At 37.5% G+C, this 141,153-nt stretch overlaps 15 protein-coding genes and 1 long non-coding RNA gene across 16 annotated transcripts; 13 read left to right on the forward strand and 3 right to left on the reverse strand.

Moving 5' to 3' along the window:
• The first annotated feature begins 1,830 nt into the window (after positions 1-1,830).
• On the forward strand, positions 1,831-3,045 carry LOC146307562 (leukocyte cysteine proteinase inhibitor 1-like). Its single transcript, XM_084747430.1, has 3 exons — positions 1,831-1,985; positions 2,088-2,189; positions 2,674-3,045. The coding sequence occupies exons 1-3, from the start codon at positions 1,914-1,916 to the stop codon at positions 2,800-2,802; spliced, it is 303 nt and encodes a 100-aa protein (XP_084603556.1). The 5' UTR covers positions 1,831-1,913; the 3' UTR covers positions 2,803-3,045.
• A 46,790-nt stretch (positions 3,046-49,835) lies between these two features.
• LOC146307563 (uncharacterized) lies at positions 49,836-60,066 on the forward strand. The gene is made up of 6 exons (XM_084710398.1): positions 49,836-49,994; positions 50,087-50,188; positions 50,311-50,473; positions 59,071-59,210; positions 59,313-59,411; positions 59,738-60,066. Exons 1-6 carry the CDS (start codon positions 49,923-49,925, stop codon positions 59,870-59,872), a joined length of 711 nt encoding a protein of 236 aa, XP_084566524.1. The 5' UTR covers positions 49,836-49,922; the 3' UTR covers positions 59,873-60,066.
• On the forward strand, positions 53,134-53,947 carry LOC146307564 (cystatin-B-like). Its single transcript, XM_084747568.1, has 3 exons — positions 53,134-53,266; positions 53,369-53,482; positions 53,657-53,947. Exons 1-3 carry the CDS (start codon positions 53,195-53,197, stop codon positions 53,783-53,785), a joined length of 315 nt encoding a protein of 104 aa, XP_084603694.1. The 5' UTR covers positions 53,134-53,194; the 3' UTR covers positions 53,786-53,947.
• LOC146307565 (cystatin-B-like) lies at positions 56,320-57,432 on the forward strand. Its single transcript, XM_084747567.1, has 3 exons — positions 56,320-56,474; positions 56,577-56,687; positions 57,054-57,432. The coding sequence occupies exons 1-3, from the start codon at positions 56,403-56,405 to the stop codon at positions 57,192-57,194; spliced, it is 324 nt and encodes a 107-aa protein (XP_084603693.1). The 5' UTR covers positions 56,320-56,402; the 3' UTR covers positions 57,195-57,432.
• Positions 60,067-61,493: 1,427 nt separating the features above from the next.
• LOC146307566 (cystatin-A-like) lies at positions 61,494-62,454 on the forward strand. The gene is made up of 3 exons (XM_084747569.1): positions 61,494-61,650; positions 61,753-61,851; positions 62,179-62,454. Exons 1-3 carry the CDS (start codon positions 61,573-61,575, stop codon positions 62,311-62,313), a joined length of 312 nt encoding a protein of 103 aa, XP_084603695.1. The 5' UTR covers positions 61,494-61,572; the 3' UTR covers positions 62,314-62,454.
• Positions 62,455-65,198: 2,744 nt separating this feature from the next.
• On the forward strand, positions 65,199-66,505 carry LOC146307567 (cystatin-A1-like). The gene is made up of 3 exons (XM_084747570.1): positions 65,199-65,362; positions 65,466-65,570; positions 66,237-66,505. The coding sequence occupies exons 1-3, from the start codon at positions 65,291-65,293 to the stop codon at positions 66,369-66,371; spliced, it is 312 nt and encodes a 103-aa protein (XP_084603696.1). The 5' UTR covers positions 65,199-65,290; the 3' UTR covers positions 66,372-66,505.
• Positions 66,506-68,033: 1,528 nt separating this feature from the next.
• On the forward strand, positions 68,034-69,000 carry LOC146307568 (cystatin-A-like). The gene is made up of 3 exons (XM_084710399.1): positions 68,034-68,407; positions 68,490-68,630; positions 68,706-69,000. Exons 1-3 carry the CDS (start codon positions 68,336-68,338, stop codon positions 68,844-68,846), a joined length of 354 nt encoding a protein of 117 aa, XP_084566525.1. The 5' UTR covers positions 68,034-68,335; the 3' UTR covers positions 68,847-69,000.
• A 2,918-nt stretch (positions 69,001-71,918) lies between these two features.
• LOC146307569 (cystatin-B-like) lies at positions 71,919-72,788 on the forward strand. The gene is made up of 3 exons (XM_084747636.1): positions 71,919-72,072; positions 72,173-72,274; positions 72,452-72,788. The coding sequence occupies exons 1-3, from the start codon at positions 72,001-72,003 to the stop codon at positions 72,542-72,544; spliced, it is 267 nt and encodes an 88-aa protein (XP_084603762.1). The 5' UTR covers positions 71,919-72,000; the 3' UTR covers positions 72,545-72,788.
• A 1,809-nt stretch (positions 72,789-74,597) lies between these two features.
• mix23 (mitochondrial matrix import factor 23) lies at positions 74,598-77,955 on the reverse strand. The gene is made up of 5 exons (XM_084747635.1): positions 77,805-77,955; positions 76,131-76,256; positions 75,836-75,982; positions 75,010-75,069; positions 74,598-74,907 (listed from the first exon to the last, which is right to left on the reverse strand). The coding sequence occupies exons 1-5, from the start codon at positions 77,940-77,942 to the stop codon at positions 74,857-74,859; spliced, it is 522 nt and encodes a 173-aa protein (XP_084603761.1). The 5' UTR covers positions 77,943-77,955; the 3' UTR covers positions 74,598-74,856.
• A 1,427-nt stretch (positions 77,956-79,382) lies between these two features.
• fam162a (family with sequence similarity 162 member A) lies at positions 79,383-84,363 on the forward strand. The gene is made up of 5 exons (XM_084710372.1): positions 79,383-79,547; positions 80,768-80,878; positions 81,751-81,862; positions 82,415-82,523; positions 83,479-84,363. The coding sequence occupies exons 1-5, from the start codon at positions 79,505-79,507 to the stop codon at positions 83,593-83,595; spliced, it is 492 nt and encodes a 163-aa protein (XP_084566498.1). The 5' UTR covers positions 79,383-79,504; the 3' UTR covers positions 83,596-84,363.
• A 451-nt stretch (positions 84,364-84,814) lies between these two features.
• kpna1 (karyopherin alpha 1 (importin alpha 5)) lies at positions 84,815-96,499 on the reverse strand. Its single transcript, XM_084710371.1, has 14 exons — positions 96,344-96,499; positions 94,852-94,985; positions 93,939-94,052; positions 93,695-93,794; positions 93,201-93,295; positions 92,522-92,653; positions 92,204-92,292; positions 91,292-91,391; positions 90,943-91,106; positions 89,913-89,991; positions 89,691-89,816; positions 89,448-89,575; positions 88,756-88,931; positions 84,815-86,819 (listed from the first exon to the last, which is right to left on the reverse strand). The coding sequence occupies exons 2-14, from the start codon at positions 94,975-94,977 to the stop codon at positions 86,632-86,634; spliced, it is 1,617 nt and encodes a 538-aa protein (XP_084566497.1). The 5' UTR covers positions 94,978-94,985; positions 96,344-96,499; the 3' UTR covers positions 84,815-86,631.
• A 2,200-nt stretch (positions 96,500-98,699) lies between these two features.
• nanos2 (nanos homolog 2) lies at positions 98,700-99,702 on the forward strand. The gene has a single exon (XM_084747465.1). The coding sequence runs from the start codon at positions 98,851-98,853 to the stop codon at positions 99,358-99,360; it is 510 nt and encodes a 169-aa protein (XP_084603591.1). The 5' UTR covers positions 98,700-98,850; the 3' UTR covers positions 99,361-99,702.
• Positions 99,703-100,900: 1,198 nt separating this feature from the next.
• On the forward strand, positions 100,901-103,762 carry LOC146307574 (uncharacterized). The gene is made up of 7 exons (XM_084710324.1): positions 100,901-101,793; positions 102,003-102,147; positions 102,244-102,357; positions 102,698-102,842; positions 102,949-103,097; positions 103,183-103,322; positions 103,483-103,762. Exons 1-7 carry the CDS (start codon positions 101,694-101,696, stop codon positions 103,632-103,634), a joined length of 945 nt encoding a protein of 314 aa, XP_084566450.1. The 5' UTR covers positions 100,901-101,693; the 3' UTR covers positions 103,635-103,762.
• LOC146307575 (uncharacterized) lies at positions 103,482-108,559 on the reverse strand. The gene is made up of 2 exons (XR_014768932.1): positions 108,435-108,559; positions 103,482-103,605 (listed from the first exon to the last, which is right to left on the reverse strand). It is a non-coding gene; the product is annotated as an uncharacterized LOC146307575 (long non-coding RNA).
• On the forward strand, positions 105,225-108,740 carry LOC146307576 (uncharacterized). Its single transcript, XM_084710323.1, has 7 exons — positions 105,225-105,802; positions 106,566-106,710; positions 106,832-106,945; positions 107,102-107,246; positions 107,381-107,529; positions 107,613-107,752; positions 108,454-108,740. Exons 1-7 carry the CDS (start codon positions 105,700-105,702, stop codon positions 108,603-108,605), a joined length of 948 nt encoding a protein of 315 aa, XP_084566449.1. The 5' UTR covers positions 105,225-105,699; the 3' UTR covers positions 108,606-108,740.
• Positions 108,741-109,575: 835 nt separating this feature from the next.
• Positions 109,576-120,437, forward strand: LOC146307577 (uncharacterized). Its single transcript, XM_084747612.1, has 17 exons — positions 109,576-110,122; positions 110,354-110,397; positions 110,919-110,983; positions 111,415-111,560; positions 111,815-111,866; positions 111,955-112,168; positions 112,323-112,415; positions 112,606-112,686; positions 113,391-113,570; positions 113,721-114,433; positions 115,447-115,965; positions 116,459-117,077; positions 117,157-117,227; positions 118,720-118,860; positions 119,694-119,854; positions 119,961-120,051; positions 120,251-120,437. Exons 1-17 carry the CDS (start codon positions 110,099-110,101, stop codon positions 120,331-120,333), a joined length of 3,297 nt encoding a protein of 1,098 aa, XP_084603738.1. The 5' UTR covers positions 109,576-110,098; the 3' UTR covers positions 120,334-120,437.
• The last annotated feature ends 20,716 nt before the right edge of the window (positions 120,438-141,153 follow it).

The following is a 141,153-nucleotide window of genomic DNA, read 5'->3' on the forward strand; positions in this document are numbered from 1 at the left end:
TGTGAGTCAGGACAGGCATGGATGTGAACTGTAATTTGACTGGTTGGTGGAGAAATACAATTGTGAAGAAGCAATTTTATTTTTTGATTCCTGTGTTTTACACAACCACTGACAGCTGACTTCGCATTCTTCTTAAACAGCCACTAGAGGTCGCAACTGATTGACAAATGCTTCAGTTTGAAGTCTCGTTTCAGTTTAGGACAGTTTATATGAGGGTCATGCTGATGTAGGTGGAACTGGTTGCATCTGGAAAACCTAAGTCTTAACAAACAAGCAACAAGGATATGAAAAGTTTTCCTTGTTGTGAAAAAAACCACCATTATCGTCATACTCCTGTTTGATTTTTCATGGCCCACAACTTTACTGTTTTCGCTCTCACTGCTCTCAGAGTTGTTTCCAGCTGCAGCAGGCAGATGTTGTCACCAAAAAAGAGTCAGAATCGGTTTTCCTTAAGATGATTTTTTTTTGCAAGCTGAACATTTGCATACGTGGAGACAAATTAGATTTTTGCTATGACACCCAGCACAACTTTCAAAGTAACATATCATCCATGGTTAGGGTTAGGGCTTATTTCACGGTAAAGTTGTCAATATCACATATGCAATGTTGGGTTACAGTTTCAAAATAAAGGTCTTGGGTAGGTTTAAACACCACTTGGTTAGGTTTAGGAAAAGATGATGATTTAGGTTCAAATAACTATCTCTTTAAATCAATAACGCTGACTATTGGTACTGTACTTGTACTTGTAAAATAAAACAGGGTGTGATCTTATGGGCCTCTTTCAGGTCCTTGATATGAAAGACGTTTTTCACAGCAGAGGTTTTGGTGGTCATATCAGGAAATGTCCTGCGGTATTTGCGAACATGAGTAACAACTGCTTTCCATCTAAGTGAGTCAGTTCCAGTGTACTGATTGTGTACAACACCTACTCTATACAACGGCTGTAATCTTTGATTTTCAGTCTGGCTTACATGGAACAGAGCAATCATTAACAAAATGAATGTCACCTGTACGTTTCCTGCTATGATAAGTCAAAATCTGTGCAGTGAAAAAAGTCAATTGAAACTGTCACATGGAAAACCTGAGGCAGATTGAGCACGTGGGCAACCTTGTCGACCAGAACTGAGCCTTTGGCCTCCTGATTTTCTGTCAATAAATCGGTTTGACTCTTTTTTGCAGAGTTTTTTTGCAGACATTTTTTTTTTTACAACAATCCTGACTCTTGTGGGTCATGCCTTTCTGAACTTTGTCCAGTATGATTTCCTATTAATTCCTATCACTTCATGTTGCAACCTTACTGACCAAGAAACTCTCCCTAATTGTTGAGTAACTAACAACTTCTGTCTAGGATGATGTCTTGCATACCTCAGGCATACACATTTCTGCAGAAACAAAGGGTGTTTCTCAAAACCTTTCAATAATTACGTACTAAATGAGGAAGTTCAGGGACAGTGGAGTAACTGCTGAGCTCCTTGTACTTGTGAGATTAAAAAGTTCCCAATTGTATCTATTATTATAAAAAATGGATATACCAGGCACAGACTTCATCATCCAAGGCCAGCTTTGACTTGAAATATAAACTTTATTTTTAACCAGGGAATTAAAGAAGCCTGATGTGACATTTTTAGCATCAAAACAACCCTAATATTTTGATCAGAATCTTATTTATACAATTTGAAACATGCAAGTTTTGGGAAGTGTCACAATGCAAGCTGGAATTTGGGAGTAATTCATAAAGGATGAGCAACACTAACCACACGACAGGTGTACTGCAACCCCACCTAAAATGTCATGTATTACAGCCGTCTTCTACACAGTATAAATATTTTTGATAACCAGCTGAACACGAACACTTAGAGACTCATAAAAGCAGACAGTTGACTTCTCTGTTAACTTCAGCTGACCTTGTGACAATGGCTGGCATAGTTGGAGGATTCACTGAGACGGCAGACGCCACTGCAGAAACTCAGAAGATCTGTGATCAGGTGAGCTTCAGCCTGTCCTCATTCTTCACGACCTCCAAACACAACTCTGTGGTTTGTATTTCAGTCTGGATTTACATCACATTTTATTTCATTCATATGTAGGTGAGAAACCAAGTGGAGGAAAAGACAAAGAAGGTATATGAGGAATTCAAAGCTGTTAAATACAGGAGTCAGCCTGTGGCCGGAACAAACTTCCTCATCAAGGTAATTGATATTCTGATGTTATTTATTAGAAAGAAAAGAAAGAAAGACTCATGTTTATGGACTGAATTACGAGGGACATCCAGGTGTGCATAAAGCAGATTGTTTTTATTATTTAGCTGTATAGGCAGCATTTGTGCATACTTGAGTCTTTTTCTTTTTTAATTTGATTTTCTTAATTTAAATTATGTATATGTACTTATTGTGTTTCTTCTCTATTCTTATATTTATCAGTCACAATAAATATTGCTCATTTCACTTGCGCATTTCATTTAGCATATTAAAATCTATAACGTTTTCTTGGGATAGAATGCCCTCAGATCACCTTTCCTGATTTTAGTTTTGTATCATACTTTTTTTTCACAACACTGAAGTTTGAAAGTCTGAAAATGCAAAAATTATCATTATTGGCCGGGAGACACAAGTGATTAATGGTTATCATACTGGCTACCTCGATTTGAAATATATATATAACCTCTTCCTGAAGGTTCATGTGGGAGGACAGAATTACCTTCATCTCAGAGTCCACCAAAAGCTTCCATGTGATGGAGGAGAGATTTTGCTGCTTGATGTTCAGGAGGACCGTCAGTTGACCTCTCTGTTAACTTCCAACTGAGTCTAAGTCTTCCAAGCCACGTCCTGAAAAATGTAGAGGAGGGTCATGGCCAAGAAGATCCCATCATCTCTTTCTGATGTGATCACACAGCCTGTTTCACCTGCTTACTGCCTCCAGCCTGCAGCCACATAACAACATTCACTGCTTCTTTATCCTGTAATTATTTTACACAATAATATTTCTTTGCAATATTGTTAGAAGTATATGAAGATGTTCATTGTTGGGGGCAGCAATAAAGGAACAATAAAGAATGCATCACAAAATGAGATTCATTGTGATTCTTATTCTTGTCTTATCAGATTTCATGACAATCCATCCAAGAGTTGTTGAGATATTTTTGACTGAAATAATTACAAATGAATAAAGAGAGCAAACAATGTCTCACCACCCTTTAATATTTCTATGGACTATAAAGAAATCACTTTATTGACATAGAAATAAAACCGAACTTCTTCAGAAACACTTGGACATTGTTAAGATAAGATAAGCAGAGCCTTTATTGATCCTGGTGAAATTCTGGAGAAAGAAGAGGTTATCTAATTTCTGGAGGTTTACCAGTGATAAGCTGCACATTAATAAACTGTGCTATGTTTTCTTCTCTTGTGTGGTAATCAGGGGAAAAGTTACAGCGCTGCCAGGGAGAGCTTGCACACAGAGAACAAAAGAAAGAATTAGACAGGAGTTTTGACATTAAATATTTATGTTAAATACATTAAATATCTGTAACATATAGTAACATAGTGAAAAAAATGAAAGTGATCAATATCTAAATGTTATGATTTGAAACAAACTTTTTTTCCCCAATTTTTTCTACAATCTAAACTTGACACTTAGAAATGAATTCATAGGAACCATTAGAGGAGACAATCACCTTCATCTGAAAGTCCTCCAAAACTGTGATAAGAAGACTATACTGCTTGATCTACATGTATTCATGTACTGAGGAAGTTGAATGAAGTGTTTTGTTAAAGACTAAACTGACAAGAGGTTTTGAATGAGCACTTAAGTCACTTATTATCAGATGTTAGTACTGTATTGTTTTAAAATATGTGGTAGTGAAAATGTCTTAATGCTTATATACATATGACAGTTTTATGTGTATATTTGAGTGTTAGGAAGAAATACAAAAAATCAAATCCACAGAAAAAGAAAACCCCAAAGTAAATAAACAATAACAACAAAAAGTCACAGAGCTGAATAAATCCTTGTTAGTAATTAAGAAGCAGAACAAGTTTGATTTTTAATGCTTGACTTAAGCAGCCCTTTGTGACACCAAAATGTCACAGAGCCAATATTATAAGACCAATAATAAAGCTGAAAGCACAACAGTCCTATGCTCCCCAGTGTCTTGGGTCTTTGTAAGAAAAAAAATGTATTTTTCTTTTAGTTTTCTTGATCCACAATAAAATGAATTCACTGAAAAGGAATTGACATTTTGGTAAAATATTCAGCTTGACAATATTAATTTGTGAGACAGGAGGTTTTGCCTATCAGTCAGAATTCTGTACTGTTTGCTTATATTACTTTGAGGAAAATTTGTTTAAATAGATCAGAAAACTTTTGAGTAACATTCATTCTGAGGTGTTTAAATTGATCTGAAATAGCAAATGGTAAAAGGTATTTGTGTGTTGTCGTGCTTTGAGTTTGACTAGGAATTAGAGATGCACAATAAATATCGGCTCCGATAAATAATCGGCTAAAATTGGTCTATTCAGTTATATTGGTCCATAAAGATCAAAAAATGTAAAATTATTGTTGACTTCATCGGTATCAGCCACGAGGAGGAGGTGATTATTGGTTATTGGTATCAGCTGAAAAAAAGTCCATATTGTGCATCCCTACTAGCAATAATATACTTCTGGAAAGGTTACACTTTTATCCTGATGCCATCCCAAACCTTTTGTCAGATTAATTTTTATGTAGAAAATATTTAGATGTTGTAATGAATGACAGATTAAGATTCAAAAATATCAGGACTTTCTCACTTTTATTGAAGAACGAGACGAGCCTGAATTTCAGTTTTTATTAAATTGCTGATGAATTATTTTTAGTGTAAGTCCAGTTTGTGCCTGTTGTTGAACCAAATTATTATTAATTTTTCCTCAAATGTTAATGTTGCTTTGAGGTATAATTAAGAAAATGTTTGTGACATCAACTTAGAAGAAGATCAGGGTTGTGTTTGCAGGTTGCTTGGGAATCGGAAAATCCAAGGAGAGCATACGCCACCAGTTTGACTTTATTAGTAATTCCATCCTCACTGTTAACAATCTGATACAGTATAAATAAAATCTGCAGTAATTCCAACTGATCCCTCACACTAAGATCAACAAGACAGTTTATAGCCACAAATCCATCATATTCAACCATTTTCTCTGTAAGCAGCGAGTGTTTTTTAAAATGTGTACTCTTTAAAAAAAAAAGAATAAATTTAATTTATGGTAAAATAAAACAGGGTGTGATTTTAAGGATCTCTATCAGGTCCTTGATATGAAAGATGTGTTTCACAGCAGAGGTTTTGGTGGTCATAGCAGCAAATGCCCAGAGGTATTTGTGAACATGAATAAACTGCTTTCCATCTAAGTGAGTCATTTCCAGGGAACTGATTGTGTACAACACCTACTTGTAACGGCTGTAATGTTGAGGCTCACATGGAACAGAGCGATCATAAAAAAATCTCACTTCTCTTACTTTCAGGTCACCACAGCTTCAAGTTTAATCCTGTCTGAATATCAATCATAAAGACACATGCTTTAAAACATCTTTTGTAGCACATCTGTGGATTAATTTATTCCCAAAATACTATTTGGTCATCGGCTTCAAATACAAATATACAGTATGTGTATTCTTTAAATAAGTACAATGGTTCTTGACACCAGAAACTGTATTTTTCAAAGGTAAATGTAACTAGTGCATGTAGTAGTGTGTAGTGTGCTTTTTGCTTACAGTCCACTTACTGTCCCTCCAGGAAGTTGCAATTTTGCAATCGCAACAATTAATGTAATTTCCACCAATCCCAGTGAATTCTGCACAACATTGCAATGTTTTCTAATCAAGGGTCTGTACCTGAAACCATCTTGTTGTCTTTTATGGGAAACTTTCAGTGTTGAGGACTTCCAGAGTAAATTAACAGACTGTATCGTGTGAAACTTTAATAACACTGGCAGTAAATAACACAAAAACATGTTTGAAGGACATCAAGGTGTGTAGACTTGGAGGTTAAAAACCCTGAATCTGAATGGTATCACTTTACAATAAGACTACACTCATAAATGATTAAAACCTGGATAATAGTTATATTATTAATTAGGCGGTAAACATCATTAATAAATGGTTATAAACAAGTGATAACTCAGTTTTCATACATCAGTGTGGGCTCACAATTTGTCAATATCCAGTAACTGCTTACAACTAATGTAGAATACATGACTATTTATTAGTATCTTACGACCATTTATAACTCCAATTGGCTGAAATGTCAAAGTAAACAATATTGCTAAAGCATTGTAACAGTGCATCAATCAGGTATGTTTATTATATATGCCAATTAAACGTTTTGAATATTATGATATGCTGACTGTGATTAAATGCTTGTATCACAGGCTGCATTCACACTGCAGTCAAAAGTGGCCCAAATCAGATTTTTTTTTGGTCATATGTGACTTTTTTTCATGACAGTGTGAAAAGCACAAATCACATGGAATGTAATCTTTTCAATTCTACTTTGGGCCTCAACCTCATTATCATCTGCTCATGAATTTGCTGACTTCCTCTGCCCATCAACAGAGGCTCATCAGGGTTTGGCCACTGTTGGCAAGACGCTTGCAGCAGAGTCTGGCTTGCTTTGGCTCCTGAGTTGGCAGCTTGGTGCGATAAAAGTGGTAATAGAAAAGCAAATCAGCGCAACACTGTGTGACTCAGCAAAATGCCAGTGCCATAGCCCCATGTGTGTTTCTCACAGTATTGACAGTACTCACCAGAGAAGTGGATTGTTTCCTTTACATCCCTCCTCTCTTTACTCTCATGATGTGACTTCCAAAAACATTACTCCTCTGGTCAGCAGTCAACATAGACAGAGAGAATAATTGTCTTACTGTAACAATGTGATCGGCTCCTTTTTTTTTTTTTTTTTTTTACAATATTTTAAAAAAGCTAAATAAATCCTTCTAGTTTACACAAAGCTTTGATTTTTTTTTAAACTTCATTGTGATAAAGTCTTGCCATTCAGAAACTTCTGACAGGTGACTGGAGGAGGAAACATGTTCATAAATACCTGTGAGTTTAAAAACAGGGTTGAGGAACATACAGAGTGTAACCAAACAAGGAAATACACGAACATTAGGTTCTGTCTGCCAACTTTACTGAATTAAACAAAAATAAACAAGACTAACAAGCGTCTACAACCAGCGTACAGAATTTAACCAAACAAGGAAAAACACAGAAGTAAACTCTGGCTGCTCTCCTGACATTAACAAGTTCTTTTAACTGAAAAACTGCAGCCTCATATAAACTGATCTGCTACTTTATCACTAAATCATTACACACAATATGTATAATATTTTATATACAGTTGTGTGTGTGTGTGTTAACAGGTGAGGATATTCAGTGTTCAGAGAAAGGAAGTTCAATGCTTTATTTTTTAAAAGGAACATTTTAAATAAAGCAACAGAAAATGAAATGTCTCACAACTGTTGCTTTTGTCTTATTCTTGTTCAGATTGACAGATTTATAACACTTCTTACATGTGGAGTTTTGACTGCATTAACATATTTTTGTGTATTTTAAAGTTGTCAAAACAATCACCTGAGACTGGACATTGTTAATGTAACGTACAAGCTTGGTTAGAGCCCACCCCGATGAGCCAAGGGTGGAAACCTCAAGAGATGTGTTGACTGGGAATTAAACTGAGGACATTCAGCTGCTGTATCCATTCAGCTACACGGCCCATTAATGTACGGTCATGTAGCTGTATTCATGTGTTACATAAATCTGAACTATGTGTAAGAAACACACTAATGTGACACACTAATGTCAATTTCTAATTTCTGGAGGTTTACCAGTGATAAGCTGCACATTAATAAACTGTGCTATGTTTTCTTCTCTTGTGTGGTAATCAGGGGAAAAGTTACAGCGCTGCCAGGGAGAGCTTGCACACAGAGAACAAAAGAAAGAATTAGACTGGAGTTTTGATATTAAATATTTATATTAAATACATTAAATATCTGTATACATAGTGAAAAAAAATCAAAGTGATCAAAATCTAAATGTTGTGATTTGAAACAAACTTTTTTCCATTGTTTCTACAATCTAAACTTGACACTTAGAAATGAATTCATATTAGAGGAACCATTATCATCATTATCATTACCATCATGTATATTTTATTTTATCATGTGTGCTGAAAAGATCATTGAACTAGCTGTTTGCCGAGGCTGAGCTGTGCCTTAAATGTATGAAGAATGTAGGAATGTAGGCTCACATTGCAGTTTTTATAGGAATGACCATCAAAATAATTGTCTTTAGATTTTGTCATCATACATTTTACTATCTATCAGAGCTTTTCCGCCCTCTTTATCAGCAGGATTCACAGAACCATCATGGTTTTTAGAGACGGAAAATAAAGCTGCCAATTCACTGGCTGTGCAAAAGTTTCTCCACATCCCTTTCAACTAATGTTTCAATAGTTGAACATGAAATTCTTGGGAATTGTCACATTATAAACTAGATTAGATTTCATGATGGCTGTGGTTACACATTGACTGTAACTCCACCCAGAATGTCATGTAGGTACTTGTCCGTGGGTACTTGGACAGTATAAATATACCTGATAACCAGCTGAAAATGAACATTTGAGACTCATAAAAGCAGGCAGTTGACTTCTCTGTTAACTTCTACTGAGCTTGTGACAATGGCTGGAGGATTCAGTGAGACAGTGGTGGCCACTTCGGACATTAACAAGATTTGTAAGGAGGTGAGATTCAGTCCATCTTCATTCTTTACAACTTCCACACACGACTCTGTGGTTTGCATTAACGTCACATTTGCTTTCATTCATGCACAGCTGAAGGATGACGTAGAGAAAAGGACAGGACAAACATATGCAAAGTGCGAAGCACTTCAATACAGGAAGAAGGATGAAGGTACAAGTGGAACAATCTTCATCATCAAGGTAATTAATGTCATGATACAATTTTAGAAAGAAAAGAAAGAAAGCCTCTTATAGACTGAATTACTTGTGAGTCATTAAACAGATCTCTGATGCTGGAACATGTAGATGAACCTATTTATTTAGACGTTCAATTTTGTCCCTGCAGGTTCATGTGGGAGGAGACAATTACTTTCATCTGAAAGTCTTCCAAAACTCTGATGGGAAGAGTCTACTGCTCGATCTACAGGATGGCCATGGCAAAAACAGTCCCATCATTCCTTTCTGATGTGACAGCCTGTTTTACCTGGTCACTGCCTCCAGGCTGCAGCCTCAAAACAACATACTCTTCTTCTTTATTCTGAAATAACGATACTCCTTTACAATGATGTTATAGGCAGTGTTTCATTTCCAATGTATTCATGTACTGAGGAAGTTGAATGAAGTGTCTTGTAAAGGAACAATAAAGAATACATCAGAGGATGAGAGTTATTGTGATTTTTAATTACAAGTGTTGGTTTTCAGCTGTTACAAAGTTGAATCAGGTCCACCCGAGCTCCTGCAAGAGAAAACAGCAGAGGAAAACCGAAAACCAGATGAGTGGGCCATCAAATAAATGTGAAGTCTGATTTCTTGTAAATCACTTACTTTACTAATAAACAATGTGTTCAACTAATTGAAGAAGTACATGAACCGACATTGTTATATCCCACTTAAACTTTTGACCAAGCTGTTTGTTTGTAAATACAAGAAAAAAATGAAAAAGAGATTGACTGATTGCAGAAGAAGAGCAACTTTGATTTTTAATGCTTGACTTAAGCAGCCCTTTGTGACACCAAAATGTCACAGAGCCAATATTATAAGACCAATAATAAAGCTGAAAGCACAACAATCCTTTGCTCCCTAGTGTCTTGGGTCTTTGTAAGAAAAAAAATGTATTTTTCTTTTAGTTTTCTTGATCCACAATAAAATGAATTCACTGAAAAGGAATTGATTGATTGGTAAAATATTCAGCTTGACAATATTAATTTGTGAGACAGGAGGTTTTGCCTATCAGTCAGAATTCTGTACTGTTTGCTTATATTACTTTGAGGAAAATTTGTTTAAATAGATCAGAAAACTTTTGAGTAACATTCATTCTGAGGTGTTTAAATTGATCTGAAATAGCAAATGGTAAAAGGTATTTGTGTGTTGTCGTGCTTTGAGTTTGACTAGGAATTAGAGATGCACAATAAATATCGGCTCCGATAAATAATCGGCTAAAATTGGTCTATTCAGTTATATTGGTCCATAAAGATCAAAAAATGTAAAATTATTGTTGACTTCATCGGTATCAGCCACGAGGAGGAGGTGATTATTGGTTATTGGTATCAGCTGAAAAAAAGTCCATATTGTGCATCCCTACTAGCAATAATATACTTCTGGAAAGGTTACACTTTTATCCTGATGCCATCCCAAACCTTTTGTCAGATTAATTTTTATGTAGAAAATATTTAGATGTTGTAATGAATGACAGATTAAGATTCAAAAATATCAGGACTTTCTCACTTTTATTGAAGAACGAGACGAGCCTGAATTTCAGTTTTTATTAAATTGCTGATGAATTATTTTTAGTGTAAGTCCAGTTTGTGCCTGTTGTTGAACCAAATTATTATTAATTTTTCCTCAAATGTTAATGTTGCTTTGAGGTATAATTAAGAAAATGTTTGTGACATCAACTTAGAAGAAGATCAGGGTTGTGTTTGCAGGTTGCTTGGGAATCGGAAAATCCAAGGAGAGCATACGCCACCAGTTTGACTTTATTAGTAATTCCATCCTCACTGTTAACAATCTGATACAGTATAAATAAAATCTGCAGTAATTCCAACTGATCCCTCACACTAAGATCAACAAGACAGTTTATAGCCACAAATCCATCATATTCAACCATTTTCTCTGTAAGCAGCGAGTGTTTTTTAAAATGTGTACTCTTTAAAAAAAAAAGAATAAATTTAATTTATGGTAAAATAAAACAGGGTGTGATTTTAAGGATCTCTATCAGGTCCTTGATATGAAAGATGTGTTTCACAGCAGAGGTTTTGGTGGTCATAGCAGCAAATGCCCAGAGGTATTTGTGAACATGAATAAACTGCTTTCCATCTAAGTGAGTCATTTCCAGGGAACTGATTGTGTACAACACCTACTTGTAACGGCTGTAATGTTGAGGCTCACATGGAACAGAGCGATCATAAAAAAATCTCACTTCTCTTACTTTCAGGTCACCACAGCTTCAAGTTTAATCCTGTCTGAATATCAATCATAAAGACACATGCTTTAAAACATCTTTTGTAGCACATCTGTGGATTAATTTATTCCCAAAATACTATTTGGTCATCGGCTTCAAATACAAATATACAGTATGTGTATTCTTTAAATAAGTACAATGGTTCTTGACACCAGAAACTGTATTTTTCAAAGGTAAATGTAACTAGTGCATGTAGTAGTGTGTAGTGTGCTTTTTGCTTACAGTCCACTTACTGTCCCTCCAGGAAGTTGCAATTTTGCAATCGCAACAATTAATGTAATTTCCACCAATCCCAGTGAATTCTGCACAACATTGCAATGTTTTCTAATCAAGGGTCTGTACCTGAAACCATCTTGTTGTCTTTTATGGGAAACTTTCAGTGTTGAGGACTTCCAGAGTAAATTAACAGACTGTATCGTGTGAAACTTTAATAACACTGGCAGTAAATAACACAAAAACATGTTTGAAGGACATCAAGGTGTGTAGACTTGGAGGTTAAAAACCCTGAATCTGAATGGTATCACTTTACAATAAGACTACACTCATAAATGATTAAAACCTGGATAATAGTTATATTATTAATTAGGCGGTAAACATCATTAATAAATGGTTATAAACAAGTGATAACTCAGTTTTCATACATCAGTGTGGGCTCACAATTTGTCAATATCCAGTAACTGCTTACAACTAATGTAGAATACATGACTATTTATTAGTATCTTACGACCATTTATAACTCCAATTGGCTGAAATGTCAAAGTAAACAATATTGCTAAAGCATTGTAACAGTGCATCAATCAGGTATGTTTATTATATATGCCAATTAAACGTTTTGAATATTATGATATGCTGACTGTGATTAAATGCTTGTATCACAGGCTGCATTCACACTGCAGTCAAAAGTGGCCCAAATCAGATTTTTTTTGGTCATATGTGACTTTTTTTCATGACAGTGTGAAAAGCACAAATCACATGGAATGTAATCTTTTCAATTCTACTTTGGGCCTCAACCTCATTATCATCTGCTCATGAATTTGCTGACTTCCTCTGCCCATCAACAGAGGCTCATCAGGGTTTGGCCACTGTTGGCAAGACGCTTGCAGCAGAGTCTGGCTTGCTTTGGCTCCTGAGTTGGCAGCTTGGTGCGATAAAAGTGGTAATAGAAAAGCAAATCAGCGCAACACTGTGTGACTCAGCAAAATGCCAGTGCCATCGCCCCATGTGTGTTTCTCACAGTATTGACAGTACTCACCAGAGAAGTGGATTGTTTCCTTTACATCCCTCCTCTCTTTACTCTCATGATGTGACTTCCAAAAACATTACTCCTCTGGTCAGCAGTCAACATAGACAGAGAGAATAATTGTCTTACTGTAACAATGTGATCGGCTCCTTTTTTTTTTTTTTTTTTTTACAATATTTTAAAAAAGCTAAATAAATCCTTCTAGTTTACACAAAGCTTTGATTTTTTTTTAAAACTTCATTGTGATAAAGTCTTGCCATTCAGAAACTTCTGACAGGTGACTGGAGGAGGAAACATGTTCATAAATACCTGTGAGTTTAAAAACAGGGTTGAGGAACATACAGAGTGTAACCAAACAAGGAAATACACGAACATTAGGTTCTGTTTGCCAACTTTACTGAATTAAACAAAAATAAACAAGACTAACAAGCGTCTACAACCAGCGTACAGAATTTAACCAAACAAGGAAAAACACAGAAGTAAACTCTGGCTGCTCTCCTGACATTAACAAGTTCTTTTAACTGAAAAACTGCAGCCTCATATAAACTGCTCTGCTACTTTATCACTAAATCATTACACACAATATGTATAATATTTTATATACAGTTGTGTGTGTGTGTGTTAACAGGTGAGGATATTCAGTGTTCAGAGAAAGGAAGTTCAATGCTTTATTTTTTAAAAGGAACATTTTAAATAAAGCAACAGAAAATGAAATGTCTCACAACTGTTGCTTTTGTCTTATTCTTGTTCAGATTGACAGATTTATAACACTTCTTACATGTGGAGTTTTGACTGCATTAACATATTTTTGTGTATTTTAAAGTTGTCAAAACAATCACCTGAGACTGGACATTGTTAATGTAACGTACAAGCTTGGTTAGAGCCCACCCCGATGAGCCAAGGGTGGAAACCTCAAGAGATGTGTTGACTGGGAATTAAACTGAGGACATTCAGCTGCTGTATCTGTGGCACTGTGTGTTTTATAAACATCAAAAGGGGTTTCAGAGACATTAACAGTAAAAGACTGGATTAAAATATCTTGCCCCCCATTTAAAATTGAAACTCAATAGAAACAGCTAAGGACTTTAAAACACGTTAAAAATGATTGTATTGATATTTCTGTGTGATTTCATTCATTTTCTAGCACGTCTGGTTATGTCTTACCTGGTTGAAATATCGGGTCAGCAGAGGGCGCTGTGCGCCTGAGGTCTCTAGGGGCGACGGCAGCCACTAGTAGAGTGAGACGTCAGGCCGAATGAGTAATATAGAAACAGCACAGACGCTGAGTACTGATGTTGATTTATTTCTGCCGTTTCTACAGGTAAGATGCCCAGAAATCATAACCAGAATGAATTAGGGAAACAATACAATGTGTAAAAGCCTTAGACTGTGACAGCGACATGTAATGAGTGTGAACGTAACTTTGAATGGAAACGAGTGAGCCCATGGTAATGAATAGCAGTCCAATGTGGCGGGTAATGCGCAGGATGCTAAAAATGAACTGTGAAACTGTCTTCTAAAGTGCAAACTGCGCAACGGTAAACAAAATCACAAACAGAGGTGATAGTTGGAAGTTAGCGTGGGCTAATGGACAGTGTGGGAAGATTTAAAACCGTTCATTTGTGTGTGAATAAGTTAAGGCTAATGACACCGGTGCTAGCCGTAGCGAAGCCCGCGCACATGTCAGCTCTGGTCAGTGGCGTACATGTCGGCTCTGGTCAGTGGCGGACCGGAGAGGCAGTAGGCAGTTTCCGGTGGGTTTTCAAAGTAAGAGCCTAAATGGTGAAATTAACATAGGTTTTACTATTTTAGTGCAAAACAAGTTTATATAGGAAACATGATGTCAGTAGATAAATTCATGGATGTTTTGGTGAACATGGGGTAAACAAAACAATAATAAATACTGACAGTTTAAAAACAGTTCATTTGAAAGCAAATGGAGAGTTAAAAAGGGGAAGTTCATCGCAGATGGGTTCATGTTTATAACGACTGTGATTTCATTCTGTTTGTTTAAATTGTAATGTGTGTTTGGAGTAAGGCAGCCACTAGTAGAGTGAGACGTCAGGCCGAATGAGTAATATAGAAACAGCACAGACGCTGAGTACTGATGTTGATTTATTTCTGCCGTTTCTACAGAAATAAAGATTTAATGTGCTACACCAAGGATCGGCCACATCTCCGTTCTTGAAAGTGTAACATATTTTGGCGAGCCAGCCAGGAGGTGGCGTAGGTGGACTTCAAGACCATCAACTCCCCTCCCCTTACCCAAGAGACGAACCTTCATCAACCTTCAGTGTAATGGAGGAAATTCAGCTTCTGCGAGATCAAGTGAGTGCAGCCCTATGGCAGCTGAGGGAGGAACCTCTCATACATGTCTGCAGGTCCCTGAAATGTGGCGGCCTGGACGGCAGAGAGCCTGGCAGCGTGCCCCGGAGGTTGCTCATCAGGAAAGCAGAGGATGTACTGGATGAGATCGAGATAGATCATAGTGATGATGAAGTTAAAGAAATCCTGAGTAATATCTTGATAGAAATGGAAAAACAAGACAAAGGACATGAGATTGCTGCAGAGAGAGGACTGGAGGAGAAGCCCTCTCGGCCACATCACTTACAGCCATTCGTAAAGGCAGGGACAGAAGAGAGGTGCTCACCACTGCGCCACCCTCTCCTTAAGAGCCCAGAACCTCCACTGAAAAGCCCAGTTTGCACACTGCCTGAGGTCACACTGAGGAGAGAGTTTAAAATCTGTGGACAAATAGGAGAAAGTGGGCAGAAGGATAAGCTGTCGTACCTCAGCCTCATCAGACAGATTGAGATTGGAGCAGAAAAGGGTCACACCGAGACTGAGATAACCGAAGCGGTGATCAGGGCCGTGAGCCCAGGACTGCCATTGAGAGACATGTTGGAGATCAAGCGGGGGTTGACACTCTCAGCTCTCCTGACCATCCTGAGAGGTCACTATAAAGTCGATAGCTCCACAGACCTTTACCATAGACTCATTAACTTATCTCAAGAGCCGAAAGAGACGGCCCTGAACTTCGTGTTTCGTGCCATTGAGTTAAAGGAGAAGCTGTTATGGAAAGCTGAGAATGAAGATGCTGAGGAACATTACAGCCGAGCCACGATCCAGCGTAAGTTCCTCAGATCCATCGAGACTGGACTATTGAGTGACTCTGTAAAATTTAACATCCTGCCCCACCTCAATAATGTTAAAACTACAGACGAAGAACTCATAGAAAAAGTAAATGAAGCTTCAAGAGTAGAAAGTGAGCGACAAGAAAAGCGAAAGAAACTCGCCATTGCTAAAGGCCCCAAGGTGCAAGAACTTAGCTCCGACATACAAGCTGGCTCCGCCCCTTCTAATGGCCCTACTAAGTCCAAGGAACCCAACACAACCGCGACTGTCAAAGCTGTGAAAGGTAAAGAAAACAAAGCCGAGCAGACTATGAGCACACAACAGATGCTGGAAGAGCTGCGCACTGAAATGAAGCAGATGTTGCTCATGGTAAGAGAGGCTAACCATCACCCCCCTGTGATGAAACAAAGACTGAAAGGTTGTCAAAAGTGCAGAAGTGAGGGAGGAGGTGAAAACTGTCCACACTGTTTTAAGTGTGGGCAAGAAGGCCACTTCTCCCGTGGATGCAGAGTACAGAGGCAGCTGTCGGGAAACGGGCCAGGACTACAGGGGCGGGACCACCAGTAGTCCCGGACAGAGGGTCCCAAAGCCGGCAGAGACCTGTCGGCCCGACATCGCCAGTGACAATACACAAAGACACAACCGCAGCAGTGAACACAGTCCAATACCTACCCTCCAAGCACCAGTCACAGCTGGTAGGACTGGTTGGGAAGAGATGTATTGTCAGTTGTTACATGGACAATCATCCAGTGAAAGTATTGTGGGACACAGGTGCTCAGTCCTGCATCATTAATGAGCCCTGGCGTCAACAGCACTTGCCTCACACAGTCATAAGGCCCATTGCAGAGCTGCTAGAGGGTGACACGCTGACAGTTCTGGCTGCTAATGACACGCTGATACCCTATGTTGGCTGGATTGAAGTCAGCTTCCGGCTGGATGATGACAGGAATGAACTGCAAGTACCTATACTGGTATCCAGCGACCCAGCAGTTGCCAGTGACCCCATCATAGGCTACAACGTTGTCGAAGCTGTGATAAATGGAGAGGAGACAAAGACAAAAGGAGAAAGAAAGCAGCTCGCACACAAAGTAAGCAAAGCACTCTCCATTACTGTGAGAACTGCACAAAATGTGGTCAAGTTAATGCAGAACGGTTCAGATCCAGACACTGGTGTGGCCCGTACTGGGGGGAAAAGAGTGCCCTTGCCACCAAACCAAGTCTCTACCATCTACGTTAGAGCACATGTGAATGCACGTGCACGAGGCCAGGACATGCTGTTCACACCAGACATGCTCAATGCCCCACCTGAAGGTGTGTCTCTCAGTGAAGTACTGGTGCGTATTCCTGAAAGCAGAGTTACATACATACCAGTCCCCATTACCAACACCACTGACCACACCATTTATTTGGATCAACATAAAGTTATTGGACACTTAGAGACAGTAAAAACAGTATACTCAGCAGGCTTTCAGCCCGAAGAGGTTAAACAAAAAGAGGCACTGAGCAAAGTTCAACCTGAGAGGGCGGGAGCTGAGAGGCCAAAGGAATGGGATCCGCCAGTTGACCTCAGCCATCTTCCTGAGGCTCAACAGGAAGCAGCTAAGGTCCTGTTGAGAGAGGAATGCGAAGCCTTTGCATACGACAGTGATGATGTAGGCTGTATTCCATCTCTAAAGATGCACATTACACTTCATGACACCAGTCCGGTACAAAAGACTTATATGTCAGTCCCAAGACCACTCCATAAAGAAGTGAAGGAGTACTTGCAGGATTTGTTGAACAGGGGTTGGATAACACCTTCACGATCCCCGTACTCATCGCCGGTGGTATGTGTCCGCAAGAAAGATGGCAGCCTACGCCTCTGTTGCGATTACAGAGAACTAAACTCCAAATCAGTGCCCGACCGCCACCCGATACCAAGAATACAGGACATGCTGGACACACTTGGTGGGAGCTCGTGGTTTTCTGTACTGGACCAGGGCAAAGCGTACCACCAGGGCTTCCTGGATGAAGAGAGCCGCCCTTTAACAGCCTTCATCACGCCCTGGGGGCTCTACGAATGGGTACGCATCCCATTTGGGTTGAGTTCTGCGCCCGCTGAGTTCCAACGAAGCATGGAGCACTGTTTGGCTGGTCTGAGGGACACCATTTGCCTCCCATACCTGGATGATAACCTGGTTCACAGTGGCAGTTTCGATGAACATCTGGAACACGTCCGCCTTGTTCTCCAGCGCTACAAGGAACACGGTGTAAAGCTGACACCAAAGAAATGTGAACTGTTCAGACGAAAAGTGAGGTTCCTGGGAAAACTGGTAACAGGAGAGGGCTACACAATGGACCCTGCGGAGATTGCGCCTGTGATGGCTTTGAAGGAGAGAACGCCTGCAACGGTGGGGGACCTACGCCAGATGCTAGGTTTCCTGTCCTATTACCGCTCCTTCATCCCCAACTTCGCCTGCAAAGCCAAGCCATTGTACAACCTCCTTGCCCCACCCAAGTCTGAACAACATGACCCAGAATCATCGCTGGGGAAGCAAAAAGAACACAGAAAAACAAAGAAAGGTCACTTACCCTCTCGCACACCGATACAGTGGACCACGGAGCACCAGGAAGTGCTGAATCAGCTGATAGAGGCCCTCACCAAACCCCCCATCCTGGGGTACCCTGACTTCGACCAGCCTTTTGCACTTCACTGTGATGCCTCCCAGGATGGTCTGGGTGCGGTGCTGTACCAACGGCAACAGGGGAAGATGAGGGTGGTGGCATATGGCTCCCGCAGCCTCAGCCAGTCAGAGAAACGGTACCACTCGGGGAAGCTTGAGTTTTTGGCGTTGAAGTGGGCCATCTGTGAACGCTTCCGGGACTACTTGTATCATGCCCAGTCATTTGTGGTCTATACGGACAATAACCCATTGACATATGTGCGCACAACTGCCAAACTCAATGCTGCAGGACACAGATGGGTGGCAGAACTGGCTGATTTCCGCTTCACATTACGCTATCGCCCAGGAAAGAACAACAATGACGCCGATGGACTGTCCCGGATGCCGCTCAGCATCGAGGACTACATGAATAGCTGTACGAGAGAGGTCAATGGAGAGACTGTCAGTGCATTCATGGAGAGTGTAAAAGTTGAAAAGAGGGACCCATGTCAGGGTGTTGGAGTCATCCAGGCCTGTGCTTTGAGCCTTGTAAGGGACTGCAACAGCACGACTGGCCAGCCTCTAACCCCAGCCCAGATCTGTAAGGCTCAGGAAGAGGATGAAGTATTATCACGAGTCATCTGGTACAAGAGCCGCAAACACAGACCAAGTCGAACTGAGATCAAAGCAGAGCAGCCAGCAGTTGCTACATTGCTAAAACAGTGGCTAAAAATTGACTTGGACGAAAACGGTGTATTGCGCCGCAGGACCTTCCGACGAGAGCAGCTAGTGGCCCCCAAGTCCTACCACCCACTGATCTTCAAAGAGCTGCATCAGGACATGGGCCACTTGGGGGTCGAAAGGACACTTGACCTGGTCCGAGAGAGGTTCTACTGGCCACAAATGCAACAGGATGTAGAACATTTCGTGACCAAAGGCTGCGAGTGTGTGAAGAGGAAGAAACCAATTAGGCAGACCCGTGCACCCCTGACTCCGATCCAGACCACATATCCATTCGAGCTAGTTTCAGTCGACTTTCTCCATCTGGACAAGTGCAAGCATGGCTACGAGTACATATTAGTGGTCGTGGATCACTTCACAAGGTTCGCACAGGCCTACGCTACAAAAAACAAATCAGCGAAGACTGTGGCTGACAAGCTCTTTAACGATTTTGCTCTGAAGTTCGGTTTCCCCAGCAAGCTGCATCACGATATGGGAGGAGAATTTGAGAACAGACTGATGGCAAGACTGAAAGAACTCTCTGGTATCCAGGGCTCACATACGACACCATATCACCCGCAGGGTAATGGACAGGTTGAGAGGTTCAACCGAACCCTGCTCTCCATGCTGCGTACCCTGGAGGAAGAGGAAAAGAAGGACTGGAAGGAGTCGCTGGCTAAAGTCATCCACGCGTACAACTGCACAAAAAATGAGAGCACAGGCTACACCCCTTACTACCTCATCTTTGGACGCTCTCCACGCCTCCCGATTGACCTGCTGTTCAACATTGGAGGGGACAAGGCTCATGGAAGTTATGAGGACTATGTGAGTCATTGGAAAGGGAGAATGCAGGAGGCCTACCAGATCGCTGCCAGAAATGCAGATAAAGGAGCAGCTCGTGGGAAAGCCAACTACGACAAGAAAGTGCTAGGCAGGGACCTCCAACCAGGTGATCGGGTCCTTATCCGAAATCTCACTCCAAGAGGAGGCACAGGGAAGATCCTGTCCTACTGGGAGGACCAGGTTTTCAGAGTGAAAGACAGGAAGGGCGATGACAGCCCAGTCTATCAGATCAGCCCAGAGAATGGTGTTGGAAGGGACAGAGTGGTCCATAGAAACCTTCTACTGCCATGCGACCACTTACCCCTTGAGCTGCCACCAGCACAGACTCCACTGCAGCAGAGAAACACCCAGACACCCACGAAAAGGAAGAAGACACTGCGCTACAACCAACAGCAGCAGCCAGCATCAGACAGCAGTTCTGAGGATGATGATGGCGACAGCACCTACCAGTGGCATCTCAGGTTCGGCAGGGAGAGACAGCAACATCAAGCGTCACTGAATCCTGAGGCAGAACCCTTCCAGCCTCGCCAGGATTCCCCACCCTCAGAAGAGGATGTGCCACTACAGAGCGAAGAGGATGTGCCACTACAGAGCGAAGAGGATGTGCCACTACAGAGCGAAGAGGATGTGCCACTCCAGAGTGAAGAGGTTGCTGATGTGTCACAACTGGCTGAGCAGCATGAACTGGATCCACTTGTTTCTGTGGTTCCTGAAAGTGGTGAGTTGGGAGAAGAAAAGTCTCGGATGGTAAGAGCACACCCACACCGACTCAGACAGCCACCCATCGTATTGAGCTATGAGACACTAGGGCAGCCGTCATTGATTGCAAGGCACTGTGAAGTGTTAGAGACTCAGTATAACGAGCAGAGACGCTTCTGGCGACCTTGGTAGAACTTTGGTTGTAATGTCAGGAGACATTAAAAATTGTGGGGGAGAGTGTGGCACTGTGTGTTTTATAAACATCAAAAGGGGTTTCAGAGACATTAACAGTAAAAGACTGGATTAAAATATCTTGCCCCCCATTTAAAATTGAAACTCAATAGAAACAGCTAAGGACTTTAAAACACGTTAAAAATGATTGTATTGATATTTCTGTGTGATTTCATTCATTTTCTAGCACGTCTGGTTATGTCTTACCTGGTTGAAATATCGGGTCAGCAGAGGGCGCTGTGCGCCTGAGGTCTCTAGGGGCGACGGCAGCCACTAGTAGAGTGAGACGTCAGGCCGAATGAGTAATATAGAAACAGCACAGACGCTGAGTACTGATGTTGATTTATTTCTGCCGTTTCTACAGGTAAGATGCCCAGAAATCATAACCAGAATGAATTAGGGAAACAATACAATGTGTAAAAGCCTTAGACTGTGACAGCGACATGTAATGAGTGTGAACGTAACTTTGAATGGAAACGAGTGAGCCCATGGTAATGAATAGCAGTCCAATGTGGCGGGTAATGCGCAGGATGCTAAAAATGAACTGTGAAACTGTCTTCTAAAGTGCAAACTGCGCAACGGTAAACAAAATCACAAACAGAGGTGATAGTTGGAAGTTAGCGTGGGCTAATGGACAGTGTGGGAAGATTTAAAACCGTTCATTTGTGTGTGAATAAGTTAAGGCTAATGACACCGGTGCTAGCCGTAGCGAAGCCCGCGCACATGTCAGCTCTGGTCAGTGGCGTACATGTCGGCTCTGGTCAGTGGCGGACCGGAGAGGCAGTAGGCAGTTTCCGGTGGGTTTTCAAAGTAAGAGCCTAAATGGTGAAATTAACATAGGTTTTACTATTTTAGTGCAAAACAAGTTTATATAGGAAACATGATGTCAGTAGATAAATTCATGGATGTTTTGGTGAACATGGGGTAAACAAAACAATAATAAATACTGACAGTTTAAAAACAGTTCATTTGAAAGCAAATGGAGAGTTAAAAAGGGGAAGTTCATCGCAGATGGGTTCATGTTTATAACGACTGTGATTTCATTCTGTTTGTTTAAATTGTAATGTGTGTTTGGAGTAAGGCAGCCACTAGTAGAGTGAGACGTCAGGCCGAATGAGTAATATAGAAACAGCACAGACGCTGAGTACTGATGTTGATTTATTTCTGCCGTTTCTACAGAAATAAAGATTTAATGTGCTACACCAAGGATCGGCCACATCTCCGTTCTTGAAAGTGTAACATATCCATTCAGCTACACGGCCCATTAATGTATGGTCATGTAGCTGTATTCATGTGTTACATAAATCTGAACTATGTGTAAGAAACACACTAATGTGACACACTAATGTCAATTTCTAATTTCTGGAGGTTTACCAGTGATAAGCTGCACATTAATAAACTGTGCTATGTTTTCTTCTCTTGTGTGGTAATCAGGGGAAAAGTTACAGCGCTGCCAGGGAGAGCTTGCACACAGAGAACAAAAGAAAGAATTAGACTGGAGTTTTGATATTAAATATTTATATTAAATACATTAAATATCTGTATACATAGTGAAAAAAAATCAAAGTGATCAAAATCTAAATGTTGTGATTTGAAACAAACTTTTTTCCATTGTTTCTACAATCTAAACTTGACACTTAGAAATGAATTCATATTAGAGGAACCATTATCATCATTATCATTACCATCATGTATATTTTATTTTATCATGTGTGCTGAAAAGATCATTGAACTAGCTGTTTGCCGAGGCTGAGCTGTGCCTTAAATGTATGAAGAATGTAGGAATGTAGGCTCACATTGCAGTTTTTATAGGAATGACCATCAAAATAATTGTCTTTAGATTTTGTCATCATACATTTTACTATCTATCAGAGCTTTTCCGCCCTCTTTATCAGCAGGATTCACAGAACCATCATGGTTTTTAGAGACGGAAAATAAAGCTGCCAATTCACTGGCTGTGCAAAAGTTTCTCCACATCCCTTTCAACTAATGTTTCAATAGTTGAACATGAAATTCTTGGGAATTGTCACATTATAAACTAGATTAGATTTCATGATGGCTGTGGTTACACATTGACTGTAACTCCACCCAGAATGTCATGTAGGTACTTGTCCGTGGGTACTTGGACAGTATAAATATACCTGATAACCAGCTGAAAATGAACATTTGAGACTCATAAAAGCAGGCAGTTGACTTCTCTGTTAACTTCTACTGAGCTTGTGACAATGGCTGGAGGATTCAGTGAGACAATGGTGGCCACTTCGGACATTAACAAGATTTGTAAGGAGGTAAGATTCAGTCCATCTTCATTCTTTACAACTTCCACACACGACTCTGTGGTTTGCATTAACGTCACATTTGCTTTCATTCATGCACAGCTGAAGGATGACGTAGAGAAAAGGACAGGACAAACATATGCAAAGTGCGAAGCACTTCAATACAGGAAGAAGGATGAAGGTACAAGTGGAACAATCTTCATCATCAAGGTAATTAATGTCATGATACAATTTTAGAAAGAAAAGAAAGAAAGCCTCTTATAGACTGAATTACTTGTGAGTCATTAAACAGATCTCTGATGCTGGAACATGTAGATGAACCTATTTATTTAGACGTTCAATTTTGTCCCTGCAGGTTCATGTGGGAGGAGACAATTACTTTCATCTGAAAGTCTTCCAAAACTCTGATGGGAAGAGTCTACTGCTCGATCTACAGGATGGCCATGGCAAAGACAGTCCCATCATTCCTTTCTGATGTGACAGCCTGTTTTACCTGGTCACTGCCTCCAGGCTGCAGCCTCAAAACAACATACTCTTCTTCTTTATTCTGAAATAACGATACTCCTTTACAATGATGTTATAGGCAGTGTTTCATTTCCAATGTATTCATGTACTGAGGAAGTTGAATGAAGTGTCTTGTAAAGGAACAATAAAGAATACATCAGAGGATGAGAGTTATTGTGATTTTTAATTACAAGTGTTGGTTTTCAGCTGTTACAAAGTTGAATCAGGTCCACCCGAGCTCCTGCAAGAGAAAACAGCAGAGGAAAACCGAAAACCAGATGAGTGGGCCATCAAATAAATGTGAAGTCTGATTTCTTGTAAATCACTTACTTTACTAATAAACAATGTGTTCAACTAATTGAAGAAGTACATGAACCGACATTGTTATATCCCACTTAAACTTTTGACCAAGCTGTTTGTTTGTAAATACAAGAAAAAAATGAAAAAGAGATTGACTGATTGCAGAAGAAGAGCAACTTTGATTTTTAATGCTTGACTTAAGCAGCCCTTTGTGACACCAAAATGTCACAGAGCCAATATTATAAGACCAATAATAAAGCTGAAAGCACAACAGTCCTATGCTCCCCAGTGTCTTGGGTCTTTGTAAGAAAAAAAATGTATTTTTCTTTTAGTTTTCTTGATCCACAATAAAATGAATTCACTGAAAAGGAATTGATTGATTGGTAAAATATTCAGCTTGACAATATTAATTTGTGAGACAGGAGGTTTTGCCTATCAGTCAGAATTCTGTACTGTTTGCTTATATTACTTTGAGGAAAATTTGTTTAAATAGATCAGAAAACTTTTGAGTAACATTCATTCTGAGGTGTTTAAATTGATCTGAAATAGCAAATGGTAAAAGGTATTTGTGTGTTGTCGTGCTTTGAGTTTGACTAGGAATTAGAGATGCACAATAAATATCGGCTCCGATAAATAATCGGCTAAAATTGGTCTATTCAGTTATATTGGTCCATAAAGATCAAAAAATGTAAAATTATTGTTGACTTCATCGGTATCAGCCACGAGGAGGAGGTGATTATTGGTTATTGGTATCAGCTGAAAAAAAGTCCATATTGTGCATCCCTACTAGCAATAATATACTTCTGGAAAGGTTACACTTTTATCCTGATGCCATCCCAAACCTTTTGTCAGATTAATTTTTATGTAGAAAATATTTAGATGTTGTAATGAATGACAGATTAAGATTCAAAAATATCAGGACTTTCTCACTTTTATTGAAGAACGAGACGAGCCTGAATTTCAGTTTTTATTAAATTGCTGATGAATTATTTTTAGTGTAAGTCCAGTTTGTGCCTGTTGTTGAACCAAATTATTATTAATTTTTCCTCAAATGTTAATGTTGCTTTGAGGTATAATTAAGAAAATGTTTGTGACATCAACTTAGAAGAAGATCAGGGTTGTGTTTGCAGGTTGCTTGGGAATCGGAAAATCCAAGGAGAGCATACGCCACCAGTTTGACTTTATTAGTAATTCCATCCTCACTGTTAACAATCTGATACAGTATAAATAAAATCTGCAGTAATTCCAACTGATCCCTCACACTAAGATCAACAAGACAGTTTATAGCCACAAATCCATCATATTCAACCATTTTCTCTGTAAGCAGCGAGTGTTCTTTAAAATGTGTACTCTTTAAAAAAAAAAGAATAAATTTAATTTATGGTAAAATAAAACAGGGTGTGATTTTAAGGATCTCTATCAGGTCCTTGATATGACAGATGTGTTTCACAGCAGAGGTTTTGGTAGTCATAGCAGCAAATGCCCAGAGGTATTTGTGAACATGAATAAACTGCTTTCCATCTAAGTGAGTCATTTCCAGGGAACTGATTGTGTACAACACCTACTTGTAACGGCTGTAATGTTGAGGCTCACATGGAACAGAGCGATCATAAAAAAATCTCACTTCTCTTACTTTCAGGTCACCACAGCTTCAAGTTTAATCCTGTCTGAATATCAATCATAAAGACACATGCTTTAAAACATCTTTTGTAGCACATCTGTGGATTAATTTATTCCCAAAATACTATTTGGTCATCGGCTTCAAATACAAATATACAGTATGTGTATTCTTTAAATAAGTACAATGGTTCTTGACACCAGAAACTGTATTTTTCAAAGGTAAATGTAACTAGTGCATGTAGTAGTGTGTAGTGTGCTTTTTGCTTACAGTCCACTTACTGTCCCTCCAGGAAGTTGCAATTTTGCAATCGCAACAATTAATGTAATTTCCACCAATCCCAGTGAATTCTGCACAACATTGCAATGTTTTCTAATCAAGGGTCTGTACCTGAAACCATCTTGTTGTCTTTTATGGGAAACTTTCAGTGTTGAGGACTTCCAGAGTAAATTAACAGACTGTATCGTGTGAAACTTTAATAACACTGGCAGTAAATAACACAAAAACATGTTTGAAGGACATCAAGGTGTGTAGACTTGGAGGTTAAAAACCCTGAATCTGAATGGTATCACTTTACAATAAGACTACACTCATAAATGATTAAAACCTGGATAATAGTTATATTATTAATTAGGCGGTAAACATCATTAATAAATGGTTATAAACAAGTGATAACTCAGTTTTCATACATCAGTGTGGGCTCACAATTTGTCAATATCCAGTAACTGCTTACAACTAATGTAGAATACATGACTATTTATTAGTATCTTACGACCATTTATAACTCCAATTGGCTGAAATGTCAAAGTAAACAATATTGCTAAAGCATTGTAACAGTGCATCAATCAGGTATGTTTATTATATATGCCAATTAAACGTTTTGAATATTATGATATGCTGACTGTGATTAAATGCTTGTATCACAGGCTGCATTCACACTGCAGTCAAAAGTGGCCCAAATCAGATTTTTTTTTGGTCATATGTGACTTTTTTTCATGACAGTGTGAAAAGCACAAATCACATGGAATGTAATCTTTTCAATTCTACTTTGGGCCTCAACCTCATTATCATCTGCTCATGAATTTGCTGACTTCCTCTGCCCATCAACAGAGGCTCATCAGGGTTTGGCCACTGTTGGCAAGACGCTTGCAGCAGAGTCTGGCTTGCTTTGGCTCCTGAGTTGGCAGCTTGGTGCGATAAAAGTGGTAATAGAAAAGCAAATCAGCGCAACACTGTGTGACTCAGCAAAATGCCAGTGCCATAGCCCCATGTGTGTTTCTCACAGTATTGACAGTACTCACCAGAGAAGTGGATTGTTTCCTTTACATCCCTCCTCTCTTTACTCTCATGATGTGACTTCCAAAAACATTACTCCTCTGGTCAGCAGTCAACATAGACAGAGAGAATAATTGTCTTACTGTAACAATGTGATCGGCTCCTTTTTTTTTTTTTTTTTTTTACAATATTTTAAAAAAGCTAAATAAATCCTTCTAGTTTACACAAAGCTTTGATTTTTTTTTTAAACTTCATTGTGATAAAGTCTTGCCATTCAGAAACTTCTGACAGGTGACTGGAGGAGGAAACATGTTCATAAATACCTGTGAGTTTAAAAACAGGGTTGAGGAACATACAGAGTGTAACCAAACAAGGAAATACACGAACATTAGGTTCTGTCTGCCAACTTTACTGAATTAAACAAAAATAAACAAGACTAACAAGCGTCTACAACCAGCGTACAGAATTTAACCAAACAAGGAAAAACACAGAAGTAAACTCTGGCTGCTCTCCTGACATTAACAAGTTCTTTTAACTGAAAAACTGCAGCCTCATATAAACTGCTCTGCTACTTTATCACTAAATCATTACACACAATATGTATAATATTTTATATACAGTTGTGTGTGTGTGTGTTAACAGGTGAGGATATTCAGTGTTCAGAGAAAGGAAGTTCAATGCTTTATTTTTTAAAAGGAACATTTTAAATAAAGCAACAGAAAATGAAATGTCTCACAACTGTTGCTTTTGTCTTATTCTTGTTCAGATTGACAGATTTATAACACTTCTTACATGTGGAGTTTTGACTGCATTAACATATTTTTGTGTATTTTAAAGTTGTCAAAACAATCACCTGAGACTGGACATTGTTAATGTAACGTACAAGCTTGGTTAGAGCCCACCCCGATGAGCCAAGGGTGGAAACCTCAAGAGATGTGTTGACTGGGAATTAAACTGAGGACATTCAGCTGCTGTATCCATTCAGCTACACGGCCCATTAATGTACGGTCATGTAGCTGTATTCATGTGTTACATAAATCTGAACTATGTGTAAGAAACACACTAATGTGACACACTAATGTCAATTTCTAATTTCTGGAGGTTTACCAGTGATAAGCTGCACATTAATAAACTGTGCTATGTTTTCTTCTCTTGTGTGGTAATCAGGGGAAAAGTTACAGCGCTGCCAGGGAGAGCTTGCACACAGAGAACAAAAGAAAGAATTAGACTGGAGTTTTGATATTAAATATTTATATTAAATACATTAAATATCTGTATACATAGTGAAAAAAAATCAAAGTGATCAAAATCTAAATGTTGTGATTTGAAACAAACTTTTTTCCATTGTTTCTACAATCTAAACTTGACACTTAGAAATGAATTCATATTAGAGGAACCATTATCATCATTATCATTACCATCATGTATATTTTATTTTATCATGTGTGCTGAAAAGATCATTGAACTAGCTGTTTGCCGAGGCTGAGCTGTGCCTTAAATGTATGAAGAATGTAGGAATGTAGGCTCACATTGCAGTTTTTATAGGAATGACCATCAAAATAATTGTCTTTAGATTTTGTCATCATACATTTTACTATCTATCAGAGCTTTTCCGCCCTCTTTATCAGCAGGATTCACAGAACCATCATGGTTTTTAGAGACGGAAAATAAAGCTGCCAATTCACTGGCTGTGCAAAAGTTTCTCCACATCCCTTTCAACTAATGTTTCAATAGTTGAACATGAAATTCTTGGGAATTGTCACATTATAAACTAGATTAGATTTCATGATGGCTGTGGTTACACATTGACTGTAACTCCACCCAGAATGTCATGTAGGTACTTGTCCGTGGGTACTTGGACAGTATAAATATACCTGATAACCAGCTGAAAATGAACATTTGAGACTCATAAAAGCAGGCAGTTGACTTCTCTGTTAACTTCTACTGAGCTTGTGACAATGGCTGGAGGATTCAGTGAGACAGTGGTGGCCACTTCGGACATTAAGAAGATTTGTAAGGAGGTGAGATTCAGTCCATCTTCATTCTTTACAACTTCCACACACGACTCTGTGGTTTGCATTAACGTCACATTTGCTTTCATTCATGCACAGCTGAAGGATGACGTAGAGAAAAGGACAGGACAAACATATGCAAAGTGCGAAGCACTTCAATACAGGAAGAAGGATGAAGGTACAAGTGGAACAATCTTCATCATCAAGGTAATTAATGTCATGATACAATTTTAGAAAGAAAAGAAAGAAAGCCTCTTATAGACTGAATTACTTGTGAGTCATTAAACAGATCTCTGATGCTGGAACATGTAGATGAACCTATTTATTTAGACGTTCAATTTTGTCCCTGCAGGTTCATGTGGGAGGAGACAATTACTTTCATCTGAAAGTCCTCCAAAACTCTGATGGGAAGAGTCTACTGCTCGATCTACAGGATGACCATGGCAAAGACAGTCCCATCATTCCTTTCTGATGTGACAGCCTGTTTTACCTGGTCACTGCCTCCAGGCTGCAGCCTCAAAACAACATACTCTTCTTCTTTATTCTGAAATAACGATACTCCTTTACAATGATGTTATAGGCAGTGTTTCATTTCCAATGTATTCATGTACTGAGGAAGTTGAATGAAGTGTCTTGTAAAGGAACAATAAAGAATACATCAGAGGATGAGAGTTATTGTGATTTTTAATTACAAGTGTTGGTTTTCAGCTGTTACAAAGTTGAATCAGGTCCACCCGAGCTCCTGCAAGAGAAAACAGCAGAGGAAAACCGAAAACCAGATGAGTGGGCCATCAAATAAATGTGAAGTCTGATTTCTTGTAAATCACTTACTTTACTAATAAACAATGTGTTCAACTAATTGAAGAAGTACATGAACCGACATTGTTATATCCCACTTAAACTTTTGACCAAGCTGTTTGTTTGTAAATACAAGAAAAAAATGAAAAAGAGATTGACTGATTGCAGAAGAAGAGCAACTTTGATTTTTAATGCTTGACTTAAGCAGCCCTTTGTGACACCAAAATGTCACAGAGCCAATATTATAAGACCAATAATAAAGCTGAAAGCACAACAATCCTATGCTCCCTAGTGTCTTGGGTCTTTGTAAGAAAAAAAATGTATTTTTCTTTTAGTTTTCTTGATCCACAATAAAATGAATTCACTGAAAAGGAATTGATTGATTGGTAAAATATTCAGCTTGACAATATTAATTTGTGAGACAGGAGGTTTTGCCTATCAGTCAGAATTCTGTACTGTTTGCTTATATTACTTTGAGGAAAATTTGTTTAAATAGATCAGAAAACTTTTGAGTAACATTCATTCTGAGGTGTTTAAATTGATCTGAAATAGCAAATGGTAAAAGGTATTTGTGTGTTGTCGTGCTTTGAGTTTGACTAGGAATTAGAGATGCACAATAAATATCGGCTCTGATAAATAATCGGCTAAAATTGGTCTATTCAGTTATATTGGTCCATAAAGATCAAAAAATGTAAAATTATTGTTGACTTCATCGGTATCAGCCACGAGGAGGAGGTGATTATTGGTTATTGGTATCAGCTGAAAAAAAGTCCATATTGTGCATCCCTACTAGCAATAATATACTTCTGGAAAGGTTACACTTTTATCCTGATGCCATCCCAAACCTTTTGTCAGATTAATTTTTATGTAGAAAATATTTAGATGTTGTAATGAATGACAGATTAAGATTCAAAAATATCAGGACTTTCTCACTTTTATTGAAGAACGAGACGAGCCTGAATTTCAGTTTTTATTAAATTGCTGATGAATTATTTTTAGTGTAAGTCCAGTTTGTGCCTGTTGTTGAACCAAATTATTATTAATTTTTCCTCAAATGTTAATGTTGCTTTGAGGTATAATTAAGAAAATGTTTGTGACATCAACTTAGAAGAAGATCAGGGTTGTGTTTGCAGGTTGCTTGGGAATCGGAAAATCCAAGGAGAGCATACGCCACCAGTTTGACTTTATTAGTAATTCCATCCTCACTGTTAACAATCTGATACAGTATAAATAAAATCTGCAGTAATTCCAACTGATCCCTCACACTAAGATCAGCAAGACAGTTTATAGCCACAAATCCATCATATTCAACCATTTTCTCTGTAAGCAGCGAGTGTTTTTTAAAATGTGTACTCTTTAAAAAAAAAAGAATAAATTTAATTTATGGTAAAATAAAACAGGGTGTGATTTTAAGGATCTCTATCAGGTCCTTGATATGAAAGATGTGTTTCACAGCAGAGGTTTTGGTAGTCATAGCAGCAAATGCCCAGAGGTATTTGTGAACATGAATAAACTGCTTTCCATCTAAGTGAGTCATTTCCAGGGAACTGATTGTGTACAACACCTACTTGTAACGGCTGTAATGTTGAGGCTCACATGGAACAGAGCGATCATAAAAAAATCTCACTTCTCTTACTTTCAGGTCACCACAGCTTCAAGTTTAATCCTGTCTGAATATCAATCATAAAGACACGTGCTTTAAAACATCTTTTGTAGCACATCTGTGGATTAATTTATTCCCAAAATACTATTTGGTCATCGGCTTCAAATACAAATATACAGTATGTGTATTCTTTAAATAAGTACAATGGTTCTTGACACCAGAAACTGTATTTTTCAAAGGTAAATGTAACTAGTGCATGTAGTAGTGTGTAGTGTGCTTTTTGCTTACAGTCCACTTACTGTCCCTCCAGGAAGTTGCAATTTTGCAATCGCAACAATTAATGTAATTTCCACCAATCCCAGTGAATTCTGCACAACATTGCAATGTTTTCTAATCACCACAACATTTCCACAAATTTGACCAATCATCATAGCTTCTTGTGAGTTCCATCAATTATAGCATTCCTCACACAAACATCATAAATGTACATCTCAATGAACCAACTCCATGTTTTATTATTTACTAATTTTTGTATTTTTATTATTTTATTTTAGAATGTGTGCGGAAAAGAACACAAGATTTGTCATTTTTAATGACCTTTATCAATGCTCTGTGCAGTTTTACAATTTAGTGCTGTTTTGTACAGTGACTGACAAGGGCAAACGCGCTGCATATAAGAAAAGAAATGCAAAAGGAAAACACTGCATATTCAGTCATACAGCAGAGGTGCTCCAGGCCTCAGACAACGGACGTATCAACATATGGTATGGAGCAACCGAGGGAGTGAGTGAGAAGAAGAAAGTTATGGTTGGAGAAGAGTTTCAGTTGGGAAACGGCACATAAAGAGGTATGTTTTCTTTTTTCTTGTTTCTTTCTTTCTTTCTTTTTTTTTGCTTTTTCATAATACTGTAAAAGATTAAGACTAAATGTAAAAAAATAAATCTGAATCTTAATTTCTTGCAACTTTTTGACAGTGGAAAGAAGCTGTAACATAATGTTGGCATATTATCAATTTATAAAGTTAATATGGCAGCAGTAGCATTCATTTAGAGTTGAGTTTTTGTCCACCTGGTGAATGTTAAGTCTAGTATTAACTCTCTTTTGTCTCTGTTTTGGTCTATTTAAGCATTTATTAACATAAAGGTATTGATTATAGGTACTTTAAAGATTCATCAAATGATCAGAATCTGAATTACACAGTTTAAAACATGCAATTTTTGGGAAGTGTCACAATGCAAGCTGGAATTTGGGAATAATTCATAAAGGATGAGCAACACTAACCACCTCTCTGACCACTGACCTCTCTGTTAACTTCCAACTGAGTCTAAGTCTTCTAAGCCACGTCCTGAAAAATGCAGAGGAGGGTCACGGACAAGAAGATCCCATCATCTCTTTCTGATGTGATCACACAGCCTGTTTCACCTGCTTACTGCCTCCAGCCTGCAGCCACATAACAACATTCACTGCTTCTTTATCCTGTAATTATTATACACAATAATATTACTTTACAGTATTGTTAGAAGTATATGAAGATGTTCATTGTTGGGGGCAGCAATAAAGGAACAATAAAGAATGTGTCACAAAATGAGATTCACTGTGATTCTTATTCTTGTCTTATCAGATTTCATGACAATCCATCCAAGAGTTGTTGAGATAATTTTGACTGAAATAATTACAAATGAATAAAGAGAGCAAACAATGTCTCACCACCCTTTAATATTCTATGGACTATAAGGAAATCACTTTATTGACATAGAAATAAAACCGAACTTCTTCAGAAACACTTGGACATTGTTAAGATAAGATAAGCAGAGCCTTTATTAATTCTGGAGAAAGAAGAGGTCTTGCATACTACAGGCCTGATCACCCTGACTCTGTCTGCACATGTATGACTGTGTGCTGAAGGACCTCTGTGATTGACAATTTTTAAAAGACCTTGAAAAACTTTTTTTTTATTATGGCTCCATTCTGGTGACTGTCATGTCCACAGGCATTTGATTTTCAGCTTGTCCCATTCTTATGGACGTGATATCTCACAAATGCCGTGAGGGAATTTCTTCACACCTGACACAGTTGTCCACTTGGACTCAAGGACAAACTGATTTTGGTCAAAGTTCAAAGGTCAGTGTCACAGAGACCAAACACGTTTAGCCATAACTCAAAAATCTATTCAGTAATTATGACAAAATTACTCACAAATATTTAGTAGGATATAATGATGAGGTGATGACATTTCATATCTAGAAGGTCAAAGGTCAACTTCACTGTGAAATCATATTTTTCAGCTCTCTATCAGTCCTCTGTCCTCCTCTGTGAAAATAGTCTCTAACTGAAGACAGCATGTTTCTCACTGGAAATTATAAATGGTCGTAAGATATTAATAAATAGTCATGTATTTTACATTAGTTGTAAGCAGTTACTGGATATTGACAAATTGTGAGCCCACACTGATGTATGAAAACTGAGTTATCACTTGTTTATAACCATTTATTAATGATGTTTACCGCCTAATTAATAATATAACTATTATCCAGGTTTTAATCATTTATGAGTGTAGTCTTATTGTAAAGTGATACCATTCAGATTCAGGGTTTTTAACCTCCAAGTCTACACACCTTGATGTCCTTCAAACATGTTTTTGTGTTATTTACTGCCAGTGTTATTAAAGTTTCACACGATACAGTCTGTTAATTTACTCTGGAAGTCCTCAACACTGAAAGTTTCCCATAAAAGACAACAAGATGGTTTCAGGTACAGACCCTTGATTAGAAAACATTGCAATGTTGTGCAGAATTCACTGGGATTGGTGGAAATTACATTAATTGTTGCGATTGCAAAATTGCAACTTCCTGGAGGGACAGTAAATGGACTGTAAGCAAAAAGCACACTACACACTACTACATGCACTAGTTACATTTACCTTTGAAAAATACAGTTTCTGGTGTCAAGAACCATTGTACTTATTTAAAGAATACACATACTGTATATTTGTATTTGAAGCCGATGACCAAATAGTATTTTGGGAATAAATTAATCCACAGATGTGCTACAAAAGATGTTTTAAAGCATGTGTCTTTATGATTGATATTCAGACAGGATTAAACTTGAAGCTGTGGTGACCTGAAAGTAAGAGAAGTGAGATTTTTTTATGATCGCTCTGTTCCATGTGAGCCTCAACATTACAGCCGTTACAAGTAGGTGTTGTACACAATCAGTTCCCTGGAAATGACTCACTTAGATGGAAAGCAGTTTATTCATGTTCACAAATACCTCTGGGCATTTGCTGCTATGACTACCAAAACCTCTGCTGTGAAACACATCTTTCATATCAAGGACCTGATAGAGATCCTTAAAATCACACCCTGTTTTATTTTACCATAAATTAAATTTATTCTTTTTTTTTTAAAGAGTACACATTTTAAAAAACACTCGCTGCTTACAGAGAAAATGGTTGAATATGATGGATTTGTGGCTATAAACTGTCTTGCTGATCTTAGTGTGAGGGATCAGTTGGAATTACTGCAGATTTTATTTATACTGTATCAGATTGTTAACAGTGAGGATGGAATTACTAATAAAGTCAAACTGGTGGCGTATGCTCTCCTTGGATTTTCCGATTCCCAAGCAACCTGCAAACACAACCCTGATCTTCTTCTAAGTTGATGTCACAAACATTTTCTTAATCCCCATAAAAGACAACAAGATGGTTTCAGGTACAGACCTGTTTTTGAATGTGGTAGGTATTAATTAAGTGTGGAGAACCTGTAGCCAAGCCACAGATGATCTGTGGGACAAATAGTGCGACTAACAATTTGAGGATTTTTCCACCGACAAAAGCTGTCAGCAAGAAAATAACATGGGAACAGTGAATTAGGGTCACTATCACATTTTACTTATTCCAGCTGTTGCTGTTTTTAAATTGGTGGACGTTGCATGAATTCAGTACCCTCCACAAGAACCTCAAGGTGGACACTTTAATCCACTACATGTTCCACATGCCACAGACTCTATCTGTGGTTTGGCTGCTGATTTTCCAAGCCTTGGTTAGAGTCAACTATCCTGTGTCAATATAATTTTCAATGATTTCCAAATTTGATTTCCAAATGATTTCCACATTCATTCCACACTCATCTGTGGCTTGGCTACAGGTTCTCCACACTTAATTAATACCTACCACATTCAAAAACAGGTCTGTACCTGAAACCATCTTGTTGTCTTTTATGGGAAACTTTCAGTGTTGAGGACTTCCAGAGTAAATTAACAGACTGTATCGTGTGAAACTTTAATAACACTGGCAGTAAATAACACAAAAACATGTTTGAAGGACATCAAGGTGTGTAGACTTGGAGGTTAAAAACCCTGAATCTGAATGGTATCACTTTACAATAAGACTACACTCATAAATGATTAAAACCTGGATAATAGTTATATTATTAATTAGGCGGTAAACATCATTAATAAATGGTTATAAACAAGTGATAACTCAGTTTTCATACATCAGTGTGGGCTCACAATTTGTCAATATCCAGTAACTGCTTACAACTAATGTAGAATACATGACTATTTATTAGTATCTTACGACCATTTATAACTCCAATTGGCTGAAATGTCAAAGTAAACAATATTGCTAAAGCATTGTAACAGTGCATCAATCAGGTATGTTTATTATATATGCCAATTAAACGTTTTGAATATTATGATATGCTGACTGTGATTAAATGCTTGTATCACAGGCTGCATTCACACTGCAGTCAAAAGTGGCCCAAATCAGATTTTTTTTTGGTCATATGTGACTTTTTTTCATGACAGTGTGAAAAGCACAAATCACATGGAATGTAATCTTTTCAATTCTACTTTGGGCCTCAACCTCATTATCATCTGCTCATGAATTTGCTGACTTCCTCTGCCCATCAACAGAGGCTCATCAGGGTTTGGCCACTGTTGGCAAGACGCTTGCAGCAGAGTCTGGCTTGCTTTGGCTCCTGAGTTGGCAGCTTGGTGCGATAAAAGTGGTAATAGAAAAGCAAATCAGCGCAACACTGTGTGACTCAGCAAAATGCCAGTGCCATAGCCCCATGTGTGTTTCTCACAGTATTGACAGTACTCACCAGAGAAGTGGATTGTTTCCTTTACATCCCTCCTCTCTTTACTCTCATGATGTGACTTCCAAAAACATTACTCCTCTGGTCAGCAGTCAACATAGACAGAGAGAATAATTGTCTTACTGTAACAATGTGATCGGCTCCTTTTTTTTTTTTTTTTTTTTACAATATTTTAAAAAAGCTAAATAAATCCTTCTAGTTTACACAAAGCTTTGATTTTTTTTTTAAACTTCATTGTGATAAAGTCTTGCCATTCAGAAACTTCTGACAGGTGACTGGAGGAGGAAACATGTTCATAAATACCTGTGAGTTTAAAAACAGGGTTGAGGAACATACAGAGTGTAACCAAACAAGGAAATACACGAACATTAGGTTCTGTCTGCCAACTTTACTGAATTAAACAAAAATAAACAAGACTAACAAGCGTCTACAACCAGCGTACAGAATTTAACCAAACAAGGAAAAACACAGAAGTAAACTCTGGCTGCTCTCCTGACATTAACAAGTTCTTTTAACTGAAAAACTGCAGCCTCATATAAACTGCTCTGCTACTTTATCACTAAATCATTACACACAATATGTATAATATTTTATATACAGTTGTGTGTGTGTGTGTTAACAGGTGAGGATATTCAGTGTTCAGAGAAAGGAAGTTCAATGCTTTATTTTTTAAAAGGAACATTTTAAATAAAGCAACAGAAAATGAAATGTCTCACAACTGTTGCTTTTGTCTTATTCTTGTTCAGATTGACAGATTTATAACACTTCTTACATGTGGAGTTTTGACTGCATTAACATATTTTTGTGTATTTTAAAGTTGTCAAAACAATCACCTGAGACTGGACATTGTTAATGTAACGTACAAGCTTGGTTAGAGCCCACCCCGATGAGCCAAGGGTGGAAACCTCAAGAGATGTGTTGACTGGGAATTAAACTGAGGACATTCAGCTGCTGTATCCATTCAGCTACACGGCCCATTAATGTACGGTCATGTAGCTGTATTCATGTGTTACATAAATCTGAACTATGTGTAAGAAACACACTAATGTGACACACTAATGTCAATTTCTAATTTCTGGAGGTTTACCAGTGATAAGCTGCACATTAATAAACTGTGCTATGTTTTCTTCTCTTGTGTGGTAATCAGGGGAAAAGTTACAGCGCTGCCAGGGAGAGCTTGCACACAGAGAACAAAAGAAAGAATTAGACTGGAGTTTTGATATTAAATATTTATATTAAATACATTAAATATCTGTATACATAGTGAAAAAAAATCAAAGTGATCAAAATCTAAATGTTGTGATTTGAAACAAACTTTTTTCCATTGTTTCTACAATCTAAACTTGACACTTAGAAATGAATTCATATTAGAGGAACCATTATCATCATTATCATTACCATCATGTATATTTTATTTTATCATGTGTGCTGAAAAGATCATTGAACTAGCTGTTTGCCGAGGCTGAGCTGTGCCTTAAATGTATGAAGAATGTAGGAATGTAGGCTCACATTGCAGTTTTTATAGGAATGACCATCAAAATAATTGTCTTTAGATTTTGTCATCATACATTTTACTATCTATCAGAGCTTTTCCGCCCTCTTTATCAGCAGGATTCACAGAACCATCATGGTTTTTAGAGACGGAAAATAAAGCTGCCAATTCACTGGCTGTGCAAAAGTTTCTCCACATCCCTTTCAACTAATGTTTCAATAGTTGAACATGAAATTCTTGGGAATTGTCACATTATAAACTAGATTAGATTTCATGATGGCTGTGGTTACACATTGACTGTAACTCCACCCAGAATGTCATGTAGGTACTTGTCCGTGGGTACTTGGACAGTATAAATATACCTGATAACCAGCTGAAAATGAACATTTGAGACTCATAAAAGCAGGCAGTTGACTTCTCTGTTAACTTCTACTGAGCTTGTGACAATGGCTGGAGGATTCAGTGAGACAGTGGTGGCCACTTCGGACATTAAGAAGATTTGTAAGGAGGTGAGATTCAGTCCATCTTCATTCTTTACAACTTCCACACACGACTCTGTGGTTTGCATTAACGTCACATTTGCTTTCATTCATGCACAGCTGAAGGATGACGTAGAGAAAAGGACAGGACAAACATATGCAAAGTGCGAAGCACTTCAATACAGGAAGAAGGATGAAGGTACAAGTGGAACAATCTTCATCATCAAGGTAATTAATGTCATGATACAATTTTAGAAAGAAAAGAAAGAAAGCCTCTTATAGACTGAATTACTTGTGAGTCATTAAACAGATCTCTGATGCTGGAACATGTAGATGAACCTATTTATTTAGACGTTCAATTTTGTCCCTGCAGGTTCATGTGGGAGGAGACAATTACTTTCATCTGAAAGTCCTCCAAAACTCTGATGGGAAGAGTCTACTGCTCGATCTACAGGATGACCATGGCAAAGACAGTCCCATCATTCCTTTCTGATGTGACAGCCTGTTTTACCTGGTCACTGCCTCCAGGCTGCAGCCTCAAAACAACATACTCTTCTTCTTTATTCTGAAATAACGATACTCCTTTACAATGATGTTATAGGCAGTGTTTCATTTCCAATGTATTCATGTACTGAGGAAGTTGAATGAAGTGTCTTGTAAAGGAACAATAAAGAATACATCAGAGGATGAGAGTTATTGTGATTTTTAATTACAAGTGTTGGTTTTCAGCTGTTACAAAGTTGAATCAGGTCCACCCGAGCTCCTGCAAGAGAAAACAGCAGAGGAAAACCGAAAACCAGATGAGTGGGCCATCAAATAAATGTGAAGTCTGATTTCTTGTAAATCACTTACTTTACTAATAAACAATGTGTTCAACTAATTGAAGAAGTACATGAACCGACATTGTTATATCCCACTTAAACTTTTGACCAAGCTGTTTGTTTGTAAATACAAGAAAAAAATGAAAAAGAGATTGACTGATTGCAGAAGAAGAGCAACTTTGATTTTTAATGCTTGACTTAAGCAGCCCTTTGTGACACCAAAATGTCACAGAGCCAATATTATAAGACCAATAATAAAGCTGAAAGCACAACAATCCTATGCTCCCTAGTGTCTTGGGTCTTTGTAAGAAAAAAAATGTATTTTTCTTTTAGTTTTCTTGATCCACAATAAAATGAATTCACTGAAAAGGAATTGATTGATTGGTAAAATATTCAGCTTGACAATATTAATTTGTGAGACAGGAGGTTTTGCCTATCAGTCAGAATTCTGTACTGTTTGCTTATATTACTTTGAGGAAAATTTGTTTAAATAGATCAGAAAACTTTTGAGTAACATTCATTCTGAGGTGTTTAAATTGATCTGAAATAGCAAATGGTAAAAGGTATTTGTGTGTTGTCGTGCTTTGAGTTTGACTAGGAATTAGAGATGCACAATAAATATCGGCTCTGATAAATAATCGGCTAAAATTGGTCTATTCAGTTATATTGGTCCATAAAGATCAAAAAATGTAAAATTATTGTTGACTTCATCGGTATCAGCCACGAGGAGGAGGTGATTATTGGTTATTGGTATCAGCTGAAAAAAAGTCCATATTGTGCATCCCTACTAGCAATAATATACTTCTGGAAAGGTTACACTTTTATCCTGATGCCATCCCAAACCTTTTGTCAGATTAATTTTTATGTAGAAAATATTTAGATGTTGTAATGAATGACAGATTAAGATTCAAAAATATCAGGACTTTCTCACTTTTATTGAAGAACGAGACGAGCCTGAATTTCAGTTTTTATTAAATTGCTGATGAATTATTTTTAGTGTAAGTCCAGTTTGTGCCTGTTGTTGAACCAAATTATTATTAATTTTTCCTCAAATGTTAATGTTGCTTTGAGGTATAATTAAGAAAATGTTTGTGACATCAACTTAGAAGAAGATCAGGGTTGTGTTTGCAGGTTGCTTGGGAATCGGAAAATCCAAGGAGAGCATACGCCACCAGTTTGACTTTATTAGTAATTCCATCCTCACTGTTAACAATCTGATACAGTATAAATAAAATCTGCAGTAATTCCAACTGATCCCTCACACTAAGATCAGCAAGACAGTTTATAGCCACAAATCCATCATATTCAACCATTTTCTCTGTAAGCAGCGAGTGTTTTTTAAAATGTGTACTCTTTAAAAAAAAAAGAATAAATTTAATTTATGGTAAAATAAAACAGGGTGTGATTTTAAGGATCTCTATCAGGTCCTTGATATGAAAGATGTGTTTCACAGCAGAGGTTTTGGTAGTCATAGCAGCAAATGCCCAGAGGTATTTGTGAACATGAATAAACTGCTTTCCATCTAAGTGAGTCATTTCCAGGGAACTGATTGTGTACAACACCTACTTGTAACGGCTGTAATGTTGAGGCTCACATGGAACAGAGCGATCATAAAAAAATCTCACTTCTCTTACTTTCAGGTCACCACAGCTTCAAGTTTAATCCTGTCTGAATATCAATCATAAAGACACGTGCTTTAAAACATCTTTTGTAGCACATCTGTGGATTAATTTATTCCCAAAATACTATTTGGTCATCGGCTTCAAATACAAATATACAGTATGTGTATTCTTTAAATAAGTACAATGGTTCTTGACACCAGAAACTGTATTTTTCAAAGGTAAATGTAACTAGTGCATGTAGTAGTGTGTAGTGTGCTTTTTGCTTACAGTCCACTTACTGTCCCTCCAGGAAGTTGCAATTTTGCAATCGCAACAATTAATGTAATTTCCACCAATCCCAGTGAATTCTGCACAACATTGCAATGTTTTCTAATCACCACAACATTTCCACAAATTTGACCAATCATCATAGCTTCTTGTGAGTTCCATCAATTATAGCATTCCTCACACAAACATCATAAATGTACATCTCAATGAACCAACTCCATGTTTTATTATTTACTAATTTTTGTATTTTTATTATTTTATTTTAGAATGTGTGCGGAAAAGAACACAAGATTTGTCATTTTTAATGACCTTTATCAATGCTCTGTGCAGTTTTACAATTTAGTGCTGTTTTGTACAGTGACTGACAAGGGCAAACGCGCTGCATATAAGAAAAGAAATGCAAAAGGAAAACACTGCATATTCAGTCATACAGCAGAGGTGCTCCAGGCCTCAGACAACGGACGTATCAACATATGGTATGGAGCAACCGAGGGAGTGAGTGAGAAGAAGAAAGTTATGGTTGGAGAAGAGTTTCAGTTGGGAAACGGCACATAAAGAGGTATGTTTTCTTTTTTCTTGTTTCTTTCTTTCTTTCTTTTTTTTTGCTTTTTCATAATACTGTAAAAGATTAAGACTAAATGTAAAAAAATAAATCTGAATCTTAATTTCTTGCAACTTTTTGACAGTGGAAAGAAGCTGTAACATAATGTTGGCATATTATCAATTTATAAAGTTAATATGGCAGCAGTAGCATTCATTTAGAGTTGAGTTTTTGTCCACCTGGTGAATGTTAAGTCTAGTATTAACTCTCTTTTGTCTCTGTTTTGGTCTATTTAAGCATTTATTAACATAAAGGTATTGATTATAGGTACTTTAAAGATTCATCAAATGATCAGAATCTGAATTACACAGTTTAAAACATGCAATTTTTGGGAAGTGTCACAATGCAAGCTGGAATTTGGGAATAATTCATAAAGGATGAGCAACACTAACCACCTCTCTGACCACTGACCTCTCTGTTAACTTCCAACTGAGTCTAAGTCTTCTAAGCCACGTCCTGAAAAATGCAGAGGAGGGTCACGGACAAGAAGATCCCATCATCTCTTTCTGATGTGATCACACAGCCTGTTTCACCTGCTTACTGCCTCCAGCCTGCAGCCACATAACAACATTCACTGCTTCTTTATCCTGTAATTATTATACACAATAATATTACTTTACAGTATTGTTAGAAGTATATGAAGATGTTCATTGTTGGGGGCAGCAATAAAGGAACAATAAAGAATGTGTCACAAAATGAGATTCACTGTGATTCTTATTCTTGTCTTATCAGATTTCATGACAATCCATCCAAGAGTTGTTGAGATAATTTTGACTGAAATAATTACAAATGAATAAAGAGAGCAAACAATGTCTCACCACCCTTTAATATTCTATGGACTATAAGGAAATCACTTTATTGACATAGAAATAAAACCGAACTTCTTCAGAAACACTTGGACATTGTTAAGATAAGATAAGCAGAGCCTTTATTAATTCTGGAGAAAGAAGAGGTCTTGCATACTACAGGCCTGATCACCCTGACTCTGTCTGCACATGTATGACTGTGTGCTGAAGGACCTCTGTGATTGACAATTTTTAAAAGACCTTGAAAAACTTTTTTTTTATTATGGCTCCATTCTGGTGACTGTCATGTCCACAGGCATTTGATTTTCAGCTTGTCCCATTCTTATGGACGTGATATCTCACAAATGCCGTGAGGGAATTTCTTCACACCTGACACAGTTGTCCACTTGGACTCAAGGACAAACTGATTTTGGTCAAAGTTCAAAGGTCAGTGTCACAGAGACCAAACACGTTTAGCCATAACTCAAAAATCTATTCAGTAATTATGACAAAATTACTCACAAATATTTAGTAGGATATAATGATGAGGTGATGACATTTCATATCTAGAAGGTCAAAGGTCAACTTCACTGTGAAATCATATTTTTCAGCTCTCTATCAGTCCTCTGTCCTCCTCTGTGAAAATAGTCTCTAACTGAAGACAGCATGTTTCTCACTGGAAATTATAAATGGTCGTAAGATATTAATAAATAGTCATGTATTTTACATTAGTTGTAAGCAGTTACTGGATATTGACAAATTGTGAGCCCACACTGATGTATGAAAACTGAGTTATCACTTGTTTATAACCATTTATTAATGATGTTTACCGCCTAATTAATAATATAACTATTATCCAGGTTTTAATCATTTATGAGTGTAGTCTTATTGTAAAGTGATACCATTCAGATTCAGGGTTTTTAACCTCCAAGTCTACACACCTTGATGTCCTTCAAACATGTTTTTGTGTTATTTACTGCCAGTGTTATTAAAGTTTCACACGATACAGTCTGTTAATTTACTCTGGAAGTCCTCAACACTGAAAGTTTCCCATAAAAGACAACAAGATGGTTTCAGGTACAGACCCTTGATTAGAAAACATTGCAATGTTGTGCAGAATTCACTGGGATTGGTGGAAATTACATTAATTGTTGCGATTGCAAAATTGCAACTTCCTGGAGGGACAGTAAATGGACTGTAAGCAAAAAGCACACTACACACTACTACATGCACTAGTTACATTTACCTTTGAAAAATACAGTTTCTGGTGTCAAGAACCATTGTACTTATTTAAAGAATACACATACTGTATATTTGTATTTGAAGCCGATGACCAAATAGTATTTTGGGAATAAATTAATCCACAGATGTGCTACAAAAGATGTTTTAAAGCATGTGTCTTTATGATTGATATTCAGACAGGATTAAACTTGAAGCTGTGGTGACCTGAAAGTAAGAGAAGTGAGATTTTTTTATGATCGCTCTGTTCCATGTGAGCCTCAACATTACAGCCGTTACAAGTAGGTGTTGTACACAATCAGTTCCCTGGAAATGACTCACTTAGATGGAAAGCAGTTTATTCATGTTCACAAATACCTCTGGGCATTTGCTGCTATGACTACCAAAACCTCTGCTGTGAAACACATCTTTCATATCAAGGACCTGATAGAGATCCTTAAAATCACACCCTGTTTTATTTTACCATAAATTAAATTTATTCTTTTTTTTTTAAAGAGTACACATTTTAAAAAACACTCGCTGCTTACAGAGAAAATGGTTGAATATGATGGATTTGTGGCTATAAACTGTCTTGCTGATCTTAGTGTGAGGGATCAGTTGGAATTACTGCAGATTTTATTTATACTGTATCAGATTGTTAACAGTGAGGATGGAATTACTAATAAAGTCAAACTGGTGGCGTATGCTCTCCTTGGATTTTCCGATTCCCAAGCAACCTGCAAACACAACCCTGATCTTCTTCTAAGTTGATGTCACAAACATTTTCTTAATCCCCATAAAAGACAACAAGATGGTTTCAGGTACAGACCTGTTTTTGAATGTGGTAGGTATTAATTAAGTGTGGAGAACCTGTAGCCAAGCCACAGATGATCTGTGGGACAAATAGTGCGACTAACAATTTGAGGATTTTTCCACCGACAAAAGCTGTCAGCAAGAAAATAACATGGGAACAGTGAATTAGGGTCACTATCACATTTTACTTATTCCAGCTGTTGCTGTTTTTAAATTGGTGGACGTTGCATGAATTCAGTACCCTCCACAAGAACCTCAAGGTGGACACTTTAATCCACTACATGTTCCACATGCCACAGACTCTATCTGTGGTTTGGCTGCTGATTTTCCAAGCCTTGGTTAGAGTCAACTATCCTGTGTCAATATAATTTTCAATGATTTCCAAATTTGATTTCCAAATGATTTCCACATTCATTCCACACTCATCTGTGGCTTGGCTACAGGTTCTCCACACTTAATTAATACCTACCACATTCAAAAACAGGTCTGTACCTGAAACCATCTTGTTGTCTTTTATGGGAAACTTTCAGTGTTGAGGACTTCCAGAGTAAATTAACAGACTGTATCGTGTGAAACTTTAATAACACTGGCAGTAAATAACACAAAAACATGTTTGAAGGACATCAAGGTGTGTAGACTTGGAGGTTAAAAACCCTGAATCTGAATGGTATCACTTTACAATAAGACTACACTCATAAATGATTAAAACCTGGATAATAGTTATATTATTAATTAGGCGGTAAACATCATTAATAAATGGTTATAAACAAGTGATAACTCAGTTTTCATACATCAGTGTGGGCTCACAATTTGTCAATATCCAGTAACTGCTTACAACTAATGTAGAATACATGACTATTTATTAGTATCTTACGACCATTTATAACTCCAATTGGCTGAAATGTCAAAGTAAACAATATTGCTAAAGCATTGTAACAGTGCATCAATCAGGTATGTTTATTATATATGCCAATTAAACGTTTTGAATATTATGATATGCTGACTGTGATTAAATGCTTGTATCACAGGCTGCATTCACACTGCAGTCAAAAGTGGCCCAAATCAGATTTTTTTTGGTCATATGTGACTTTTTTTCATGACAGTGTGAAAAGCACAAATCACATGGAATGTAATCTTTTCAATTCTACTTTGGGCCTCAACCTCATTATCATCTGCTCATGAATTTGCTGACTTCCTCTGCCCATCAACAGAGGCTCATCAGGGTTTGGCCACTGTTGGCAAGACGCTTGCAGCAGAGTCTGGCTTGCTTTGGCTCCTGAGTTGGCAGCTTGGTGCGATAAAAGTGGTAATAGAAAAGCAAATCAGCGCAACACTGTGTGACTCAGCAAAATGCCAGTGCCATAGCCCCATGTGTGTTTCTCACAGTATTGACAGTACTCACCAGAGAAGTGGATTGTTTCCTTTACATCCCTCCTCTCTTTACTCTCATGATGTGACTTCCAAAAACATTACTCCTCTGGTCAGCAGTCAACATAGACAGAGAGAATAATTGTCTTACTGTAACAATGTGATCGGCTCCTTTTTTTTTTTTTTTTTTTTTTTTACAATATTTTAAAAAAGCTAAATAAATCCTTCTAGTTTACACAAAGCTTTGATTTTTTTTTAAACTTCATTGTGATAAAGTCTTGCCATTCAGAAACTTCTGACAGGTGACTGGAGGAGGAAACATGTTCATAAATACCTGTGAGTTTAAAAACAGGGTTGAGGAACATACAGAGTGTAACCAAACAAGGAAATACACGAACATTAGGTTCTGTTTGCCAACTTTACTGAATTAAACAAAAATAAACAAGACTAACAAGCGTCTACAACCAGCGTACAGAATTTAACCAAACAAGGAAAAACACAGAAGTAAACTCTGGCTGCTCTCCTGACATTAACAAGTTCTTTTAACTGAAAAACTGCAGCCTCATATAAACTGCTCTGCTACTTTATCACTAAATCATTACACACAATATGTATAATATTTTATATACAGTTGTGTGTGTGTGTGTTAACAGGTGAGGATATTCAGTGTTCAGAGAAAGGAAGTTCAATGCTTTATTTTTTAAAAGGAACATTTTAAATAAAGCAACAGAAAATGAAATGTCTCACAACTGTTGCTTTTGTCTTATTCTTGTTCAGATTGACAGATTTATAACACTTCTTACATGTGGAGTTTTGACTGCATTAACATATTTTTGTGTATTTTAAAGTTGTCAAAACAATCACCTGAGACTGGACATTGTTAATGTAACGTACAAGCTTGGTTAGAGCCCACCCCGATGAGCCAAGGGTGGAAACCTCAAGAGATGTGTTGACTGGGAATTAAACTGAGGACATTCAGCTGCTGTATCCATTCAGCTACACGGCCCATTAATGTATGGTCATGTAGCTGTATTCATGTGTTACATAAATCTGAACTATGTGTAAGAAACACACTAATGTGACACACTAATGTCAATTTCTAATTTCTGGAGGTTTACCAGTGATAAGCTGCACATTAATAAACTGTGCTATGTTTTCTTCTCTTGTGTGGTAATCAGGGGAAAAGTTAAAGCGCTGCCAGGGAGAGCTTGCACACAGAGAACAAAAGAAAGAATTAGACTGGAGTTTTGATATTAAATATTTATATTAAATACATTAAATATCTGTATACATAGTGAAAAAAAATCAAAGTGATCAAAATCTAAATGTTGTGATTTGAAACAAACTTTTTTCCATTGTTTCTACAATCTAAACTTGACACTTAGAAATGAATTCATATTAGAGGAACCATTATCATCATTATCATTACCATCATGTATATTTTATTTTATCATGTGTGCTGAAAAGATCATTGAACTAGCTGTTTGCCGAGGCTGAGCTGTGCCTTAAATGTATGAAGAATGTAGGAATGTAGGCTCACATTGCAGTTTTTATAGGAATGACCATCAAAATAATTGTCTTTAGATTTTGTCATCATACATTTTACTATCTATCAGAGCTTTTCCGCCCTCTTTATCAGCAGGATTCACAGAACCATCATGGTTTTTAGAGACGGAAAATAAAGCTGCCAATTCACTGGCTGTGCAAAAGTTTCTCCACATCCCTTTCAACTAATGTTTCAATAGTTGAACATGAAATTCTTGGGAATTGTCACATTATAAACTAGATTAGATTTCATGATGGCTGTGGTTACACATTGACTGTAACTCCACCCAGAATGTCATGTAGGTACTTGTCCGTGGGTACTTGGACAGTATAAATATACCTGATAACCAGCTGAAAATGAACATTTGAGACTCATAAAAGCAGGCAGTTGACTTCTCTGTTAACTTCTACTGAGCTTGTGACAATGGCTGGAGGATTCAGTGAGACAATGGTGGCCACTTCGGACATTAAGAAGATTTGTAAGGAGGTGAGATTCAGTCCATCTTCATTCTTTACAACTTCCACACACGACTCTGTGGTTTGCATTAACGTCACATTTGCTTTCATTCATGCACAGCTGAAGGATGACGTAGAGAAAAGGACAGGACAAACATATGCAAAGTGCGAAGCACTTCAATACAGGAAGAAGGATGAAGGTACAAGTGGAACAATCTTCATCATCAAGGTAATTAATGTCATGATACAATTTTAGAAAGAAAAGAAAGAAAGCCTCTTATAGACTGAATTACTTGTGAGTCATTAAACAGATCTCTGATGCTGGAACATGTAGATGAACCTATTTATTTAGACGTTCAATTTTGTCCCTGCAGGTTAATGTGGGAGGAGACAATTACTTTCATCTGAAAGTCCTCCAAAACTCTGATGGGAAGAGTCTACTGCTCGATCTACAGGATGACCATGGCAAAGACAGTCCCATCATTCCTTTCTGATGTGACAGCCTGTTTTACCTGGTCACTGCCTCCAGGCTGCAGCCTCAAAACAACATACTCTTCGTCTTTATTCTGAAATAACGATACTCCTTTACAATGATGTTATAGGCAGTGTTTCATTTCCAATGCATTCATGTACTGAGGAAGTTGAATGAAGTGTCTTGTAAAGGAACAATAAAGAATACATCAGAGGATGAGAGTTATTGTGATTTTTAATTACAAGTGTTGGTTTTCAGCTGTTACAAAGTTGAATCAGGTCCACCCGAGCTCCTGCAAGAGAAAACAGCAGAGGAAAACCGAAAACCAGATGAGTGGGCCATGACATAAATGTGAAGTCTGATTTCTTGTAAATCACCTACTTTGCTAAAAAACAATGTGTTCAAATAATTGAAGAAGTACATTAACCGACACTGTTATATCCCACTTAAACTTTTGACCAAGCGGTTTGTGTAGATTGACTGATTGCAGATTGATTTTTTTTACTTCTCTTTATTGTGGGGTTTTAAGTTCAGTTACATAAAGACTTATCACAAACTTCAATACCAAAGTATAGAAAACAATACTCTCTATCTAATGTGTGAGCCTTGGTCTAAACAAAGTCATTGGCACACAATAAAGACTAAAGTGACAAGAGGTTTTGAATGAGCACTTAAGTCACTTATTATCAGATGTTATTGTTTTAAAATATGTGATACTGAAAATGTCTTAATGCTTATATACATATGACAATTTTATGTGTATATTTGAGTGTTAGGAAGAAATACAAAAAATCAAATACACATATATATGTATATGTATATATATATTCCAGTTTGCAGTCATATCTGTGTCATAGTGATGATGGTTCTTGCTCGCGAACAGTAAAGATCTACTGAGAATCTGAACACTGTGTCATCTGGCATGTGTGTGCCAACTCTCATCTGCATGAAACAGGAACTGCTTTTTCAGTTTCCATGACAATTAACACATAGAGATGAAAACATTTGGTGTTTGGAAGGAGCAATGTATTACTTTATATAGATATTTAAAAACGTGTAAAACGTCTATATATTTCTTAATGAGATTATTCTTATGCAGCATTTGCTTTTCTTTTGTCAAGTCTGATTTCTAAAATAGATGTTTACAGTTACAGATATTTACAATTACATTTAAAAAGCTGAATAAATCCCTTTAGTTTACATAAACCTTAGTTGTTTTTTTTTTTTGTTTTTTTTTTCATTTCAGTATGATTAAATCTTATGATTTCAAGTTGTGAGACCAGGAAACATTTTCATATGGTCAGTTACTTCTGGAGGAGGAAACAGTTTAAGCGAATGTGTGATTGTGTCCACTGTGATCAAATCTTGTGATTCAAAAATCTTCTCATGTTGTGAGCGCAGGAAATACATTCTCATTTGATTTTGACAAGCGTCCGGATGAGGAGGGTGTGTTTATACATGCTTGTCAGATAAAAATATGTAGGGAGTGTACAACATCTAACCAAAGAAGAAATTCTCTGACACAGGGTTCTGTCTGCCAACTTTACTGAATACAAAAAACAAGTAACCACCCCTGGATGCACCTGAAAGTGAGAGTTGTGCAGCTCCATCCAACATGTAGTGGATCCACCTTTCAGGTGTATCCAGGGGTGGTTACTCTGTATAGATACATGTGTATTTGATAAACAAGTGAAACACCTGATGCACATTAGAGCAGAAAGTCGACTTCTCTGTTAAATTCAGCAGACCTTGTGACAATGGATCCAATTTGTGGAGGACATAGTGGGTCAATGGATGCCACTGAGGAAATTCAGAGGATCTGTGATCAGGTCTGTCTTTATTCTTCATGACTTCCGCAGACAACTGTGTGTTCTGTATTTCAGTCTGGATTTACATCACATTTTCTTTCTTTCCTACACAGGTGAAGAGCAGAGTGGAGGCACAGACAAATGAGAAATATGTGGTATTCAAAGCAGTTGAATACAGCGAGCAATGTGTGGCTGGAACAAACTACATCATCAAGGTATTTATATTTTCAAAGAAAATAACTGATTTAATTGTGACATCCAGTCAAACACTGCTCCACGTGGCTCAACAACACACACACATTTATTAAATGTCCAAATATTCTCTCTTTTTTTGCAGGTTCATGCTGGAGGAACAAAGTACATTCATCTGCGTCTTTTCAAGGAACTTGGGTGTGACGGAGGAGAGCTTCACCTGCATGGTGTACAGCAGCACAAAACCAGAGACGACCCTCTCAAATCTTTCTCAACTCCTGTCCTCGAACTGACTCAGATCTCAAATTTTTAATTCTTAAATGGTTCTACAATATTGCTTTACAATACATAAGTTTTGTTTGCAAACATATTAAAGGAAGAGTTCGACCAAAAATGAAAATTCAGGCCATTATCTACTTCCCCTCATGCTGATCTACAGTGAAGATTCAGGCTAAAAACATGGTGTAAATAACCTTTTTTAGTCACCTTGGCATGATGCGACTTTAGAACACCAGACAAACAGTATGGAGGCATTTTATGTTTTCATTGTTTTTTTAACATTTGAAAACTGCAATGCTGTTTCCCTGTGAAACTCCAGCAATGTTTGTGGACGAAAAAACTAAACCACACCTCGGCAAGAAGGTGGGTAGATAATGACTCAATTTTCATTTTTGGGTACACCATCCCTTTAAGTGCGTGAGAAATTGCTGTTACAGTCATGTTTTTTCCCCAATATGTTTATGCTTTTGCCACTTTGCTACAGTCATATCTGTGTAATGCTGATGATGGTTCTTGCTTGCAAACAATAAAGATCTGAGAATCTGAATATTGCATCATCTGGTATTTGCAAACTAACTCTCATGTTTCCTGTTTTATTGTCAGTTACTTCTGACAGGTGCCTGGAGGAGGAAAACATGTTCATACATATTTGTAAGATAAAAACATGTGGGACTAAATACAAAAAATACACTGACACAGGGTTCTGTCTGCCAAGTTTGCTGAATTAAAGAACAAAAAAAAACAAAACAAGAAAAACAAGTCCACAGAAAGAGCATCTGTGGTTTGGCTGCAGGTTATTTCTAAAGTTACATTGCTAGTTACTCAAAGACTCGTCCCGACTCAAAGACTTCGGCCCCTTTCATATGTGGTCCAAAATCAGATATGGGTCTTTTGCAATGTGACCTCAGCATGAACAGTCATGTCAGAATTCATGTGACCTTCATGCCTGAAGTGTCTTGCCACAAGACTCATGCAGAGCTGGTAGATGTACGGTAATTAAAGTAGCCTCCTGGCTCAGACTCCACACCCACACACACACCTCTGAACAGAAGCAATAGAAATTGTTCCACAAAAAGCCAGAAATAAAGACATAGTCCTCTTTGTCCTCAACCTCATTATCATTCACTCGTGTATCTGCTGGCTTCCTCTGCCCATCAACTCATAAAAGACACTGTAAACACTGATAGGGTTGCCTCTCATGACTTTTAGGACCATGACCTGTTCACACTGGAATCTGATTTTGGCTGCAATTTAAAAATCATGTGAACAGCCAAACAAAAAAAAAAAAAAAAAGATCTAAGCAATAAATCAGAATTGAGCACTAAGCCTTGCAGTGTGAACGTGGCCTTATGAACAAATATCTGATGAAGCTGACATATAAATCCTGGCTGATGGAGAATATGGGATGACTATTTGGCAAGCAACAGACCACTGTTGCCTTTATTATCTAATGTGTTTCAACAACTAATTAATGATGGATAAAGTCTTTAAAAACTAATCAGTAATGGTGCTGTGCGTTTGGTTGTTAATTCATTGTACTGATGATTTTTCTGTTTTAATGTGTTTAGATTGCTTAGTGGGAATTTAGTGTTCTTCAGTTGATGGTTTTAGGGTGGTTTTTGTTTTGTGTTTTAGTTTTTCATATGTTGTTTTTTGGTATTTAATACTTTGTTTTATTACAGTGTAACGGATCATTTTATCTCTGTCACTTGCACAGCTATATATGATAATATATATACATGTATAGTGTATTGCCTCCAGCCACATAAGCAATAAATAAACAGATAAACATACACTCTCCTTCAACAGCATCAGAACTTAAATGCATTATCAGGTGACAAAATAAACAGCTGAGTTATGGGATGAACTCTTTCCCAAAGACTAGATCAGGACCTGCAGGTGGGTCACAGGAGATTTTATTCGCATCCCCAAATAAATAAAAGACTATATCATACATGTAAGCAATATCATATGTTTGGTTTGTGTATGTGATTTTTTTTTTTTTTTTTTTTTTCATGGTTTTACATGCTTTGTATTATCTGCGTCTGTGGTTTTATTTAGACCTCAATAATAAGAGCTTTAAAAACAACTGCTATTCTCTTCTTTTTTTCATTATTGCTCTCTGTGATTACAAATGATTTCAATAACTTTGGTGTTTTTAATCTTGTATTCTCACATAGGATGCTTCGTAAAGGGCTGTTCAGATAGTTCAGTTGGTAGAGCGTTCATCCCATGAGTCCTCTGCAGCAGCCAGCTGAAATGAGAAATATGGAAACAGATTTACTGTAAATTTCTCTACCTTTTTTTGTCTGGCACCTCTTAGTTTATTTTTTTTATCTGGCTCCCTCGAGTGTTCAGAACAGGAGTTACATCAGCACACACTACTATCAGTGTCTCTGTGGACCTTAATGAAACAGATGTCCTGTCTTACTCTTGCACAGTTTGTGGATCAAAATAATACTAATGTTTGAATTTTAGGTCTGGATGCCTCAATGAAAGTGATCAAAATCTAAATCATAAGACTTGAAACATCCATTTTTTTGGTAAATTAAGTCATATCAGAGGAACTGATCTCTCATGTGAGGGTTGTGGTTACACATGTAGCTCCACCCAACATGCAGTGAGTCCACCTTTCAGGTGTATCCAGGGGTGGTCACTCTGTATAAATACATGTGCATTTGACAAACAAGTGAAACACTTGAGACACAAAAACAGAAAATCGACTTCACTGTTAAATCGACCTTGTGACAATGGAGGAGATTATCACAAAATGGAATGAGACAGAGGATGCAGACGAGAATATTCAGAAGATTTGTGATGAAGTGAGCTTCAGTTTGTCTTAATTCTTCACAGCTTTTCTACAAAACTGTGTGTTATGAATTTCAGTCTGGATTTACATCATATTTTATTTTATTCATAAACAGGTGAAAACCCAAGTGGAGGAGAAAACAAAAAAGAAATATGATGAATTCAAAGCAGTTAAATACAGGGTGGGGATCAAGTCTGGTTGTGGCGCAGGAGTAGATTACCTCATCAAGGTAATCAATATTCTGATATTATTTATTTGAACATGAAGTGAAGACAGTCTAAGATATATGGACTGAATTAAATGTGATGTCCAGGCAAGTCAATAAACTCTGCTCCTCTCAGCTCAGTAACATAAGATCACGATTAAAAGATTCATGTCTGATTTTCCCGTCTTTTTCCTGCAGGTTCATGTTGGAGTCGACTACGATCATGTGTGTGTCTCACAACATCCTTGTGTAGCAGGGGTTGAGCTGCTCGGTGTAATGGAGCACAAAACCAAAGACAACGCCCTCGTACCCTTCTTAAATGAGTAATAACTACTGGCTCCTGTCAGATATTAAAATGCTCTGCTTGTTTATTCTGAAATTATTCTTGACAATATTGTTTTATAAATCATACTTGTTGAGCCTCTTCCTGTACTACTGAAACTGCCTCTCTTCAGTCATATCTGTGTGATGATGATGATGATGATGATGATGATGATGATGATGATGATGATGATGATGATGATGGTTCTTGTTCGCAAACAATAAAGATCAAGTGAGAATATGAATATTGTGTTGTGTTTGAGTACCAACTTTCATCTGTGTGAGACAAGAACTGATTTTTCAGTTTTCTTGACAGTTAACTTATCGAGATGAAGATACTTGGTGTTTGGAAGGAGCAATGCACTACTTTATATAGAAATAAAAAAGAAAGATAAATCAGTGTGATTCTTACAAGCAGCATTTATTTTTGTCATGTGAAGTTTAAAATAGAAGCTGTGTTTGCTGACAGAAATTGTTACAATATTTTAAAAAAGGTAAATGAATCCTTCTAGTTTACACAAAGCTTTGACTTTTTTAAAACTTCATTGTGATAAAGTCTTGCCATTCAAAAACTTCTGACAGGTGACTGGAGGAGGAAACATGTTCATAAATACCTGTGAGTTTAATAACAGGGTTGAGAGAATCAAACAAGGAAATACACGAACATTAGGTTCTGTTTGCCAACTTTAATTAATTAAAGAAAAATAAACAAGACTAACAAGCGTCTACAACCAGCGTACAGAATTTAACCAAACAAGGAAAAACACAGAAGTAGGAGGATATTCAGTATTCAGAGAAAGGAAGTTCAATGCTTTATTTTTTAAAAGGAACATTTTAAATAAAGCAACAGAAAATGAAATGTCTCACAACTGTTGCTTTTGTCTTATTCTTGTTCAGATTGACAGATTTATAACACTTCTTACATGTGGAGTTTTGACTGCATTAACATATTTTTTTGTGTATTTTAAAGTTGTCAAAACAATCACCTGAGACTGGACATTGTTAATGTAACGTACAAGCTTGGTTAGAGCCCACCCCGATGAGCCAAGGGTGGAAACCTCAAGAGATGTGTTGACTGGGAATTAACCTGAGGACATTCAGCTGCTGTATCCATTCAGCTACACGTCCCATTAATGTATGGTCATGTAGCTGTATTCATGTGTTACATAAATCTGAACTATGTGTAAGAAACACACTAATGTGACAAACTAATGTCAGCATCTCTGTGGACAATGTAAACTTGACATTTAGAAATAAATTCAGATCTCTCATGTGAGGGTTGTGGTTAGACACACAACATGCATAACCTGTATTTATTCTGTAACTAAATGTAAGACGGGGGGAACTAACAGTGTTTTAGATTACAGTCTGTATCCCCTGCAGTTAAATATTTTAAGGTGAGAACTGAGAATATGAGAACAGATTGTTTTGAGTTTGCCTGCCTAAAGACGTGGGATATCAAACTAAATTAAGCACACAGTTTAATGTCAGAAGAGTACATTAACCCTATGTGTTGTAATTCATAACTTATTATTTATCTTCCTTTTTTTGTATTAATTTCTTGGGATGAAAGGAAGCCGTGCACAGAGCTTAAAAAAGAAAAATGGGTAGCTGTAATGCTGGCCAAACACTAACAGGAATAGAAAAGGTACCCAGTAGTTAAAAAATAACTAAAGTATGGATTCTCTTTATGTTTCTCTCAAATGTCCAGATTACTGCTCAGAAGGTCATATTTACCCTGTAATAATAGAAAAGGTGCCCACTATTTAATATATACTACAGTATAATTTATTTGTAAAATCCTGAGTTCTTGCTCCTTTATTCCATCTTCTTAATCAGTTACTACAAATGTGTATTGGTACACACTGTACTGGTACAGCATTATTACAAAAATTACACCGTAACTCTGGAGTATTTATGCTGTACGTTGCAGAATGTACTCCAAAGCGTTACCTACTTTAGTAGATGAGATTACCTACTTTCTGCAGCTTTTGAATGCGGGATTTTTATTTCACAAAGTAACAAAGTATTTTGACACTGTTGTATTGCTACTTTTACTCAAGTAAAAATATCACAATGCTTCTTTCACCAGCATCCACAATGAGCTCGTGTGAACTAACAATTACATTTAATGTAAATTAAATTGATCCTCCTCGACATTGTGATGCAAACAAATCTCCTTCATTTTACACAAAACCTTAACATCTGCTTCAAGTCATCTTTAACTTTTAACAAACTGTAATCAATTCAAAAAGTTCCTCATGTTCTGAGATCTGATCACACAAACCAGGAAACATTTTCTTTTCATCAGCTACTTGAAAGGTGCCTGAAGGAGGAAAACTGATTTAATACAGGGAAAAATTCTACACATATTTCTAGACATATTTCTAAGACAAAAAATGGGTGTGAAATGTACAGAATGTAACTAATGAGGAAGTACACTTTAGGTGCTTATTTGATTGTGGTGTAGCTCCACCAAACATGTAGTGAGTTCATCTTTCAGGTGTATCAAGGTGTGGTTACTCTGCATAAATACATGTGCATGTGATACACAGGTGAAACACTTGAGACGCATAAAAGCAGAAAGTCGACTTCTCTGTTAATTTCAACAAATCCCCTGACAATGGCTGATAACACTGAAGAATGGAGTGAGACAAAGAAGGCAACTGAGTTAATTCAGAGGATTTGTGAGCCGGTGAGCTTCAGTCTGTCTTTATTCTTTACGACTTCCACAGACGACTCTTGTGTTCTGAATTTCAGTCTGGATTTACATCACTTTCTTTTCATTCATAAACAGGTGAAAAGCCAAGTGGAGGGACAGACAAACAAGAAATATGTGGTTTTCAAGGCAACTGAATACAGGGAGCGGGTCATTGGCATTGGCGGTGGAACAAACTACATCATCAAGGTAATTAATCCTGTGATATTATTTATTTCGGAAAAATATGTGGGCTAAGTTAACTGCAACATGCAGGTGAGCCAATTAAGACTGCTCATGCTTAATAGTAGGTATAATTTAAACAAAACAGTACCCTTAACGTAAGACAGATACCAATATGATACACTTTCTACTTAATCTGACACCCATCATGTGACTGGAGGTGTGTGTCTGTCTTTGTGATGGGGTGAATGTGACATTGTAAAGCACTTTATATGGCCAGACTAGAAAAGTGTTATAAACAATGCAGTCCATTCACCATTTGCTGCTAAAAAACACAATATAAAGATAAATATATTTACAAAGAGGTCCAAATTTTCTCTCTTTTTCTTGCAGGTTCATGTTGGAAGAGAGGACTACATTCATCTGGCTGTGTTTACAAATTTCTCGATTTCTCCCGAGTTCAGAAAGGTTAAGCTGCTCGGTGTGCAGCAACACAAAACCAAAGATGACCCTCTCGTCCCTTTCAACGTTTAAATACTTACAGGCTGCAGTCTCACATTGAAATGCTCCTCCACCTTGCTGCAGTCATATCTGTGTGATGATGATGATGGCTCTTGCTTGAAAACAATAAAGATCTGAATATTGTGTCGTCTGGTATTTGAGAACCAGCTCTCATCTGCGTGAGACAAGAACTGATTTTTGGTGTCTGGAAGGTGTAAATTGATTGCACGACTTTATATAGAAATAATAAAGAAAGAATTAAAAAGTGTCACTCTTTTTGTTTTGTGAAATCTGCTCTCTATATTTGCTTTCCATTTTATCCAACTTTATGCTTCTATTCCAAGACATCTCAGAGGCAAATACTCTACTTTTTAATCCACAAAGCTGAAAAAGGGAGGTTGTTTTCTGCCTTTTTTTAAAGATTTGTGGTTCTCACAGGACAGTGATGACACAGACATATGATGATCTTATAGACCATGATGCATAGTAGCTAAAATGAGCTCAAGCAGTCAACAGCAGTAACATTAATGCAATAAAATAAATCCAAAAAACATCAGACATAATAACATTTACAGGGAACCTTTGAGTAAAGTTTTGCGAATGCAGGACATTTACTTGTAGAGAGGTATTTGTACAGTGTAGTAATAGTACTGAAGTAAAGGATGTGAAGATTTTGAACACTCCTGCCTTTAACTAAATCTTGATTTAGAGACAGATAATCATTATCTTGTTTTAAATTTATGTGCACCTTCTATATTAACATCATGTCCATGTATTGTCTGGACAGAGGCAGAATAGTCCACAGAGGCTAAATACTGTCGCACCTTGGCATTTGTCAAATGTGATAAACAGTTGTGTTTTACTTTCGCTTCTGTCAGGCACAAAGTCACAGAACAGCCCTGGAAGTGGCTGCAAGCCACGACACGGACAGGCACGCTGCCCAGCAGGGTTACTTTAAAAATGTATTCTAATTAAGTTAGCAATTACCTGTCATTAAGCCAAACCACATATCACAATATTAAAGTAATGTAACTTGATTACATTCCTTTATGTTTGGATGAAACTGCCTAATATAATGTTTTATGATCTATGGTCTAGAGGAATAATACATATTATATTAATTATAATTAACTTACTTTAATTAACTTACTCAAACATTAACATGGATTGGATTTGTGTTGAGTCGTGCATTTCAAAAACTCTCTCATGTTGATGTGATTACTCTAACCAGGAAACATTTCTCTTACTGTCGGTTACTTCTGACTGGTCATTGTTGGATGAAAAATGCTTGATACATACTTGTGAGGGTGTGATTAGGGATAGGCTTATGAGTGTGGAGCATTTTCTTAGATGAAGCAATACAGCCTCCTACTTTACCTCTTTATCTTTTACTTTATCTCTGAATTATTACACACACTATTTATAATATTCCTTTATAAAAAACGTTATATGCAAAACTCTGGACATGTGGAGGTGATTTCATGCAGTGCCAAAGTGGTCAAAATGATCACCTACACGCGACTGGACATTGTTAATGGGAAGTGTATGAGAAGCACAGTAGTGTCATCCTCTCTGTGGACGTTTCAGTTTAGCCAGTCAACACACTTGAGAAGGATGAAATGGATGTCCTGCCTGAAAGCTGCGCAGATTTGCTATCAGATACTCACAAAACTAATCTTTGCATTTTAGGCCTGGATGACCCAGTGAAAGTGATCAAAATAAAACATTTTTCAACCTTTTTAAAATCTCTTCAATGTAGACTATGGATTTGTAAATTAATTCCTCTCAGATGAATAGATGTGAGGATTGTGGTGACGCATGTAGCTCCACCCAACATGTAGTAGGTCCATCTTTCAGGTGTATCCAGGTGTGGTCACTCTGTATAAATACATGTGTATGTGATCAACAGGTGAAACACTTGAGACGCATAAAAGCAGAAAGTTGACCTCTCTGTTAATTTCAACAAATCATATGACAATGGCTGACAACATCGAAAAATGGAGTGAGATAAAGAAGACAATTGGAAGCGTTCAGAGGATTTGTGGTTATGTGAGCTTCATTCTGTCTTTATTCTTCATGACCTCCACAGACGACTCTGTGTTCTGCATTTCAGTCTGGATTTCGTTCATATTTTCTTTTATTCATACACAGGTGAAAAGCCAGGTGGAGGAGAAAACAAACAAGGAATATAGGGAGTTCAAAGCAGCTACATACAAGAACGATGAGGAACAATCACTATACCTCATCAAGGTAATAAATATTGTGATATTACTTGTGGACTGATTTAAATGCAACATCCAGGTGAGTCATTAAATATTCATAGTTTGGCTGGGTCGAATTAAAATGATACCAGTACCCTTTTAAAGTGAGACAGATACCAATAGATACTTAATTTTCTCCTGATGGCTGCACTCTTTACATTGAGTGAATGTGACAATGTAAAGAGCTTTGAGTGGTTAACAGACTAGAAACGTGTCAGATAAAACGCAATGCATTTACCATTTACTGCTCAACAGCACAAAATCAAGGTGAATATATTTATTAAGACATTGAAATGTCCTCTCTTTTTCCTGTAGGTTCATGTTGGAGGAGAGAACTACAATCATCTGTTGGTCAAAACACTACCTACACTTCCTAAGGAAACTATTCTGCTGGTCGGTGTTCAACAGCACAAAACCAAACATGCCCCCCTCGTACCTTTCACGGGCTAAATATTTACACGCTACAGTCTCATATTAAAATACTCTGTCTTTATTCTGAAATGACTCAACACAATATTCCTGTGTAAAACATAATTGTTGATTTGGAACATATATTGCATAGAGATAAAAATATTTGGTGTTTGGGGGGAGGATGTTGCATGCACTACTTTCTAAGGAAATAATAAAGAAAGTATTAAAAGCCATTATATATTTCTTGTGATTCTTACATTTGCTTCTGTTTGTTTTTTAGAATGGATGTCGTCTTAGCTGGCAGAAAAGGTTTTATATATACATATATATATGTATATATAGTGTGGTAATAGTACTGAAGTAAAGGATGTGAAGATTTTGAACACTCCTGCCTTTAACTAAATCTTGATTTAGAGACAGATAATCATTATCTTGTTTTAAATTTATGTGCACCTTCTATATTAACATCATGTCCATGTATTGTCTGGACAGAGGCAGAATAGTCCACAGAGGCTAAATACTGTCGCACTTTGGCATTTGTCAAATGTGATAAACAGTTGTGTTTTACTTTCGCTTCTGTCAGGCACAAAGTCACAGAACAGCCCTGGAAGTGGCTGCAAGCCACGACACGGACAGGCACGCTGCCCAGCAGGGTTACTTTAAAAATGTATTCTAATTAAGTTAGCAATTACCTGTCATTAAGCCAAACCACATATCACAATATTAAAGTAATGTAACTTGATTACTTTCCTTTATGTTTGGATGAAACTGCCTAATATAATGTTTTATGATCTATGGTCTAGAGAAATAATACATATTATATTAATTATAATTACCTTACTTTAATTAACTTACACAAACATTAAAATGGATTAGATTTGTGTTGAGTCGTGCATTTCAAAAACTCTCTCATGTTGATGTGATTACTCCGACCAAGAAACATTTCTCTTACTGTCGGTTACTTCTGACTGGTCATTGTTGGATGAAAAATGCTTGATACATACTTGTGAGGGTGTGATTAGGGATAGGCTTATGAGTGTGGAGCGTACAGAATGTAACCAAACGAGGAAATAAACTGAAATAAACTTTGGCTACTTTCCTAACATCAACAAGTTTTCTTAGATTAAGCAATACAGTCTCCTATAAACTGCTCTGCTACTTTATCTCTGAATTATTACACACACTATTTATAATATTCCTTTATAAAAAAACGTTATATGCAAAACTCTGGACATGTGGAGTTGATTTCATGCAGTACCAAAGTGGTCAAAATGATCACCTACAGGCGACTGGACATTGTTAATGGGAAGTGTATGAGAAGCACAGTAGTGTCATCCTCTCTGTGGACGTTTCAGTTTAGCCAGTCAACACACTTGAGAAGGACGAAATGGATGTCCTGCCTGAAAGCTGCGCAGATTTGCTATCAGATACTCACAAAACTAATCTTTGCATTTTAGGCCTGGATGACCCAGTGAAAGTGATCAAAATAAAACATTTTTCAACCTTTTTAAAATCTCTACAATGTAGACTATGGATTTGTAAATTAATTCCTCTCAGATGAATAGATGTGAGGATTGTGGTGACGCATGTAGCTCCACCCAACATGTAGTAGGTCCATCTTTCAGGTGTATCCAGGTGTGGTTACTCTGTATAAATACATGTGTATGTGATGAACAGGTGAAACACTTGAGACGCATAAAAGCAGAAAGTTGACCTCTCTGTTAATTTCAACAGATCATATGACAATGGCTTACAACACTGAACAATGGAGTGGGACAAAGAAGGCAACTGAGTTAATTCAGGAGATTTGTGATCAGGTGAGCTTCATTCTGTCTTTATTCTTCATGACCTCCATACACGACTCTGTGTTCTGCATTTCAGTCTGGATTTTGTTCATATTTTCTTTCATTCATACACAGGTGAAAAGCCAGGTGGAGGAGAAGACGAATGAGAAATATGGGGAGTTCAAAGCAATTGAATACAGGATCGATGAGGAAGGATTACTGTACCTCATCAAGGTAATAAATATTGTGATATTACTTGTGGACTGAATTAAATGCAACATCCAGGTGAGTCATTAAATATTCAATAGTTTGGCTGGGTCGAATTAAAATGATACCAGTACCCTTTTAAAGTGAGACAGATACCAATAGATACTTAATTTTCTCCTGATGGCTGCACTCTTTACATTGAGTGAATGTGACAATGTAAAGAGCTTTGAGTGGTTAACAGACTAGAAACGTGTCAGATAAAACGCAATGCATTTACCATTTACTGCTCAACAGCACAAAATCAAGGTGAATATATTTATTAAGACATTGAAATGTCCTCTCTTTTTCCTGTAGGTTCATGTTGGAGGAGGGAACTACGATCATCTGTTGGTCAAAATACTACCTACACTTCCTGATGAAATTATTCTGTTGGTCGGTGTTCAACAGCACAAAACCAGAGACGCCCCCCTCGTACCTTTCAAGAGCTAAATATTTACACGCTACAGTCTCATATTAAAATACTCTGTGCCTTTATTCTGAAATGACTTGACACAATATTCCTGTGTAAAACATAATTGTTGATTTGGAACATATTTTGCACAGAGATCAAAATATTTGGTGTTCGCGGGGGGGGGGGGGGGGGGGGGGGTGTTGCATGCACTACTTTCAAAGGAAATAATAAAGAAAGCATAAAAAGCCATTATATATTTCTTGTGATTCTTACATTATATATATAAACATTTGATACAAAAACATTTGATACATACTCAATACATAAACTTCGGCAAATAAAAGAATAATGTGTCTTAAGTCAAGAAAATGGCATGGCTGAGTAAAGAAAATAAATAACACTGAACAAAATCATGTTCATCCTGTAGTTGTTTACAGTAAATGTGTGTTGTCTCAAAGATCTATAAGAACTGAGGAGAAACTGCCTCTCTTCAGTCATATCTGCGTGATGATGATGATGATGATGGCTCTTGCTCGCAAATGGTAAAGATCAACTGAGAATCTGAATATTGTGTCATTTGGTATTTGAGAACCAGCTCTCATCTGTGTGAGACAAGAACTGATATTTGGTGTCAGGAAGGAGTAAGTTGAATGCACGACTTTATATAGAAATAATAAAGAAAGAATAAAAAAGTTTCACTCTTATGAGCTGCATTTATTTTTGTTTTGTGAAATCTGCTTTCTGTATTTGCTTTCCATTTTATCCAACTTTATGCTTCTATTCCAAGACATCCCAGAAGCAAATAAAAAAATAATAAAAATAATATATAATAAAAAAATAAATAATAATTTAAAAAGTTTCACTCTTATGAGCTGCATTTTTTTTTGTTTTGTGTAATTTGCTTTCTAAAATAGAAGAAGTGTTGGCTGACAGAAATGGTTGAAATATATTTAAAAAGGTAAACAAGTCCTTTAGTTTACACAAACCTCAGTTTTAGTTTTCGCCATGATCTAATCTTGCGATTCAAAAACTTTCTCGTGTTGTGAGATCTGATTACACAGACCAGGAAACGTTTTCCTTTTCTTGTCACAGGTTCCTTGGCACAGGAAAACATTCATACACGCTTGTGAGATAAACAAAAAATTGAGTGGGGAGCGTGCCAATTTAAAACAAACAAGGAAATGCACTGACACTAAGCTCTGTCTGCCAACTTTGCTGAAACTTAAAAACAAGAGTCTTCAGACATGCTGGTGTAAAGGGTTAAAAAATGTGAATACAAGACATAACAATGCAAAGTGTGAAGGGAATAAAAAAAAACTGGGCACACAGAGTTTCGGAAGAATCTAAAACCCCATGGAGGCAGCGCTGCAGAATAAATCCTGCAGAGGAGCGGAACACAAGCATAAGTTTTCTGCCTCTTGGTTTATACAGACGGTGGCAGTACTAGCATCTCTGTGAGGCTGCACTGAAGCACAGTGGTGCTTTGAGCTAAATGTTAACATCAGCATGCTAACAGGCTGTTAATCACACACCATGGGTTTGATTCATGGCTCCAAAAAAACACTTTTATGATTAGAGTTGCTGCTTTAAAGAGGTTTTCTACACACAGGCTACGCAGAGGAAGAGAGAGGGAGACAGACAGAGATGTGTGTGTGTGAGAGAAGGACACTAAATACACAAGTAACATCCCCACTATTATAAGCTGAAATTAAGGACACAATATTCAATTGTCAGGAGCCGACACAACTGTACTCAAAATAAGTTTAACACTGTTGAAGGCCACAATGAAGTGCACACACAACGTTTGAATTTTAGGATATAGACTCTATGACAACATCCTTCGGGCAGATTTGGCTTAATTTATTAAATACCAAAGGTTTTGGGGTGGCAGATCAAGTGACGAAGCAGTGGCCCGAGTAAGTTATTAGAGAAACAGTTCGTGCAGTAGTTCACCTTCCTCCTCTTCCTCCCTCTCTGTCACTCTCCCTCTCTCTTTCTCTCTCACCCACATGTGCTGCTGGAGTGGTGCAGTTTATCCAGTGTGCACTTTCAGCTCAGCTGATCGGTGTTTAGAGTGCGTCTGAACAGGGTAAATGCAAAAACTAGTGTTAGTGCTGCCTAACGCTAGGCTAAAAAAAGACAGGGCAGAGCAACAGAGCTAAAATTCCTTGTTCAGATGTGGAGGATTTATGGGGACAAGGTGCATATGTGTGATGATTTATCAATAGAAAATAAATGACAGCAGATATTATTTTTTAGAATTAATTATAACATAAGTTGCATGTTTGCAGCAGGTGAAGTTGTGCTGCTGATGTAATCACACAAACCAGGAAACAGTTTGTTATTCTCAGCTACTTGACAGGTGCCAAGAAAAACATGCAGAAATTCTGCACATACTCAAACACATACTTCTGACATTAACAATGAGTGCAGAGTGTACAGAATGTAACCAAATGAGGAAATACACTTTAGGTACAGTTTAGGTACTTTCCCAATATTAACAAGTTAGCTGAATTAATGCAGTCTCCCATAAACTGAGCTGTTACTTTATATCAGAATTATCACACATGAATATTAATTTCTGACAATTTAGTTTTATCCTGTAAGTCAAGATGAAATGATTCAGAGTCTCAAAATAATGGCTCACTATCTCAGAATAATAAGTATCTCAAAATGATAAGTTAGTATAGCAAAATAATGACAAACCTCAAAATAATTACTTACTAAAAATAGTGACTTAACTTAGTATTTTGGTAGAGGTTCTCATTATTTTGAGATACTAATACAATGCAAACTAGATTTTTTTTAAATGAATTCATATCAGAGGAACAGTTCTATCATGTGAGGGTTGTGGTTACACATGTAGCTCCAACCAACATGTAGTGGATCCACTTTTCAGGTGTATCCAGGTGTGATTACTCTGTATAGATATATTTGTATGCGATAAACAGGTGAAACACTTGACAGAAATAAAAGCAGAAAGTCAACTTTGCTGGTTCAACGGACCTTGTGACGATGGCTGACAATGTTGGAGAATGGAGCAGGACAAAGAGGGCGACTGAGGAAATTCAGCAGATTTGTGTTGTGGTGAGCTTCTGTCTGTCTTTATTTTTCACGACCTCCACACACAACTCCATATTCCTGCACTTCAGTCTGGACTTACATTATGTTTTCTTTCATTCATACACAGATGAAAAAACAAGTGGAGGAAAAGACAAACAAGAAATATGTGGAATTCAAAGCAATTGAATACAGGAGTGAGGAGGCTGAGCTAAGAATTAACTACCTCATCAAGGTAAAAGTTGTGTTAAATAAAAGTTGTGATATTAATTCTTTGAAAGATATATGTGGACTGAATTAAGGTGAGTCATTAAAGACTCAATAGTTTGGCTGGGTCGAATTAAAATGATACCAGTACCCTTTTAAAGTGAGACAGATACCAATAGATACTTAATTTGATCATTTTTTCTACTTCATTTCACACCCATCATGTAACTGGAAGCATTCCTGAAATAATCCTTCTGCATTTTATGCATTTATTTTTATCTGACGCCACAGACATGTAGTGTGACCATACTTTAAAACATGTTAGTGGCATGTTGAACTGCCAATCCCATCAAATACATTTAGCTTAGTGTCACCACCACAGGCTGTATGGGTTGTAGCTGCTGAGGTTGCAGGTCAATCATCAGTGGTATTAAACTGAAGAACACTTGCAGTTTCCTGCTCCTCCAGCCTGCATGTTGTTGTGTCCCTGAGCAAAATACTGAACCCCACCTTGCTCCTGATGGCTGCACTCTTTACATTGAGTGAATGTGACAATGTAAAGAGCTTTGGGGGGTTAACAGACTAGAAATGTGTTAGACAAAATGCAGCCCATTTACAATTTACTGCTCAACAACACAAAATCAAGATGAATATATTTATTAAGACATTCAAATTTCCTCTCTTTTTCCTGCAGGTTCATATTGGAGGAGTGAACTATGATCATCTGTTGGTCTCTGTCATACTTGTGCCTCCTATGGAAGAGTTTAAGCTGCTCGGCGTACAACAGCACAAAACTAAAGATGAACCCCTTGTTCCTTTCAAGGGTTAAATACCTCCAGGCTACAGTCTCATATTAAAACGCTCTGCTTCTTTATTCTGAAATGATTTGACACAATATTCCCTTACAATACACAATTGCTGATTTCGAACACACGTACTAAACTAACGACAGAAATAAAGAAAGTATAAAAAAAAGTCTATATGTTTTTTGTGATTCTTAAATGCAGCATTTGCTTTTCTTTTGTGAAGTTTGATATTTTGAATAGATGATGTCTTAACTTGCAGAAATGGTTGTTAATATTTTTTGAAAAGGTAAATAAATCTTTTATTTAAACTTTATATATTGTTAACTTCACTGTGATCAAATTTACAATTCAAAGACAATGGGCCTTATGTAAAAACATTTATTCATTCATATTCTTATCTTTAATATTTCTCTTACTTTTTTGCATGAAGGGCTCACACACAGACTCAACAATGGTCCTAACTTCAGATAACTAGAGTACTAAAGTAAATTATCCACCTGTGTGTATCTGTGTCTTACGCACGTGCATAAGACCTGTAAATTAGCATAATTAATGTCTTAATAATACCATATAAGGCGAGGCTTCCAGGCCCATATGTCAGGAAGTGTTCATTCATGAAAATGACATCAAAGAGAAAAAAGAACTTAAAGAGTTTGGAGTTTTAAGGCCTGCTTTCAGAGATCCATGAAGGAAATCATTTTAACAGCATCAGCAGTGGAATGAAAAGACCCGCTTAAAGCAAAGAAACAGGAAAAGGGACTGCTGTTGATGCCATGTTACTGGTTACCTGTTACCACAGTGAGAGCAGGTAACACAAAGCATCACTGTTCCTCCACACCTCGCTCACTCTGCACGGTCAAATTCAGTCAAAACCACAGCACTCTACATCTGAAACAGAGTAGAATATCATCTTACTACAAAAATGCATTTTAAACATGTTTGTTCACAGATTCTCATATACGCTACAGCAACTCATTTACAAATGAAATTCCTAATAAGATGTTGACACCACTGCAATGTCCCCTTCTCTTTTTGTCTCCTCTTACTTATTGTGACAGGGCTGAATCTTATCATGCTGAATCATTAGCTATTTAAAGATTTCCAGCATGTGTCGTATCATTGAACAGGCCAGCAAGCCCATAACCTGCTGCCTTTTCTTGAATGTCGCATTTAATGTGAAAATGTGTGCTTCGTTACACTAGAGGTCTGACCCTGCGTCATGCAGCCTAACTGAAACATGTACATAAAGACATTTACCCCAAAATTAAACCTCGAACCTTCCAGTTCACCCTTCAGTCCAAGTTAACATTTGTGCTCAATTCGAGAAAAATTCCTCCAGGTGCTCCTGAGACATAATGTTCACAATAATGTGAGGTCACAGTGACCTTATCCAAACAAGAAAATACACTGATACTAAGTTCTGTCTGCCAACCTTGCTGAATTAAACAAAAACAAACAAGATTAATAATATTCAGAGTCTTTTGGTCAGACATATTTCATACATACAGAACTTCTAGATACACATGTAAACTGTTACCACTTGAAATTTGTAAATGAATTCATATCAGGGGAACAGATGGTTGTAGCTCCACCCAACATGTAGTGGGTCCACCTTTCAGCTGTACCCAGGTGTGGTCACTCTGTATTTGTATTTGATAAACAGGTGAAACACTTGAGACGCATGAAAGCAGTATTTATTATAGCCTGCTTTAAAGATTCACCACATGATCAGAATATTATTTATACAATTTGAAACATGAGATTTTTGGGAAGTGTCACAATGCAAGCTGGAATTTGTGAGTAATGCATAAAGGATGAGCAACACTAACCACACAACATGTGTACTGCAACCCCACCTAAAATATCATGTATTACAGCCACCTTCAACACAGTCTAAATATTTCTGATAACCAGCTGAACACAAACACTTGAGGCTCATGAAAGCAGAAAGTCGACTTCTCTGTTAAAGACAACTGACCTTGTGACAATGGCTGGCATACATGGAGGATACGGCGAGACAAAGGACGCCACTGATGAGACTCAGATGATTTGTGATCAGGTGAGCTTCACTCTGTCTTCATTGGTCACAGCCTCCACATGCAACTCCGATTTACATCACATGTTATTTCACTCAAACACAGGTGAAGCACCGAGTGGAGGAGAAGACAAAGGTGAAATATGTTGATTTCAAAGCAGTTGAATACAGGGACTGGCTCAATGCTCGTTATGGACTTACATTACATTTGCTCATCAAGGTAATTAATATTGTGATGTTATTTATTTAATGGAGAATACAGAAAGAGATACATGGACTGAATTGTGTGTGATCAACAACACATATGTCCAAATTTCCTCTCTTTTCCCTACAGGTTCACGTTGGAGAAGTGAACTACATTCATCTTTGTGTCATAAAACTAATTGCTGACGACGGAAGGATTGAGCTGAGTGATGTACAGGAGCAGAAAAGCAAAGATGAACCTCTCGTACCTTTCAGTTAAATGCTATCTCTCATTAAAATGCATTGCTTCTTTATTTTGAAATGATTCTACGCAATATAACATGATCACATTTGGTGTTTGGAAGGAGTAAGTTGAATGCACCACTTTCTAAAGAAGTAATAAAGAAAGCAGAAAAAATATATTTGATGTTTGGTTCTTATTTGTAGCATTTGTGAAGCTTTTGTGAAGTCTGATTTCTAAAGACGCTGTCTTAGCTGGTGGAAATGGTTACAAATACATAAAGGTAAATAGTCTTCTGTAAGTCCATTTAGTTTACACTGCAGTTAAGTATTTTGTTATTTTCAGATAACTGTTTCCTCATAATAACTGTTTAACTTATCCCCTTATCTCAAGAAAACAAACACTATTCTCTTGAGATAAAGAGATGATCAACTGATTGTCACAAGAAAACACAAAGTCTTTCTTTTCATATGAATCAGAGATTAGGAGTGCCAAGCCACTCTGGCAGTTGTGTACTTTCTCTCAGGTTGTGTGAGCAATCAGGCACAAGCGTCACTTTTTGGCTCCAAACCAGCCGTTTATTCTGATAACAACAAATTCATACACAGGGACAGAAAGTGAATTCAAAGAGTGGAAAACTAAACCATTATAAAACAGATTGACAAAAGTAAAATAATCAAGTAATAGCAAACAATGGGACATAATGGCTAATAACATCAAATGAGATCATTAACTCCGCTACAACAGCAGACACAGATGGCACCTTGACAGAAGCAACTGATTTAATCTGTTTAAAACAGGCAGAAATTGCACTGTGTTCTGTTTTCTCCAGTGTCTTTGGACAGAACTTTTTAAATGAATTTAGTGTAGTTTGAAGTTATGTTAAACAACAGTCTGTCACATCTGGCTGGTGTCTTTACTCACCGATGTGAAACAGTACTCTAACTAAGTAAGTAACTAACATCACAACACAGTGAAGTTCTGCCTTCAACTGTGAAGACTTCGTCGTCATCCAAGACTGGACATCTAGTTTAAAGATACATGTACAGGAAAGACCAACTGCTAACATTAGCTACACAGAAATGCAAAAATATTTTGGGACTGTGGGTGATGCTGCTGACCAGGATTGTGTGTGGATAAAAACAAAAACCTCAGAATAAGTTTATGACCCTGTTGAACTGTCATTTCCAGCTTAGATCAGTTGCTGCAGTTCTCAAGATACCATCTATGCATGCTGGTATGGCACTCCTGATCTCTGATTAACATCAAATTGCAGCGTTATCACAAAATTGGCCTTTTGTTTTCTCGAGTTAATGAGATAAATTAGCCATCAGGTGGACCCTTTTTTAAGTGGCTAACATGCGTTTTGTTGTTTAAACTGTTCACAGCAGTTCATTTCTTTGCTTCAGTGCTGGCGCCCCTCTCTGTTTCTCCAAACAGGCCTCGTGCCGACCGGCATCTACTGTAGCTGATACACTGATCATTAATAAATACTTCATACAATCCCACTCCCACTTGGGGTGCGGACGTCAACTGGTCAAAGAGTTTTTGATTGCATGCAACATTATTTTTTTATCAATTTGAAAGTGGTCAAAATAATATATGGACTACAAGGAAATAACTTAACTTGTTTGAACTCCTACATAAGACTGGAATATAATAAGATTGGAGTAAGATAAGATAAGAATGTATTGACTCCTGGAAGGGAAATTCTGGAGAAAGGTCATCTAACCATGAAGCCATAGATGACAGGACGTGTGAGAAACAAACTGCTCAGTGTCGGCCCCTCTGCGGATGTTTGTTTAGCAGCATTTGAATTGCAGGTGAATGATGTTCTGCCTTAACGCTGCATGTGTCGAATTCAGAATTTTGTATTTTATTTGTTTTTTTTAGTCATATACTGATATGCAGTGATGATTGCTGGGCTGTTTCAACAGCAAATTTTGATTTAGTTTCAAGTCTCGTCTTTTGACTAAAATCCCATTTAGTTTTAGTCATATTTTAGTCAGCCTGAATTGTTTTAATTTTACTCTAGTTTTAATTGACTTAGATATTCTAGAGACACATTTAAGTATATATTTCTTCAACATGCATTCTCCTTCTTGTTACACCTTTTTTCATACATATCAGGGTGCTGAGGTCCTGTACTGGGGCTCCTGTCTTCTTCTGCTAACTAGCAGATTGATTGGATGGTAATACATCAATGAGGGTTAAGTACATTATACAATCCCACCTCAAATAATCTGAACTATCCCTTTAAAAAAAGCAAATAAACCCCTTCAGTCATGTTGTGAGTTCTGATTACACAACCCAGGAAACACTTTATTGTCATTTACCTCTGACAGGTGTCTGAAGGAGGAAAACCATATTTCATTATAGAACCCCGAGGCGTACTACATACCTCATTAACCAGGATGTAGCCAAACAAGGAAATACACTAAAGTAAACTTTGGCTCCTTTGCTTTTTTTTATAAACTGCTCTGCTACTTTATCTCAGAATTATTACACACTATATATAATGTATTATATGCAGTTTTGTGTGTGTTAACAGTTGAGGATATGCAGTGTTGAAAGGAGAAGGAGTACTTTAAGTCAAAGGAACATGAGGAAATTAAATTTCTCACAACTGTTTTTCTTTTTTCATGTTTAGATGAACAGATTTCTTGCAGGTGGAGATTTTGATCGTATGCAACATAATTTTGGCTTAATTAAAAGTGTTCAAAATTGTCACCTATAGAAGAATAGACATTGTTTATTTGAAGTGTATAAGAAACACACTAATGTCACTAATGTTGTGGATGTTTTATTTTAGAAGGTCAGCAGAAATGTCTGCATTTGGCATCAAAATAGAACTAACGTTTGAATTTTAGGTCTGAATGAAAGTGATCGAAATAAAAACTGATACATTGAAACATCAAGCTTTGCCACAATGTAAACTTGACATTTAAATTAATTTAATCTATTAATTTACTATTAATTTACTATTATTATTTATCAGAGGAGCAGATCTATCATGTGAAGGTTGTGGTGACACATGTAGCTCCACCCAACATTTACTAGGTCCACCTTTCAGGTGTATCCTGGGGTGGTTACTCTGTATAAATACATGTGTATCTGACAAACAGTCGAAACACTTGAGACACATAAGAGTAGAACGTCGACCTCTCTGTTAAATTCAACAGACATTGTAACAATGGCAAATATGCCTGGAGGGTGGAGCAAGACAATGGCTGCTACTGAGGAAATTCAGAAGATTTGTGATAAGGTGAGCTTCAGTCTGTCTTTATTCTTCATGACTTCCACAGAAAACTCTGTTTTGTATTTCAGTCTGGATTTACATCTGATTTCATTTCATTCATACACAGGTGAAGTGCAGAGTGGAGGAAAGGACAAAGAAGAATTATATGGAATTCAAAGCAATTAACTACAAGGAGCAGATTGTGGAAGGAACAAACTTCATCATCGAGGTAATTAAAATTAAGATTTTTTTGAATAAAGAAACCCTCAGGCATATACTGAATTAAATGTGATCCAGGAGCAGCTATCCAGGTAAGGCATCAAACACTGCTCCTCACAGCTCAAGAACACACTGTCAAACAAGTAAACTTATTAAGAAGTCCAAATTTCCTGTCTGTTTCCTGCAGGTTGATGTTGGAGAACAGCGCAACATTCAGCTGTCCATCTTCCAGGCACTTCCATGTTATGGAGGAGAGATTAAGTTGCTCAGTGTGCAGTAGAACAGAACTAAAGATGACGCCCTCGAGTCTTTCCAGCTTCTTTATTCTGAAATGATTCTACAATATTACACTACAATATGTTTTGAGCTTTGTTTTGTTTGTAAACATATTCAGTGTGGTGGAAACTGCTGTTATGATCGTGTTTTTACACCAATATGATTATGCTTTTGCCACTTTGCCACATCTATGTAATGCTGATGATGGTTCTTATTTGCAAATAATAAAGATCAACTGAGAATCTGAATATTGTGTCATCTGGTATTTGAGAATCGACTCTCATCTCCACAAGAACAGATTTTTCTGTTTCCATGACAAATAACACATTGAGATGAAGATAACTGGTGTTTGGAAGGAGTAAGTTGAATGCACTAGTTTCTGAAAAAACAATAAAGAATATAGCAGATATAATTTTTGTTTTGTGAAATATGATTTCTACAGTAGATGCCATCTTGGCTGACAGAAATTGTTACAGTATATTAAAAAAATCCTCTTAGATCTGATTACACAAACCAGGAAATATTTTCTTACCGTCAGTTTCTTCTGCAGGGTGACTGGAGGAAAAAAAAAACCATAGTGACCAAATAAAAAAAATAAAATAAAAGATTGGGGAATGTACAGACTCTAACCAAACAAATAAATACACAATTCATAGTGCTTAAATACAAGGAACGTGTTGAAGGTTTTGCATCAAACTTCCTCTTCATATTGTGATATTATTTATTTTAAAGTGAACTAAGAAAGCCTCAGATTGACTGGATTATTTGTGACATCCAGGTGAGTCATTAAACTCTGCCCCTCACTGCTCAACAACACGATCAAGAGATTTCTCTCTTTTTCCTGCAGGCTCATGTTGGAGGAGTGAACTATAATCATCTGTCCTCCAATCAAATACTAATGTAGGAGGGGTTGAGCAGCACAAAACCAAAGACAACCCTCTTGTACCTTTCAACAACTCAATGCTTAGAAGCTGCTATCTCATTAAAATGCTCTTATTCTTTAATTCTGAAATGATCCTACAGAATAATACATTTTGAATTTGAATGCATTAATACAGAAAGGAAGATATTTAGTGTTTGGAATGAGCAAAGTGAATGAACTACTTTCTAAAGAAATAATAAAGAAAGCGTAGAAAAGTCTATTCCTTTGGTTATTAAATGCAGCACTTGCTTTTCTCTTGTGAAGTCTGATTTTTGGCTGGCAGAAGTAGTCACAAATAATTTTTTGTTGTACCTGGGACATTTCTTGGCTTCAGCCTGTTTGTCAGTGCGGTGTAGCCCCTCACAGTTACAGCACGCAGGTTTTGGGACTCTTTTCTGTCTCTTTGCTTTCTGTCTGTGGGAGCAATACTGATATAAACACACACACACACACACACACACACGTATCAGCTGTGTTCACACAACACATGGCTTTAGGCAGAAGTGTGATTCTGCTTTGAGCTTTAGAACATAGCCTCTGTGAAACAATCACAAAACTGGAATTACCACCCTGCAGTTTATGCCTCTGCTAACCAGTCAAGTTGTAATTTACATCCATGGCTGTCCAGACTCATATGTGTATTGAAGACTTAGCAGGAGCAGCATGTGTGATCACTGACAGCTTGTCAGACACTTGGACTCAACGATGAACTAATTAGATTTTGGTGGTCAAACGGTAAATTCACTAAAGAAATTTTTACATTTAGGTAGGTGTAATTTTGTAAAAAGAAAATAGTTCCCACATGAAACTGCTCACAAGGTCTATAGATTACCTTGAGTAAGAAGGTCATTATTTCTGGAAAGAGACATTACTGTTAAGTCTTTTGGTGTTTTGAGCACCACAAGCCGAGTGTCACCTCGTTCCATCATATGAGACAGAAGACATTTCTACAGCCAATATCTACAAAACTTCTAGATGGATAAATAGCACTACAGGTAACATATGTATTTTTGATTCTGAGCTGAAGTGTCCCTTAAAACAGTGGATTAAATTGCACTTCTTAGATTCATTGCATATAGAAAATACAGATTTCCTCAAAAGATTAACAAATGATTGAAATCACAGGCAGCACATGTTGCTTGAAAACATTTCATTGTCTTTTTAAAAAACTCTTTTTGTACAATGTTTCTCATTAAAGAAGCATACAGGTGACTGTTTTACAGCTGTGGGACAGAAATGCCATACATGAATGACAATGGAATACAAGTGTGTTGGACAAGAGGTCAGGGTGGTCTGGATGGATCCTGCAATCGGGACTCAGCAGCAGGTCACAGTTTCATCTCCAGTCTGGATTCGAACCTCGAGTGAAGCAGCTCTTCTTGTGAGGCGGAGCTTCACTTCACCTTCGGGGGCGTGTAGTGGATTCTGCACCTTTCATTGAAAACCTGAACAGAAGAAAGCAGGAATGTAACACATCATATAATGGCTGATCATCTATATGTGATTATAGGACATCATGGTAAAATTAGTGATAGTAGCGAGCTTACCTTCAGACTCCTGTCATTGACAACCTCTTCAACATTCAGCTCTGATTGCATAAGCTTTAACTGGAGAGAGGAAAGGAAAAAATGCACCACTCAGTGGTAGTTTCACTTAAAATATGATGACAGAATAGTTATATAAACATAAAAACCATTAATTTCTGATGAATACAGAGTCGTTTATTTAACTTTACTTATGGGTCAGTTCACAAAATTACATGTCTGAGATTTCTGTTGACACACCAGTACAATGGAGAGGAAAATTATTTAGTTAAATTACATTTAAAGGGGTGCTCTATTGATTTTGTATCGCTTTCTCAGGGAACTCACAAGGGACAAATAAAATAGTGGTGCAAATCAAACCAGCAGAAGCTGAAATATTCTCACTTTTCATCTCTTTTATGGGTAAAACTAAAAAAAAAACAGAAACTGGATCCTACATTTCCCATAAGACAACTTGATAACATATAGACCTAACATTAGACCCGCCTCCTAAATGCCCACATCTTTCAAATGCCACATCACCTGCAGTCTCAAATAACCCTGATGACTGCACTATGATTTTTTTTAAGAGATAAAAAGATAAGAAAAGTTCTTATGATGATAGTGACCCAAATGATCATGGTTATCATTATTATCATATTATTGTTAAAATGTGCTAAAAAATGTTAAAAAAGTACAAAACTGATGACACTGAAATCATCTGCATTTTCAAATGGCATCATTTCCAAACAAACGATGTCTTGTTAAAGTCTTCCAGCTGCAGATGGAGCTGTTTAGCTGGCTCACATCGTACAGTCTGGAGCCCTCTAGTGTCAGAAACAGGACTTACTTTGGTCTGCTCCTTCCTGAGCTGTTTGATGAGTACCAGGTTTTCGCTGTCTTTAGCTCTCTCTTCACGCAGTTGTCCCACAACCTCAGATGTCTGGGCTATACAGGATTTAATAGCTTTGTCTCTGCTCAGATGGGCCTCCATCATCTGTGGAACACATGAAGTTATTACTGGAGAGCTACAGGAAGTTGCCACATTATCATGAGGAAAAGTTAGAAGGTAATACTTTAAAAAGTTTGATCACAGCCCAGAAGCACACACTGACATGTTACTCAGTCGTGACAATCACACTCACAGATTCATAAAGTTGCTTGCATGTTTGTGTGGCATCCACTTTGCCTGAGAAGGAGACTGTGGGCACGGTGGTGTTCAGGGCGTGGACGATGCGGTCATCTATGGTGCGCATCACCTTCAGCACCTCCTGAGAAACACACGGTGGGGCAAAGACACAGTCAGCGGCTTATGTTCAAATAAGACCATCAATGCAATGATTTGACAAAACATGTTGCTGTACTGCAATACATAACATTTATTCATTAATTAATCTGGTTATCAGGGTTTCACCTGACATCTTAGAAACGACATAGTAATCTGGCAAACAGCTGAACCAAACATGTCTCCACATATTAATGAAGCTGCACAGTGATTAAAATTGAGCTTCAGCTGATGGCTTTTTCCCAATCAAATAAATAAATAAATTGAAACTAATATGTAAAATTTGTACACAAAAACAGTCCTGAACACAAAGTGGCTCATACACAACTGCTCATACAGCCCTCATTCCAAAAAATGTTTGGATGTTGTGTAAAATGTAAATAGGAAAAGAATGCAAGGATTTTCAAAAACTTTTCAACCTATATTCAACCAAATACAATACAAAGACAAGTCATTTACCTTTATTGCTTTCTGTAAATATACACTCATTCTGAATTTGATGCCTGCAACACGTTCAAAAAAATTTTGGACAGGAGCATGTCTACCTCTGTGACACATCAACTTTTCTTTTAACAACACTCAGTAAGCATTTGGAAAACTGTGGATGAATTGTGAATTGTAGACGGTGAAGTCATTAAATTCCTTCACCTCATCCATGCACGTGAGCAGCTGAGCTTTTCGAGGATGCCCCTTAAATACCCAAACATGATCTGTTTTTTAAGCATTCCACAACTTTTACAGTCTTTTGTTGTCCCTGTCCCATCCCATCTGTTGATGTGTTGCACCCATCACATTCAGAATGAGTGTATTTTTACAAAACAACATTAAGGTTTATTAGTTTGAAAAGTAGATATTTTATCCCTGCCCTGTATTCAGTTGAATTCAGGTTGAAAATGATTTGAAAATCATTGCATTCTGTGTTTTATTCCTGTCTTACACAGCATCCCAACTATTTGGGATCAGGGTTGTAACTGCACTATGTTCTGGTCTACTTGTTTCCACATCTTTGACTCCCCCATTGTTTAATCAACATGCAAATCAAAGTCTAAACAAGAAAGGTCACGTACAACTGTAGTTTACGAAACTTTTTCGCGTGTGGGCCCTTAAAATGAAGCATTGCGTACTTACCACCCTTAATAACAAGAATTTTGAGCGATAAATAAAAGCAAGCCAGTTCAGTTGGAATTTAAGCAAGTTTGAGCTGACTAAAATGCTGATGAATGACTATCTGAAGACACTTAATCAACTTCAACAGATTAGCTATCGTATGCTGGCCGGGTATGATCATCTGGAGACCCGTGACAGGGACACTTAAATCTTATGCTGCTTGTTTTCTGTCCTGCTGCTCCAGTCTGGATCCCTGAACTCTTGCACAGAGCAGAGTGTGAGCACTAGTGATCAGCAGGGTCACTCATTCATTGACTTACACAGAAAATAAACAACGCGACATGTAAACTAACAAAAGGATGTGATACGGACGGCTGCAAACCCGTTATAAGTTAGAACAGATAGATTTATCTTTCGTTAAAATTACCTGAAACATTGAAAAGTCCTCACAGTTTAAAGTTCCACCGGGCGCCGCCATAGTGGACTGCTGGGTCCTCTGCAGACACAGCGCGAGGTAGCTGTTCAAGAGAGTGCCTGAATGAAATCTACAAATATATAACCACATTAGCTTATTTTTCACTCATTCATTCCCATTTAGTAGCTTTTACCCAGGTAAAGGTAAATATTTATATTAATGTAAAATCAAACTACAGAAATACAGAACAGTTACATAACTTGTGATGAAATGCTCAATCGATATACTTTAGCAGAAGTTCGAGACCAGCCATGTTTAGTGATTAACCATAACAAGATAAAACTCCATGGAGGGTAAACACTATTATAAGGAACCACAGGAGTGTCATATAAAAATAATAATCTGTACAAGAATAAGAAAATAAAGATGAAAATATGAGGAGGAATAAATAAAATAATAAATAAGTCAATGTGGAAAGAAAAAGATAAATAAAAGAAAGAATACACAAGTGTGGACATATTTAGACAAATGAAAATTAAAATAATTATTTGCTTTTTAATTTCTTTTCACGTTTATGTATTCATTTATTTTGGTGTATATTTATCAATATATTTTAAATAAAACCTTTATATACATTTATTTGAGTATATAATTACTCTTTTTTTCTTCCTGTACATTAAAAAAAAAAAAAAGAAGAAGAATATCATTTAATTGTTAGGGTTAAAAAACTGGTCAGTCAGCTGGCTTTGAATGAGCATTCCAGCCCAGGCTGAGTTGTCAGTTCCTGCACACATGAATTTGGAGCAACAGGGGAAAAAAAGTATAACATAAACAAAAAACATTCTATAAAAAATTACAAATTGAATTATTTATATGCAAATAAACGTATATAGTGCTGCACAGATGACCTGTTTTTGTGGGCCAACCCAGAAGTTAGCAAGCCAGGTGGATTTTTTCATTAGATTTTGGATTAGTGCAGAAAATAAGATCTGTGGCAAACCAAAGTTTAAGATATTGACATATTTTGTTCAGCAAGATAATCTCCACTGTGCATATTCAGTGGGCCAAATAACCAGGTAAACAGGTAAACAAGAAAACTTTTTCGCCAGGTAAGCAACTCTCATTGGTCTAAATGGGTGCCATCTCTGCTCCGTCATAATAATATATTTATGAACCAGAGGTGCTGATAGGCTAACTAATTTTAGGACCTGCAGCACAAATTAAAAATAAATGTGAAAATAAATGAAAATGCTTGTAATTATTCTTTTATATTTTGTTATTTGTCCTTATATTTCCACATTTTTTTTAGATTTATTATATTTCCAGTGTTTGGATTTACCTGTTTATCCTTTAAAAAAAATCTCTTTATATTTCCATTTTTTAAACTTTACTTTACATTTACTTATTTACTTTTTATTCTTATATTATTTTATTTTGTTTTGTTTTATAATTTTTGCAGCTTTATTCTGTTTTTGTTACTCCGATGACTCCATATTTTCGAGGGGGGGACGTTAACCAAACGCGTGTATTATTTTTGATCAGGCAGATGACACAGTCTCCCATGCTTATGTGACCGGGTCCTGGTTGGACAGTTAGCCAAAACGCAGCTCGTTGACTTTCAGCAGCTGACGGACTGGAGGAGTAAAAGTGTTTTGACTCTTCTTTAATGGCTTGATCGACACGTTTTACCTTACTTTACCTTTATAAACAGCATGAATTTCGTCAGATCTCGCCTTTCCATTGGCAACCTTTTAGGTTCGTATTGTTCAATTTCTTGAATTTTTGTGTTGTTTAGATTAATAACTTATTGGCACCGTCTGTATTTGTGACTTAAATTACCAGCTGCAGTGGTGATAATATATCATACAAGCTAACTACCAACCTAGATTAATGTATTTGATATCTTATTATTATTATTTTTGTACTACTAACTACTTGTTTGATTGAAAGGTGTTATCTCGAGAGGGAGTTAACCCAGGTAATGTTGGTAGTTACAGTTCCTGTATTGTGAAATTTCTATTTCGTGTTCAGGTTGAATCATCCCATAAAAAGCCTCATTTAAAAATACTTTGACCTGCGCAAACATTTGTTTTATTATTATACGATATTTCCAGGTTTTGTTGACACGACACACCTGTTTCTTGTTAGGAACATGGGCAGCACATGATGGTGTACATGATGTACTAACTTTTTAATGAAAAATAGTTGTGTGTCATTTTGGCATGAATCAAGCGTTTTATGCGACTAGAGGTGAAACAGTTACTCAATTAATCGATAACAGAGAATTAATCTATTTTACTAATTATTTTTTCTATTTTGATTTTGTCTTTAAAGCAATTTTACAAGCAAAGATGATAATTATATTACAGATCCAGCCCCTCAAATGTGAGGATTTGTTCATTTTCTTTGTTGTATTTATTGATGGAAGAAGTATTCAGCTCCAATATTTAAATGAAAGTACTGTTATCACACATTTTTCTTTTTTCTTGTTAACAAGAAAACTCATGTACTGAAAATGTTCCTTAAGTAAAAGTAAGTATAATTAGGAAAATTTACTTTAAGTATTACAAGTACTCAATGCAGGAAGAGCCGCACATCCTCACATTTGTGGAGCTGGAACCATGAAATGTTTTTATATGAAAAATGACTTCCAGGTTGTCTGCAGGTCCTTAAAATGTCAAAATCCAATCAAAATTAGATCCTGGAGTTATTATTATGTTTACAAATTGCATTAACTTCAGTGTGTGGCAGTAAAATTTAACCTCATTGGTATTTTGGACTGTTGGTTGGACAAAACACGCAACCTCAATGAGTCACATTGGCTTTAGGAAACTGAGATGAGCATTTATCTCAATTTTCTTCTACACAGAAGATCATTGTCTTTCTCTCTGATACCACTCTAATGGACATGCTTATGAAGATTCTTCTGAGGTTCAATGTTCTCACGATTTTCCATTTTTTGTGTACTTGAACAGGTCAGAGGTGCAGACAGGTAACGGAAACATGGAGCCACAGAGGGATGTGCAATAAACCACAGGAGGCCAAAACAGAACCTCCTCCTCCTCCGCCTGCACCTCCAGCCCATGGTAGAGTGTTTGATCACAGGCAACCAGATTCTCTAGCCTTTTTTTTCTTTGTCTCATACAAGGTTCCTGCTCCTTTTCCAAAGTTAAATTCAAGCACTTTTCAAGAACTTACGAGCTTTGCCAGCACCTAACAGATGTGGTAAATTACATATTTATATGCATATACTCAAAAGATTATTTTGCTTCTTCATCACATAAAATCAGATGTTATTGTGCTATAAACAACCAAAATTATGTTTTGTGATGGCATTCTACAAAACGGTGACAAATTAAAGGAAAAGACGACAAAGTCAGGTTTCAAAATGTGTCGCCTGTCTGTAAGTAGACTTGAATAATATCCAACTTATTGTATTTATCTAAAAAATGACCTATTCAGTCAGGTAGCAGCATAGTATGAAAGTAATGCAAGTGCATTTTCAAGCAGTTTCTCCAAAATCGCCACATTAAAATTCACGTTTCTAGCACCTGTGCCAAACCCTGCTCATATCTGCATGACACCACAAACCAAGGAAAACTGATGACTCAAACCAATCTGGTCTGAAAATATCACATAAATTACCTCTAAATTGATGTTTTCTACTGCAAAATAATTTGAAGTACTTGTATTTCTCAGAATAAGCCAGAGATCTGAAACATCCCTGTATTGATTTCCAGAGGATTCTGTATATCACAGGTCACATGTTGCCATAGCAAGTGTGTGAAAGTTTTCTTTAGCTCCAAGGGGAGGAGGGACACAGGAAATGGGATCACAGTGTGGGGTGATGGAGCTGATGACTGGGGCTTGTGAAACTGAACTCCTCTGCGTTCACTGTTTTTTGTTCAAGATGAGGATTTGTGGATTCAAAGCTCTGTTTGTTTGTTCTTTCGTACAGCCCCCCGTGCCGGTTTCAGAATCCCAGGCTACAGACCCTCCGACCTGGACAAGAAGATTCTGGTGTGGTCGGGACGCTTCAAGACAGTGGACCAGATACCAGAGCTCGTGTCGTAAGTAGTCTCATCCTGTTTATACCAGACCCTTCCAGCACACTCGCATCTGATTGGCTCTTTGCATGATTCAGTTAAGATAGATCACAAGAACAGAGTTAATTAACTCGATGAGCGGTGGTGCTGCTGATGTTCCAAGACGGCTGCAGTTCAAACAAGGCGTGTGTTTGGGACTGGAGGGAATTAATGTGGTTCCTGACATCAGGGTGGAGATCTTATCTGATCTGCTGCTGTGATAAAAGACCTGATTGTCACGCATACAAACTGCAGACCTCCCACACTGCCAGTGAACTAATGCTGTGCTGTGTTTTTCCTGTTAGCTAGTGTTTCCTGTTGTTGAGTTGCAGGTTATGGTCAGGTGTCATTGAGTTAGTTAAGGGGGACACATTGATGGGGGAACAGATTTCGACGCTGCACCTGTTGTCTTTGCTACAACAGTAATACCACCTGGAAATGCTGGGGGTGGGTGGAGGAAAAATTGAAAAGTTGCCCGTTTCCACATTCAGCGTTAAGCTACACTGACATCTGTTTGTACACCTGCCTGTACCACAGGTTTGAGATGATTGATGCTGCCAGAAACAAAGTCAGAGTGAAAGCCTGCTATGTGATGATGGCCACCACAATAGGGGCCTGTCTGCTGATGGTCTTCCTAGGCAAAAGGGTGAGTGACAATAGATGACCGCATTATGTTCACATACATTGTTTATCCTCTAGTATCTGTTGACAAAAACTGTAGTTGAATAGTTTAAAACAATGTGAAAGAGTAGTTTTTATCTCTGCAGTTTTGCTTGTAGCTTTGTCTTAAACACTATTCCCACCGGACCAGTGTGACCGGGGACCTCTAGTAATTTGTAGAGCTGAGCAATATATTATATTGATATCATGAGATGAGACTGGATTTTGTCTTAGATTTTGGATATAGTTATATCATGATATGTAATATAATAACTGCAGAGTGTCCTGTGATTTTAATCCTATGACAATCCACCATGTCCATAATTTGTTAAGTAAAAATTCCACTGCAAATTACCCACTGTATTTCAGCAAACACAGAGGTCCTGTGATGATATTAGTCCCTGGCAAATCAACATGTCTGTGTTTTGTTTTTTTCTGTTGTCAAACAACTGAAGAAGTAAAATTTGATCGCGGTTTGTAACATGTTGAACAGCAGTGCTGTGAGTTCAACGATATTGACATTTAAAATGAGTGATGACAGAAAATTAGCTGCAAATGAGTATTTATGCTTGTAGCACATGCAGCCAGTGGGCAAAAGAATTCTAAACTTAACTGTGGCTGCTGAAGAATAGATGCTCCACTTCTGAAATGTTGGTGTTATGCAGAGCCTTGACATCAATTCAGGGGATAATGTCAGTAAATTTGAATAAAATACAGACTTCAGAAACACAGATATGGTTGGGTAATTTCTAAATCACACAACATCCCTTGGTAATACTAGCCCAGTGCAAATAGGGCTTTATTTGTATAAATTATCTAATTCTACACAAAAACTCAAATGTTACTCTTGTTTCCTTTGAATTTCAGGGAAAATGTAAATATCATGTATAACACCTCACATTTTTCAGATCTGATCTGTAATCTGTCTCGTTTTGTCGCAGGCTGCAGGCAGGCATGAGTCCCTGACAGGTCAGAACATGGAGAAGAAAGCTCGATGGAGGGAGGAACTACAGAAAGAAAGGGAAGCTGCTCTTGCCCTCTCTCAGAAGACTCAGTGATGGAGGACAACTAGTCCCTACAACAGCGCCATATTCCCCAAATATTGAGCCAATAGTGTCCTCTTTGCTATATGCATCACATCTTCAGAGCTCTACACTTCCATCCTACAGGGCGACCAAAAGAAATCAGAACAGTTGATACTTTCTAGTAGTTTTTTAAGCTGGATATAACACATTCAGTATGGATTATTACATGTAAAGGTTTGATCTTTTCAGTGAATGTATTGAGGTTATAAACTGGCACTTGTTTCACTAAAAATGTTTGTGGCAGCAGAATTTGGTCACCAGAAGAGAGCAGAAACCTGACCATAATGTAACCTGGTACTGTAATGAAGGTTTTAGGATTTTATAACAAATTCTTTGCATTTACTACACAGCAAAATAATGATTTTCAGATAAGAAATCAGTAGAAGAGATGCATCAGTAAAGTTTTCTATCAGTGCTTCTAGTAAACCTTCCAGCACACACCTCTCAACCTCTCCAATATAATAAATGCCTTAGGCAGCCCTCTGTTTTTGAAATAACCTCAAAGGCATTGTTTTTCTTTTTGCATTTTTCTGCCTCGTGAAGACAGTGTAGCCCACAGGGTTAATTTTCTTCGGAGAACATCAAGAAGTGGATCAGGCATGATCCAACTGCACAATGGTCTGTCCTGTTCTACTACTCATGTAATTAGGCTGGTTCGTTCATGACTGATGTGACATCTATGTTTGTATATAGTGAGCACCAGAAAATATCAAATCAATAAAGTTAAGAATTCCTATCTGACTTAATGACCTGCTTTGGTTTCAATAAACTTTTAAGGTTTAAGTCAAAATCATTTTTCACTGTTTATAGTTTGGATCTTTTGATAAGGTACTTACTTAATTATCAGGAGATGGTGGTCAACATGCCCCCAGTTTGGAGAAGCAGCAGGAACTCAAGTGGAAGAAGCTAAGCAATGTTCTGCTGTGGACAGGATCAACAGCAAAAAAGATTTTAGCCACTTTTTTAAGTGGTACAGTACATTGCTTAGCTTCCTACACCAGTACTCCTGCTGCTTCTCCAAAATGTCACCCGCCATCTACTGTAGGTAATACACTGACTAGGGACATGTACTTCATACAACCCCACTAACAAAAATCTGAACTATCAATTTCATTCTTGAGGAAAAGAAAAAACTTGCCAAAGAGATCCTGTGTAATATAACTACAATGAAAGCGAATGATTTACACTGTGGTTCATGAAACAGCTTTTATGCAAATGGCATAACAGGGGACAGCTGCACAAACTCAGTACAACAAACAGTAATTAACATGTAGAGCTGGTCATCTCTGGCAGAGATTTTGACAAAAGTAAGCAATGTAAAGAGGACTTGGTAAACAAACATTCAGTTCTGCTAACTAAGGTGATCACCAGTATTTTTCAAGTTTTAATCTGGATTTTTTTTTGTTGAAATGAGCTGGAAGGATTTCTGTAGAATAAAGATTATGGCACCATCAGCAACATGACAGATGCTAACCCCAACTAAAAAACATCATGTTAAAAAAAAAAGCCCAATAGCTGATATATGTGTTGATGATTTGGCATAATCAAATTGGAAAATACTACCTGAAAGTCATGTTTTAGACTGCTCACTGCCAAATTATTCTTGTTTACTTTGTCAAAATAAAGTTCTCGTAGCTTTGCTGAGACAGCATGATCAACTGATTGTAATTAGTGTGCTAACAGTTTCAGTCCACAATCTGCTGAAGTCCCTTTGTGGGATGGGTAAACAGTCCTTGTCATACCAGAGGGGGACCGAGGATTGAGACCATACCTCTTAGAACCTCGCTTCCTGAGGAGGGAAGAGCCGCGTCATCAACCAATTAAATAGTTAATGTAAAAACTAAGGTATATTCTCAAAGAGCAGGCGTCAGTCCTGAACTAAAGTGCTGCAAATGAAATGAAATTATGGTAAGATAATAATAAAAATTCCCCCTGGTCTGCTGCTGGACAGATTCCAGGGTTAAATAGTCTTGTTTTTGTCTCGTCCAAGTCTGTCCACTTGTCTCAGTGCGAGGGAAGACTCCAATTCCCATGCTTCCATGGGGTTATTCACATCACACCAGAGGTGGGAGGCAGTCAAAACTCTTCAGGATGGAGCCTGTGCAGGTTGGAAAAGTCCCATTTCTGGATAGAGGAATGCATGATATGAGATCCAGGAGGAAACGCAAGCAGCCTGGTTTGTCGCTGACAAGCTCCGCCCCTCAGCGACACAGTCAAGTTCTTATTTGTCCATCTGTGGACACTTATCCGATGGCTGGAGAGAGGAGGTGAGGGGATTCAACCTCCATTTTTGGGTTGATTAAGTGCCTTTTGTAGAGGTCAGTTGAGTCCTTGGGTTGGGACTGGCCACAAGGCCCCGCTGTGGGCAGTTCAGTCCAAAGACCACCGTCAAACATGTGGTCAACGTCTCATAGTCAGTCCAGTGTTTAGGTTAGATCATTCTTCTCTATGTGTGTGTGGAAGGAGGGTAAAAATCACGTCCATGTTTGTCTGTCTTGCGAGTCATTAATGCTTCAATCAGACAAGCAGTGCAGTCAAACTCCCGCTTCATCAGAGATGGGGATTGCCAATCCTACAGGAACGTGGAGAGGTGCTTTTTATTTGGGATGAGCCGGGGAGGAAATCCAAAAAGTAAGACGGGGGACAATTTGCTAGTAGGGGACGCCGGGGCCCGGGCAGGTGGGTAGATGGGGGTTCAGGCGCAGAGGTGAGCTCAGCGCAAGACAGAATGATGAGTGCAACCTTCACAAACTGGCTGACAAGACTGCAGAACTGGACCCACGCTAGACGTACGTGCACACACACATGTGCTCCCGTAATGTTACATTTTTCATAATCATGATAATGATTAAATCAACCTCTCTGACGATGAGGATGGAAGAGGAGGAGGGGAGCCGAGGGGTTGTCGTAAACCCTTGATCGTGGCAGTGGGCAGAGAGCAAGAGGAAATGAGCAGAGGTGAGGATGAAGGTGGAGCACGGAGGGAGGAAGGGTGGGGAGGGTTTAGCATTATAGCTGGAAGCCTTCCATCGGGGCCTCGCACTGTTGGAAGAGGAACTGCTGCTGCTGGAGGTCGACGGCAGGAGCCAGAGACGGATCCTCGTCTTCAGTGTTAAAGTAGCGCTCGATCAGGTCGAAGGCTTTCTGATAGATTTCCTGGTTCTCGTGCCCCTGCAGGAACTCCAACTTGTCCAGACCTGAGAAGAGGGAACAAATGTAGTAAGTGATTAGTCTATTGACAGACAAGTGCCAGCAATTAAAATAATTAATTGTTCATTTATCAATTAAATGTTAGTGTCCAGCGTCTCAAATATGAGGATTTTGCTATCACTGTAAATTGAACATCTTTGGTGCCACCTTGGCCTTTGGGAGACTGTAATGGGCTTAAAAAAAGAAAGATAATAAAATATAATATCAAATAAAATAATTAATTTATAAAGTATTAAATAAAGAATAAATAATAAAGAATTTGTTAATGATTACCAAATGATTTGCAAACCTTTAAGAAAACATGATTCAGAGATGGACAAGATATTTGTAACAATTACATTTAAACATTATTACCCAATGCCCAATAAAAAACAAGACATTACATTTAGTAAAGTACAAAAAATAGGCAGAATAAAACACCATAAAGAGACAAAAACACATTATTAAAGGTTGTCAATCAGTTTGCAAATAGTCTATACACATTATTTAGATGTCTAATTTGAAGTTATAATTAATGATTTTAATAACTTAAATACTTCCATACATAACTTAGGTACGTTACTTAAGTTCACACATGTACTGTAATATACCTATTTTAACCCAAAGTTCGATCTTTTCCTAAACTTACCCAAGTACTTTTGTTACCTAAGCCTGCCCGAGAAGTTTGTGCCTTTATTTTGAAAGTCATCCAGATGTTACAATTTTTTTTATTGCTCTGGATGGTTATTGCAAAGTTGCAACTTGTGTTTATAAAACCTATAAAACTTTTAACAGTAAAGTAAGTGTTAACAAAAGTCTAATTAACTAAGAATCTACAATTTTTAATGACAGTTATTATAAAGTATGACCATAATGATTGGTGGCAGAAATATATGTGTAAAATATGCATGTAAAAATGATGACAAGGTGTGATATTTGCCAGGGCATCTCTGTTCCACCACAGGGTTTCGTATGTTATGACATATTCTACCTTTGTCAAAATTTAAAAGCACCTGAGATTTGGACATCACACTTGGCTATACTGTGACTTCCCTAATACTCTGATTCCTTGTCCAGCCCTAGTTCTGTGTCACCCTTGCATCCTATTCATTAAAGTGTATTTTTTACAGGACTGATAGAGAGCTGAACATTATGATGTTACAGTGAAGCTGCTATAGTGAGAGTCCTCACTAACACCTAGAAAGTGGAGCACATTACACTGGTGCTTAAATCACTGCACTGCTTTCCTGCGTGTTAAAGGATAGATTTTAAAATCCTATTACTTGTCTACAATGCATTAATAGTCACAGGCCTAAATCCATCTTAGGTTTACTTGTACATTAGCACCCAGACCACTCAGGTCATCTGGTTCAGGCTTCCTTGGTGTTCCCTGGATCATAAAACCAAGAGAGGTGAAGAAGCTTTTAGTTTCTCTGTTCCCCACCTTTTCCCCACACATCGTGCGTCCTCCTGATATTTAAGGTCTGCTGAAACTGTCAGCTCATTCAAACCTGGGCTTAAAAATAATTTACTGCAACTTTACTGTAAAGTAGATACATAACTTCTTGTTAAAATGTTCAAACTATTCATGTTAACTTTGGATTTATGTTTTTTGGTCTTTAAAATGCAATTTCCCTAGTCTTTTGCTATTTATCTGCTTGTTGCCTATTGTTTTGATTGGTTTATTTCAACATTTTCTTGATGTCTTATATTTAAAGTACTTCTATGTCCCATTAAAGCACTTTGAATTGCCTTTTGTCCAATGGATGCAATAAAAGTAAACTTGCCTTTGAACTTTTGGATATAAATTGTCATCACTTCATCATTTTATCCTATTGCACATTTCTGTGAAATGTCATGAACAGCATATTAATTACTGAGTTCTGAGCAGTAATTGCTTAAATGTAAGCATATCACTTTAACTGTATGTGCGCATAAACTTACCATAAGCCTCTTCAATGAGTGCACAGTAAGGGTTGATGCCTCCTCCCCTCTTGGCCTCCAGTTCTCCCAGTCGCAGGATGTTCTCCAGGCCATTTAGAGCCACCTGAACTATTTTGGAGTCCATGAGTGTGAGCAGATCACACAGAGGTTTTATACAGCCGAGATCCACTAGGTGCCTGAAGGGGGCAGTACACAAGCACAGATAGGGAACACAGCTTGTTACTCATTCTAAGCAAATAAATGTATTCTGCTTAACAGTGGGTAAAAAGCATAATCAATAAACCACACCTGCATAAAAAGATAAAACCAAACCACAGCCATTACTACACCAGCTGCAGGAAAGTCTCCACTGAAGGATTTATACCTGTGTATTTTTATGAGTAATAGCTCATTTAGAGTTTTTTTTGTTTCTGTCTGTTTTAAAATGCAAAGTTCACAGCCTTAAAGACACCTTAAAATTCTGAAACAATGTCCTAAATAAGGAGCAACAGAGCTGGGATGTATTTTTATGAGCATTAATTCTGATCAGAGGAGCCAAATGCTAACACTGTATCGTTTATGCTTTTAATATGTCATCCATTTGAGAGGAACAGGCCACAGTTCAGTGGAGATGAGACCTTGGGTATACTATTGTATACTGTAGGCTACGGGTTTTTTCTGCACTGTATGTTAAACTAAATCAGAGGTCTTACCTAATTTGCTCTGCAGAGCCCCCAGAGGTGGCGTTGGTGATGGCCCAGGCTGCTTCCTTCCTTGTGCGAAACTCTGCTACCTGCAGGATAGTGATGAGAGGAGGCAGCAAACCGGCCTCTATCACCATCTGCAAAGACAGAAAAAGCCTTGATTAGATGAAGAAATGCACGTGTCAAGTTTTTAAACCTGTAAGATAACAGGTAATTCTATGGGATACCACGCGAACACACACACACACACACCTGTATTTGTGCTCGGTTCCCTGCGGTGATGTTGGAGATCGTCCAGCAGGCTTCCTTCTTGATGGACTCCTTGGGGCTACTCAGGAGGTGAAGTAGAGACTGCAGCGCTGAACAGTTCAAAATCACCTGAGCAGCCACACAAATTACACACAAAGTCAGTAGTCAATTACCTTCTCTAAGTATAACTGTGTGTGTGTTTGCGTGTGTGTACGCTGCCATTACCTGTGTCTGTAGATCATCTCCAGTGACTATGTTCCCAACAGCTCGCAGTGCAGGAGATACCACCTTATAATCAGAGTGCCTGGAAGAAAGTAGAATTGTAATCTACAATGACTCAAGCTGTTGCTTCTGAAGCTTCAAAATAACATGAAATGTTTGTCCTTCAGTTTGATGATGGTAGCAAAACAAGCACTAACTCATTTAGTGAACATTCTGCATTATTTTTTAACTCTAATAATATGGAACGGGCAAACAAAACCAGATGTTGTAGTTGAGGATGTTAATTTCAAAGGAGAACATGTTGGCTGTAGTGTTGTTGTAAGAAAAGTCAGTTTTTCAACTTAACATGTTTCCTTAATCTCTCGTCACATTTCATGGTAATTTTATGATTTTGCACTGTGAATATATTACTTATTTCTCCTTTAAGTGTATGCTATAGTTAGAATATTTTCTGTGTTCTGTAGAGTAAAATTACTGATTTCTCCAATTAAGTCTGGTTGGTTTGGAGAGAGCAATATTTGGCTTATATAATGGCGGTTTCCTGTCGCAAAAGGCTGAGTGAGGTAACATTCTAAATATAGCGTGCACTGATATTGACTTTTTTTAGATGGCCATTTTAACTTTTGTTGCTGACCCTGTCCACAGCAGTACATTGCTTAGCTCTTCTCTATTCTGCTGCTCCAAACCGGGGGCCTGCTGACTATCACCTACTATCTACTAACTATCCCTTTAACAGTGAGCTCATGGTATTTTCCATATGGAAATACACAGGAACTTGAAGTGTAGTGTGTTCGCTCCTGACTTTTGCAGTTTTTCACAGCTGGTAATGCATTAGTCAAACTCGAACACTGTCGGGGAATGTTCACGACACACCCACACCTGGATTGTCACACCCGATACAGTTGTAATGAATGGTACACATGGGACATTCAGTTACTGTCAACGTGAAAACACAGCTCTTCTCCTGCAATATATATCTTAGTTGTGTAATCTTTTAGAATTGTAGGTATATAGTATGTGTTCAAAGCCTTACATCAGTAGCTCCACCAGCCTGCGACAGACTCCAGAGTCAATAACAGCCTGGATTTTGTCATTTGGGCCATCAGATAGGTAGGAGAGTGCCCAGCATGCATCAGCCAGGATGTCTGTGTCATTGACGAACAGCAGCCAAGACAGCACACTGAGACATGGGGACACCTAGGGGAAAGAAATGGGACAAAGAGACGTGGTGGGACAGAACATGTTGGTGTTGAGTTCAGTTTTCCAGGTTAGATATAAGCAACTTCATACAGCTTATGACCTTGTAATGTGAGATATGATGTACTTTAGCAATGTGAGAGGTGTGCTGTTGCCATAGTGATATGTTTATCTTGGCAAATTACCTTAGCAAAGTCTGGAGGTGGGTTCTTTCCTCTGCACAGGTTTGAGAGCGCCCACACTGCATTCCTCATCATCGTTAGACGATTCTGCTTGGCCAACAACCTGAAAACAGAGTTTAACCGAGCATGTTAGAGGATAGAGGAGCAAAGTTGCTCTTCTTTATTTTCAAGTATAAGAAGACTTGCAGGGTTCATACAGCTTTTTAGTAGTAAAATTTCAAGGTACTTAAACCAGAATTTCCAGACTGCTGAAGCTTTTATTGTCACATCTAAATTGTTATTAGAAATGTTATGCGAAAAATAAACTTCACAAAATTCCTTTATACCCACAGCAATCAAAGTATGCTTATTTTACCAGCTGCTCATATGAACTTTGATTATATGTTATTTAATGCCCACTAACTTCTAGAGGAAGGAAACAACTAATAGCCAGACTTATCTGGCTATGAATGACAACTATGATAAGGGCCTTCTTTGATTTCAAATATTTAAAGATTTTTGGTTTACATGAGTGGTTGTGTAGATGAAACACCATATTATGATGGAAAATCAAGCATTTTTAAAGGAGCCTATTCAAATTAAAGCATATTTAAAAATAAAGGAGAAATATGTAATATATTTTCTTAGAACCATAAAATGACCATGATGTGCCATCAGTGATTAAAAAAACATTTTAAGTTGAAATAGTCACTCTGTTGACAACAACACTACAGCCACAATGGTCTGGAACATCTGTTTATGTTTGCCTGTTCAACCCATTTAATGTACCGTGTATTGGTCCAATTTGCTATTTGGACTGCAGCACTCATTTTTGAATGCTACATATTTCTCCTTTAAGCATTTTCCAATCTTTCAAGACTTTTTATGATCTCTGGATAGAGGAGGAAGACAATGTGACACTGAGTGGCTACTTACTGCACCAAGGAAGGCAGGATGTTGCAGTCAATGACAAAGTCTCTGCATTCTGTGCTATCCCCTGCTATGTTTCCCAAGGCCCACACTGCCTGAGGGGCAAAGCATTTATTCAGGTTAGTTCATAAAGGACATTAAATTCTACAACATTCAATGTCAAGACAAGGTTTTATTTAACCAGGCAGGTTATCTACATATATGTTGTTATTTACACCAGTTTTATAATGGAGAAATACAATAAGAGAAGTTTAAGTGATTGTCAACAGGAAGACAATTGTCTCACAAACGGAAGTGATACATCAGAATCAGAATCTTCCCTACCTGTTCCTGTACGTCCTCGAAATCCGAGCTGAGCATTTCTATGAAAATGGGTACAGCTCCTGCCTGGATCACCACCCGAGTCTGGTGGGATGTACCTGATGCAATGTTGGTCAACACCCATGCAGCCTCAAACTAAAACAACAGTCAAAACATTTATCATTTAGTGATCACAAGGGTTAGATTTAAACTGTTAAATTTTCTCCAACGGCACCACACACAACACATGCATGTTTTTCACATTTATTGTTAGTGCAGGAAGAATTTAGGGCTGACCCAAATTCTACTAAGTTTCTACAATTGCCATAGTAATCAATATCCAAATCGGTTTCTGATTGCTTCATTTTTGTTTTTATAAAGACAGAAAGGAGATGTTACATTGACTGCACTGTAAAAGAGCAAGAAATTAAGCTCATTTGTGGTATTTGATGATGCCTCACTTCCTGCCCCCATCTTTCATTAGACTCTCAATTACAATAATAGCCAAGTATGTAAGTAAATACGTTTGATCACTCACAAATAAGCTTAAAATATTTACAGGTATTTCTCACTTAAGTGAAGCTCTAGGGCCCCCAAAATTATATTCAGGACAGCCCTTGAAGAGTTTGTAAGAAACCAGCTTCCTAGCTTGGTCAGCCTAAGCACACCAGCACTGTTACAAAGACATTTTGAGACAATGTACCTGCAATGTGCAGTTTTCTCTCCTCTTCAGAAACTCAACAAAGCGCTCCACCACCCCTGCAGTGGCAATGACTTCATCGATGGGTGGGTTGGGTTCTGTGTGAGAAATCGTGGACAATGTGACAAAAATTAATATAACAAAATTTATCAAAGCATTATCTTAATATCAAGAGATTCAAATATTTACTCCAGTATTGAAAATATGATATAGTGCTCATTTCATACATTTATTACAGGTGAAAATATGGATTTTACTGCTGCAACAAAGACAAGTGTCAGTTTTTGAGAAGAGATTTATTGAAGAAACTTCCAGTGTGACAGATTTACTTTGTTGATAGAATGTATGCATGAAACTATGTATAAGATCCCAGACAGAGAGGATTAAATTGTCATCCAGCCATTGTTAAAAAACAAAAACAAAAACACAGCTGCCACTCTCATGAACTAAGGTGAAAATTCTCTATGAGGAATAATAGTAATCTACGGCACCCTTACCTTTAGAAAGGAGTTTCCTGAAGCGCTGCGTGCCTATTAGCTGCTGCTCAGGAGAGCTGGAGAAGATCATTTGAGTCATATCTTCAGAAATCACCCCACTCTGCACAGCACAAAGACACAGGTTTGATAAATAACAGATGAAATGCTGTCACATCCAACTTCATGGGGTTAGTGAACGTACATGAATACCAGGATTCTTTTTGTTAGTAACACCAAATGGTTTGAAATATGTTTCTCTTCTTACCATAAGTGGGTCCATGTTGTTAGCCTGGGACTCCAGGTAGCCACTATCGGCCATCCCATCGTCCTCTGGGATACCATCATCCTCCACTGTGGCAACATTTCTCCTCTTAAAAAGCTACAATGAAATAAAATATAAATAAATGACTATGGTCTAGTCTGTGCATATTTCCTCTTCACCATTACACTACTTGGATTAAAGCATGGGTTCAAGTTTATGCCCTAACATTTGCAACACTGACATAATTTTGTGACAATTAATACTGTTTATGTTTAGTGGTCACAATGCTGCCATGGTTTGGCCAAACTTTCCCCAGAGAGCAGGAAACTTTGGAGGCACTCAGTTACCACCACAGGTACCAGGGTCTAAATTAAGTTCCAGGGACATTTTACTATTTAATTTACCCCTAAAAAAGTCCCTACTAGGCAGATAGTATTTTGGGGGTGGGGAGATTTCTGTTTGGTCAAATACTCCCATCATTTTATTTCACCCACCATTTTTATGAATCTGTCACCAGTTAGTTTTTTGTCCATGGTGCTTCAACACATCATCAGACTTACAGAAGAAAGCACACAACAGAAGGACCATGGATCATTGTTGTTGTACAGTTGTTCAAAAACACGGCATGTAAAAACATGTTTTGGCAGAACTGTATTTCATTATGGTCATGCCAATAAAGTATCTTTCAAACTGAATAGAAAAAATAGCCATTGCTTTTAGATACATAAGCAGACCAACTACCCTAATCTTCATAGGTCTTTTAACAAAAGTTCCTTGAAAAGTAATTCCTGGGACTGAAAGTCATTGGGCAGAAACACAGTTTTACCTTGAGGACAGTTCTACTTCCACAATAATGAATGTTAAAACCCATCTTCTGCTGAGTCGGATTGAATGATTTCCTCCATACTCCACTCACCTGTTCATCCTTCTTCTGTTTGCGGAGCTGTAGACCTTCCTCTTCCCTCCTTCTTCTCATCTCATCTGTGTTGAGGGACTTGTTCTTGTAGCTCTTGAGTCGTGCATTGTCCTTACCCTGACTCATTGTGTAGCCTAAGAAGATGCAGAAATATAGGTTGTAAGAAAATAACTATACACTTAAGTAGCGTGATATTATGTTTTTTGATACAATGTCTATTCTCAGAAACAGTGCATTGTGATATTACATTATCTGTTCACAGATTCATAGTATGATAGTAATCAATAAGATACAAAATACACATCCTTTTCTGAGTGTAAGATTTATTTAATCAACTCTAGCAGCACATTTATGTGAAACATAAATTCGTGAAGCACAAACAATAAAAACTAACAGATTAATAAACAATAATACTCTAGTTCAAAACAGATTCTCTTGTCTGCTTAAAAACCCATGCAAAAAAGCACACGCAAAACTTACATTATCAGTTAATACAATTTTATCGGTTTATAACTGTAATTAATGAATAACATCCCTAGTTCATTTTGCATTGTGTTTGAGCCCCCAACTGCTGCAGAGCAGAGTTGTTATCTGTCCTCACTCTTCTGATTACATACAATTTAAACTTTTTTACCCAGAGTTTATGCAAGTGATTGAGTGTTCTGTACACTATGACAATTTTTCTCAAACTAGATTTAAAGCATGTCAATAGATCATCTTGTTTATAGTATTGCCATATAATGACTCGCAATTCCTGTATCGTGATATATGTCGTATTGACTGATTTTTGTCAATGCACAAGCATGATGTTAAACAGACAGACTCGGATGAGGTTTAAATCCTACTTTACATCACAAGATGTATAATTATGCGTGTATAAATGTATGTTTGGCCACAGTTAATCAGAGTCAGCTGTGAGTAGGGCATCCATAACCAAGTTTCTACATTTATATTAACATAAAGACCACAGAGGAAATCACAAACTAAGGTAGCCACATTAATAACGAAACTTCAACTGTACTTTGCATATCTAAACAGGGCATCACTTCTGTCAGCAATCAGTTCAACAAATGAGGGCATCTAAGGATACTAGCTAGCCTGTTAGCTTTATGTGTCTTTACACTGTTTGTTTGATGAGAAACCACACATTATCTAATGATCCAGAGTGCTGCTTCCCCATATCGGTTTACAAATCAGCAAAACACAACACAATATTACATTAGCAGAACACAGGTCCACGGGAAGACTACACCTCAGCTAGCTAGCCAGCTAGCTAATGTCATAGTCGTTGTTAGCGCTGCCGAAAGCTAGCTGCTGGCTAAAAGCGGCTAGCTGAATTAGCTAACGTTAGCTCTGAAATGCAACCTTAACGTTAGCTCACGCGACAGCCCAATATTTCAAAGGCGTTACTGAGATTGAGAATTAAATTAGCCCCTGATCATAAAACGATAATATACACAGACTCATAAACATGTAATGATTTTTATCTGACCTGTCAAATCGGGCTCTTAATCCCCTGCTTCACTAGGCCACCGTTTGTACAGCCGTCGCCGGTATGGTACTGCGCATGCGTGATATTAAACGCCCCCACCCCTTATCCATGAAGGGAACCCAAGATTTTCAAAATGCACGCGAGATTTGTACAAGTTGTTTCTTCATTGGACACGTCGTACAAGCTACCTGAATTTTAAAATCTGACAACGATGTAATTAAGATCTGCAAAGTTTTAAGGACAGAAAGCTCCTGGCTAGGTTTGGGGAAAGAGCACAGACTGGTTTACAAAATAGTCTCTCTCGCGAGATCTTTCGCGGGTATAGGGTTCCCTTCTAGATATGACCTCCCTCCATCATCCCCACAGCTTCCCCCGCATTTATTTACTCCGCCCCACCCACGTGACGCTTCTGCTTTGTAAATAAATAGAAAAAACAGCCCCCACCGTCCCACAGTATGACCAAAACACATGTTGTACACTTGCTGTAAACGTGTTATACACAATCATCATATTTGTCAACACATCCAAAAAAAATAACTGTGCCGAGGACAACTTAAAGGAGGACTGAATGCAGTCCCATAAATGAGCAAACAGTGTACCCTACAGGTGTGAGCTGTATGAACCTTTAACAATGATACTGTTTTTAATCGGAGCAGACGGTCTGGCGTCAGTTGTCTTTCGATGGCCACATTAGCACAACCAGCAGAGGTGGTAGACAAATATTAAGTGAATTTATGAACTCTGTCTACACTTTTAAGATTAAAGATTGTTTATATTCCAGATTACTATGCTCTTGAATATTTTATTAACTTAATTATTCTATATGCAAAGTCTTTAATTCACAAACAGAAAATTTCCAGATCACATCCTGAGATAAAACAACTTTTCACAGAACTAATTTCCTCCTTTCTGTATAAGCTAACTGTTCTAATAACTGTTCATCACATTGTCTAACTCAGTCATCCTCTCCTTATGTTTCCTTTTTCTTTTCTCATTAAACTTAAACTGTATATTAGTAAATAGTAATGACAGCACCAGGGAGAAAATTGCAGCAATGATTGTTTATTTCTGCATATGACAGCAAAGCCTTCAAATTTATTGAATCCTTGGAATAAATATTTTATCATTTTTCATGATCATATATTCTTGACAAGAATTGTTTCAAACATTTACACAGCAATCAGATGACAAAATTGTAAGGTTAAAACGTAGGCACACAAAATAATCAGATGAATAATTTTCATTAAATCTTCTGTTCCTCTCTGAAGTCATGCAGCTTTTTCTTTATTTTTTGTCACTTTTATTTCTGCATACTGCATTAACTCTGTCTTGACCCTTCAGCATTTTAAATTCTACATTTTGGAGTCAGGTCAGTTTGTGTGCACTGATTGCTGACAATCAACACATTAACTCTGTGTAACCCTTTTCAGCACTTAAAGCACAACAGGTGCAAAATATGGAAACAAACAAGGCCCATCACCCCCCTGAAACACACACACACATTTGTCATAGTCATTCTTTATTTTATTCTGTTGTAAATCTTAATTCAAGCTTTTTCAAGTTTTGCTTCTGAGTTTTGGATGCTGGTATGAGGGTCAGTAACTAGTATCATAGCACCTGTCTCAAGGGGTCAAGGTCATTTATTATTTGGAATTTATTTTCGGTCAGACATACAGATTAGTTAATTATATATACTATAAGTCTACAAATTCAGATACAGAAATACATGGCCTCTTATAAATTTTGACAGTTGCTTGTTGTTTGTTGTCACTGTGCAGGAGTCTCCTTGCAATCAGATAAAAAAAAAAAAAAGTCTGTTTACATTTTCAAAAAGTAACACTGAGTCGAACCTTATCCAGTTAAAAAGATACATGATATTTTTTTTCTCCAGATAATTTTATACTTTGTGGTTATTATGAAGGAAACACCACCACCTTTATCCACAAGAGTCTCCAAAATCAACAAACTATGTAAGTTTCTTGTAGCTTTATACATTTACGTTGCCATTACTATTACACAACACGTTTTTTTAACAATGAAATGGGAGTTGTTACTTCACACAGATAAATAGAATAGGATAAAACATGTAACAAAAGAAAATAAACAATAAATGCTGTTATTTCTAAACATATTCTACCTAATCAAAAGCAATATTCTGTTGTCTGTGTTGTTGTTGTTTTGTTGTCTCTCATCTATGAATTACAATGTTTCTATCTGTGTGCGTATTTGAATTAGATAAAATAGACTTGACTGACAAAGTACAATAAAATCAAGTCAGTTTCTAGATTATATTCTGGGTCATAATAACGGCACGCGACCGGCAGCCCAAATGACTCCAGAGATAAAAGAAAACAGCACGAGTGGGGTCCAGACACCTCTCGTCGACTTGTCTCCAGCCTGCAGCATCCAGACATTGTTGCATTTTAAAGCCAGTTCAGATGTTATATATATGATACGCTCCAAACCAAACTGACGCACAAACTCTCAGCGCAATTTTTCCTCTAAACATGACAGCAATGCAAAGACAAGTCCAGAGCGCCCTGGTCTCTGACGGGGACTGCGCCTTCGACATGTGGCACGACTACATGAACCTGGGCAGGCTGCTGGAGAAGCTGTGCGACCGGCGAGAGGGGGGCCGCAGAGACACCGAGGGGCCCGAGAACGAAGGAGCAGCAGGAGAGGGAGGACCGTGGAGACGCATCCAGAGCTCCCGGCGGGGGGAGCGCAAGAACTGCGCAGAGACCGGCTCAGTGAGCAGCCTGTCGGACACCGGCTGCAGCGGGACTTCTGCAGACTTCTGCCGCTTCTGTAAGCAGAACGGGGAGTCTGCGAGTGTGTACCGGTCACACAAGCTGAAGTCAAGCGACGGGAAAGTCGTCTGCCCCATCCTGTGGAAATACACCTGCCCCATCTGTGAGGCCACCGGAGACCGGGCGCACACGCGGAGGTACTGCCCGCAGGCGGAGCGGCATGAGGAGGCTGTCAGGAGGCTGCAGACACATTCCAGGTTCTGGTAATTTAAATGGACACTTAAAAAATCCGGTAACACTGAAAAGACTGTACATAATTACCATAAATATTTTGGCCATGTGTTCATGTTTACACACACTGTTGTTGGTTCTCAATGTACACAGAAATGTGCAGTTTTTAAAGCGAAATGTTTCATGTTTTGACGTTTTTATAATATTTGTATGTGTTACTGTCATGATGCTGCAGACAGTCTGCTCTGTAGTGTAGTTTCATCATTTTAATGTTTCATTACCTAACTGTCCAATGTTAAAAAACAACAACAACTTGTTATCAAACCTGTAAAAACGTGAAAAGGTGTCAATAATTACTATTTTGGAAACTTCAAAACTAAAACAGACTGTATAATTATTATTATGGTTTTTATCATGTTTTTAATAAAAAAATAAATATGAGAAAAGTTATTAATGCTGCTGTTTTCTTGTTGTTGAAGAATTCTGAACCATTTTAGCTAAATGTTAAGATATGGATAACTGTGCAGGACAATTGCACACATGTTGTAGTAGGCTACACAGCGTTTTTTTTCCCCCACCCAATGGAAAAATATAAATAATTTTGTCTTGTAAAATGGATAATTTCACACAGATTTAGGATAGAAGCAGAACAATTCACAGGATGGTTTCACAATATACAGATATTACTGCAAGGGTTGATTGCATGAAGAGATAGGTTGGATTAATAAAATATATAGAAAAACATATATATATGTATTATATCATATGAAAAAAGGATGGGATGGATAAGATGGATAAATAAGATATTAAGATATATTTCCAAAAATTATATTCTGTGAATGTTGCAAAATATAGATGTAAACATTATTGTTATAAATCATTAGCTGTCAGTTTGATCATATTAAAATTTCAACCAGTTGGCTACTGCTGAGATTTCTACATTTGTTGTTAAAAATTCATATGATCCTGCTATTATATGTTGCCAAGTATCTGCACAGTAAATACATGAACAAAGACTAAATTTTCGCTATAATCGATGGGGCACAAGCATGAATAAGTATATATGATTGAAATTTGAAAAACTCAAAATGCAAAGTAAACTTCAACACTTGAGTCAACTTGCCAATGAAAATATAAATAGGCGAATGTACTACAGCTTTATTTCACAAAATAATTTAATAAATTAAACCAACAGAAGCCAAATAAGGTAACTCCTACAAATTGTGTACATGTTTACCGTCATCTACTGAAGGTAATACACTCACTATGGATAAGTACCCGCAACCCCACAAAATACTGCCCACTAGTGAGTGTTGATTTGTTTAATCTGTTTTAACCTGAGTTCATTAAATATAATGTTGCTTTTCTAAAGGTAAAATCAGTAGGATTTTTTAAGGTGTTCATAAACGCACCAGAAAGATGCCAAGACGACAAATACTGATATTTTGGGTTGGTCTAGAAAGTTATGAGCACAGCTGTTTTTTGTTTTTTCGAAAACATTGAAAAACATTGCATATTACACCTTTAACCAAGAGTTCACATCTTGACTACTGTAGGTCAGAGAGGGATGAAAGAGGAGAATGAGACCCAGTGGTGGGAATATTCAGATCCTTTACTTCAGTATGATACTTTACTACATGTTTGGACCCATTGTCATTTAATCCATCCATGAGCTACTCTCTGTTCACGTACCTATTGTACAATAACATCTCAATTAGTAATAAACATGTTAAAACTTTTTTGTTGTCATTTACCTGCAGAAGTTGTGTGTAATTTCACATGTAGACCCTGAACACACCACCGTGCCCATGCTACATTTTCTCCAGCTGGCAGCGGCCCAATATTTCATTAAGCTCTTAAGATTATGATGTTCAAAGTTTTTATTCAAACTCTCACCTGGCACAAACCTGATGCCACAAACTGATGTGATTGGATGATAAAGACCTGTTACCAAACATGACGACTAGGACAAAGTCCAGCTTTTATAAATGATCATAATTATGAAACTCGGTTATGTAGCGGAGACTCATTTCTTTTTCTGATTCTGATTCATTCATCCATTTTAAGACAAAGGGCACAAGGAAGTGTGTGAACTTTGGCGACATACAAACATGTACACGTGCTGAGGGGCCATAAAAGCTGCACAGTTACACAACCTGCTCTTTTTAATGCAATAAAAGCCCCTCCTCAACTGCAGTATTTGAGCTGCTTTCATCCAAGAACTCACAATAAACGGTACGTCAGCTGCATTTTTCTTTTATTTCTGCCTATATTTATGTCAATATAAATTAGTATGTTTTGTTTTTTTACTTTATAATGTGTGTTTTAATTTGTAATATTTGTGTTTTTAGATAACGTGACTTCCCACGATGGCAAAACACAGCATTAGCCTCATGACTGTCATGGTGCTGGCACTGCTTTTCTTCATCATCACAATGGTGTTCACGGCTCTGGCTGGGCCTGGAACATGTATGTTTTAATGCTCTATTTATACATGTTACTTTGTAATGTAAGATTTAGTTATTCAGTCTAATCCTGTGGGAATATTGTTGCATTCTTGTGTCAACATTTTGTGTTTTTTTTTTGTTGTTTTTTTTTTTTTTTTAACAATCTTTTCGGATCCATACTGCATCTCTTCAGCTTTCTGATTTTTGGTTTTTTGACTTTGTGTCCCCTAGATCCATTTTTGGAGTCCACCGGTAATATTTCAGATGAGTTTGTAACTGAGATCACGCCCTCAGGATGGACCTTTACCATTTGGTCGATTATCTACGTATTTCTGGCTTCAGTGTTGGTCTATGTTTTCTCCGGCATCTTTAGAAAGTATGTGTTTCTTATATAAATACAGCTGCACTGATAGATAAAAGTTATCTTATCTGGTGAAGTATACATTTACCTTTCTGTGATTATTTTCTTCAGGAACGCCTATGGTTTCATCTACTGCAGCCCTGCTGTTTTGCCACACGGATTTTTTGTATTTTGGTGTTTGAATCTGACCCTCAACACTTCATGGTTGTTCCTGTGGGACAGAAGGTGAGATGGGACATTTTTATTCGTACAAAGCATAATTTTCAAATCAGTCTGCAATCTATTTTGTTGTATTTAGAGACCATATTTAGTTAATTGTTTGCAAGCAACAATACCCTTTATGTTGTTGTTGTTGTCTGTGCTTCCATCATGGTCAAAAGATTATCAAAGATTAGACGAATGATAGATGAATGGCTGACACTGATCACATAAACAGCAATGATATAATTAGTTGTGCAACACTGCAAGTTCCTGGAAGGTACTTTTAGTGGAAACCCAGCTTAAGTCACTGAAGAGCACCACAAATTATATATTTCAAATATTCTAATTTTTATCCTTTTCAAAGGTTGATGCCTGCTGCACTGGCTTTCCTCATCTTAATCGCCTTGACTAACTACGCTGTGATATTCTTCTCCTGTCTTGGTCTCCACAACTATGGAGCATGGCTCAACAAATACCACAAGGTAGACCTGTGGCTCCACCGTGTGTTGGTCAGTATGGAAACTCAACTGCATGTTTAAGTTTATTCTCCTACGTAACGTTTTTCTTTTAATAAATATCCTGCATGTATTGTCTTCTCTGTTGTCTCTCCTGCAGATTCAGAATGGTGTGGCCATATATGCCACATGGACAACTATTGCATCCCTACTTAACCTGACCATTGTGCTGACTAAAGATGCAAACATGTCCCAGACAGACGCTGCCACCCTCTCGCTCTCTACTTTGACTGTAGTTTTGTTTGTGTGGTAAGTTCAAATAATAAATTCTGCTTTATCTTTAATAAGTTCATAAAAACACATTTCTGGACTAGATGTGTCACATCTCTGACAGGTTTATGTTGGAAAACTCTGTCCTGGACAAACATGTGAGGTACATTCTCACCATTTACCCTGTTGTGATCTGGGCACTGACGGGGATATTTACCAAAAACTACAACACTGCAGAGCCTACTCGCAATAACATCTTCATTGGTGAGGAACTTAAACAAACATCTTAGTCAATTCATAATCAGTTCTTAATCTTACATCACTTGGGAACAGGAAATTATGCCTGTATATATTAACTGCTTGCAATAAAAAACAGATGGTATACACACTAATGGTTCCCCCTGATTTTTCTGTCCCACTACAGTTGCACTGTTGGCTGTAGCCTGCTTCATGTTTGTCTCACGGGTGGTGTTGGTCATCTGGAAGAGCGTCAAAAAACCATTTTACGACGATGTCAGCCCAGAGGTCATGTCTCCGATGGAGATTGCTCAGAAGCAGAAAAAGATATTTAAATGAGAATATTGAATTAATGTTTTTATGTTTCTGTGTCCATACAGTGTTGTTTCTATATGAGATGTAAGTCTAAATATTTGCATTTATTGTAATTTGTTACTTTTAACTTGGAGAAACTATAAATGTAACATGGACTGAAATAAAGCTGCAGTCCAATTGAAGTTGCGTATTCAAAGTGGAGTAACATGCACAATTTATTGTTAATTTACCTGTATTTTATTTGCAAATATGAAAAATGAGGGCTGCTGTTTGGTTTTGTTCATGCATTTTGAGTTTTGTTTTGTATACTGTGAAAAATAAATGTTGTTTCCCCTCAATTTAATACATGTATGGTATGATTTGTGTATGTAAATGATAACAAACACATAGAGTGTTAAATTAAACAGTACAATAATGTTAATGATACTGGACAGATAAAATCATATGTAAGATCCACATTCTGCCAATCATTCCCATAAAGATAAAGCATGTTTGATATTTGTGACTGACATTGGCAACTGATACCATCACTCGTGTTTCACCTGAAGAAGACACAGACCCACAAGTAAATAAACAACCGAAGAAGAATAGCAAGCAAAGAGGTGCGTGGTGTGAGAGAGGCACTGGACGACTGAAATGGAGGAAAATCTGAATGAACTGTGGCAAGAAAGTGAATTCCTCTGCAACATTAAATTAGAACCACAAAACTTGCACTTTTTTTTTTTTTTTTACTTTTTTCGGCACAAACGTCACTTTCTTAAACAGTTTTGGTCTACTCCAGTACAAATGTGAGGTACAAATATAAGACAACACAAGGATGTGATATTCCCACATTCTCACCTGAAAAATATTTTTTTCCACAGAACTTTATGTCTAGACTTTCATAGACCAACATGGTTTTAAATGTCCATTTAGGGTGATAGGACAATGTGCATTTGAAAGGTATATAGAAAATACTTGTGCAGCTGTTTGGCTGACTGATTTCTGACCCTTTTTATGGCTCTTTTCTGACAAACTGATAACTTACACGAGAAAATGCTCTGATAAGGAGATCTTTACAACATACACACATTCACATCCACCTATAGTAAAGGCAGCATAGAGTTTACAGTGTGTTTGATGTCAAGTGCATACTTATATTTCAATTCTAATTGGAGTTTTCTCATCTTTACATATTTATTTGGAGTAAAGTATTTATATATATTTGTTTATTATATTCGTGTAATTCATCATGCATGATATCAACTGTTTTACAGTTCTGCAGTGTGGGCTTTCTTTCATAATCTAGCAGAATTTCACAAAGTAAACAGATATATGTTGCTACACCTAATATTATTAACAATAATATTATTAAGATTTACAGTTATATTCTGATTAAAATAAAATCAATCAAAATATAAGTCATTCTTTGAGGAATCTCCTATGTGAATGAATTTCATAATTACGGATGAGGTCAAATGTTGACAGTCTGTTCTGTGATTCACTGGACTGTGGCAGAAATGTATACAAGATAAGAGGTGCACGTGGTGCTTCGAGTGGTCGTAAAACTTCCTCTTACACAACCAGTTGTTGTATAAAAAAGGCAGTCCCCCCTCTGCACATTTACCCTGGCTCTTCACACTGAGACAGGTACGACTGGCTTGATTTTATCGACTTCATCATGTGGGCACGATCTTTGCTTTGCTGGCAACATTTTATTATTCTGGATGAAGCTCAGCAGGCAGCGGTGGCACGAGGACCTTTCTGTGGTTACACAAGAAGTTTTGAAGCTTGATTTGAATTTTCAATTTACTTCAGCTCTTGCAATTTGAATTCTGAAAATAATCTACTTGTGACAGATTCTTTTTAACTTTGTAAGGCCTCGGGGATCACAGAGAGGTCAGAGGTCAGGTTCAGGTGGAGGTCAGCACCAGTGAAGTTGGAGGCACAGAACTTTATTTCCTCCTTCGGCCTAAAATACTAAATGCCAAATGTGCCAAAGAATTCATCTGTAAATGGGGATCCACCAGCTCCAACATGTTGAAATAAGCTCTGTGTGGTTATGTGCATGTATTTTAACTCCAGAAGTGTTTCTCTTCAACAGTAGACCATGATGGCAAAACACAGTCCTGGACGTCTTGCTGCAATAGTGGTGTCTGTTGTCGGTTATGCAATAAGTTTGGTGTTCAACGCGCTGTCTGTGGTTGGAATTGGTAAGTCAAAGCTTTGTTAACCTTTATTTCTTTTTTTTAAAATTTGTCAAGGTGTTATGTAACATAACGAATGGGCACTGGAAGATTGAGCAATGACAAATATTAGTTTAAAGGAATAGTTCAAATTTTTTGAGGTGGGACTGTATGAAGTACTTATCCACAGTCAGTAAATTACCCACACTAGATGGTTTCGACACACCCCCGGTCTGGAGAAGCAGCAGAAATGTACTGCTGAGGACAGGGTCAACAGCCCACTTAAAAAAAAAAAAAATCAGTGATGATGACATGCTAAATCAGTGTAAATATTCTAAATCTAGCGTGCACTTAAATTGATAAAGATTTTTCTATAGAAGGGCCTGTTTTTAGGTAGCTAGAATACGTCTTGCTGCTGACCAACAACAGTATATTACTTCCTACACTGTTACTCCTGCTGCTTCTCCCACTGATAGCTAATGTAACACTAGCCAGGTAACTAGCTAATCTACATCAATCATTGGCTACCTGCTTAGTTAATTAGCCAGTTAGTTGGCTAGTGTTTTGTTTTCAACACAGATGAGCCTAACATCATAGGAAAGTACAGGAAGCAGGCAAGGAGAAAGCTGACTGAGGTTTTGCCTGGTACCAAGCTTCCTCAGCTGTCATTGGAGTACAGAGCAAAAAGGGGTGTGGCTTAGAAAGGGTGAAGACACTGAGGACAGGTACATCATACAACCCTTCCTTAACTATTCCTTTAACCTTTCCATTCTCCATTTCGTCTCCCCAGGTCCTTATGATACCACTACAGCCAACGTGTCTGCTGTGTTTGACACCCAGATCACACCTTCAGGATGGACTTTTAACATCTGGAGTGTCATCTACATCTGGCTAACATCAATGATTGTCTACATCCTCACTGGACTTTGTAGAAAGTAGCGGCCAACTTTTTATATTTTCTTGTTTACGACCTTAAAATGTAGTAAACCTACATGGAATATGAAGCACAAATAGCTGTTGAAAAGTTGAAAGATCAACTGTGGCTCTTTCTTGTAGGAATGGTTATGGCTACGTTTACTGCAGCCCTGCAGTGTTGCCTTATGGATTCTTCGTTAGCTGGTGCTTCAATCTGTGTTTTAATATCGGCTGGCTAATTGTTTGGGACAGAGGGTAAGAGTCTCCATTTGGAGCTTTTGAATGGTTCCTCTCATTACTCTTTTTTAAATTTAGGTGGCTGTTGCACATATTTTATGTCTCACTTCATGTTTCCTGCAGCCTAATTTAAACTCTAAAGTGTTTTTCTGCTTTTACTTTCCCTCATTAAAGAATTATGATTGCTGCAATGGTTTTTCTCGTCCTGGTCATCCTCACAAACTACTCGATGATCTCCTTCACCTGCCATGGACTTCATATTTATGGACCCTGGCTCAAGAAATACCACAATGCAGAGCTGTGGCTCCTCCGTGTGCTGGTTAATATGACAAATACACAGTATTTGCATCATTAGGTTTATATGTTATGATGTTAATCTTGCATGTGGCGGGTTACATGAGTCTATTTTGCTCACATAATGTTGTTTAAATGTAAATGTTACGATATCTGCAGGTTCAGAATGGTGTAATGATATACACAACATGGACAACAATTGCAACACTAATCAACCTGGCGATTGTACTGACCTATGAGGTAAAGATGGACCCAACAGACGCTGCCACCATCTCGTATTCTGTTCTGGCTGTTGTGTTGCTCGTGTGGTGAGTGTTCTTCATTTGACAAGTGATGTGCAAAATCCCCAGTGAGATTCTGAAGCCAAGTGTTTGCACTGTGTGTTTCACAGGTTTGTTCTGGAAAACTCTGTCCTTGACAAACACGTGCGCTACATCCTCATCGTCTACCCTGTTGTGATCTGGGCGCTGTCCGGAAACCTGGACAAAAACTTTGATGCTGAATCACCCAACCGCAATGGCATCTTTATTGGTAAGACTCTGAAGAGAGCTCTGTGGTAATAATCTGTGATAAATGTGTGATAATTTCTACAATCAACTTGTGAACATCACTGCAACAGAATTTCATCAGACTGAATTCCAGAAACATGACACTGAAGGCATCAGACTTAAAGAAACTGTTAAGCTTCTTTTTAACATGACATTAAACAACATATGTGTTTGCTTTTGACTCTGCCCATCATGAGACTGTTTAAAGTGTGTCATGAATTTTTTCCAGTGGTGGTTCGTCTACATTAGCAACAAGTAAACTAGTTAACTAGCTAACTGCTGTCTGTCCATCAGCTAACTCTGTAAATAACCTTGGCACTGTACCCTGTCATCACACTAACCTTATAACATTAAATGACATCTTTATGACAAGTCCAATATGTAGTGCTTTGCTTGGGGTCAATGAAAATATTCATGACACACTTATCATGGTCCCAATGCCATCATAAAAATTCATAAAGTCTCCCTCATGGAGTCATGACATGGCTATGACTATGCAAATGCAGTGTTACTGCCACTTTTTAGTAAATTATATCCACAGTAAAGTCAGTTTAATTTGGTTAATTAATTACTTTTGAATGTCACTGTTTTATGGTGTTAACTCCTGTGCAAAAATGCATCTGGGGACATCTAAATCTTTTAAAATCTTAAAAAGTTGTACTGACTTGGTTTTCTTCTCTGCAGCCGTGCTGCTGGCTTTAGCCTCTGCTCTGTTTGTTGTTCGGATTGTGTTGGTGATTTGGAGACACGTCAGACAGCCGCTGTACACAGACGTCAGTCCTGAAGCCATGGAACCGACGGTGGTTGCTGAGAAGCAGAAAAAGATATTTCGCTAAACATTTTTGTGATGTAACGTAGCTGGACAGTTATTCAGTATTACTTTGTAGATGAGCAAAGAGGCAAATGTTTTAGTTTGTAACTTAACAAATCTCATCACATTCTGATCACAAACTTTATGATTTAAAATTGCACACTTAAATAATGTAATAAGAAATACCTTTTTTCAACTTTGGCTGACTGATCTCTGAACCTTTTATGACTCTTTTCTAACATATTTATTGCTAACACAATGCATAAGGCTCTGATAAGGAGGCTATTACAACACTTGCAGGGTGCACAACACTGTAATCATCACCTAGACAAGACTGTAAACATTTCCCAGAGTTTATACTATGTTTATTTTATGTCAAATGCCAAATTATATTCCAATGCTAACTGTAGATTTCTCATCTTGACATATTTATTTGAAATAAAGTATTCATGCAGTTTATCGTGCATGACACCAACTGATTTAAACGTTCAACCGTGTTGGCTCTTTTTTTTTTTTTTATAATGTGGCAGATGAACAAGAATATCACAATTCAGATAGATGTATGTTGCTGTTCCAAAAACTTATACATCATGGAGATGATCAAATGTTAAATTTACAGTTACTACAACAAACATGAAGGCTATTATGAAATGTCAAATCACTGTAAAAATACTACGGAAAAAATAAATAATAGAATTTATATTTAAGTTTACATGTCTCTTGTAGAATTTGATTTTCTGTTTGTATTGTTAATGTATTTTATTTTTTGTTGTTGTTGTTTTTACTATGTTCAATGTTTCAATATGATCGACTATAATGTACATTTCTTTGTAAAATGTAATGTTAAAGAAATGCAATCAATAATAAAAACGTATATGTTATCACGATTAACCAGTAGGGGGAAGCAACGCAAAGCCCCGTCTGTAGGCGCCTGCCGGTAAATTACTTGTAGAAGAAGAAACTCTCTGTAGAAAAGTTCTGATTCCCTGAGCAGGACTTTTCAGGCAGAAACTCGGTAGCAGAGCAAGGCTTTGACCTCTAGCAACAAGCTCTATCTGCCCGGAAGTTACGTTCATGTCAATATTTTATCATACCGAAGCGTATATTACAGTTTTAAGACATACTGTGGGTTTGGGTAACTAGCAACCGCGAGCAATGCTGATTCCTGAGAGGCTAAATTGAGGGCTAAACGTGACCACGCCTCCATTGTGCGCGGGTTTATTACAAAGTGTAAACAGCGCTGTTGTATGGGTAATGCTAACTTTGTTTATGAAATGGGCGAACTGGCTGATTCACCATGTTTCACCCGATTGTACACTAATTCTTACCTTGATTTTTAGAGAGCAGATTCAGATAAATGTGTTCCGGGGGCTTAGAAAACAAGAGCGAAAACATAGCGAAAACAAAAATGATAGCTAGCTAACTATTAGCTTGCGTCTCGCAGTCGGAACAGTTGTTTAGCTAATTAGCTAAACGTTAGCGTTACCGTTAAAATACAGAAATCGCGACAAAACACAAATGGAGACGGGGTACCGTAACTTGGTAAGTTAATGTATGAATAATGATGGTTTGTTTATCCTATGCGTAAGAACAAGGACTGGCGCATTAAATATTATGCTACAGGAATTTTAGCTTGTTGTTCCTAATAAACCAACAACTGAGTGTTGAATCCTAGTGCTGTCGTTCTCTTGTTAGCCGCTCCCCCAGCCCACTCCCCCATTTAACCAAACAACATAGACACAACTAAAACTAACTTTAACTGTCTGCTCACAGAGGAGACCAAAGAGGAAACTCTGCTATGCTACAAACACAGAAAGGTACGTTTGAAAATGTTTTTAAAACAGTTTCATTTTCTTAAATATTGATAGGATTTTTAATTTTCTTTGTGTTCATATGTTCTGTGTGTGAAACTTTTTCTACAGCCACAAACTAGAGAGCTTGGGATTTCTGATGAATTAAATAGTATTCTTTCAAAAAAGTGTTTTGTCAATTTTATGCCTAGATGATGTTCTTGCATTCAGTAAATTTTCAGTGTGTAATCCCACTAACCATCACCATTTGCCACCAGTTGTTAACTTTGTTTTTTGCACCAAATAATGGCAACTAGTGTGAAAAAAATTGGATCGATAAGCAGTAATAGCGTCAGTCATTAAAATTCTAGCTATATGCATACATATTTGTCACAAATGTATTAAATATATGTGTTATTTTATGTCTTAGTCTCTCTCCATCATTGGCTTTTTGAGGGTTTTAAATATTCAACATTAAATTGAATGGTTTTAAATGTTGAAATGCTGGTCCTTCTGTTATCATATTAACCTGACATTTGTATTTTCAGTCTGTCTAAACAGTGGGCTGGAACACTGACACTGGGTGATGTTGATAAGATGTTTGATGACTTGGGTGAGTTGAGTGATGTAATTTTTCTGTTATTTCTTTTGCTTTTACATTTTGCAGCTTGTTTTGCAATTTATTATGTAATATATTGGTGATTATTTTCATTATGTATTTAATTCACTGACAATTTTCAAGATGATTTACTAATCTATAAAAGGTCAGAAATTGTGAAATGCTCATCACGATTTCTCACAGCCCAGAGTGACGTCTTGAGATTGTTTCTTTTTTCCAAAACCCAAAGACTCTTCATTTAGTGTCATCAATGAGAAAAAGGAGCAAATTCTTATATTTAAGAGACTGGAACCAGCGAATGTTTGACATATTTGCTTGAAAAATGAGTAAAACAAATAACTGATCATCAGAATACTTGGTAACTAATTATCTTTTGATTGACTAATCGCTGCAGCTCTAAATCTATACTTAAATGTTCTTTTCAGATCCATCCTCACATTGTGAAGATGATCTGCTTCCCCCAACTCCTCTGCTCCAGATCTCTGATAGTGAGACTAACGAGATTGAGAAAACGGTTTCTCCAGTCCCACAGGAGGAACACCAAAAGGAAAAACCTCCAAGATGCCAAATGGTAATGTACACTCAGTCACTACGGTTGTAGTTTGATATTACAAACAGGTAGTTAAAAAGTGTCTTGCTCCTGTGTTGGATGATAAATACAAAATATCTTAAATATCGGAGAGGCAGTTTGATGCCTCTTTGAATGTAGCAGAAAAGTGTCTGATGGTTGATTTAACATTCAGAATGTCTTAATTGTGGTTTTTGTCATTGATAAGCACCTTTTTCTTTCTTGCATTTGACAAGACTTATTTTGTAACTATTTAGGGTCCTGAAGTGCATCCTGCATCAAGGTCACCCAGTCCTAAACTAGACATTGGTAGGTCAAACCTGTATTCTACTGAGTACTGAGTATTCTACTTTGTGTTACTTTCTTAATTTAAGGATGTTTATTTTCCTTGTTTTAGATTTGGACATCCCATTTAAAGCCCACGCACCAGCGAAAACATCTAGCCCCATTGAAAGGAATATAGTTGTGGAAGGCGTGGAAGAGCTGGACAATGAAAAAGACCAAGTTGCGTCCCCAATTCTGTTTCCCTATGAAGATGAAGAAAAAGAAGAGGCAAAGATGGAACCTCCACCGACCATGAAACCCCAGTGCAATGGACACATCACAGAGCAGTAAGGAGTTTCTAAAGCCTCTCATGTAGGAAATAAGTTGTGATATAAATTCTTTAAATTATGATTTTCTCTCTGTTGGGGGTGGTATGGAGCCAGTATTTTTTAACTTGTTAATCTACAGTGTGCTTCCTTCAATATTTGTAATTTCTTCCAGAAATGATGACTCTGAGTTGGAGTCTCCTCCAAGCAAGATTGCTTTAAGCAACCCCAAGATGTCCGATCACATGAACAAGGTGGAGGCATCATGGTAAGGGCTGTTTGATTTCCAATGTAATGATTAGTTTGCTGCAAGCACCACTCATGAGTATGAGATGGATTAATACACAACCTGTATTTGTTTTGTAATTGTGTTCATTACTTGGATGTTTGCTTTTTTAGATTTTGTACTTATGTAAACATGCTATATATTTTCTCCATTTATTTTTTATTTTGTGCAGCAAAGAGAGTCACCCAGTCAAAGAAAAAGCACCCAAGAAATCTCAAACAGCTGATTTGGAGGGCAAAAGAAAGGTGCCAAGGTGAGAAGTGATGCCTCTCTAATGTATAGTTACAGTGAGTTTTTCCTCTCACTTTAGATCTAGTAACCAAACAATACTGGATCTTTGAAAGCTAATGTCAGTCCCACAACCCTGCAAATTAATAATGGTTACAAAGATATGTATTAGGAGAGAATATTTTATAGTGATACAATAAACTCATTTCTAAGTATAATAGTATTGATACTAACAATATACAGTAAGAATATAAGAAAAACATTATTAAAGGTAGGGTCTTTATTTATCCACATGGGGAAATTACAGTCTCATAGTAGCAGAGATATGTAAGGAATTGAAAAATAATCATAAGTAACAGCAAGGCAATACAATAAGAAAGAATAAAAATAATAACAATATTAATTAAATTGTGAAACAGGGGACCATCAGTATGCATCAGGTAACTATGAAATAAAGTGTAAAATGTGTAACAGTGCAAACGGTGACCACTTATAGATGTAAAATGTATAAAGAATAATTATAACAGATATAATCTCAAAATACAGAAGGATCCATATCACAGGCAGTTTTCCACCTGTATAATTAGTTTGACAGAAAAGTTGATGATAAAAGTCCAATACAGAAAAACTCACATTGTTTAATTTAGCAATACAGTATATTGGGCATTTTAAAAACATTTTATCGAAGACCTTCATTTAGTTCTGTTTTATCTTTTTGTTCATTCCCAGGCAAGACAACACAGACCCACTCGTGTCAGCAAAGAGACAGCAGCCTAAAGTCGCAGCTCCTAAGAAGAACTCAGAGAGTGTTCAGAGGCAGCCAGTGGTGGAGGTGTCCACCCGAGCGGGACAAGACATGACGACTTTTCTCCAGAAGCTTAGAGACGCAAGCCAGCCCAAACCTGCATGGTGAGTTAAGATAAGGGTATTACCTCAATGATTTGTACCTAAGGTGTCTTCCTGTTGAAAAATGAAAACAACCAAAATGCCTGTACAAAGTAATGGCTCTTGTACTTAAACATAAAACAATTAATAATACATTCAATATTTGTTCTTTAGTTCTACAAAGCCACTGTCTCCAGTCAGAGTACCCACTCCTCCTGATCCAGAAGATGAATTCCTGATTCTGGAGGATGATGCAACTTTTTGTTTTTCCATCCCAAGTAAAACTGTCACAAGTAAGAAACATAGACAGACCAAAACTTCGAGCTCAGACAAAGACAGCTCAACAGACAAGGGGGCGAAAGACAGCCCACTAAAGACGGCAGAAAAACAGCAGGAATCTGAACATACAAACAGCAAACTGGGAATTCAACCTGTCGATCAGAAAATAAAGAAGATGAAAGGAAAAGGGAGTAAGAAGAAAGTGACTGAGCCTGAAAATGACATGCATGAATTGTGCAGTCCTTTGGATCCTCCTGCAAATGACTTAATGGAACAAGAGAAGCTGAACAAAAAGAAACAACGACTCAAGAAGGTCCCATCTAAAGAAAGTGACAAGGAAGAGGAGCATCCTAAAGGCACAGCCAGCAGGGAAACAGATGACGAACAACCCATTCGGAAAATAGAAAAGAAAGCTCCGAAGTCCTCTGATGTGACAAGATCAAAGTCTTTGAAAGATGGAAATGAAAATGCCACAACAAGCAAGACTAAGTCGCTAAAGGGGGGCAGAAAAGTGATACAGGGATCCAGTGCAGTAAAGGAGACTGTAAAAGGACAAAGTCAGAGCAACAGGGAGCGTGCAGATGCTGAAGACCTCGGTTCTCAACCAGGTAACCTCCTAAACCTCCTTAAAATTACTTCCTATGTTATCATTGAATCATTTCTGGTAGTTATTATAAGGAGTTAATAATTGTAAATGTTTCTTAATGTATGCACTGCCCTTGGAGCCCCCAGGTTTTGACTGGTAATATCATCTCCTGTGAAACAAATTTTGGTTTTAAAGCTGAAAAACTAAAGAATGTCCATTGAATGAATGAGGTTATTTTCAGAGTTTTGGGTTGGTTAGTGAAGCAAATCTACCCTTTACTTGCATATTCTACCACCATTTGGTTGGTGGCTGGTACTAATTTTATTCCCTGACAATAACAAAAATGTATGTGTCATGTTGCCATGGGAACCTGCATCCATGCAGTTGGTATGCTTGGTCATGATTTGCTGGCAAGTCACTGCTGGTATTGCAGCAAATAGAACACATTAGAAAATTGAATGGTCTATCGGTATTCATCACATAAAACATTAAATAAAAAATGAAAACTATACGTGATTTCCACATATACTTCATTATAGGATGATAAAATTCACTTCTTGAGTATCATGTTTAAATATATCAAGATTCAAGCTCATTCAAGGTTGTTTCATTAGAAATAAATGTCAGGCATTGAGTGGTAGAACAAATATTTTAATTTATGAATTTACATGATTAACAATTTTCTGCCAGCATTTTGCAGCAACAGTGCTGCTTTTAGCTGTAATTTTTCTCCTTTTGTAATATTCTTCATAGCTCTAAATTATAACAACCTGTTCCTCTTGACTGAAGTAGGTGGCATGTGATTGGTCCAAGAAGCTAATGAAAACCTGCCCCATGTCTAACTTGTTTTGTAGTACAACCCCCTTTGGTCCACACCAAACAACAACAATAAAAACACATTACAAACAAGTAATTTTACATAGGAACATGTGGACACAAGAAACTTGTAATTAAAAATTGTCAAAATAAATGATAATGAAAATTCATAGCATCTCATTATGCAGCATTATATATTTTTATTTTATTTTCCTTCAGACAAAGACATCATGAATTCTGAGGCACAAGCAGATGGAAAGGATAAACAAAACAAACTACCGGTTGTGTCTGAAGAGAGTTCACCTGAGGACAGTCTGATTCTTGGGAAAAGGAGAAGGAAGCAGACTGGAGAGTGGTGGTTGAGCTGCCCTCAGAGCACAGAGGAAACAAAGGTTACGGACAACCAGCGAACACTGAAGAAGGCAAAGCAGAGCAAGAAAGCGCCCACCACAGCAGGACCGTCACCTGTGAAAACTAAGAAAGACAGAGTTTTAAACAAAAGAAGCCAAGCACATCCTGCACCGTCATCCAGTAAGAACACAAATAAAGCTAAAGAAAAGAAAACCGAACAGAACAAAAAGAGGAATACAAAAGGAGAAGAAATGGCAGACAAGATGAAAGTATCAGAACCAGTATTCTGTGAGACTGAGGCAGAGCAGCAACAGGGGGTCCTGGACCAGGATCCTGTAGGGTCAAGCCCCTTGGTCCTCGCACACAGAGACCACAGCCAGAACTCAGGTAAGGTCAACAGTGGAGGAAGCACTGACTGCCTAATAGTACAAATTAAAAAAAAACACCCGGAAGCAGCTTAAGTACCTGTTGTGCTGGAAATGCTAATACGTTAATACTGTTAATACTGAAAAAAGACCAAAAAGAAAGTAAAGTCATATAATTTTCTGAACTTACTAAACTGATCTAGCTGTTCTTATTTTCCTTTACCTACCTAGTCATTACTTATGATTATTTATCATTCATTTATCATATTTTGTTAAAGCACCAATAATCATCCCTAAAATATTGTCAGAAATATTTTATTTTGTTCATATCACACAGCACTACTGTTGGGTACATTAAACTACACCAATGCATCTTATTCTATGAGATCATCATAGGTTTGTTATAATTTAGGGTACTTGTACTTAAAGCCACTGCAAGAACCTTAATATTTTGTTGATTTCATCAACATATAACCAATAAACTTTGTAACTTACTACAGTGTGATGTTTTACAGGAGATCAGGTATTTCAAAGAGTATACCATCACATCTCTAATGACAAAATGTCCACCACACCAGCACCCATCTCTCCCAGAGGACCTCGGGAGCAGCTCAGGGCAGCAGAACCAGAGAAACGGAGGAGGAAACGTCCCGGTAGCTGGTGGACTGTTGATGGCAGGTCAGAGGACATGGAGATTGTCTCCTCACAGCCTCAGCAGCAGGAGCCCAAACCTCGTAAGGAAAGAAAAAAACAGCCTAAACAGAGCAGATCTCCTGGACTTGGAACTCCCAAAAATGGCAACATGGCAGTCTCACTGAAACCACACGGGGGAGCTCCTGTACCTCCTCTGAAAGTGGAGCTACAGTTTGCTCCAAAGACTGTCAAACGCTCTCTGGCCACATTTAAAGACATTTTCAATTCAGTCATAGAGAGCCCGACTGTGGTCAGCAGCAGAGGAGCAAATCAGAAAAACAAATATGAAGTCACTGAACACCCTGCTGTGGAAGTCACAGTTACTGACTGTTCACCCGTCGACAAGTCTGATGGAAATATTCTCAGTATGGATGCTGGCGATGACAACAGCCCCTCTGACCATGTGGCCCCACAGGACAGCAAGAATCAGTCAGAGAACATGTAAGGAGAAGTCTAAACTCTCAACCTTTCACTCTGTATAAGTTATTAAAAAATAATTTTCATTTTCATGTTTTGGCAGGTTAAAGCCTCTCACGAGTGGGCCAGCCTCCATGATTGAGCTGGAACAGTATGATGAGGATGACGACTTGAGTATGTTTTTAAACATAAAACACACTGAAAATATATTTACCAAGTCTGTGTGGATGGGCAAAAGTTCCTTAATAAATTTTAAACATAAAGGGACTCTAAAATCAAAAATGCATGTTTATCCTCTTACCTTTAGGGATATTTATCCATCTAAATCATTTTGGAGATTTCGGCCAGAGAGATGTCTGTCTTCTCTCAGATATAATGGAACTAGATGACACCTGGAATCATGACCTGTGATTGCATTTCAATAGTACGATTTATTGCGATTATTGTTGGCTTTTTTTAAACACTAGATCATGTGAAAATGTTGAATCATGCACTTTTAAAGACTGTATATCATGACTAATATTTCCAAAATCAATCTATGTCACATGTCAGTTTGTCTTTCATGGATAGTGAGATGCTAATTTCCACTGGGAAATTCTGGGTATATGTTACCAGCGACTAAGTGGACTGTTCAATTAATTATAATACATAAAAAATCAGTTCTGCAACACAAAAAAAGAATAGGATACTTTACTGGATCTGTTCTTCCTCCCATCCATAGAATCTACCAGAACTACTTTATTTTTGCTAGGAAAAAAAATAGTTCCTACATTAATCACTACATGATTTCTGAAAAGGGACATTGCCGCTGAGTTTTCCCAAATGTATTTTTTGGTGTTTTGAACACCACAAGGCAACTGCCATCTTGTTCCAGTATATTTTCTGCAATTCACACTAAAACGATCTAGATGGAGAAATACTGCTACAGGAAAGGGGGGAACTGTCCCTTTAATATAATTCAAGTGGTCTGAGAGTGAACTTAGATATCTGCTTGTCCTTTTGGCACTGGTCAGTAAGATAGTTGATTGTTTAGTCTTGGTCCAAAAGGGTCTGTAATTTGGGGAGTCCAATTTCAGGCTTGATCACTGGCTTTTCATCTCACTTTCAAAAAGCATTAGACCAAAATATCTACCACAGTACAAGAGCACAAACAATAATCATTTAAATGATTGTTTAAGTTAAATGAAAAGGCAGCATAATCAACAAAGTTTAAAGATTTTTATGTCCTGTAAGGATTTTTTATGGTGTTGTTTTTGACAGTTTGCATGTATGCACTGGGCTACATACTTGGCTAAAAATATCAGTGTTGCCTATGCATGTATACTCTATGTATATGTAATGAACAAAGAAGACATTTTGTTGCTAGAAGCTCAAATATAATCATTGCAGGTACAGTAGAGAGAAATGCGGTGTGAGTTCAGTCTAAAATAGATGCCACATTTTGTTTTGTTCTGAAATGTGGCCAGCTACACTGCAATATTTACGCTGCGCCCTTTCACCTTCTGCAAGGAATTAAAAATGTAGCAGCAGGCCTTTGACACCTGGATATGTAGCCCATGTCACTAGACTAAACAGCACCCTCTAGTGGTGAAACCAGTGATTTTACTCTCATCACCAAGCCATCCTTTTTTTTGTAAATGATTTACTTCTACTTTTATTTTTACAGTTCTGCCGTCATCCAGATCTCCTGCTGTTCTGTCTGCATCAGATCTGTGTGGTCCACCTCTCAAACCGCTGATCTTACAGCCCAAGGACAAGGCCAACATGACAGAGTGGTTCAGGAGTCTCTGGTCAACCACTGACGACAGTAAGAAAATATAATGTCAGATTTAAAAAAACACAATTTTAAATCAGTTCTACATTTATTCTGAGATGCTAGATAAGTGATCCTCCTCTGCATTTAAACACTAATTTGATTTTTGTAGCTCATTTGGCTAAATGATTGTCCTGTTTGATCATTAATCCATTGAACATGCAGTCAGTCTAGTTCAGTCATGTAAAAGTACTGTTCATGTTAAACCGCTGCGAGTTTGGATCCCACTGCAGTCCTCTAATAGGAGGTATTGTCCTTAAAAGGGAGAACATCCGACTTCTAGTGTTTAAAAGATGTTCAGTATGTTTGCCTTGTTTCATCTGCATACTTATACAGTTAAGCAGGTTTAAAATAACTCTAAGAAAAAGTTTCAGATCTGTTTGTGCTTTTATTTACATGTATATTGGTGTTATTTATGTTCCCTTTTCATTCTGTATTAAGTCTTTCAATGACTATCTGTGAGTGATAATAATCATGCCCATAGTTTTGGTAATTAAAAATAAAATTAAACTTGAAAATCTTAACAAGCCAGACAGTAAGGCAAGGGCAATGATAACTAAATTAATATATGTGCTGATAGGCAAAGTAATCTCAATCACACTGATGTCCCAATATATCAAAAAATACTACTAATTTTCAGATAATTAATAGTTTCATAACTCAATTCAAGAGTTTAATTAGCTTTTGTGTTTTATCTGTGGTGGGGAGAACATATTTTTCAGTCAAACTGTATTATCATGAAATTATTCTTATGAATGAGTATGAAACATGAATAATTATTGGCCAGAATTTCATCAAGTAATTCCTGCTGTTTAATGTCACCGCAGATGGTCCTGAGATCACTCCGGACCAGTTTGATTGGTACTTCTATAAAGGAAGAGCGATGGGCATCCTGCTGGACCTGAACTGTGGCTCCTTCTGTAATGGAAAAATCCTGCTGGGCTCCTATATGAAGAAGCCGCTGTGGGTGGATCACAGTGCCACAACAGTCAGTACACTTCTCACTGTCTCTTCTCGTGTGAAATACAGTCATTTATTATACATTTCTTTAATTGTTGTTGTGTTTTGTTTTTTTTTTTTGTTTTTTTTTACAGGTTTTTAACTTGTTAACAAGTTCTGTGAGAGTAACCATCGACTGCAGTGAGTCACGCTGGAACGCAGGACAATCCTTTATGGTGCCAAGTGGTGAGAATAAATCTTTACATACAGTATATTAAAACAGAATTAAAATGTTTAATTGTATTTCGGCAAATTGCTGATAACAGATTTTGAAATGATGAGTTAATCCAAAACTTTTAGGTGGAATTTTACACATTTTAGATGTGTGTCTGAAAATGGTGCATCTTGTTTGTAATTTACTGATGTTACTGTTCTGTTCACACAGGACATGCTTACAGCCTCCAAAACCTCACTGCACAGCCTGCAGCTCTGTACTTCACCAGGATATTAGCAGAGAGCTCAGATTAAAGTTGTCGGCATGAATGACAGCTGAATGACAGATGTGCAACATTATTTCTGTATTTAAAATGGACTTTGGATTTTTTTTATTGAAACGAAGTGTAAATAGGAAACGTTTAGCCCTAAGTTTTTAATGATCTCCTTTCATCTTTAGCTATGCTTAGAATGATAAAATTCTGGAAAATGGAGGTAAAAAAAAGACTTGTAAATAAAATTTTGTGCTTTTTGTTACCTGAGTTGTGTTTGGGCATTTTTCAGATTTTGCATGTATTGTTTCCAGCCTCTAAGGGGCAGTGTAAAGCTGTAGTCCAACACTCATGTTAAAGAGATTTGGTTTTAGTCAGTATGCAAACAAGGTCTTTACCTGGAGTTAATGAGGCTGTCTGCAGGTCCCTAAAAGCCCTTTTATGGGTTTTAAAAATCTGTTGGGTTATAAGGTGAACCCTTACTGTCATCTGATATGGTTTAGTGCAATTTCAGTGACTTCTGTTGAAAATATATATGAAGCTCACTGAACCTTCTGCAGGATTAAGCTCATAATTGAAACTTTGGGTCCGGAAAACAGAAAGCTGCTTTAAAAAATCACCAGCAAATACCTGCCATCAACCTGTATTGTTCTGTTCTGTGCACACTGGGAACACTGCGCTAAGAGTGTTCTGGTACTCCGGTTTTCCTTAGTCCTCCAGTGTGGATGTTAAATAGGTCTTAAATTGCATTCATAATGCTCTTTAAAAGTCTTAAATTTGATTTGTTGAAACCTACAGAAACCCTGCTAATATTTAGATTTTAAAAATTGCAAACAAATTTGGTAACTGCTGATTTGAACAGAATGTTCTTTACAGTTCAAACAGGATTTGCATTTTCACACACATTTTTAACAACAAAATATATAGAGATGGAGAAAATTAAAGTCCTGTAAGTAATTAAGTATTATCAGTAAAATATGTTAAAAGTCTCATAAGTAAAAATCAGGGTTTTTTTCTTTGGACAAAAGCTCTTTTGAGAGTACAAGTTGCAGATCACTGGTATAGTTGATTGAGGTAAAGTACTTTATACTCTGTTGTATAGATAAATCTATTACAACCCATCATATTTCATGTTATAGATGAAAAAAATGCCCTTAAAACACAATTATCTGCAAAGAAACTCCAGCTAGTAGTTTTAGTACATTACTGTCTGATCTTGTTTCTGCTCTGTTCTTTGTTACCAAAAAAATATCTATCAGTGTCACACACTCACAGTCTCAAGTAGTATATCAAGGCCTTTGACTCAAACTCCAGGCTAGGGAGTACTAATGATGCTTACTTATTGGACTTCAACACTGAGGGTTGCAGATCCACAGTGAAGGACCATCATCAGACAAAACTGCCCTTGAAAAGTCATGACAAAATCTTCACAACGTGTACGGCATTTTCAGAGCCGCTGTTATCGATCTCTATCACACTCTGCTCCTTTTGAAATGAATACCGTACTCAAGAACACAACTTGAAGATATTTTGCAGAACTACACAGAAGTCATCTATCACTGCCTCTGTTAAAGGGGAACTTCACTGATCTTATACATCAAAGTCTGTTTACAGGTGTTGGGGAGTGCTATGTGGAAAAAAAAAAGTTGCATAAAGCCTTTTGTGGCTCCAGAGAGAGAACCGCAAAATCTGTTGGTTGGGGGTGAAGGCTACATGTTTGAAAAGGGGGAAAAAATGGGTTGTGGATCAGTGGCGTTCTCTGTGTGGTACGGGTGAAAAACAAAATAGTTCCAATTACTTTTCTAGCATGTGGGACGGCCTATAAAGCCCTGTTTCTTGACTCAGCTGTACTTAGTTTTTCCACTGCAGATAGTGACGCTATACCAGCAGCTGGGAAACAGCATGCATGGATGGTTTGGTCTTAAGAAGCTGCAGCCCTAATTCATTGACCATCTGTAACCTACACTTTGCATTTACTGCCAGACTGACAACTTTTTCTGTCCACTGTTTCCTCTGCTCAGCTGCCTTTACTGTCACTTACAGCTGCTCCCTCTCTCTCCCTCCCTACATTCATAATAGGGCGCTACGCTACTCTTATAACCGCAGATATGAAGGGATGGTGTTCTTCATATGTCTGCTGTTTGTCAATACACCACAGTGGGATTTTGTGGGCTGCCATTTTTAGTGATAAAAAAAACTGCACAGTAAATGAACCTGTGTTTAAAGTTGTGCCTGTATTTCCAAGTCAAAACAAAGATGGAAGCCTCTAGACTACCTGGACAGGAAACGGGTTAAAAATCTTTTCTATCGTGCTGTGGCAGGAATATTTTTGATTTACACAGTTAAAAGAGGTTTTGTGTCTTTCAGCAGTAAGACTTTTTAAACAACCTCCTGTGGTTTTCAAAAAACGGCAGTTAATTACCTTTTAGAGAAACCTTACATCTGTTACCTGAATGTGTGCTAATACATGAGAGAAACACATAAACACCACTAGTAAACATGTGTTGGTCAAGGTACAGTAAGTCCCTGGTGGCAGCATTCAAACTAATATTAAAAATCCTGTTAATTATGGTAAATGAGTGTTCATCAGTAATATTTTAAGACAAATACCTTGGCTCACTCACCAGAAACACTGACATTCCCTCACCAACACAACACACCTCCTCTGCTGGGCATCAAGTCTTACCCACTGCTCTGTCATGAAACATTTACTGACCTACTTCATGAAGGCTGAATTAGCTTTCTGTACATGAATCTGCTGTCTTTTCTTCCTTCTATACTGCTAAATAGTTTATGATACACTGATACCAACATATTTCTTAAACAACAACCTTGGGATTGCTCTCTAATATTTGAATAAGCCTTTACGTGGTGATTTAGCTGTCGCTGAAGAACAAAGCAGTGTCTTCTCCACGGTAGAGCTTCAACAGCCTGCCATTTTGATAATTTATCACCTCTGAATGTCTAGTTTTAGCTGTGTGTGGTGCACCAGCAGTCTAACTTGCCTCTGGGCAGGATCTCCTTCAGAGAAGTGGATGCTGCTTCCGCCACCAGAGTATACACTGGGCCGACCTCCCAGGTCTTTAATTATAAACTATGTCTTTGACCAAATATGCTGCCTGTAACACAACATCTGTGAAGTGAAAGGACTGGAATACATCTTCTACCTTGTTTCCCTTTGAAAGAAAAAGAGGGGGAGAGTATTGTTTTGTGAAAGATCTTGAGTACAGAATGAACATTTTAAGGTGTTGTATTTGTTTGGTGTGTTCTGGTGATGCTCAGGTGATAGACAGGCCCCCTGGTGAGTGAGTAATCTGTGTCCATTTAACTGGAGGAGGACTGTAAAGGTTTCACAGCATCCTGATCAGTGAAACCCTCAGACACACATAAAGTTGATAGAGTTAGCAGTCAAAACAGCACCAGCGTACACACATGCTGGTTGGCAAAGGAGAAACCGGGGTCAGCAGTGGTGGCGGCAGCTCGGTGAGGCAGTAGTCGAAGGCGTGCGGTGAGCTGAAAGTTTGCCAACACTAGCATGCTAATATTTGCTAATAGACATTAAACACAAAGTTTAGTCAAAGTTTAGCTTAAGATATATTGACATATAATTAAACCTATCTGGGCATCTCCACTCAGGTTTGCTTCCAGTTCTTTCCCAGTGGCCACAAACTGCAAACAAGGTCAACTATGCCTCTATTACGGATTTTAAATCCATGGGGAGTTTTTATATTTGTAAAACTTTCCCAGAGCCTAGTAAACGATTAAGAAATCTGTGACATCATCATCACGCTACTGCTGCTGCTGCACATATTCAGTGAGCTGTAGACCCGGAAGCTGGAAAACTTCTTTAGCATATGCACCAGGCAAGCAATTCTCATTGAATTGAATGGGCGCCATCTTTGCGTTCCATATGTTTTTCAAATTTACATCTGTGGTATTTAGTCACAAACCAAACTATGAGGTTTGGTGGTGCTAGAAAACTTTTTTTAGGTGAGCAATTCCTGTTGGACTAAATAGGCACCATCTTTGCATCTGGGTTCCCGTGTTCAACTTAATTTATTGGTTTGTTTATGTTGAAAAGAAAAACAAATTTTAAGGATGATTTACCAAATGTTGCTGGGGGCCTACATATGCAGGTTTCTCAAAACCAGCATAAAATCGTATCTAGTTTTTTCAAACCAGAATATGATGTTTACATGCACAAAACATAATTGGAGTACTCCCAAAACCTGATCGTATCAGACGATCCTCACACAGAGCATATTTAAGTTACTTGAAACAGTAGAGGAGAAAGTTCCACTGGGTACCAGGCTTGGTCAACTGCTTTTGGAGCACAAAGCAAAAAGGGGAGGCACTTATGAAGGGTCAGTTCATCCTGAAGGGGGCATGAATGTCTGTACCAAAACTTCATAGCAATAGTGGTAGAGACATAGCACTCAAAACCACAAATGTCAACCGTAAGGGCGACTGGAGGAAAAGTCAGGGTCATGATCAAAGTCATTATCCTCTGAGGAATATGGATATCACTGCAAACCACTCAGTAACTGTAGTTATTTCAGTGTAAACCAAAGTTGAAGGCTAACCGGCCAATTGACCATTGCTATGCAACGAGCCAACCTACCATGTCGTGCCAAAAAAAACCCCTCACATATCAACTAAAAAGTGAAAGAAGTAGTCTGTGTTTTTTTTGTGTGTTTGCTCTCTTAACCTGAGGAAAAGTTCAAATGCAGAATCCCATCCCCAGATAGGTTTGTTTAAGTGGTGAGACAGCCACTGAATAATGGATTCCTGAGAGTCTGCCTCACTCAGAGCTTAATCTCACCACTGCACTTTCTTACTCACATCGCTGTCTCTTAATGCATCTGATTTAAGAGAATTAGGAGCAGTAATGACTTATTTAACCACCAGAAATACTACTCTTACTTTGCTGGTTTCATTTCTCCTGGGGATCATCAGGTATTCATGAAGCTTTATTACAGATGTCAGTTTGTGACACTGCCAATACAGTCAATTGAGTCCTGCAGAGAGCTGAGTATAGTGCACATAGTGTACATATTTTTAATATAGTTCAACCACAGATTTTCGAGGGCAGCAAAAGCTAATATAAGCCTCTTTAAGTCAGCAAATGTTTTCATTGAAAATACCAAATGGGAGTCAGTGCATTGTAAGCCTGAAGAAGCAGGAAGAAACAATAAAACCTGGCAGTCAGGGAATATGTTTAATAATCAGAGTATATTAATTACAAAGTATTTACCTCCGCCGAGCTTTGCATGCCATGAATTCATTCGTCCACACAAAGACTATACAGGTTTTTATGTGATTAGTCTGAGTCTCACTTCTTGGAACAGACTTCAAGCATTGAATATGATTTCCTTCCTTTGTTCGAGTTGGCTCTGAACGTTTGTTTAGAGCTGCACTTGAGCCAACAGGCACAAGAGTCACTGATAAACTCTTGACAATGAAGGTGTTATGCAGTCTGTTGTGTGTTGCTCCATGAATCATCTTCTAACTTTCTAAGAATTCTTTCAGGTCCAGACAAATAACAGGAAATTATTTTGTAATGTTTATTTTGAGAATTTCACACAAAGACGTAATTGATGTAACAGGAGTCAAGTCAATTTTATTTATATAGCACCGAATCATAACAGAAGTTATCTCAGGGCACTTTTCATATAGCGCAGGTCAGAGACCCAACAATAGAGTGCTGCAGGGATGACGTATGTTTGTAGGCCAACAAGAAGTTAGCATCGCTGTTGTTTCCTCGACAAAAAACCACTGGGATTTTTCCACCAGATCCTGTATTAGAGCAGAAAATAAACCCAACTCAAACAGTTTTGTTCAGCAAGACAATCTTAACAAATGAACACTACTTTTATCATTTTTGAAACATAAATGTAATTGTCAGCAGTTGCATGACTTTAACATAAACACCACTAAAGCCCATTTTACATTAGATGAGTAGAAGTAGAAGTGAACATGAAATGGTAAAATGAAGCTGATATTTGAAAGTACAAACAGAAACGCAGGTTTAGCTGTGTTTAAAAAAAAGTGTGTGCTAATTTTGAACAACTAGTCTTTGCTGTAGTGTCGTTTAATGTTCCTGAAAACCTCCGTAGTCTCATTTCACAGAACAAAATGTGTAGACCTCTTAAGCTTGTGTTACAGATCTTATTTCAGGCATCTAACCAAAAAACCCATCGACTTTGAAAAGAGGGAACTGGAGGTGCAAATCCTTACTCATTGCTAGGATTTAGGACTGATTCCTGTAACATTCCACTCACACAGAGTCCAAACACTAATGCTAGCACAGAAAATACATTTAATATTTTTTATTATTTATTAGTTTATAACATTTTGTGTTTTACACCCAAATAGCAAACTGCATGTCTGCTTACCTCCGCTCCCCCTAATCCCAATGTGTTGTTTACATCCTGGTGAGACTCTTGTTGACAGTTAACAGGATACAAGTGGTACATGGACAACCAGACTTTGAGTAAATTTTTGCACCGCTACCAACACTTTCATTGATTAATTACCCACGTGAGTTACACAGAAGTGTTCGTTCTTGTAAACAGGTTCAATGTTGAAGTCATTAAGACAATAAATGATATACACATCTATTGTGCGATGTGGAAATACACAGAGGAAGCACAAAAACACCATTCATATCCAAAGGCTGTTTACAACATGACAGCTTAAAAGACTGTTTCCATGTTGTGATATTGTTTATGTTTTATGGCTTGGACTATGAATGACTATGAGTTTGTTTTCAGCTGCACCGGGAAAATCTGCACATGAGGTCCTTTTGGTTAAGTGTTGCATCTGTTGAGACCGGTGGTGTTTGGAACAAGCTGTTGAGTCTTCAAGACAGGAAAGGATGAAGCAAGGTGTCCGCTTAATAACCCCAGTGCTCATTTACCCTGAATCCTGAAATGGACAGTTGCCCCAGGGTATCTGTGTTTATGTTTGTTTTAGTTGAAGTGGACATTAGAGTAGCACTGGAACTGCAACATACAGTTATGCACAAACATCACAGTCACCAATACACCACTGTATTTAGTGTTTGTAGTGAAACACTTGTTTGCAACACCTGTCCATAGGAAATATTTTTGAAAGGTAAAATAGAGACAGGAAAATAAATAAATAAATAAAAATACAATTCTGTGAATACAGGTGTATCTATGACTAACACCCCTGTAAGATATGAGAAAAATGTTGCTCTATGGATCATTTTACAACACAACATTATAATAATGAGATGTTAGTTGTAGTTGCCTTTATGCTACTAACATAAAACATACATAAACAACTTATATGTAGCGAATGGGTAAATACATAATGAATAAATGTATAAATCATAAACATTAAACCAGTTTTCATGATGGAATGCTGAGGTCTTTTCCTTAACCTAACCAACTTTTGTTGCCTAACCCTAGCCAAGTAGTTTTGGTGCCAAAACATAACCAAACTGTGAGCATTTTTCATCTTTAGCCACTTGTGTATGAGACATGAGTTGTCACTTAACGTAGTTAAGGTCTGGTAACTGTCCACCAGTCAGTGGTAAGTAACCTATTCTGTCCTGTAGTACAAAGACGTCTTGCAAAATTGTGTTGCAACTACTTTGAGGTAAGTTGATTAAAATTACAAATTTGTTTGGTAGTCCAGACCACTAAGGAACTTAAAGTGTATAATCTAATTTTTTGTCTTATGAAGTGTCCCTTTGTCGTGATTTAACTTTTATACCTTATCATTTCAAATTAAAATATTTATTATTTTTGTTGCTTCATTACTCTTAAAACAAATTTCTGTATAATCATGTCATCACAGTGCAACTCACAACTCACTCACTGGTGCCCCAGAGTGTCCATATCAGGTTCATCTGACCCTAACACAGGAAAGAACTGAATTTAGCTGTTTTTGTTAATTTACGACTGCACAATATAATGATGAGTGCTCCCTTTAGCTCGTGGCATAGAGTTAAGTGTTTGTGTCAGTTAATTTTAATAGAAAAATGTGATTTGATGAGATGAACATGTTGGTTTATGCTGGACACAAGGACGACAGAGACGAAGGTAACAAAAAAAGTTGCAGCATAAAGCAATGAAAGCAGTTAGAATTTAGAAATTTTGAAGCATTACAGACCTTGAAACTAATTTGACGCTTCAGTTGTGTGATGTACAAAAGTGTGTTCAGACAAAATTAGTGTAAGTCTGTCCACACTGCTCATGGGCAAACAGACTGGAGTAAAAACCAACAATGAGATGATTTCTTTCAGTCGAGTCCAGACACTTTGCTTTTATTTGACTTCCCCAAACAGCAGAATGAACTGAGCTGCACCCATCATCATTGTCTGTGTTTGGAAGAACAGCCCATAATAAATCCTTCTTTTAAAAAATTGCACTCAGTGCATGACCATACAGTTTGACTGATATTTAATGATGTTCAATGACATTTTGGCTTTTATTTTAGGCATGTGGAGATGAGGAGAAAGTGATGTGGTTGTAATCAGTTACCTTGTTAATTCATTCTAAATTGGTGCTCTTACATAGATGACTGACAACATAATAACACAATGACAACAGTGTACTCGGTGTGATACGGTCAGGATCAGGCAGCTCAGTGATCATATTTGGGTGAGAAGTGAAAGCTCACACAATAAACAGGCCGTTTAGGATGAAAATATGCATTCAGATGCTTTTGACTTCCTTTCATTTACATTTTTTTCCCATCCAGAACCGTCTTAACTTTTGGTACTGTGAAGTAGCTTTTAAAATGTTCACTTTCCTAAAAAATAATCAATACATTTAACAATTAAAAGTGGTCTTTGATACAACATAAACTAATTTTTGACTGAAATTTAGCATTACAAATCATAATTTTCATTGTACAGGCCAAATATATTAATGTCTGTTGATTTTAAGATAATTCATCTGTCCCCCTGTATGCATTAACCTCTTACTCTGCAAATAGAAAGATCATTGTCATGCAATTATCTCTCCTTGAAGCACTTTAATTTAAATCCATGCTGACATCTTCACCTGAATGATCCACCCACAATCTCCCTTGTTAATTGAGTCCTCGTCCTCTGATTCTCTGTTGCACTTATGATTAGACAGAGGGCGGACTCTCAAAGGAAAAGCGCACTGGTTTGATTCATGTTGGACTCTCGAGAATGAAACTAAATGAATTATATAAGGTGCAGTAGAGTACATGTTCAGGGTTATGTCTTGATGAGGCTTCTGGGAGCAAAAACAGCCTCTGAATCTAAAATTCCAATTATCTTTGGACAGCTGGCTGAGTAGCGTCACCCTAGCATGTTCGGTTTGTTAGGATTTTCACTTGAAAATAAAATCAATACACAAACAATAAACATACTAAAACTTGTTTTTTTCCCGTTCTTAAACGACTGAGGCTTGATTTAGGACAAAGTCATTTTTCATCAGAGTGCAATAATGTCACACACACTTCACGTATCCTTTCTGGATGGTTCTCTCAGTGCTCTCTAACCTTGAATTCAATCTGCGCCCACTGAACACTTTCAAACCTGCAAACAGATGATGACAGCAGCAACTCCAGCCAGATGCACCAAACTGCCTGTGGGCTACGGGCTCTGAGATATAAAGCCAGAGGAGGCTTCAGGAGGGGGAAATGTAAATAAGCTTCAATTATACGGCTATCGGTGCACTATGGATTTCAAAGAAACTAACAGGTTTCAGCTTTTCTGAATATCCTATGTATTTAAAAAGAAGTGCTGTAAAAAGTTAGAAAATTCTGGTGTAGAAATATCAAACCAAATGTAAATGTAGACATATTAAGCTACATTGTAATATATTTCTGTCATTTTTACAGAATTGTTATTGTAAAATGAAGACATCCTTACCATATAATTTGTATACAGTAAGTTGCTGTATACTTGCAGTAAATATATTACCATGAACCTCAATACAATAATTTCTAGCAGGATTATTTCTCAGTGTGTTCATATACAGTCATAAGAAGGCTATAAAAATATAAATCTGTGAAACAATAAGAAAATGTGGTGAGGGGGTTGTACAATAGAATAGAACAGAGAAAAAGCCAAACAACACCACCTGTGGGAATTTCACCCCAGAAGAGGCAGAGACATTAAAACAAATAACCAAAAGTGATTGTGATGGATAAGATTACTTTATTTCAATTAATGCTAAAAAGGAAGAAGAAGAAGAAGAAGAAGAAGAAGAAGCAGGTAATTATCAGTTATCTGTATCGGCTGAAAAAAGACACATGTTGTGCATCCCTTATTTATCTGCTACCTGACAGCTCAACTTGGCTCACAATGGCTGCAGCATTCATAAAGTTTTTATATGATGTATTAATATGATATGATCTGATCTCTGACATGGAATTTTATCAACAAGGATCTACAAAATTATGCAAAATGTAGGTTGATTCCATCTTTTGACTATAATCTTTTGACCAGCAACCAAAGCCGTTTTGCCCCGTGAATGCGTGCTCACCCTGTAATGTTTGTAACAAAAATAAATAAATAAATAAATAAATACAGTTCTGATTAATTAAATAACTGATTCATCTTTATTCTTCCACTGCAGGGAACAAGAGTCAAGCCCAGCAAGAGGATTTTTTCAGCCCAGGAAGAAAACTTGTTCTACAATTTTGTTTCAAATTCAGTTACAGGGTTTTTAATTAATTTTCACTTTTAAAGGAGCAATATGTAGGACTTGCACATGCAAAAATGAGTACTGTTGTCCAAATAGCGAGTTGGCGACATAGGTGGTATATTAAATAGGAAGGTTGAAGCGAGTTGTGACTGAAATAGGACATGACAACATCATCAAGCTTCTCTCCTGGTGCTAATCTGATTCAATCCTTATCAACAAAATGCCTTGGCAAATAAATCATTTTCAAAATATCAGATATGGTCAAGGGAAAATCTCACTTAAGTATCAGCACCCCTCCACTGTCATCTGTGTAAACACAGGACTTGAACTTTTCCTCTGCTGTCTCAGACACATGAATTTTCTCTCTGGTGGTGTAATTGCAGCTAAGCACCAGAATAAACTTTATTTCACACTATGTGTACTTTTTTTTGAGCCAGAGGATAAAACTCTCCCAAAAAGTCTTTAAAGCTAGATTTGAGAGAGTGAAAATTAAAGCTGTAGTCACAGAGAGGGGAGAGAGAGAGAAACAGACTAATTGGTGTTTTTCTGCTCCAGCAGTTCTCAGCCATGTGCTACTGAGATTCATGGGATTTAAGTCCAATCAAAAATCAACAGAGATGGTGTCTAATGGCTGAGGAGACGTCCTGTCTGAGTCTGGAGTGTCCGTTTCTTACATTTAAACCAATTAAAGTGGACCGCTCTGGTGGCATGTAGCCATGACATGCCAGGTTCAGTTTAGCCTCAGAGCATTACTGCATGTTATCACCTTACTAATTGTCAGTGTTCCTGTTTCTCTTTGCTATCAGGATCCAGTGAAGCAGAAATATCCTGGAGTCACCTCTGAAAAGGTTTCTCCTTGACTCATATTTGTTGTAATATTCATTCAGTTAGTCCTGTAAAGAGGTAATTATTGATGACAGAGGCACTGAAGATTTACACTGTTTTGATGCAACTTGACAGTCAGTGATCCACTTTATCACGAAAAATACAGAGAGATATGAAAAGTGTTTGATATATTGCTAAAATGAGAGAAAACCTACCTAAACAACAATGCAATCTAAAAAATGGTTTATACAATATAACAGAATCTAATGTAGATCTGCAATAAATGTGAAACTTATAAGTTTTGATTATTATTGTCATACATTTTTTGTGTTGTATTAGATTGCATTACACTGTATATGTGTTAGGGACTTCATGGAAGTTATTTATTTTTGCTTATGGGATGGTAGTCTGCTTTTGTTAGGAAAGCAGGGGAGGTTCTGAAAAAAAGATCAAATATTTGCTTCAGCAGGTTACCATGGGTCCTAAAACCGGGTGGCCATATGCAATGGACAACAATCCTTGTCAGGGCTTTAATTTCTTTATATATTTATGGGACTGTTATGCCTTTGATTGACAGGACAGCTGAAGACATGACAGGGAAGGAGGAGACGAGGAGGAGTCGAGCACACAGCCGCTGCTGAGGACCCACAGCTCCAGCACACAAGGTGTACACTCCATTTTCCCATATTATTTGTTATATATTATATTTTCTATTCTATACTTGGATGTTATTTTCTTCATCAGTACAACTAATAGTTGTAACCAGTGTGTTAGTTTTGAGAAACAGAGTAGACAGGAATCTTTAGTTACTGGCAGTTGCACGTTAATGGGTGCAAATTTCTAACCAATCAGATTGCTTGGTCAGATCTACCAGCTGTATAATTTCTTTTTCTTTTTTTTATGGAGACACTCAGCATGACTTTCAATCGAAAGCATTATCCATCATTGTTCTCGTTCCACGATCAAGTTAGCAGTAATGAATATGCAAGATCCTGTCACGCTTTCAAAGTCTTAGGTTTAGGCACTGAAACTTGGGAAAAGATCATGGTTTGTGTAAAAATAACTGCTTCTTCATAATTTCGACTGTTGGTCTCATGTGGGATCCAAACCTTGGTCTGCTTTGAGAAAGTGTGTGTGTCCTCCCTTTGTGGACTGCCTCGCTCTTTATACTTCAGTCATCCTTATTACTTCGTAAGTCCTGCTGACTCTCGCAAAAATATTGACAATTCGTGCCCATGTGCACAAATCTATAGATGACATTTCGTGGCTTTTTCTCAAACTGCATGATACTGGGTTGCCTCATCCGAGTAATTTTCATACAGTCCCTCATTTAGTCCCTGTCTGTTGCATTTGTGGGGATCATTACAGGGCTCATGTAAGCTGAACACTGAAGGTTCCAGGATAGACAAAAACCAGGAGCATATTTCTTGTAGTGTATCCAGTTAAGATCACAAACTAAAGAAAAGTGGCAGAGTTGAATCACCTCTCTGACAGTGCCAAAAAAAAAGAGACTGATGCGAATGAACCCCAAACATTTTCTCCATTCCTCTGGCAGACATACTGTTGCAAACACCTTTCTGTGAAGTTCCTTCTTAACGTGCACGGTGACTTGAAAACTGACAATGTCATTGCACGGTGATTTAGTGAATAATCTTGTTAGCGGTGCGCGTGATCCGCCATGTGAAGCGGGATTCCTCCTCTTGCATCCTTCTATATCTCTCACTGAGATAGGCCTTGAAAATAACATCAGTAAATTCACAGAGGGGGGTGGTGGGACTGGAGAATCATGACATAAAGTAGATCTGAGCAGGGTGACGCACTGGCTCGGACACGTTCAGCAATAAATTCAAAAACGCAATCTTTCCTGCTATTAAGCTCTCCAATTTCAGGAAATCCAGTATAGGCTGCCAATGGCTATTTTCTGAGAGAAACCTCTGTGGAATATGAAACCAGTTGTAATCATTTTCACACAGAGGTCAAAAGACATGATCAGAGAGAGATGTCTCTGAGATTAATTCACTAACTGGAATAAGTGAATGAAAAACCCCTGTGATCAAGTCCCCTACTTAATGTTAAAAAAACTACATTCTCTAGTCTACATTTCAATTATCAGTGCTTTAAAATTCGATTTATGAGCCACATCCAAGGTTAAACACTATTTAGTTTTATACAGATTCTATGAAAGTTCAGTTAAACTGAAGCTTACAAACTGAAGGATCCACTTACTCAGTTCATCTTAAATAAATACAGTCCTTCATTTAAAAGGTACAGTTGAGGATATTCTATATATTTTGTATTATTTGTGTAATCAAAAGCTGATATAGTTTATTCTTCTGTACCACAGACGTCCACTGTTACCCAAAAACTATTAAATCAGTGAGCCACAATTTGCACTATAACTGACATATTCGATTTTTTCCATTCCATAGTAACACAGGCACTGTTTTTTTTTATTTTGAGTCAATTCCACATACAGCATCTTGCTCCTGTAAATACCAGCCAAATAGCCTTAGAAATTACATCCGATATTGTGTCACAGACCTGTAATTACTGTAACAGACTGGCTACGTCGAACACGGATGAGTGGATGCTGCAACACTACGCTTTCACTTTAATCAATGGAACTGGCTGAGCCCGGCTTCACTACCAACTCATTACATGTCAGTCTTTTGTCAGCGCTCCTCAGACGCACACAGAACCCATTAGTGGCCGAAAACATCAGACCGGAGCTTTCTCTGACCTTAAAGTTCACCATAGTTTATTTGCCATAACCACAATCTTTCCTTAAATTTAACCATTCTGTCCCCCACTGATATTGTAAAAAAACAAGACTTTAAAATGTATATATATTGACATTGGACATAAACCAAATAAATTAACAACAACACTAAACATTGATATTAAATGTAGTCTGGGGTTTTACAAAATCATCCAGTACCATCATTCTCATCTGGTGAGAGCATTAATGCATTATTTTGTCATTTTTCAGTAACTTTTGCAAAAAAACAAAAACAAAAAACAAACAACCCACAGTACCCAGCAGTTTTTCCAAATAATACCGAGAGTAATATACATAATATAATAATATTATAAAGGTATCTGTTTATGACCTATTTTTGTTTGTTTGTTTTTATTATTTTATTTAAACAGATTTATGACTTCAGTAAGATCTGTGCTCTGGGCTAAAGGCCAAAGACAGGGTAAGGAAGTCAAAGAAGTACTACTTATACTACTGAGTATTTACTTTATTATTCTATATAATTTTGTTAATACACATTTTACTTTACACACTTTAGTTTTATTTTATTTTATTCTATTACTGTATTTTATCTTCTTCGTATTATTTTTGTTCTGTCTTTATTACTTAACTTACTTATATTTGCTACTTAATTTATTCTTCAATGAAGCTTCCCAGCAAAAGTTTTTCACATGATTGTGACAATAAACATCTTGACGTATTGAGAGATGGACTAAAACGTTGCTGTTTTTGGTCTTTTATAAAATCTGTTGACATTAAGAAACTCTCATCTCTTAATCAGATATTCACAATTGTTTTCTGACTTTTGGAATACTTTCCCCCCCAGCCATCTCACCAGTGTTTTTAGACAGGATGCTCACGGTAGGAAACTGAGGACAGGATAGTCACGGTCGGGTTTATTTCTGGATACAATCAAAGTTGAGCAGCTGGCACCCTGTGGAGGGATGTTAGGTCAGGAGTCTCGTCAGAGGCTGTTAAAGGAGGACTGCCCACTCTCTCTGACACACTCATAAAGCCACCAATTAGTGTAAAAGCTCTGTGGATCTTCCCTCTTTCACCTTGTGAATGTGACATTTGGAGCTGGATATACAATGGTGTTGAAAAGCAGCCAGTAGCCTCTGAAATCCATCTGTGGTCTGCCAGAGTAAATTAATCTAAAGGAGATACTGACTCAGCTCTCTCAGGTACCTCTGCCCTCCTCCGCACTGAATCAAAAGCCTGAAATAACAATAAAGTTTATTTATGTTGTTAAAGAGCAAGAAAACTGTCCCTCCACTGCTTTTAATGGTTTATGAAGGAAACACAACGTGTGAGAGGAGCAGTAAAGATATATTTAAAGCACCTTTAGATTTGTACACACTGCTCTCCATCATCAGTCAGCTTGTGCCTTCAGTTATTTTATGATATAGTGTTTCAATTTACTCCCACTTTCTCTCAGACAGTCTTCTCCAGGTAGTGATTTCCTTTATTCCGAAAATGACTTTGGTAACCTCCAATAAAGGATGCCAGCTTGTTGCCTTCAGCTTTGTGTTGTAGGCTTTAGCTCAATAGGCCAGAGCAAAAAGAGTTTTTTTTTTTTTATGTCAGAGTTATCCATGAATGCACCATGTCTTTGGCTCTGCTGCAGTATTGTGTGTTGATGCTGCCATCAAATGTAGATTTCTCAGAACCTTTTGATTTTGTGGGACTCGCAACCACATCTGACTTTACCTGATTTAACCTGATATCATTTACATATTTGTTTCAAACCTTAATTTGCACATCGCCAAGAGGTGTCTTTTTAACAGTGTTTCAGAGCAGAACAATGTGGATTTTGCCTTTAAATTGATGTGGAACACTTTATTTAAAGTGTGTGCATAAGACTGTCATTGCACTGCCAGAACCATGTCATGACAGCTGTCATTATGAATGTTTATGACTGTTGTCATTAAGTGTCTTTCAGTCATTTTCATGCAAAGTTTACTTTGTTTGAGAAGTCTTTATCATGACGGCTTGACATGATCAAACAAAGAAACTGTTCATCTTTAGGTTTTACATTATACTGTCATATGTGGTTGATTTTGACATTGGCTGCCATTAGACTGTTGTGAGTGTGTCATGAATGTTTGTCATAAGCCCAAATGTCATTATGGTTCATTAATGTTGAATAATGTCACCATAAGACAGACACCTCAAGCAATGCCAAAATTGCATTCAAAATTAGATAACTGAGCAGATGACACTTAATGACAACAGTCCTAAACATTTATAAAGACTCTTTCATGCTCATGACAGGTATAATAACATGGTTATGACAGTGTAAGGACTGTATTATGCACACCCCTTCAAATAAAATGTTACCAGTTGCTGTTTATAGCACATTTCTACTTTCTGGTACTTGTGTCATTGGTTCTGCTGCTTGTGCTGTGTCCAGTTTTTTTTCCGTAAGAAAAGAGGGAACAGTTCCAGATTATCTGGGAGGAAATTGCTTTGCTTTTGTGACACACGTGACAGTGATCAGCAGCAGCTGGATTTATAATTTCCTGGTGAATGTCATCAGCATTTGAGTCACAACATTATATTTTGCAGCAGGAAAAATCCACCTCAACAGCAGCTTGAAAAAGTTTACATTTCTTGAGCACAAATGACAGAACCCTATGTAATCTGTAGGTCCCTAATGGACCACTGTGTGTGTAGTGTGTGGTGTGTGTGGTGTGTCGTGCCAAAAGGGTAAATGACACTCTTAGGAGTAATTGTATGGGAGGTTTATCCCCTGGGTGCTCTAGCAGGAGTAAAATAGAGATGAGCCTGTGGTCCTTATTGTAAGAGAGAACTGTAAAGCACAGCCCAAGGTAAATGACAACACTGTGTAGTTTGTAGTATTATAGGAAATCATTTCTGTGGTTGAAGCAATATCGTCTCTCTTTCAACCTACAACTGAAGAAATTATCAGAATGGTTAAACAAATTTGCGTGACAGGTTGAGGTTGTAAACACGAATATCAACCAGTTTTCTTCTAGAAATCAGTGTTGGTTGGTCCTTCTGTGTAACTGAGGTTAAGCAAGTTAAGATATTGAATAATATGGGGTATTACCAGCCCAGTAGCATTTGTTTCTTTAATCCCCATATTTTTTCATTGAATGTGATGACCATTTACACCCTCTAAAGAGGAGAGTCACTGGTGCCAACATACGGTGTACAGTGGTCCAGATGCTGCGAGCTGCATGTTCAGTACTGTAAGTACTCATCTTCAATTGAAGTGACAGCTAGCAGTCGTCCAGCCCTCGGGTTCGGCTGCGGGGGGCTTAACCGAGGCTGATGATGGGTGAGGAGTGGCAGGCATGTGCTAATTCAGCAGCCTGGTCCATGACTGTCTACCCTATGTCCACAATGAGGACTGTCCTCAGTGCATTTTATCTTTGGCACGTTCTTTGGCAAACTGGATCCCGCTGGACACCTGTTGTGAAGCAAGAGGCGTGAAAAGAAGGCTGGAAATTTGATTTAAAGTTGATAAAGGAGTTTAGCAGTTTCAAACAGAGACGGCATCAAAGGTAATATCCTGTCCCACTCTGTAAGCTCTGCCATGTTCTGTGAGTCGACAGCATGAATTGGATGAAGGATGGAGGAGCAGAGATAGCGTTGTAAAAGAAAAAATATTTATGTTCACAAAACCGATTACATGGTGAGATATATTTACATACATTACATACATAAACACATTTATTTACATCGCATCATAAATTTGGATCAATATTCTGTGTTTGGCTGTACATCTGTCATGGTGTTTTTTATTCAGACGCTGCTGCTGCTGCTGTGGCGATGGTGCCTTTTGAAAGAAATTCAGAGCCTGACGGATGGATGGACACTTCTGAATTTCAATTAAATTAATCTGTCTCGCAGAGGGTTTTAGAAAGCGAAAGGTCTGTTGGATCGAAACCAAGTAGACGATGTACCTCAGAGACATTTTAATAGAGATTTGTACTTAATAAAGTAATAAAAAAGTTCACCTGAAGATAACAAACAAAGAGCATGACACATGTGGAGAGGAAAACACCCGAAAGTAGTGCAGTGTTCGTCTGGACAAGGCCCAGAAGGATGTTAAAATATTTAAGCAGTCTGCTATGTTCAGAATCCGTTTTCTGGCACCAAAACAATATTGATCTATGATGTAATCAGGCTAATCCAATTTGTGTGAAGATGAAAGACCAGTATGTGTGATCACTGGGGCTGAACAGCACCTAACAATGTATTTGCATAAGTAAGGATCAGCAAGCCACTGTATCTTTTACCAAAAAGCTAGACCTTTACTAACAAAATGAATTACATTCTTTATTTTTATGACTTAAATGCTTCTTTACAAACCTGCTTAGAACTGTTCATAAAAGCATATAAATGTCAAACACTCAGTAAGCAATGGTGAGTGCCTTAATCATGAAATTGATTTTTTTTAAAACATTGATTTTCTCCGCCGGAGTTAGAGAGATGAGGTGAGGCGTGCTGTTCTCAGGCGGTGTTGGAGTAATTTAGAGGTGAGTTTATTTACTGGATTAGTTGAACCCTTTAATCCAGTCGCTCTCATTAAGCTAGCGTGCTGTCGAGGCCTCAGTCAGACACTAATTCAATATACTCCACTGACATGAATATGGTGAAACCTGGGTATTATGAAAATGCATCTGTTTGTGTAATTAGTTTGTTTTTAAAAGCAGATAAACAAATCTGAATTAGCACTTTAATATCAGCCCTTAGGCTTAGTTGAATGTAGAGTGATGTGGTGTGGCGATCAAAACTTATGATAATTGATTTATCGTACGTCATCTATTTATCATGCATCATCTCAAATGTGAAGATTTGCGGCTTTTCTTTGTCACATATAGTTGGCTGAATGTTTTGGGGTTTTGGGACTGTTGGTGAGACAAAACAAAAGATTTGACATCATCTTCCCCTTTGGGAAATTAAATGGGCATTTTTAAAGGTTATGTGTATGAGAGGTCACACTCCCTCTGTGTGCATCATGATCAGTTAGTGTATGTGAGTCCCTCCCTGTGAAACGGACAGTTTGAATGGATTTGTCAGGTTTTATTTTGTGATCATGTAATTGCTTCTGTGCGCACGTGAGTTTATGTGTAGGTGATTGATCACCGGACCTTCAGCTTGTCTACAGCTAATCTCAAATATTACTGATCTGTGATGTCATAATGTTCAGGTCTCTATCAGTCTGCTGTAAAAATTAGTCTCCAGGTATATCAATGACTTTTGGGCACATGTTATATCTACTATCTTATATTATACTTGATCATTGTTGTAGTTTAAAACCCAAATTATTTCATACTACAAATGATTATTTCATCATACATCTTTTGAACATCAAATTAACCACATAAAACTCCTTTGTGTGAATTCTGTCTATGCACTAACAACAATAAATAAGTTTTTAAATAAATTATACATATTAACTTCAATGTCACACAGGTGCCCCAAAAATCCAGCCATTCAAATGCTGAACTGCAAGTCAACATCCAAGAAGAGTCATAGTAAGGCATCCAGATGTTGAACCTGATTTGCATGTCATGCAGACAAACAGATATGATCCTGGATGGACCAATGATCTGCATCCATGGCTTCTGGGTTCATGTATTATGTATTATGAATTGAAACTATCCACTATCCTCTGCACGGGGGGGATGGAAGGAAAAGCCTCTTTGTATATTCTTTAACAAAATATTGTTGCCCCTCAGTAACTTTCCATACTCACGTGATATGAAGCTGAGTAACACCTTGAACCATCTAAATAAAGTGTGACTAACCTCATAAAAACATTAAAACACTCTTACTGTAGCCTCAGAGACAAGTATGCCAACCTCAAAGATTTTCTAATTTTATTATGCTGTATTCTTCATACATTCATTTATTGATTTTCCATCCAGCCTTTTCATTGTGAAGCCTCTCCCAACATGCACCAGGCTCCCTGGACATGTCGCTTGTGTATGACAGCTTAACTTTGATTGTGGTCTGTTTTTCTTTTCTTTTTTTTTTCGAATTAATGAGCTGCTGCCTGTGTACAGCATCGATTCTCAGGATCAGAGCAGTGGCTAGCGGCATTGAAGTTACAGGCAAACCCAGGCAAGGTTCATTTTCAGTTCAGGGAGTATAAATGTCGCTGTGTAAATGTATTCACTAAGCCTTTAGCTCACACCAGCTGTCTGTGGCCTGGCTCAACATGCCTGCAGTCCAAATTGTGAATGTTTTATTTATTTATTTATTTTGTTTGCTTCCCCAGACTGCAATGACCCGCTATTCCCAGCAGTGATGTAATTATACCCGACAATCCCATAAGCATATTGTGTCATCGCTGCTCAAAACAGAACAACGCTTGACTTTAAAATTGCGGAATATCATCCGGTACGACAGAGCAGATCCCACTACTCATGCTGCACTTACGGATGCAGATACATCCCGCTAGAGGTGATTCACTTTGCTGGTTTGACACTGAAGAGGCTGCAGAGGCAGAGAAGTCCTGTGTTTCAATTTAAAGACTGCATGCACAACAATGTTTTCACTTCTTCTTGTGCTGAACCATCATGCTGTCTGTTAGAGGCTGCATTAAAATCCATGTCCATGTTGATGCTTTACTTCTTGAGGCAGT

Source organism: Lutjanus erythropterus, chromosome 21 (genome assembly GCF_056507025.1).
Source record: "Lutjanus erythropterus isolate fLutEry1 chromosome 21, fLutEry1.hap2, whole genome shotgun sequence".
Classification (NCBI taxonomy): Eukaryota; Metazoa; Chordata; class Actinopteri; order Lutjaniformes; family Lutjanidae; genus Lutjanus; species Lutjanus erythropterus.

What these genes read in the sequence shown, in the direction of transcription:
- LOC146307567 (XM_084747570.1), top strand. Translation starts at nt 65,291, where the DNA reads ATGGCTGACAATGTTGGAGAATGGAGCAGGACAAAGAGGGCGACTGAG. An exon ending in TTCAGCAGATTTGTGTTGTG is followed by an intron (nt 65,363 to 65,465) that starts GTGAGCTTCTGT and finishes ATTCATACACAG; the next exon opens with ATGAAAAAACAAGTGGAGGA. An exon ending in GAATTAACTACCTCATCAAG is followed by an intron (nt 65,571 to 66,236) that starts GTAAAAGTTGTG and finishes TTTTTCCTGCAG; the next exon opens with GTTCATATTGGAGGAGTGAA.
- LOC146307568 (XM_084710399.1), top strand. Translation starts at nt 68,336, where the DNA reads ATGGCTGGCATACATGGAGGATACGGCGAGACAAAGGACGCCACTGAT. An exon ending in CTCAGATGATTTGTGATCAG is followed by an intron (nt 68,408 to 68,489) that starts GTGAGCTTCACT and finishes ACTCAAACACAG; the next exon opens with GTGAAGCACCGAGTGGAGGA. An exon ending in ATATTGTGATGTTATTTATT is followed by an intron (nt 68,631 to 68,705) that starts TAATGGAGAATA and finishes AAATTTCCTCTC; the next exon opens with TTTTCCCTACAGGTTCACGT.
- LOC146307574 (XM_084710324.1), top strand. Translation starts at nt 101,694, where the DNA reads ATGGCAAAACACAGCATTAGCCTCATGACTGTCATGGTGCTGGCACTG. An exon ending in TTCTCCGGCATCTTTAGAAA is followed by an intron (nt 102,148 to 102,243) that starts GTATGTGTTTCT and finishes TATTTTCTTCAG; the next exon opens with GAACGCCTATGGTTTCATCT. An exon ending in TTGTTCCTGTGGGACAGAAG is followed by an intron (nt 102,358 to 102,697) that starts GTGAGATGGGAC and finishes TCCTTTTCAAAG; the next exon opens with GTTGATGCCTGCTGCACTGG.
- LOC146307576 (XM_084710323.1), top strand. Translation starts at nt 105,700, where the DNA reads ATGATGGCAAAACACAGTCCTGGACGTCTTGCTGCAATAGTGGTGTCT. An exon ending in CTAATTGTTTGGGACAGAGG is followed by an intron (nt 106,946 to 107,101) that starts GTAAGAGTCTCC and finishes CCCTCATTAAAG; the next exon opens with AATTATGATTGCTGCAATGG. An exon ending in GCTGTTGTGTTGCTCGTGTG is followed by an intron (nt 107,530 to 107,612) that starts GTGAGTGTTCTT and finishes TGTGTTTCACAG; the next exon opens with GTTTGTTCTGGAAAACTCTG.
- nanos2 (XM_084747465.1), top strand. Translation starts at nt 98,851, where the DNA reads ATGACAGCAATGCAAAGACAAGTCCAGAGCGCCCTGGTCTCTGACGGG.
- mix23 (XM_084747635.1), bottom strand. Translation starts at nt 77,942, where the DNA reads ATGTGGTTATATATTTGTAGATTTCATTCAGGCACTCTCTTGAACAGC. An exon ending in GCAAGCAACTTTATGAATCT is followed by an intron (nt 75,983 to 76,130) that starts GTGAGTGTGATT and finishes TGTGTTCCACAG; the next exon opens with ATGATGGAGGCCCATCTGAG. An exon ending in TCAGGAAGGAGCAGACCAAA is followed by an intron (nt 75,070 to 75,835) that starts GTAAGTCCTGTT and finishes TCCTCTCTCCAG; the next exon opens with TTAAAGCTTATGCAATCAGA.
- LOC146307577 (XM_084747612.1), top strand. Translation starts at nt 110,099, where the DNA reads ATGGAGACGGGGTACCGTAACTTG. An exon ending in TGATGAGGATGACGACTTGA is followed by an intron (nt 117,228 to 118,719) that starts GTATGTTTTTAA and finishes TTATTTTTACAG; the next exon opens with TTCTGCCGTCATCCAGATCT. An exon ending in ATCCTTTATGGTGCCAAGTG is followed by an intron (nt 120,052 to 120,250) that starts GTGAGAATAAAT and finishes CTGTTCACACAG; the next exon opens with GACATGCTTACAGCCTCCAA.
- fam162a (XM_084710372.1), top strand. Translation starts at nt 79,505, where the DNA reads ATGAATTTCGTCAGATCTCGCCTTTCCATTGGCAACCTTTTAG. An exon ending in TTCCATTGGCAACCTTTTAG is followed by an intron (nt 79,548 to 80,767) that starts GTTCGTATTGTT and finishes GTACTTGAACAG; the next exon opens with GTCAGAGGTGCAGACAGGTA. An exon ending in GCCTGCACCTCCAGCCCATG is followed by an intron (nt 80,879 to 81,750) that starts GTAGAGTGTTTG and finishes TCTTTCGTACAG; the next exon opens with CCCCCCGTGCCGGTTTCAGA.
- LOC146307562 (XM_084747430.1), top strand. Translation starts at nt 1,914, where the DNA reads ATGGCTGGCATAGTTGGAGGATTCACTGAGACGGCAGACGCCACTGCA. An exon ending in CTCAGAAGATCTGTGATCAG is followed by an intron (nt 1,986 to 2,087) that starts GTGAGCTTCAGC and finishes ATTCATATGTAG; the next exon opens with GTGAGAAACCAAGTGGAGGA. An exon ending in GAACAAACTTCCTCATCAAG is followed by an intron (nt 2,190 to 2,673) that starts GTAATTGATATT and finishes CTCTTCCTGAAG; the next exon opens with GTTCATGTGGGAGGACAGAA.
- LOC146307564 (XM_084747568.1), top strand. Translation starts at nt 53,195, where the DNA reads ATGGAGGAGATTATCACAAAATGGAATGAGACAGAGGATGCAGACGAG. An exon ending in TTCAGAAGATTTGTGATGAA is followed by an intron (nt 53,267 to 53,368) that starts GTGAGCTTCAGT and finishes ATTCATAAACAG; the next exon opens with GTGAAAACCCAAGTGGAGGA. An exon ending in GAGTAGATTACCTCATCAAG is followed by an intron (nt 53,483 to 53,656) that starts GTAATCAATATT and finishes TTTTTCCTGCAG; the next exon opens with GTTCATGTTGGAGTCGACTA.
- LOC146307565 (XM_084747567.1), top strand. Translation starts at nt 56,403, where the DNA reads ATGGCTGATAACACTGAAGAATGGAGTGAGACAAAGAAGGCAACTGAG. An exon ending in TTCAGAGGATTTGTGAGCCG is followed by an intron (nt 56,475 to 56,576) that starts GTGAGCTTCAGT and finishes ATTCATAAACAG; the next exon opens with GTGAAAAGCCAAGTGGAGGG. An exon ending in GAACAAACTACATCATCAAG is followed by an intron (nt 56,688 to 57,053) that starts GTAATTAATCCT and finishes TTTTTCTTGCAG; the next exon opens with GTTCATGTTGGAAGAGAGGA.
- LOC146307566 (XM_084747569.1), top strand. Translation starts at nt 61,573, where the DNA reads ATGACAATGGCTTACAACACTGAACAATGGAGTGGGACAAAGAAGGCA. An exon ending in TTCAGGAGATTTGTGATCAG is followed by an intron (nt 61,651 to 61,752) that starts GTGAGCTTCATT and finishes ATTCATACACAG; the next exon opens with GTGAAAAGCCAGGTGGAGGA. An exon ending in GATTACTGTACCTCATCAAG is followed by an intron (nt 61,852 to 62,178) that starts GTAATAAATATT and finishes TTTTTCCTGTAG; the next exon opens with GTTCATGTTGGAGGAGGGAA.
- LOC146307563 (XM_084710398.1), top strand. Translation starts at nt 49,923, where the DNA reads ATGGATCCAATTTGTGGAGGACATAGTGGGTCAATGGATGCCACTGAG. An exon ending in TTCAGAGGATTTGTGGTTAT is followed by an intron (nt 59,211 to 59,312) that starts GTGAGCTTCATT and finishes ATTCATACACAG; the next exon opens with GTGAAAAGCCAGGTGGAGGA. An exon ending in AATCACTATACCTCATCAAG is followed by an intron (nt 59,412 to 59,737) that starts GTAATAAATATT and finishes TTTTTCCTGTAG; the next exon opens with GTTCATGTTGGAGGAGAGAA.
- LOC146307569 (XM_084747636.1), top strand. Translation starts at nt 72,001, where the DNA reads ATGGCAAATATGCCTGGAGGGTGGAGCAAGACAATGGCTGCTACTGAG. An exon ending in TTCAGAAGATTTGTGATAAG is followed by an intron (nt 72,073 to 72,172) that starts GTGAGCTTCAGT and finishes ATTCATACACAG; the next exon opens with GTGAAGTGCAGAGTGGAGGA. An exon ending in GAACAAACTTCATCATCGAG is followed by an intron (nt 72,275 to 72,451) that starts GTAATTAAAATT and finishes TGTTTCCTGCAG; the next exon opens with GTTGATGTTGGAGAACAGCG.
- kpna1 (XM_084710371.1), bottom strand. Translation starts at nt 94,977, where the DNA reads ATGAGTCAGGGTAAGGACAATGCACGACTCAAGAGCTACAAGAACAAG. An exon ending in AACAGAAGAAGGATGAACAG is followed by an intron (nt 94,053 to 94,851) that starts GTGAGTGGAGTA and finishes ATTTCATTGTAG; the next exon opens with CTTTTTAAGAGGAGAAATGT. An exon ending in ACAACATGGACCCACTTATG is followed by an intron (nt 93,795 to 93,938) that starts GTAAGAAGAGAA and finishes TGTGCTGTGCAG; the next exon opens with AGTGGGGTGATTTCTGAAGA.